Source organism: Tasmannia lanceolata, unplaced genomic scaffold, assembly GCF_043159265.1.
Source record: "Tasmannia lanceolata isolate RefF3 unplaced genomic scaffold, GAP_Taslan_0.1 ptg000002l, whole genome shotgun sequence".
NCBI lineage: Eukaryota > Viridiplantae > Streptophyta > Magnoliopsida > Canellales > Winteraceae > Tasmannia > Tasmannia lanceolata.
Genome location: NW_027518679.1, coordinates 58,068,886 through 58,200,769, shown reverse-complemented (window position 1 = coordinate 58,200,769; position 131,884 = coordinate 58,068,886). Strand labels below are relative to the sequence as shown.

General features: G+C 38.3%; 8 protein-coding genes and 1 pseudogene across 14 annotated transcripts; 4 read left to right on the top strand and 5 right to left on the bottom strand.

Annotated features, from left to right (window-relative positions):
• Positions 1 to 1,512: 1,512 nt before the first annotated feature.
• On the bottom strand, positions 1,513 to 8,689 carry LOC143881401 (cysteine synthase-like; annotated as a pseudogene). The gene is made up of 11 exons (XR_013251936.1): positions 8,575 to 8,689; positions 7,872 to 7,923; positions 7,664 to 7,773; positions 6,842 to 6,899; positions 5,992 to 6,255; positions 5,775 to 5,912; positions 5,559 to 5,610; positions 3,862 to 3,941; positions 3,377 to 3,436; positions 3,100 to 3,180; positions 1,513 to 1,888 (listed from the first exon to the last, which is right to left on the bottom strand). The product of XR_013251936.1 is annotated as a cysteine synthase-like (transcript).
• A 5,115-nt stretch (positions 8,690 to 13,804) lies between these two features.
• Positions 13,805 to 26,540, bottom strand: LOC143881387 (uncharacterized). 2 transcript variants are annotated; one of them, XM_077384432.1, is made up of 9 exons: positions 26,343 to 26,540; positions 23,397 to 26,249; positions 23,060 to 23,192; positions 22,825 to 22,913; positions 22,087 to 22,322; positions 19,343 to 19,429; positions 18,364 to 18,463; positions 15,948 to 16,161; positions 13,805 to 15,865 (listed from the first exon to the last, which is right to left on the bottom strand). In XM_077384432.1, the coding sequence occupies exons 2-9, from the start codon at positions 26,079 to 26,081 to the stop codon at positions 14,832 to 14,834; spliced, it is 4,578 nt and encodes a 1,525-aa protein (XP_077240547.1). In that variant the 5' UTR covers positions 26,082 to 26,249; positions 26,343 to 26,540; the 3' UTR covers positions 13,805 to 14,831. The 2 variants fall into 2 exon arrangements, with proteins under 2 accessions (XP_077240547.1, XP_077240553.1); XM_077384438.1 differs by having other exon boundaries at positions 13,805 to 15,784.
• A 3,888-nt stretch (positions 26,541 to 30,428) lies between these two features.
• LOC143881377 (FRIGIDA-like protein 4b) lies at positions 30,429 to 42,878 on the bottom strand. The gene is made up of 3 exons (XM_077384420.1): positions 41,911 to 42,878; positions 31,733 to 31,908; positions 30,429 to 31,180 (listed from the first exon to the last, which is right to left on the bottom strand). The coding sequence occupies exons 1-3, from the start codon at positions 42,779 to 42,781 to the stop codon at positions 30,665 to 30,667; spliced, it is 1,563 nt and encodes a 520-aa protein (XP_077240535.1). The 5' UTR covers positions 42,782 to 42,878; the 3' UTR covers positions 30,429 to 30,664.
• Positions 42,879 to 44,787: 1,909 nt separating this feature from the next.
• On the bottom strand, positions 44,788 to 50,642 carry LOC143881368 (putative ubiquitin-conjugating enzyme E2 16). Its single transcript, XM_077384410.1, has 6 exons — positions 50,444 to 50,642; positions 50,245 to 50,348; positions 49,708 to 49,810; positions 49,547 to 49,610; positions 45,186 to 45,274; positions 44,788 to 45,072 (listed from the first exon to the last, which is right to left on the bottom strand). The coding sequence occupies exons 1-6, from the start codon at positions 50,471 to 50,473 to the stop codon at positions 44,977 to 44,979; spliced, it is 486 nt and encodes a 161-aa protein (XP_077240525.1). The 5' UTR covers positions 50,474 to 50,642; the 3' UTR covers positions 44,788 to 44,976.
• Positions 50,643 to 50,747: 105 nt separating this feature from the next.
• On the top strand, positions 50,748 to 64,224 carry LOC143881355 (uncharacterized). 3 transcript variants are annotated; one of them, XM_077384398.1, is made up of 8 exons: positions 50,748 to 51,034; positions 51,163 to 51,218; positions 55,457 to 55,619; positions 56,432 to 56,520; positions 60,102 to 60,234; positions 61,263 to 61,355; positions 61,528 to 61,630; positions 63,840 to 64,224. In XM_077384398.1, the coding sequence occupies exons 1-8, from the start codon at positions 50,870 to 50,872 to the stop codon at positions 64,142 to 64,144; spliced, it is 1,107 nt and encodes a 368-aa protein (XP_077240513.1). In that variant the 5' UTR covers positions 50,748 to 50,869; the 3' UTR covers positions 64,145 to 64,224. The 3 variants fall into 3 exon arrangements, with proteins under 3 accessions (XP_077240513.1, XP_077240505.1, XP_077240494.1); XM_077384390.1 differs by having other exon boundaries at positions 60,102 to 60,249; XM_077384379.1 differs by having other exon boundaries at positions 60,102 to 60,265; positions 61,249 to 61,355.
• Positions 64,225 to 67,095: 2,871 nt separating this feature from the next.
• LOC143881346 (uncharacterized) lies at positions 67,096 to 79,997 on the top strand. The gene is made up of 13 exons (XM_077384367.1): positions 67,096 to 67,257; positions 67,359 to 67,420; positions 70,366 to 70,443; positions 72,606 to 72,687; positions 73,249 to 73,319; positions 74,103 to 74,204; positions 74,845 to 74,934; positions 75,257 to 75,331; positions 75,423 to 75,455; positions 76,204 to 76,281; positions 78,950 to 79,027; positions 79,401 to 79,513; positions 79,666 to 79,997. The coding sequence occupies exons 1-13, from the start codon at positions 67,203 to 67,205 to the stop codon at positions 79,685 to 79,687; spliced, it is 939 nt and encodes a 312-aa protein (XP_077240482.1). The 5' UTR covers positions 67,096 to 67,202; the 3' UTR covers positions 79,688 to 79,997.
• Positions 79,998 to 83,202: 3,205 nt separating this feature from the next.
• LOC143887540 (AP2-like ethylene-responsive transcription factor At1g16060) lies at positions 83,203 to 86,421 on the bottom strand. The gene is made up of 8 exons (XM_077391625.1): positions 86,143 to 86,421; positions 85,740 to 85,822; positions 85,473 to 85,481; positions 85,268 to 85,356; positions 85,009 to 85,082; positions 84,670 to 84,720; positions 84,458 to 84,534; positions 83,203 to 83,830 (listed from the first exon to the last, which is right to left on the bottom strand). Exons 1-8 carry the CDS (start codon positions 86,370 to 86,372, stop codon positions 83,226 to 83,228), a joined length of 1,218 nt encoding a protein of 405 aa, XP_077247740.1. The 5' UTR covers positions 86,373 to 86,421; the 3' UTR covers positions 83,203 to 83,225.
• Positions 86,422 to 92,786: 6,365 nt separating this feature from the next.
• Positions 92,787 to 119,247, top strand: LOC143881327 (uncharacterized). Of its 3 annotated transcripts, XM_077384340.1 has the most exons (13): positions 92,787 to 95,165; positions 96,282 to 96,456; positions 103,807 to 103,919; positions 104,142 to 104,243; positions 107,491 to 107,560; positions 108,206 to 108,261; positions 110,661 to 110,711; positions 112,247 to 112,351; positions 112,905 to 112,949; positions 114,461 to 114,572; positions 115,647 to 115,849; positions 118,093 to 118,176; positions 118,857 to 119,247. In XM_077384340.1, exons 1-13 carry the CDS (start codon positions 93,015 to 93,017, stop codon positions 119,022 to 119,024), a joined length of 3,435 nt encoding a protein of 1,144 aa, XP_077240455.1. In that variant the 5' UTR covers positions 92,787 to 93,014; the 3' UTR covers positions 119,025 to 119,247. The 3 variants fall into 3 exon arrangements, with proteins under 3 accessions (XP_077240455.1, XP_077240463.1, XP_077240471.1); XM_077384348.1 differs by lacking the exon at positions 112,905 to 112,949; XM_077384356.1 differs by lacking the exons at positions 107,491 to 107,560; positions 108,206 to 108,261.
• A 1,925-nt stretch (positions 119,248 to 121,172) lies between these two features.
• On the top strand, positions 121,173 to 131,605 carry LOC143887529 (pectate lyase-like). The gene is made up of 6 exons (XM_077391615.1): positions 121,173 to 121,565; positions 122,818 to 123,175; positions 123,549 to 123,839; positions 127,511 to 127,614; positions 129,814 to 129,952; positions 131,198 to 131,605. The coding sequence occupies exons 1-6, from the start codon at positions 121,363 to 121,365 to the stop codon at positions 131,417 to 131,419; spliced, it is 1,317 nt and encodes a 438-aa protein (XP_077247730.1). The 5' UTR covers positions 121,173 to 121,362; the 3' UTR covers positions 131,420 to 131,605.
• Positions 131,606 to 131,884: the final 279 nt, after the last annotated feature.

The following is a 131,884-nucleotide window of genomic DNA, read 5'->3' as shown; positions in this document are numbered from 1 at the left end:
GAACCATGATGAGAGTTGGAGTTTCATTTGCAGAGACCCTCAATTTATAATGATATCCCTCTAAACAAGTCATAATCATATATCATTTCTACTTAGGACTTCACTATTTTCTAATAATTAGGTAAGGGGGCGGTGGTGATCACATAATTTTCTAATAATTAATATTCTTCAATATTTTATACAAAAAGCATCCAATATTTTATACAAGCAGCATCCACTAGGAGTATAAAATGGGATTTGCTAGCGTCCATCGCAGAAGGCATTTCGATGATGGGCTGTCGCATGTGAGAGCAGCCACCTCATGGATGAAGACAAAATCTGCTGAACAGTGAGCTGGTGTGGCTGCTCTCACATGAAACACGCCATCCGCGAAATGCCTCTGTGATGGTCACTAGCAAAATAGGATGAAAGGCACTGTGGGATTTAGAAAGTAGTGTTTAAGGCCTCACACATGGGAGGGACTATGGTGATATGAGTTAAAAAATGTTAAAGGAACTTGGTGTAATTTTGATAGAAAAAGGGACTGTAATGAAAGTTATAACAAGGAGAATCATGTAAAACTCCTTAATAAAGTGAGTGCCTCAAAACAAAGGAAGGTGGGAAATCTTCTCCCTGAAATTATTAATTTTAGAGGATGGTTCACATATAAACAACCATCTTCTTTTTTTATAAATTTTATCAATAAATCCTTTTATTTGTAAAATGTTTTCCTATTGGTCATAAAAAATCTTGTTTTAACAAAAGAACATCCCTCAAGAGTTTAAAGTCTTAAAACACTGTTCCAATAAGTTGTAGGATCCAAGAGACATTAGATACTTGAATTTTCCCCTGCATGTAACTTTAAGATGTCCATTTTTTCATCCCTATGGAAGTTCAATCGAATTTATCATGAGAAACATTAGGGTCAATTTTTGTAAGCAGAAAAATCATAATTCATACGCAATTTAAGGAAGGTTTTTGTCAAAATGGTTCGGTGATAGACTTAGGGTTTCTTTTGAAATTATTTTATTCATTATTTTCAATGATTAATGGGAAACATTTTGCAGATTAGAGCAAAAAACCCTTAGCCCTGTTTGAATTGAATGAATTTTCTGGAAAGGATTTTTTTCCAAAAATTCACTCTTTTCCATTGTTTGATTACACATGCAAAAAATAAAAGTAACTTGAACCACTACAGTTCAGGTTTTTTTTTATATCCCTAAATTTTATCATTTCTCTCTAAAGTGTGAAGAAAAAAAAATCCTAAAAAACTATTTTCCTCAAGTAATGTTTTTCTTTCCATCCAAACAAAGCTTCTTTACGAAATATTTTTCATTCTATTTTTTGGCCTTATAATTTTCAATGATTAATTGAGAAATATTTTGCATCTTAGGGATTTTTATAGGCAGGAATCCCTTCTTTTCATTCAAAGGAATCAAATTTGGGGAATTGGCATAAAAGGCCTTCAATGTGGGACCACAAAGTCCCATTAAGGGTGGGATGCAAATTGCAAAACACAAAAACAGATCATAGTGCAGGTAATTTTAGCACAACTCTTTTAAAGAAAGAAATAAGTACTGATTAGGTACAGGTGTGCAAATTACTGTTGTTCTCATGGACTCTCTCATTCAAAGGAATCAGATTTCGACAATTTTCAGCTCTTTCTAACTACAGTAACTACATTTTACTTTTGATTCCTTAAACACCATCACAATCTCCTCTTAACACAAGCCTTCAGAAAGCTTCAGGAAATATTCAAACATCTAAAAGCTTATTATGGGCCACTGAGCCAAAAAGAACATACAAAGATCACCTCTCAAGGTACGAAAACCATGTTCTCTGCCTCTTGCCTCACAGATTGGAACAGAACTGAGGACAAATAACGCTCTCCAAAACTGGGGAAGACCACCTGCGTAGAGGGGAAGATCAATTAATTAATCAAATAGCAGCCCAGTAGAAAAGGTGCAGAAATACTAGATATATGTTTGATAAAAGTTTTTAACTGTGGTTATAGAAGAGAAAATAGCTGATATCTGGTTGATAAAAGTTTTTAACTGTGGTTATAGAAGAGATAAATGCATGTCCGATGAGAAGGGTTGATTTTCTTATTCGTGGAAGTGACAGTTAAAATATTTAACGTGATAATGAGGTGTTTATTAATGAAAGAGAGTTACAGCGCAAGCCGATTGATGATGTCATACAAATGTAATGAGAAAAATGAAACTCAACACACCATTTAATGTTTATGCTTATATTACTGTACAGAATACAGATAATAGCATCCTATCTTCAATCCAAAAATATTTCTTTGACTATTACATGCAATTATTTCTGTTCACACACTTGACATTTTGTTCACGGCGAGGATGTGCATGCAGCTCAGCTGACATGAACATGATTATTTTTATTTTTTTTTCATTTTAGACTTTCAGAATTCAGATGGATCTGCCGGAGATGACTGAATGACCAGTTGACTTTTTAGAAGGATCAACAGGGATCAAAAGCCAAATTTGGCATATGCATTCATTTTTCTTGGGTTCCAAAAACCAACTTTTGGTATAGCACTTTGATCGACAAATGATGCACACAGCAACTGATGACAGAGGTGCAAACTCAATTTTGTTGTGGTTTGGACTCTGAAACCAATTTATTAAACGCTTAGATTGTAGCTTATTAAGTTGGTACAAAAGGTAGACACTTCTTCCTATTGGATATACCAGTTCAGTAGAAGAAATTGATGGTTGTATTGAATAAATCACTAAGCCAAGAAAATAAAAAATCCCAGAAATTTTATATTCATTCCAGATTTATTGATCAAGGCTGTACACTCATTCCACAACCAAAAGATTGCCAAACTAAGTACCAAAAATACAGAAAAGACAATATATTGGGGGGATAAGATTATGTGAACATTTTTTTATTTTGTAAAGACAAGCCATACTGGCAGTTCCATGACAAAAGATAACATTCCATAGATGGAAACAAGAAATCAAATTGTTAATGTGTTCAAGCTAAACAAATTATTCAAATTATAGCTGCCTTCTGAAGCTCAAAGTGGACGCTTCAGAATGACAGAATAGGAGGTGTAGAACAAAAGTTCATATCGAAGAATGAACTTACAACAATGAGTTTTCCAGCATTTTCTGCCCTCTTCGCAATCGTAATAGCGGCGGCAGCAGCTGCTCCAGAGGATATCCCTACCTGTAGCCAATGTTCCCATCATTAGAAAGGGAAAAATGATGAAAAATAAAAGCATGTAACCAAATGATAATCTGAAAAAAAATATAGAAGTAGAATATATCACTTAAAGAAGCTCAAAAAGCATTGCAGTAGCCAAGACAATTTTTGTCTGAACTCCGAAGACACCAAATGAAGGAAATCTCGACTGACAACTCACCAGCAAACCTTCTTTCAGTGCAAGAAGCTTTGCGGTTTCAATAGCTTCGTCACTTGATACCTGTGAAATTCCACCAACAAAGCAATTAATTAGAAAAAGGTGTCCCAAGATGTCTGTGTCTGCATTTGGCACTTTATCAGATCAGAAAAGAGAACCCAACAACAGACACACAGAAAAGCCAACAGTGTATATTTCTATGTAGTTTCTCTACAAGAGTCACAAGTATACAGAATAGATTAGTTTATTATGTGACAGATTCAGAAAACTATGGTGAATTCAAGACTAGCTTGGCAGCCTGACCCATCACAAGGGCCAGCCCTGGTCCAAACAACGGAATTAGTCACAACTCCCAAGGTATAAATCACAAAAGCATAGGCCACACCATGCATGCTAATTCAGCCAATGCTCCTGTCCAAATAGACTGTAATTTAGCTAAAGAGTACTACTGTCAAGACTACACAGAATGGCTAGTCTTCAAGTCTTACTTGGATAACTTCATCAATAAGGTTGACTTCCAAAACACCAGGAATAAAACCAGCACCGATGCCTTGGATCTTATGCGGGCCTAAGACATATAAAAGTAGGCACTTTGTCAAGCCATGAAATCATTGATGCGTGTGCAAAGATCAACAGTTTATTTTAAAGGATAGATATGAAGAGATATATAGAATACCTGCTTTAAAAGGTGAACAGTGTAAAAGATGAGATTTAAATGGCAATAAATGGTTTGTGCTTGAACAGAATGAAGTTAATGTCTATTTAAACATAAGAGTAATGATGGTTTCCAACTATATAGGGCCTATAGGCATGCCTTGTGATAGAGGGGTAAAGTAGGACAACTTATAAGACATCCATCATGTGGCAGTCATCTGAGAGGCTAATCACAAAAGCAAAGCAGTCCAAAACAAAACATTTCCTTAAGGATTGAAATAAAGTTTCAGAAGTACAATAAAGCGTACCAACATTTTTGGCACACCAATACGATGGTTTGAAAGTTAAAGTTCAAAAATGTGATCACATATTCAATATCAGGACCAAAATTAGAAAGCAGAAGTTTTAGTCCAGCTTAAGAAGTATCTTGATGTCTACTAGCCAAAGATCTGCCTGTCAAGGAGAATAGTTTGTGTGAAAAAAAGAACTATACAAAGCACACAAACACACATGTGCATACATAGAAAAAAGGAAAAAGAAGACGAGGAAAAAAAGAAAGAAAGAAGGAAAGACCTGGCTTGCATTAGTTAGCAAAAGAAATGGTCGATTTATGTGTTGTGCATGCAACTTTTGCAAGAGAAAATACAAGCAATGATATTACTGCTACAGAGAAAGATGCACACATCATGTCTCAATTACTATTTCAAAATGTGAATGCAGGCCAAAATGCGGTCAAAGCAAATCCTAGTTGACTCGGCGGAAACCAGCTGAGTACCCAATTGACGTGGCCGATAATTAAGATGACATGGTCAATGTGGGGAGTCAAAGGAGTTTTGGTTGACTAGATAGGGCAAAACATGGACTCAGAAAAATTCGACCCAAGTACAAGGGAGTCAGCTCGGGCAAGTCCACAGTTGATATGGAGAGTTCTGAAACAGTGGTTTCATCTAGTATGAATTTTTTGAAGGTAAGCTGAAACAATGCTCCTTTTTCAATGCCAAGTATTGGGTGTAATAACAAATGAAGCAAGTACAATTTGACAAACACTGAAATGAAAAATTACAATATCATAGTTGTGAACTTAATTTCCAAGTGTTTGTGTACTTGTATGCACATTTCAGTAAAAAGAACATTCCTAAACCTGCCCCAACAAGAAAAATAAAGCAAAACAAAAAGAGGAAAAGTAAGATAATATAAGAAAGAGGATAAGTGTTCTGTTTCTAAAACTGTGACTCGGATACGGAAACAGCTAACGATTTTGATATTAGGTAATCATGGGATGAGATTTTCATTTTTTGCTTGCCTTCCGTTTTCCTGCAATGTTGTTGATAACTCATCTTGAGTCTCAGGCTACAGGGTGAGTGATTCTAAGGTATACAAGTTCACTGTGGAGTAACCAAAGCTTTTTGTATATACTTCTTTAGTTGGTAAAATCCATATTCACATCACACACTTATTCAAACAAAATGCAATAAAATCAAAAGGAGGTAAAATTAAGACCAAAAAATGCAAAGCAGTCTTAATAACTCACCAGGCTTTCCTCCAGACAAAACAGCACTCTCAACTGGTTCCACTCCATACAGCTAAGGAAAATAAAAACAGTTGCCCACAACACAAGAGATAAGAATGATGTGATATATCATACAATAAGCGAGCCACAAGCATATCTACAGAGAACTCAATAATTTTTAATCTGAACCTGCATAGAAGCAAATAACATGGATCATCCAATCATAGAAAAACTAACCCTTATCTCAGGATTTTTCTCTTTTAGGAATTTCCCAACACCTGTTATTGTACCCCCTGTTCAAATTCCAGAAACAAAGGCATCAACCTTGCCACCCGAGCCTTTCCAGATCTCAGGTCCAGTGGTCTCATAGTGAATCTACGCAGACAACGTCAAAGTGATACTCATCTTTCAAACCAGCTACCTTCTACATAAAAATATTGATTCAAAGTACTACCTTGGGGTTGGCAGGGTTTTCAAACTGCTGAAGAATATAAGCGTTGGGTGTCTTTTCCAACAATTCCTCAGCCTTCTGAACAGCACCTTTCATACCCCTAGCTGGGTCAGTGAGAACCAATTCTGCCCCAAATGCTCTAAGAATGATCCTCCTCTCAAGACTCATAGAAGCTGGCATGGTAATGATGAGCTTGTAACCCTTAGCTGCTGCCATGAAGGCCAAACCTATGCCAGTATTACCGCTAGTCGGCTCGATCAGGATACTCTTCAGCAAACAGTAAAACACACAAAATCAATTAGAAATGTCAGTAAAAGAGATTCAATAGTGCTAGCTAGTTACTATGTGTATGAATTAAATCAACCCGTATTATTGGAGACCAATGGAACACATCAGACTAGCAGGTCCCCAAGCAAGATGAAAACCTTAAATTTGAAAGATGTTAGAAAGTCGTTTCTTTGATTGTGTCAAAGAAATAACAGAAAAAGCCATCCAACTAGAATCTCCATCGCCAAAGAAAGTACATAATGGAGCCTCAAATAAAGAATGCTCAAAAGAAAAAGGCAAGAGACAAAAAGCTAAAATATGATTGTGTACCATTTTAATTTATCGTTGGATTTGTATAAAACTTCGCAAGTAGCACAGTAGGCATTGTAGAAAACCACGCAGGCATGGTTGAATGGAAATAGACATAGCTTAGGCATGTATTGCAGAGATTTGAAACATGTACGCAATTTTTTTAAGGAGCCTTACGAAAAGTGGGATTTGTAAGGGTGCTCCGTACTCATAAGAAGTGCCCAATAAGGAATCAAGTCTCATGTTAAAGTATGTTGGTGACACAGAATCAACTAACCTTCCCAGGTGTGATAATGCCTTTCTCCTCTGCATCAGCGATCATACTATACCCAATCCTGCCAATAAAAATGCCACAACATCAGAGAGAATACCAAATAATCATACCCTAGTAGTAAAATCATCTGCATCAAGAAGATTGGATTTCGAATTGAATTCAACTTCCTATCTTCCCGTACCAAAATGAGATCATTTCAAAGACAACGGTGATGCTAAATTGAATTGGGAAAATTTCCAGAATACCTAATCATCATACCCTAGTAGTATAAGCGTCTACATCAAGACTATTAGATTCCAATTCAATTCAGCTTCCCATCTTGCAATACCAAAATGAGAATCATGTCAAAGACAACAGTGATGCTAATTGAATTGGGCAAATTTCCAGAATACCTAATCATTATACCCTACTAATATAAGTGTCTAGAATTTATAGATCATGATGATTAGATTTTCAATTCAATTCAACTTCTCATCTTACCATACTAAAATGAGGTCATGTCAATTGTCAAAGACAATGGCGAGGGAAAATTGAATTGGGCAAAGACAACAGTGATGCTAAATTGATTTGGGGAAATTTCCAGAATACCAAACCATCATACCCTAGTAGTATTAGTGTCTGCATCAAGACGATTAGATTTCCAATTCAATTCAATTTTCCATACCAAAATGAGGTCATGTCAAAGACAATGGTGACGTTAAATTGAATTGGGCAAATTTCCAACATTTCATACTGAAAATGAGGATCATGGTGAAAACAGTGATGATGATAAATTCGAATTATCTAAAGCAACTAAAAACCGTGAAACTGAACTTCGAATTATACCTGTCCTTGACGCTAGAGCACGGCTCCATCATCTCCAACTTCGCAGCAACGCGGGCTACACACCCATCTACGACATTGTTGAGGTATACCAATGGGGTACTGCCTATCAACTGTACAACAAAAATCCGGAAACCGTGTAAAAATAAACAGCAGGCTGCTATGAGAAAAATGTGTTAAGGTGTTGTTCTGAAAAAAAAAAAAAACTCACTTCTGTGACATCCTTTGCGATTCTAGAACCTTCCTCCCCCATTTTCAGATGACTGCAAAAGGGATGGCAAACAGTTTATATCATAATCTAGAAAAACTTTTCCTCTTCAATCCCTAAGACCCTGTTTGGATTGCAAGAAAAACATTTCTGATGGAAAAAAATTTCCTTTCTATTATTTAGAGGAAAATAATATTATTATTGTTAATTTAGAGGGATATTATCATAAGTTAAAGATCCCTCTAAGCAAAAATTGAATTGGATTGATTCAAGTTATCTTTTTTATTGTGTAAAAAAGTTATGAACTTCCCTTTCCAGACTTTTCCAAAAAATTCCTGCAATCCAAACAGGGCATAAATGCAGAAAAAGAAAAAGGATCAAATTTCTTAAAACCCTCGAAGCATCATTTAATTCCAGGAAATATAAAATTCTTAAACTAATGAAGGAGACGTTCAAAAGAACTTCGAAAACCCTAAAAACCCTATCTTTTTTTTCTAGTAATGTAATACAAAACAAAAAACAAGAAGAAGAAAAATCGCTCGTTAGCAATCTGAAACTAAAAGTATAACAACATATATACATGAGAGAGAGAGAGAGAGAGAGAGAGAGAGAGAGAGAGAGATAACTGAAAAACAATATTATTTTTTACTGTAAATCGTTGGAAGATCAATCAAAAGGAAGCTGAAATGGAACGAGAATCACCGACCTCAGAGGATGATAAAATCGAAACAGAAAGGAAGAAGATTTCGATAAGAAAAGAGAAGGCCCTTTTATCTCTTCCAAACCAACTTCCCGGCTTTTTTTTTGGGCGCTGATATTCCCTCCTCCCCCCCTCCTTGTAGGCTATTTCGCTCCCCCCCCTGGCTGGCAAACTTTAAACGTTAGGCTTTAACGTTTCCCACTATTTGACCAGTTGGTGGGCCCAACATAAACCGTTGGTGGAATGGTGGGCCCATCTTAGAACAACGTAGGCCCCGCCCATACCACACCATAGGATAATCCAAACCGTCCATTTGATGGGCCATAAACGTAAATAGGTTGTGTCCCAAAATATCATTTCCATAGGTTGATCCTAGCCCTCCGATATAAATAGAAACTATATCTTATGCAACCTCAATAGATTGTAGGGTTGTGATCATCCTATGGAAATGATTTTTGGGGCACAACCTATTTACATTGTGGCCCATCAAATGAATGGTTTGGATCATCCTATCGAGTTGGTTGTAAAGTAACATTAAGGCTCGTCCACAACATAAGGATGATCCAAGCCGTCCATGGTTTGGATAATCCTATGGAGTTGGTTGTACAGTAACATTAAGGCCCAATCGTAGGCCCCACCAATATTTTTTAAATTGAAGCGTACCGTCCACAACATAGGATGATCCAAGCCGTCCATGGTTTGGATCATCCTATGGAGTGGTTCGTACAGTAACAGTAAGGCCCAATTTAGGCCCCACCCATATTTTAAAAAATGAAGTATACCGTCCAAACCATAGGATGATCCGAGCCGTCCATTTGATGGGCCATAACGTAAATGGGTTGTGCCCCCAAAATCATTTGCATAGGATGATCACAACCCTCCAATCTATAGAGATTTCCATAATAAGCAATTTCTCTTTATATCTGAGGGCTAGGATCATCATATGGAAATGGTTTTTTGGGACACAACCTATTTACGATGTGGCCTATCAAATGGACCGCTTGGATCATCCTATGGTCTGGACAATACACTGTCATAGTGGGTTGGATTTGGGAACCAAGGACGAGAATTTTGGGGGCCCATCAATTGTTCCTGTTGTGGAGAGAGAGAGAGAGAGAGAGAGAGAGAGAGAGAGAGAGGTGGGGAACGTGCACTAAATGATTCAAGGGGTGCGGGGCACACTACGTCATACAAAAAAAAAAAGGGGGTAACAAAAAGGGAAATAGCTGTTAAAACCAAATGTTTAAAGTTGCAGCCGTCAGAGAGGGGGGGGGATATCAGCGCCCTTATTTTCTTCTTCTTTCGTATTCTCCCACAATAATGAGATAATCCTCGTGAATTTAGGATTTCCCAATAAATTTTTTTATAATGACACTCCCCACTCTATTACATGCCACGTAATGACGTAAATAGGTCGGCCTTTGACTTTATTAGATGGGTCACGTCATCGACACATTCAAAAGCGAAAACTAGAGAGAGAGAGAGAGAGAGAGAGAGGGCTAGAGGTAGGGAACGTGCACTAAATGATTCAAGGGGTGGGGGCACACTACGTCATTAAAAAAAAGTAACAAAAAGGGGAATAGCCGTTAAAGCCAAACATTTAAAGTTGCCGGCTGTCGAGAGGCGGGGGCGGGGAAGCCTACAAGGGGAGGAAAATACCACCTCCCTTTTTTTTTCTTCTTTCATATTCTCCCGCAATAATCAGATAATCCTCGTGAATTTGGCAGGATTTTCCTACATTTTTTTTTATAATGACACTCCCCACTCTATTACATGCCACGTAAAGACGTAAATAGGACCGCCTTTGACTTTATTAGATGGGTCACCTCATCGACACATTCAAAATGAAAACGAGAGAGAGAGGTGGGGAACGTGCACTAAATGATTCAAGGGGTGGGGGGCACACTACGTCATAAAAAAAAAGGTAACAAAAAGGGGAATAGCCGTTAAAGCCAAACGTTTAAAGTTGTCAGCCGTCGGGGGGAGGGGGGGGATATCAGCGCCATTTTTTTCTCTTCTTTCGTATTCTCCCGCAATAATCAGATAATCCTCGTAAATTTGGCAGGATTTTCCTACAATTTTTTTATAATGACACTCCCCACTCTATTACATGCCACGTAATGACGTAAATAGGACGGCCTTTGACTTTATTAGATGGGTCACCTCATCGACACATTCAAAACGAAAACTAGAGAGAGAGAGAGAGAGAGAGGTCTAAAGGTGGGGAACATGCACTAAATGATTCAAGGCGTGGGGGGCACACTATGTCATAAAAAAAAGGTAACAAAAAGGGGAATAGCCGTTAAAGCCAAACGTTTAAAGTTGCCAGCCATCGGGGGGGGATATCAACGCCCTTTTTTTTTTTTCTTCTTTCGTATTCTCCCGCAATAATCAGATAATCCTCGTGAAATTGGCAGGATTTTCCTACATTTTTTTTATAATGACACTCTCCACTCTATTACATGCCACGTAATGACGTAAATAGGACGGCCTTTGACTTTATTAGATGGGTCACCTTATCGACACATTCAAAACGAAAACGAGAGAGAGAGAGGTCTAAAGGTGGGGAACGTGCACTGAATGATTCAAGGGGTGGTGTTGGGGGGGGGGGGGGGGCGAAATATCAGCGCCCCTTTTTTTTCTTCTTCTTTCGTTTTCTCCCGCAATAATCAGATAATCCTCGCGAATTTGGCAGGATTTTCCTACATTTTTTTTTATAATGACACTCCCCACTCTATTACGTGCCACGTAATGACGTAAACAGGTCGGCCTTTGACTTTATTAGATGGGTCACCTCATCGACACATTCAAAAGTGAAAACTAATGGGGTTAATGGATCATGGATAAAGTACTAAAGTAGAAATTTTGAAAAAAAAATATTTTCCATGGAAAAAATATTCCATGAAAAATAAAATACCAGGGTCTGGTTGGCTTATAGTTTCCTTGTGAACAAATAAACTTTTTGATTTTGGGAAAAAATATCCATGGAACCAAAAAACTTGAGAGTTGCAAGAAATTTGAAGTTAGGGATCATTTCAAAGAAAGCAAGCTCTCTCAAAATAGTCCAAAGAGTACCAACTATTGAGTCTTATCACATAAAGGAAAGTGATATATTCGTCCCCTTTCCTTCCCCTGGCTACCCCATCTGGTGTATTTATGATGACTTTTTCTTACACTATAAAGGGGTGGCCCAGGAAAGAAAAGAGGGGAAATATATCATTTCCACGTAGACAGGGGTGCCCAAAAAATCAGCTCCATAGAATCATCCCAACCCTACTAACTGTGGAGGTGAAAGAGGGGGAAATGGGTGGGTATAAATTTGCCCACTTACCCATCCATTTTCCCCTCTTTCACCTTCACAGTACGAAGGGTTGGGATGATCCTATGGAGCTGATTTTTTGGGCACCCCTTATCTACGTCAAGGCCTATCAAATGACCGGTTCGGATCACCCCAAAAATGTGCGCCCACCATGTTTTTAGCGGTCACCTCATATAAGCTTATACGAGGGGCCGCTCACAATCACTTTCCCCTATTTTAATTCAATCACATTTATAAATAAAATATTTAGGGGTGCCAATGGACAGAGATAGTCCGATGGACCCAAAATATCTTTACATTGATGGGCAAGATTTGAACACAACAGCAGGGTCCGAACCCTGAACCCTGTTCATTGGATCCATATCCAGAGGTCCAATATTATTTCGAATCGTGACCCAAATGTAGCCACAAAATCTGATGGAGTGTCCTAGTCTTAAATCCGAACGGAGGGCATCTATGTACGAAAATACCCTTCATATTTTAGTTCATTTATATCCATTCATGGCGGGTACTTTTGTAACATTTAAAAACCCTATTCCAAACAGCAAACAACATTTTAGATTTCCGCTTATTGTTTCTATGGCAATTTTCAAGTTTCTTTCCTCTTCCCTCTCTTAAACGTAAGCCCTGTATAAAAAGTAGGTCCTACCACACTCAAATGGACGGTCCAATTCAAAATGGATTGTAAACCTAAAATTAAAAAAATAGGATCCAAATTAAAAGCACTTCGAAAAGGATCCGACCCATAAGTGATCCGAACATATCTTGACCAAGACATAGGTGAATCCAATCAAAGGGGATCCGTTAATACCCCTACAAATATTAGGACCTCTTTTGATATCAGCACTACCATGTTTTGATATGTCCGCAAAGCATCTTGCCTTTTAGTATTTAAAGAGCTGTCAAAAGGTTGTTACAGTTCCCATATTCCCACAGGCTCTGTTCACTTGTTTTCTAGCTGCAGGAAAAGAAAAGAAAGGAAAATAATCTGACATGGAAAACTGGAAAAGAAAGGAAAAGAAACTGTGAGAAAATTCCGTTGTTCACTTGGCCGAGAAAGGAAAAGAAAGTATGCAGGCAAAGTGGTTTTCTCAGGAAAGTGATTTTCCCATCGTTTTGGTGAGAAAATTTAGAGGGAAAGTGCAAGAAAATTGGTTTTCCACGTCATTATTTATATTTTCCACCTGTGTAATTCCGCTTTCCCGAGAAACCAAGTGAACGGTGGAAAATGTCAAATCATGTCCAATCACAGGAAAATTTGGCTTACTTTCTTCTCCTTTCCTTTCTCAAGAAGGCAAGTGAACAGAGCCATAAAGCTCGCACAAGCCAATTAATAAAGAAAAAGCACACTGGGACCTGCAACTATGAAAACATGTTTGTGCCGATATCAATTCCCTCAATTATAATATCTCAACCTCCAACCATGCTGATAGTCTGGCCTGAAAATCACCCTGGATTCACATTCACTCTCAGCCTCCCTCTCTTCCACTTTCTCCTATTCTTATACTATATATATAGCCAACCTTAATGTCAAAATTAATGGAATATTTTTTATGATATGGCAAAAGATTGGAATATTTCTTATAATTTATATTTAGTCAAAGTCCATAAATGTTATTTCATATATAACATTAAATAATAATTATGTAATAATATACCAGATATACATTTGATAGGCCTTCAGCTATTCTTTCAACTGGTTCGAGGTTCTTTTCAGACTGAACATTTTCCGAAACCAGAACAGTGACTTGGGGCATTTCTTGGTTTGTTTTGGAACTGTTATGAAGTAATTAGGGGTTTAAAGCCATAGGTGTTGGATCTAGAATCCTTTGTAGGCTTTCAAAACAAATCTAAACTCTTAAAAAAATAATGAAAGAAAAAAAAAAAAGAAGCAACAAACAAGTAATGGAGAAATAATGACAAAAATAATAAATCTTTGATCTTCATAAATATGGCTGAATAATAAAATTGATCCACTGAAAAGAAAAGGAGACAAGCCATTATAATACAAAAAAAAAAAAAAAAAAATTATAAAACAACACATACCTTGAAAGGCACTTCAAGGCGGTCACTTTCTACGCAGACTTTATGATTAACTATCCACAAAGATTAAGCAACCTAAATTACATGGATTGTTGGAAACATATCACATCATCATCGCAATCTGCTTCTGGAAATCACATCACGAAGGAAATTCGAATACACCTGCTCTCTCATTATACAGCAAGTGTACAGATGATAAGTGGTGGTTTTCTGATTTACACTTGCCTCCACACCCATAGCATTCAGTTTGGGGAATCGCATGTAGGCCCCAAATTATACAGTAAACTACCCATATTAGCAGCTTGAGTATTGTACTTGTAAGCAGTATCTAGACATCCGATTTACACTTGCCTCCACGCCTATAGCATGCAGTTTGGGGAGTCACATGGAGGCCCCATATTATACAGTATGCTACTCATATTAGCGGCTTGAGTATTGGACTTGTAAGCAGCATCTAACCAGGGATGAAAATTCGGTTCAACATCTGCTATTGCATCTTTTAGCTTACGGGTATCATGAAAAGTACCCTCATTGGAAGCACAAAGGTTTGGCTTGACCATAGAAGTCGCAGTAGACTTGGCCGCCTTGGACAAATCACGCTTAACTTCATCCAACATGGACTCCGGGGACTATTCCAGTGCGTCAGAATTACAGTTAATATTATCCCCACCAGAAACTAGAAAAGTAAGCATGGAAGCAAGATCAAGCCCTTCATTTACAACCTTGGAAGTAAACTGTACAGAAGCCTCACTCAAACTGAAATTTCGGATTTTGCCAGGGACCGAAATTTAAAACCGAAACCGAAATTTAAAATTTTCGGCCAAAATTATTAGATTCACACCGAAATTTCCACCGAAATCGAAATTGCCACCGAAATTTCTTTTTTGGCCCCAAAAAAATTTCAAACCTTGAAATCTTCCACCCCATGTGCATCGAGCACAGCACCACGCTGACCAGAAGTATGACAGTTTGGCTCGGAAGGGAAGGCCATAAGTGATTTGTCGTCCACCTCATGCACATTATTAGAAGCCACATCAGAAGCAGGCGAAAGAGGCAGCCCAGAAGACCTGTCATATGACTTAGACAACAACTCGGAACGCTGACCCTCGTCAGAAGGTAAAGAATTAGCCATGGAAGCAGCATTAAGAGATACACTGACCACTTCAGAACTATAGTGTACAGAATCCTCGCCCAAAGCATGGGCATTATGTTCGATGGAAGCATCTCCACTGTTGACTCCATGGGTATTATGCTCTGTAATTTCACTAGAAGAATGGATATTAGGCTCAAAAGCAGAATACACAAGCATTTTCTCTGACACTGCCTGGTTATTGTGATAAGCATTGCAAGAAGAAAGGATAAGCTCTTTATCAGAACCAGACTGCAAGGAATTGGGAACCAACGCAGAATCTTGGAAATTAGAACCAGAAATAGCATCTGGAGATTCACCGATCACCTCAGAAGTCTCGCCAAAAGCATGGAGATTTGGTTCACCACCACCTAGGTCAACAGCCACTTCATGAGTATCATGCACACTACACGCGTCGGAAGATTGAAGCTTAGGCTCGATAGGACAAGTCACAAGAGATTGATTTTCAACGTCAGGTTTATCAGGATGAGCCACGTGGATAAATGACATGTTGGTAGAAGAAACTGGCACCTTGTACTGTGACTCAGAGTTATAACATATGCTTCGCTCAGCAAAAGTTTGAAAATTAGATCCATGAGATGCATCTAAAGGCTTTTGCACCTCAGAGATATTGCATGTGGGACCAGGGTCGTTAGCAGAGACAGTGTCTTTTGTCTCATTTGTATCATGGACCATTCCCTCTTCGAAACCATCAACTTCAGACCCTGAAGAAGAAGCCACAAGAGATGCGTTTGTCACTTTAGGCCTATCAATATGGCTGCTTTCGAGTTCAAATGCCTTTTTACCTGTAGAAACACCATAAAAGGTCAAACCAGGAGTGATAGTAACGAAAATTGACAAAATGATGAATATAATTTACAATATTACCTGTATCAGCAGTTGTAATTCCTTCTGAACATTCACGCATTAAAAGTTGCTTATGTAACAAATCTGTCCCCGGGAACACCAACATATTCATGGATCTCAGTTCTTCCCTGTGTGATTCCTCAAGAGGCTTGAAGCCAAAAACCATAGTCCATGTCTGCATGAGTTCAGCTATAGCAGGTATTATCAATTTCTCAACATGGAGAGAACAGAGAACCTGAAACAAAATTACAAGTAACAACTTATTCTCAAATGGATAAGCAATGTCACAAAAACAAGATAGTGTGGGGAAAATATTTAAGTATCCAACATATTTAGCAAGATGATGATCAAAAGATGGATGATCTCAAAAATTCAACTTAAATGTTCATTAAACAACAGAAAGAACAATTTGATCAACAGAAAGTTCCAACATAATGGAATCATATGTTCAATTAATCATACTAATGATCAATGGCATTTATTGTACACAAACCTCATGAAACATATAATAAAAAACCATAAGCGAAACCCTGCTTGTATGGCAGATCTTCTTAATTGCAGATCCTTGGCACCATGGAAGAAAAAAGGGAGAATCCTGTGGAACCTAGTCTTGTTAGCAACTATTTGGGCAATTTGGAAAGAAAGGAATAAGAAGGTGTTATGAAGCTTCACTAAAAGCTCATGCTTTGGCCTTTGTATACACTAAGATTATGTTCCTCAGCTACGCTAAAAGTTCATTCTTTGTGTACACAGATTATTTCTCTCTGCATCTATTGGGCAAAGTCTCTTCCTTGTTTTCTATTCATTTCTAGCTCTGACCTATGGCACCGACGGAGAGAGATCTGCATTAAGGGTGAGAGGAGGATGTTCCTCATCCAAGATGGACTCCCCCTTACCCAGGGATGTATAAGTTAAATTTTGATGGTTTGAACTTGGGTGACCGGGGGTCGGCTGAAGTAGAAGGTCTTCTTAGGGAAGAAAAGGGGAAGCATCAAAAGTGGGCTTTCTCTTGCTCAGTTAGGAGAGCTAATTCTAATAAAGCTGAGATGAGGGCGGTCCTTCAAGGGATCGGGCTTGCCGATCGGAGTATCATGTCTGCTCTGGTGGTGGAGGGTGACTCTCTCAATGTAATCAGAAGGGCACTCAGAAGTCACCCTTGGAGGTTGGCGCATCTGATGGAGGAGATTCAAGACAGTGTGGGGACCTTTCCTGCCTCCTGTAGGCATATCAAAAGAGCATCTAATAGTGAGGCAGATGGGCTTGGCTGGGTGAGCGACATGGGACCTCACTTGGAGGTTTTTTATTTTCTTCAAAAACCAAAATTGAAGTTATGATCTTTGTTTGTTCCCAAGCTCTGTATACAGTAGCATGGGATAACATTACAGGATCTTTCTATGTTTTTATCTTCTCTTTGGTTTTGACCATCTCAGACGTAGTTGTATTAGCAGTTTCCTTTTAATAAAATATTTCAACATTTTTTTGAAATGGAATAAAATATCTCAACATTAAAAACGGTTTAACAAGAACAAACACCTAGTGACATGTGTTGTTGGGTATGTATGGAACAATAAACAGAGATTTCACATGTTTTTAAACGATTATGGTCGTGACATTTCTTTTACTTTTAAACTTATCTTACTAATGGAATGGAATTAATATGGTTTCTTTTGTTATGTGGGTGTATCGGAAGGAATCAAACTTAAGACTTCGGTCCTAACTTCAATTTTGGCCCCACGGAAGTCGACATATACCAGTGGAAGTTTAAAACTATACCAAAAAAATTGCCAAAAAAGCGAAGGATATGACAATACCTAAATGTAAAACTACTTTCGACAATAATCAAATGGAACCTTGAGCCATAGTGTCCTCTTTCTAGGTCCAAGTAAGGAACCAAACAGAAATTACCAAAATGTGTATGTCGCAAATTTTTAGTAGATAAAAAACAAGAATATGTAGGAAGCAATAAATTGTGACTTCGATTAGGGAGGACAGCTTCAAAAGTCAAGTACATCAATTAGTATTGTACAGTCTTCATCTATAAAGGATAATAATGTGTCAAAAATGAAAACGGCAAAATGGGAGGTGCACAAGAGAGGTGATGAACTGAAATTAGACCAGTAAAAAAGCAAGCCTGAGAGAAAGTTGCATAGGCTTTACTGTAGAATTTTGAGCCCAATCTTGAAATAAGTTGATAGAATTATTCGACACTAGAGCCATGACAGTAATTAAAGACTGCTTAAATCCACTAAATAAGAAAGCTCAACAAGGGACATCAGACATTCATGAGTCAAACAGTTGCAAACCCCTCTAAGTTCAACAGCAGTAATGATAAACACTTCAATAAAAGACCAAAGCAATATACACTTATTAGCAATTTAGTATGGACACATGCACACAAAATGCATTCAATCATTAGCATATAATCTCCATAACATACCAATTCTATTGCATTTAGAAGTCGACGGCACATCCCTTGACGCCTATAGATATGACGAGTCCCAATGAAAGGCATCTCTGCTAGCCTCGTCCCATGGATCCTAATTAACCAGGAAGTAAAAGTTCAGCTACAAATAAAGCAAATCATATGCTTCAAAATCCAACACAAAACTATTGACTAAAGGGAAACCTCGTGCAAGATATCCGGCACAACATTGATTTTTTTTATTTTATTTTTTGAATCGTTCTGGTACAACATTGATTAATGAAGGAAAACGATATATTTAATGAATCCATACACTTTTTAATGAAACCATACACTAAGCTTGAAGAGAAATGTGGATAGAGAAAACTCAACACATATTCATAGTTCAGGGGTAAAGCAAGCACATAAAACAAGGAAAGGTGTTTCCTGAATGATAAATTTCATTTTTTAATGATAATTTTCATAGACAAACAGAATAGTTCAAAAAAAATGTGGTTCATATTTAAGAAGATATTTCTGAAGTAAGAAACATTGGATACAAGATTTTTTTTTGTTTTTTTGTTATTTTGATGTTAAGGAAAGCATTCCCGGTGTTTGAAATCCACTCCTCGCAATAAGTTGTGGCTTTTTGCAAGGAAAAAATTGGTTCTTAATTTAAACAATCAAGTATCTTTGCAAGGTAACTTCCAATACCGAATATTTTTGTATTAGCTCATTTTTTAAGGTATTGGATAGGGATCTCAATTGGCTGGACTCAGCCAGCTTTTGCAAGAAAATGAATAAATCCAATTCCAAGGGGGTAAATTTTGGTTCTGCCTATGGACCCAGCCCATTGACATACTAGTTTAGACTTTTTTTGGTTTTTTAGACGACCAAAATTCCAATTCTGATATTTCAGCTTTCAGCTGACACCTTTCAGCAACGATATTTAGAAATAATGACCATTTACGTAAAAGCATTACATTGACCGCCAAGAATCAAAGCAGATGTCCACCTGATAGATGCTGCAGCGATAATTTCATCACCTCTCTCCAAAATAATAGTATAAAAGCCGCTGTAATTCAGCCGATTAAAGTTTGATCTGCAAAAGGAAAGCAGCAATCAAATACACGCATTACATAAAGATCTAACTAAATGTTGATTATAAAGTAGTATTAATACTAATGACATCAATAATCTATGATTCCTATCAGTCTAGATGAACATAAATGTTAATTTAATCACCAGACCGAAACAACCACTAAAAAATACACTTGTGAATCGCTCTTACTATAGATATGAAAGAACAGAAAAATTGGACAAAAGGTAAACCTCGAATAAAATCATAACCTTCATATAACACAATGTCAACAATTGGAAAATTCATAAACATTTGGTGACCGAATTGAATAACTTAAGTCTTAATGGGTAATACAAGGAATACAGCGATAATGGTCAATAAATATAAGAATCAAACTAATGTCACCCATCTCAACTCAACTCAACTAAGCCTTTTTCCCAAACTAGTTGGGGTCGGCTAATGTCACCCATAAATAAATAAAGGGAAAATTACAGATAGACCCCCTGTGGTTTGGCCATTTTCCGCTTTAAACCCTATGGTTTGAAGACAAAAATAACCTTTATCACTGGTTTTAAGCCATTTGCAAAGGGATTAGTGTTACACCATTTCCCGCCGCCAAGTCAGGCCACCGCCGCCGTCGCCATCTCCGGCCATCGTCGCCTCCACCATAGACAATGAAACCCCACCCCATGGCTACATCAAACCCACATTTCAAGAAAAAAACATTGATAAAAACAAAAAAAATCCCTAAAATATTAGGGTTTATGTGCAAATCATGATAATAATGTGAATGAAGACAAATAAAACTCCTAAATCAAGGGTTTATGTTGATAAATAAACAAGGGTTTCAATCAAACCCTAATTTTCAGTTTTAAAGTATGAAAACCCTAATTTCAGTTGGGGAAGACGAGGGCATAACAGTCATTTCCCCTTTTCTGTCCACTCTGTCACGTTAAAAAAAACTCACGGAAAGTTGAGGGGGTGTCGTTGGTAACTTCCAAACCACAGGGTTTAAAGCGGAAAATGGCCAAACCACAGGGGGTGTATATGTAATTTTTCCATAAATAAATAAATAGCATTAAAAAAAATGTCACCCATGCCGGTTAGTTGGGGACTTTTTCATAACCATGCAAGTCTTGCTAGGTAGATATGTTTTTCCTTCCGAAGATTACAATCAATAAAGTGTTGTAGGTAGTGTTTTTCATCTTTTTAAAGTGAACGGGCCCACCTCACCTCTCCCCTTCCCATGGCCAAATGCATGTGAAACTGCTTCCCTTTCAAAGGGCGTTTTACATGCCATATTTGACCATGGCCTTCTTTTCCTAAGAATAAAACTCCTATTCTTCGATCGGAATACAGATGAGAATAGAAACGCCAGCATTGGGGCAAACGATACAGTAGCTTCGGTTAGAGCAAATCCCAAAATGGCATAACCAAATGATTGTTTAGCCAATGATGGATTTTGTGTCATGGAATGGATTCAGCAACTAGGGACGTTTCCAACACAAACAACTAGGGGTGCAATTCGGGTTAGGTTCAACCCGAAAAAAGGTCGGGTCGAGTTTGGGTCGGGTTCGGGTTGAGGGTTTGGCAACCTGACCCAAGTGAAACCCGACATTTTTTATAATTTTTATTTTTTTAAGCTTAAAAACTCAAGTTGGGTCGGGTTGAAATCTGGTTCGGGTTGGGTTTGGGTTGGCAAAATGGGTTCCACAGGTCGGGTCGGGTTGAACCTCGTCGGGTTGGAAATCGGGTCGGGTTCGGGTTCGGGTGGGAAAAATGGATTCCTCTGTAGGGGTGCAACCCGACCAATGTTGCACCCCTACAGACAACAACTCCCGCTGAAGCAATTTTAGCTGCTCGGCAACTATTGAATTTGCACCTTCTAACATCTCGAGTCGAGAATTCTCATCATGCTTTACCTTTGCTATTTCCTGTATTCCTCGTCTATTCCACTTCCATGAGCCAACCCCCTCATTGTGATAGTAGGGCCCTGCAGCCCAAATCGTAGGGCTGATGATTTATTTTCATTTTCCTACATGCCTAAATCCATTTTCCTTCATGCAAATTAGGACAGACTTATTTCTATTTCCATGCATGGCTAAATAAGGAATATGTCCATTCCATGCATACCTAATTAAGGTAATTTAGGATTGAGTTTACTGTTTTTATTTAGGTTGCCTTTAATATAATTGTGCCAATTTTAGATGTTTCTTTTTGCTAGTATGAGATTCCATTTTTAGAATCCCTCCTAATCTATAAAAGGGGGTTGATGAGACATGTAATGGGACTTCTGATTTTGATTATGAAATTAATGAACTGAAGAGAAAATGTCCGTTCTTGGAGTTTTTCTTATTTTCTCTCTATTTTGCTATCGTATCCTATTCTTGTAATTTACTTTCGCTTTTTCTCCGTATCGGATTACATCACAAATATTCATGACTCACAAGCACAATAAAAGAAAGGCAGTCATTTCTGATATCTTAAAAGATAATCTAAATATCATACATATCCTCGAAGCATGAATAAATGCTCACAAAGCAAGCAGCTACTTCAAAATAAAAAATAAAAAAATCCTGCAAGATCACATAGATGTCATTCTTTTACTCAAATTAGAGTCACATTGGCAAGTCATTGTTGCATTTGTGAACGAGGAACATACATTGTTGGTTCCTTACCCGCAATTATAAAGAACATTGTGAATCAAATTGATACCACTCTGCTCAATTATGGGCATAAAGCATTCATCCATGACAGCCAGTGCAACAGCAAGCTTGGAATTGCACTCAGCCCTTTGAGCTAGTGCACGGGGAGATGTCCTTGAGTTTTCATCAAAACGCTTAATGAGAGTCCATGAAAATCCCACTTCCAAATCATGTTTAGCCCCGAGAAGCTTCTCCAATCGCTCGAAGAGCTGCAGATAAGACAAGCGAAAAGAATTTATCCAAATGCCTCCAAAGAGCAGCAGGCAAAGAGTTCAACCGTCATTACTTTCTACCGAATTCCTCGTCTATTAATAGGACGAACAGGAGAAAATAGGGGTTTTAAAGAGTCACCTATGTAAAGTATACATCAGGGCTCGATATCTTAAAATGATAACATACTAAAGGCGGTTGTAGGTGCTAGATTCTCTAGCCATTGATACAATGTCAACCAGATTAGATACATTTCAATTTTATTACTATGCATTTATAAGGAGTTATTAGGCATGAGATTATGCATTTACAACCATGTTTGACACTGCATATGATGTTCCAGTGCAAAAGAACTTGCAAAGGCAACAACATAAAATGAGCAACAAAAGAACCTGCATATGACAATTTTCATTTAAAATAAATAAATAAAATGACCAGATGCTCGAGTGAAATGACTAAAACAATCAAAGAATAAAAATAACTTGAAATGAGAAGGAATACCTTTCGACAATTCTTTCCACAGAAGGAAATGCCTGGACTATTGGAATCAACAGGTATAAATGTTGTTTCTCGCATACACTGTTGGTGATCTACAACAGGCAGAAAAAAAGTTGACGACAGCTTTTCAGCCTAAGGTACAAAATGAATTTTTAATATTCAAAAGGAATCGACAAAAAAAGACTAAGTGAGGCTACGCAAAAATTAAGAAATAGAGATAAGATGGAGCAGAACATACATTTTTCCTCACATTGACTACATGAGAGTATTGGGATGAGAGTGACACCTTCACCTTGAGAGTTACTACCATCAACTACACCACAGAATTTGCATGAACAGTTTGGACAGTGCCAATCACCTGGAGGGAGCATCTGCAACAAGGAGTATGACTGGCCATTTTGCCCAAAAAATAACAGAAAGACAACACAAAAAATCTAAGATCTGGCAGTTTTTTCTCATTTTTATATCAAACATTCCAAATTCCCACAAAAAAAGATATGAAAGAAGTACAAAATTCTCCCTTCATTTGTTACTATGATTTATATAATCTATATAGTTCAAATATTTCCACATACCTGAATATTTAAACAGCGTAGATGATAAGTTGAAGGACAACCATCACAACATATCAAGTCACCGCCATCGCCACAAATACCACAGGTATCATCATTGGGGTCATCGCCCTCAATGTCGATGAAATGGAGCCCTCTGCGTTCAGATTCCTCTTGTTTATCCCATGCGTCTAACTGGCATTGCAAAAGAGAAATCCCAGTCTCTACAAATATGTTTTGGAAAGGTTGGCGCATTTTGGTACCAGAATGAATCTCAAACTTTGAAACTGTTAGGATTTTACTACAACAACTACAATGAATGCCATCCCTTCTAATCCATCCCTCTAGCAAAGCCCGTGTGTGTGTTTTGTTCATATATTGCACCTTCCCATTCTCAGGCACAGTTCCTGAATCTATCAGCCAGGAGAGAACAGTTCGCTTTCCATCATATGGTTTAAAATCATCAGTATCAAGACTCGCCCATTTGTTAGAGCTACGAGCCAACAAAGCACATCCTCTTTGTTTGTTATTTTTCCTTCCGTTTAGCAAATTAGCATCAGATGTTAAAGATGAGATTTGAGCTCTAACTGGTGAACTACCTTTTCCACTTTCACCATTTGTAGAGCCAACTTTGTCTGAAGGATAACTGGATGTCGAACTTCTGACAGCACCCTCCATTTTTGAACCAACAGAGGCATTTTCCTTCATGCTTGCTTTTGATAACTTACCACCAAACGCAATTCGAGAATTCACTTTTTCTTTCATTTTGCAGTTGCTGGCATTCCCTTTAACATGTTTATTATTTACGAAATTTATTTTGGTGACTTCTTTTGCATTCTTACCGCCACTTTCATTTCTGAGCTTATTATCCCTTTCATGCTTGACTTTCTTCTTGACTCTTCTCCTCGTCAGGATACTAAGGACCTCCACAGGTATCACAGAAAATGGAGAACTTGTCTCATTAAGCTCATGATCATTCCCAGTAAATGCCCCACAATCACCATTCCTATTTTCAGAGTTTAACTCCTTTTGAAGCGCACGATATGCATTCATGATTGACCAATAAGCAGTTCCTTTGGGAGAGATGTACACAGCATCTTGATAATTTCTATCTTTCCTACGCCTATTCTCAATTTTCCAACCAGCATTCAGAAGCATACCCTTTATCCGATCGCGTAGCCGTTGCTTTTCTGTTAAACGATCACTCTTCGAACCCTTTTCTTTCTTTTTAGTTGGCAGGGGAATTCCCAAGGCTGAAATGCTCTCTCCTTTAGTACCACGGGCATCCATTTTATTCGACTCTATCTGCAATGCTACATTCTTCTCTCTTTGCAGATCACAGGCTTTGATTTTTTCAGTTGACAAAGACTTTCTCATATTCAAATGATTCTTCCCAATTTTAATAGAGGAATCTGAACCTTCACGGCATTGCTTTCCCCTGGCAAGTGAAGAACCCAACAGCACATTCCGATGACTAATACTGGAAATCCGAGGATCCCTTCTGTTTTCTTCGGCTCCCCTTCGGTCATAAGTTTTCTCAGACACACCCACCTTCATCTTATTACTGGGCATCAACTTCAAAACACCGCCCTTTCCCTGCAGCCTAATCCCTTCACTGCGAGGAACGGTAAACTTCTTTGCAGGTAAGCCAGCAGAACAAAAAATTTCACCTTTTTCCAGCCTAAATCTCTTCTTATCGAATACATCAGATCCCCTGATTCTTTCAACTACCAAGTTGCCCTTCCTATGAATGTCAGACCGTGGTATCTCATCGATCACTTTGCTTCTATTGCATTCTCTTTCACCTTCCCTCTGCCTAGCAATGGGGGCCACGAGCTTGGGTCCCGAAACCCTAGATTCCGCTTTATTCTCTACTTTTACTGCTCTGAACTTCCATGATTCCACCCTTTTCTTTTCCCTATCACTTTCCTCACCTTCCCTGCATTTCAAAGAATCTGCACTACCTCTCTTTCTTTTCATTCCAGCTTCTAGAATTATTTTCCTATCGCCTTCATCGCGTTCTCTACGTCTAACACGATCTAAATCATCAGCCATTTCTTCATTACAGTTTAAAGTTTCCATCTTTATTTTCCTATCACCTACATCACGTTCTCTACGGCGGTCTAAATCTCCATTCATTTCTTCCTTACGCTTCAAAGTTTCCATCTTTATCTTTTTCCTATCACCTTCAACACGTGCTCTACATCTAGCGCGATCTAAATCGTCAGTCATTTCTTCCTTATACTTCAAAGTTTCCATCTTTATCTTTTTCCTATCAATTACATCATCTTCCCTGAATGCAAAAGGATCATTCTTACTGCTCTTTCTCTCATTTCCATCAACCCTAATTCTTTTATTACTAGTTTCAGTGTCTTCCAAATACCCAATTGGGTCTAATCTAGTTTTCTTCTTATCGATTTCAAATCCGCCCTTGACTTCTAAAGAACCGACACTCTTGTTTTTCGAATCAACAGAACCATTCCCATTCCCATCTAAAGAACCAACACTAATATTTTTCTGATCAACAGAGGCATTCACATTCTGATCAACCTTCCGCGAAGTAGAAACAAATTCATCTGATTCCGAATCACTAATAATTAGCAACCGCCTCTTCTTCACCTTCTTCAATTCACAAACCTTTAGCTTCCCACCAGAACCATGATTAGTCCCAGCTCCTTTCTTCGATACGCCCAAATCACCCTCTTTCATCTCGTATAACAATCTTGGAACCCTAATTTCGAATTCACCTTCTACAATTCCAATCAAAATCACCTCAAATCCAACAAAATCATCCAAAGAATCGGCAGACACAGAACAAATAGGAAAGTCGAAAACCCTAAATTACCGTCCATCTCTCTTCGAATCAAAAAGCTAGATCTGAAAATTCCATGGAGAATGAAACAATGAAACCAAACACTGGAAGAGAAAAAAAAAGCGAAAATCAATAACGACCAAAGCAAAGAGGCTTACCTCGATAGTCGATAGAGTGTAAACGATTTCCTTATTTTGACAGCGTCCGATGAGATTCCAATGGTCGAGATTGAAATTCCACAGAAACGAGAACTGCGAAGGAAAGCGAGAGTTTGGAGGAGGGAGGAGGGAGGAGGGAGGAGGAGCGAGAGAATGGGTTGGGAGTTTATATACCGAACTCTGGTGTATATTATTAGATTTTGGTCGTAACTCACAAGATTTTATTAGATTTTTTGGGCCAAAAATGGAGATATTAGATTCAGACGTAATTAAAGTAAGATTCGAAGTGATATCCAAACACTCTAATTTTGATAATCACACTCCTTTTATTTTAAGTGGGTGAATTTATCCTCATGCTCTCCAAGAAAAACCATTAACAGTGGGCGATTTTATCCGTTTAGGGTGGGATATCATTTCCCCTTGTTTTTTGGGAGATGATAATTTCATCCCCCATGCAGCCATGCGCCCCGCTGTTAATCTGATTTGTCGTGAACAGTAGTCAACTGTAACGCTTTTTGACGTCAAATCACGCTAAAAAGGGGCGCATGCGTACTGAGGGGGGTAAAAATATCATTGCCCTTTTTTATTTTGTCAAAATGAGATTGGAAGCCATGTTCGAGATTTTATATGATGTGTGCCTGTATAAAATCGTATTTTTCAAAAAAGTACGGTACGGCCATCACCATAGGATGATCCAAACCGTCCATCTGTTGGGCCACAACATAAATAGATTGTGCCACAGCATAAATAGATTGTGCCACAAAATCATTTCCATTGGATGATCCTCACCCTCCGATCTATAGAAGGTTTCATAATGTACAGACCCTCTATTAATCAGAGGGGTTAGGATTATCCTATGGAAATGATTTTTTGGGTCCAACCTATTTACGTTGTGGCCCAACAGATGGACGGTTTGGGTCATCCTATGGTGTAGATCATACCGTACTTTTTGAAAAATACCTATTTACGTTGTGGCCCAACAAATGGACGGTTTGGATCATCCTATGGTGTGGATCATACCGTACTTTTTTGAAAAATACGAGTTTATTTGGCCACACATCATATAAAATCTCAGTGATATTCATACCCTTCTATTTTGATAATGGCACTCCTTTTGTTTTATCTTACTCGGGAGATGTTCATTTGGGATGGGATTAAAAGACCATGTGGGTCACATCGACGAGATCAACAATCTTGATGGGAAATAGACCTGGCAAACGGGCGGGTTTCACCCAACCCGTACGGGTCTAGGTCTTAAGGGCCGGGTCATAAATGACCCAGAATTTTACAGGTCCCAATTTGGTGAAACCGGACCCCACCCGTACAGGCCGGGTAGACCCGCAGGTCACCCGGGTTTTTCCTTTTTTTTTGCTGTTTTTATTCCCACACTATAATAGGATGATCCAAATTGTCCAAGTGATGGGCCATAACGTAAATAAGTTGTGCCCAAAAAATCATTTCCATAGGATGATCCTAGTCCTCCTATCTATGGAGGAATTGCACAATATTATTTATGGAAAGCTCTATAGATCGGAGGGCTGGGATCATCCTATGGAAATAATTTTTGGGGCACAACCTATTTAAGTTGTGTTTCATCACATGGACGGTTTAGATCATCCTTACATGTGGTCCCGTACAGTACTTTTTGAAAAAATACAGAACTATAAGGGCTTACACTTATATAAAATCTAAATCATTTGGGTTTTTACGGGCACTCGCGGGTCCACTCGGCCTGTTTTGACGTGACCTGCACGGCCGGGTCAAATTTCAAACAGGTCACTAATTAGTGACCCGGACCCCATAAATTACGGGCGGGCCCGGGTCACTTTTTGCCAGGTCTAATGGGAAATGATATATTTGCCTACTTTTCTTCCCAAGGCCATAAATCCACTAGAGGGTGCGGCCCAAGGAGGAAATGGGGATGAATATTTCCCATCTTGGTTGTACATTGCATGCCCCCCAACCAAGGTTTAAAGTCGAGACCGTAATAAGAAATTTCGGGTTTCGGTCGAGACCAAAACCGAAATTGGGTAAACTCGAAAAGTTACACAATTTAGACCAAAATTTCAAATTTTCGATCAAAATTTTGATAGAAATTTCATTTTCCCCGAAATTTAAGGAATATTACCAAAAAATCTGTATTTTATTCATTATTTAATATTACGCCAAAATTTTGTACCGGATAAAATATTACTTTATGTGGTTTCGATATTTTGAAATTTCGGTGGTTTCAGTGAGGACCTAAACGCATTCCGAAACCGAAATTCAAAAACCTTGGTCCCAACCAAAGTTTTAAATTTCGACCGAAATCCTTTATTTTGGGTTTCGTTCGAGACCGAAACTGAAATTGGGTAAACTCGAATTGTTACAAAATTTCAAGAAATTTAGAAATTTCGATCGACGGTCTGAAATTTAAGGAATATCACAAAAAATCTGAAATTTATTCATTATTTAATATTATCCTGAAATCTCAGCTGAAATTACCGGTAATATCACCGAAATTTTGTACATAGTAAAATATTACTTTATCTGGTTTCGATAGATTTCGTCCGAAATTTCGAAGGTCAGGACCGACACTCATTTCGAAACCGAAATTTAAAACCTTGGTCTCAAGACTCTCAACAAGACCGAAAATAGCTACTCGTTTTCTTTCAATGAAAGAGGGTGGAAATATCATTTTTCTCCTCTAATTAATCAGGGAGTGCAGATATTTGAGTGCTGCTGAGAGTCAATGGAGTGAAGTCAATAGCTACCTACTATCAGGACTCAGGAGTGAATGAAGTCAAGTCAATACCGGTCTGTGGCGTATACTTTCGTGGAGTTCGTTGGTTTCGGGACTCTTTGGGGTTTATATACCGGCTTTTGGTGTATATAGTATGTCGTCGAACCCACGAGATTGTGAATGTTCTTTGGTTTCCCTCCAAAGTACAAAAAACACTTTTATTCGATTCAGGGGGTTCCCTTATTAAATATTTGGATAATGAATTCACACGTGGTCAAAATAAGATTGGAAAGTGAAAGTCACACGGTCTCATTTTGATGATGACACTCCTTTTATTTTACCAATCTCTAGTGGTAAATACTAAATAATATTTATCTTCACCCCTTTTTTGGTCAAAATAAGATTGGAAGTGAAATTCATACCCTCTCATTTTCATACCAATCTTTTTGATAATGGGAAATATTATCTTCACCTCTTTTGCTACATTTTTCACTCTGTTTTTCCTTCTTTTTCCAAAAAAATTGAATGCATTTCCACCTCTTTCCCTGTAGGGGTCTGCCAAACCCCAGCTTATCTACGCTAAAAAAAAAAATCCACTAGAGGAGATGGCCCCAGGAAGAAAAAGGGGCGAATATATCACTTCCCATCTTGATTGGGTCCCAGTGAGGAACCCAAAAAATGTTGTGAACGAATTTTCTATCTAGTAGTTCTAGGGGTGGCAATGGTTCGGTTTGACCCTCAAACCGAACCGAACTGAAATTTGAATCGGTTTGGTAAAACCAAACCGAAACCGAACCAAAATCGAATTTTTGGTTCGGTTTCGGTTCGGTTCTGCCAATTTTACCACCCCTTACTCATAATTATTGGAGATATTCGGTTTGGTTCGGTTTGATCCCCAAACCAAACCAAACCGAAATTTGAATCGGTTTGGTTTAACCAAACCAAAACAGAATTTTCGGTTCGGTGTCGGCTCGGTTCCGGTTCGGCTCGGCCAATTTTGCCACCCCTAAGTAGTTCTCTTTCAAGAAAAGAGGTGGAAACCAAAGTACAAAGCTAGCCACTCTAAAGTTAAATTTATTTTACATAGATATCAGTAACTCTGTAAAAATGAGTACTTCAATGCACAAAACGGAACCCAACTGCAGAGTAATCTCTCTCAAAAGTTAGGCATCCTCTACCCAAATATCATGGAGTTCTTAGAAAGTATTCGTAGAGCCTGAATGAAAACCTGGGTACAACATCATGCCCCCCCAAAAATTGAATAGCCAGGTTACCTCCATTAGAAATAGGACCAAGCATGAAGACGAATATTTCCTGGATATTTTCTAATGATCATCTCCAGAAATAGATACTACGATTAGAAATACAAGAAACAACAACATTTCCTGAATATTTTTAATGATCATCTCTACAATAAGTACTAAGATTAGAAATATAAGAAACATCCCAACTAGCTATTACACACCGCGGCACAATATGTCATTACTAGTTAGTGACTAACTGATAATAAACAAACCATGTCAAGCAAATGAGACTGGGTCATATCAAGTGTTACCATCTTCTAAGAGCGAGCAGAATCCAACGTTCATGTTGTCAGTCTCTATCGATAATAAGCTTGCTGATATCCAGGAGCCAAACCATTGCCATAGTTCCCATATGCTGGATAGGTCATGGGGGCGCCGGGATATGAAGTGGGAAGAGCTGGGGGAGCAACTTGTTCTGGTGGGTAGGCATAAGGGTCCCTGAGAGCCGGAGGGCTCCTGCTGCCGTACATTGTAGGGGCAGCTGACCTATCATAAGCATATGGTGGGATCCCCGCTTGGTATTGGGCATGGCCGGAGGGTGACCGAACAAATGTGGGGCCTGCTGGGAAAGAAGAGACATAGGCATTTGTCAGGCGTCCAGCCTTAGCCGGGCGCATTGGGGCACCATTGCTGGCTCTTGTACGCTTGTTGGCGGGGACAGTGGCTGGCTTCTTCTTCTCGGCCTTGACCTTGTCGAGCTGTTCGAGACGTTTACGGAGGATTTCCGGAGGGTATTCAGCTTCTAGTTTGTACTCCTCTATGCACTTAATCACGGCTCGAAGGGCGGACTGCTCTTTGCGACCAGCTGAGTGCTGCAACAAACATCAAGATGGGGATTCTCTCATTGGTATTGTGTTTCTTCCTCCAAACAAAAAATACTGCCCAAATTTTGACCAACAATATATTTTCTTCTTTTTTATTGTTTCTCCCTATCATTGAATAAAGTTTTTTAAAATAATCATAAGCTCCATTCAAGAGAAAGTAGCATTAGAGATTCTTACGAAAATGACGAATTCTTAGAAGATCCTTTTTTTAAAATAACAAATAGGTACCAACATTTCAATGCAAACTCACTAAATTTGTTTAGATTGCACCAAAGTTCAGAAACTCAATCCATTTTTCAAATTCTATCCAGTCAAGTCAATGCAAAACTCACTGGGTCAAATCAAATGCTAGGGGAAACCAGCCAAACAAAATCAACTAAGTTCAAGTCGAATGGCAAGTTTTTGAACATTGGATGGCACAACCTCTTGAAAATTTAGCATATAACCAAGAACTTCAATTATGCAAATGGCAGTAATCCTTACCCCTTGTAAACAACAAAAAATAAACAGAAGTTCAAGAGGAAGAAAATAAAGACACACCACAGCTTGGCCAGAATTGTTGCGATCCTCCAAAATAGAACTTGCAGCCTTCTTTGAATCCTTCAGATAGGATTTCAGAAGTGGAACAGGAGGGAACTTGTCCACAAGGCCAGCCTCGTAAATAAAATGAACTGCATCAACCTGCTGTCCCTTGCTGATCAATTCTTCAATAATATCTGCAAGAAACAAAGGATAGCAAGTCACAGACATCTTTGCTTGTGCAATGGCGTCGGAACTGAATTTTTAGCCCCTCAGATTTAAAGTAATAATCAATATTTTGAAAAACTTCTTCATAAAATTTTCTGAAGGATTCATTAGCAGACCCCAACTATTTGGGGACAAAGGCTTAGTTGATTTGAGTTGAGTATTAATATTTCGAAAAACAAATCCAGCCACTAATTCCCAAGTAGAAAACAGAAACACTGCTTGTTACAAAACTAATAGTCAGCACACACCCACATGAATTTTTTATTTTTTTTGAAAAGACTTACGATAACGGATATTTTAGGTTTCAAATAAGATGATAGAGAAAAAGGTTGCAATCATTGCACATCAGAAAATCATGGATGCATCCAATGTGCTGATACACATTTTAAGAAGATTGTATAGGTGCATGGTGTTCCACCATACCACCAATGATCTGATTATGACATCAACTTTTTGAAATCATTTTCATGAGAAATGTGAAAGAATTGCAACAAAATTATAATTTTGGAGTGGATATCCTCCCCAAATTGATGGACAGATCGAATGTGTCAAATCGAAATTTGGGTAAATTGCTAAGCCATTTCCTGAGAGAACATGCGAGCAAATGAGATTTAGTACTTGCACAAGCAAGAGTTGGCTTATAAAAACTCCATAAATTGAACCATAGTTAATTTGGAATATCTCTTTTTGATATTGTGAACGGTAACTCCCCCAAGCATGCACCTGATTTGAGTCCTTTTGCCTCTACAATCACGATCAAGCAATGATATCAAAGCTGATGCCAAGCATGTCATCATCTACATGATGAAGTAAAAGAAGCTATTGAGGATTATAATGCCCAATACAAGAAAGATTTTTTTTTTTTATGAATCGTATCCCAATACAAGAAAGATCCTCACTTCTTTTTTCTTTTTCTTTTTTTTTTTCGAAAATAAAGATCGATTTTGCACCATCATTTCAAAGAATTTCAAGGTGGCATGGCTCATAGACAGAAGGAGCACTCCCCACAAGGCACTTATCATAAATTCTAAGTGAAGAAAATTGGTCCATGCAAAATCTTCAATATTTGGACCCCATGAATTTCCACTAGAATTTTACATCAGCCAAGTATTGATGTATCTCATACATTGTATTCTTCAACATTGGACCCCTCAAGTTATGGAAAGATAGTGCCATATACTCCGGCCCAAAAACACTGATGACATTCAAACATTGGCTGACAATATGGAGCATTGACAGCATTGAAAGACATGTTGGCATCATAGCAAAACATGTCAATTGCAAAGGAACATTTTCTTTGCCCTTAGCATGCATACCTTCATTCCTGATCCTTATTCCATAAATACAACAAGCTCTTACATTCATGTACCTACATGACAATACGGTCTATACCTTCATACAACTTCTCATATTAAATCATTTCCAAAATATCGACCAATAGAATGAATGGGACCACTGTAGATGCCATTCCAAATCAATGCTTCAACATGAAGAAATGTTAAACTTTGGGTCAAAATAAGTTACTTGGAATCACTAAGAGGATTCGCCCAATTGGGACATATAGATTAGTCAGCAAGATCAGGCTCCTTTACTCCCTTGGAAGTTGGGACAAGGCATTGCACTTTTGATTGAGGTTGTGAACTCATATACAAATCCTATCTGACAACAATGAAGTTAACAAAAGGCTATCATGTCCAAAATCACTTACTATTCTCTTTGAACAACATGCTGTTCCCCCACATTGAGATTTTGGGCTTGACAATCAATTATCAGTCCTACCTCTCACCTCCCAACAATGAAGCTAATAAAAGGTCAGTCATCAGTTGAGTGAGGCAAATGAAGTTGTCGTCAGTGACGGATGGCAGTCCCATATGTAACAGCCAGTAGACCCCATCCACAGACGCACACAGTAATTTTCCATCACTTTTGTCATGACAAGGGTTTGGTTGCCACCTATCTAGCTTAGCATCTAAAGATTAGGCAATAGGTCAAAACCATGGCTCTTGCAGGGCTTGGACCGAGCAATGATTGGGTATCAAAGAAACTATATGGTAGCCACCAATTTTTGTTCCAAGTTACTATCAGTCGTTCATGTATATAACAATCCCAGAGGAATTTCTTTGATAGTTAGCTTGACACTGTGGACACTTTTATGAAGAGAATGAATTCAATCTTTGTCAGAAGACATTACAACAACAAATGGGTGTGTAAAGGGAATGCTGATGAGAAGTTCACACTAAGATCATTCTTTGATCAGTTGGCCCTGCTTGCTTTGCCCTCTCCTACTAGGAGGAAGTGGAAGTCTCCTGCTCTGTATTGTATTTGCGCTTTTTGTTGGATCGCATTACTAAACAAGATTCTTACGACTGACCATTTGTGCAATCATGAGAGGATTATTATCAGTAGATGTGTGTGTTGTGTGTCAAAGGAGATGGTAGTTTTGTAAGCGAGATCTAGTTCTTCATGTTTTATCTTTTGGAGGTGTGGATTGGGTTTTCCCAAATCATATTAAGGACTTTGATGAGGCTTGGAAACTGTGTGTGTGTGTGTATATATATATATATATATATATATATATATATAGAGAGAGAGAGAGAGAGAGAGGGGGGAGGGGGGGGGGGGGGGGGGGGGGGGTTCCTGCTAACGTTAGCAGCTAGCTTAGCTGCTAACGTTAGCATAAAACAAGGGTGGGCCACATTGTTGGGCTGATCCTAAGCATTCATTTGAAAGGCCCCATCATGGATGAGGTGTGTACCAAAAAATCAGCTTCATTGGATCATCATAGGATGTCCATTTGTGGGGGTGAAAATGGACAAATACTGTTTGTACACTAATCTACCCATTTTTTCACCCCAATGATGATCCAATGGAGCAGATTTTTTGTGGACACCCTATCCATGAAAGGGCCTTCCAAATGAATGCTTTGGATCCCCCCAACAATGTGGGCCCACCTTTTTTACGCTAACGTTAGCAGGAACCCTTTCCTCATATATATATATATATAAGTAATAAATGGGAAAACGGTTCGTGAGCTTGAGCTCATATAGCTTATATGAGCTAGAGTGCCACAAACACAATTGTCCCACATTTTTTGGGGTCATCCAAAGCATTCATTTGGAAGGCCTAATATAAATAGGGTGTGTACCAAAAATCAGGTCCATAGGATCATCCAAACCCATCCAAAAGTGGATGGAAAAATGGACAGACACTATTTGTCGACAAATCTGCCCATTTTTGCCCTCTACTTTTGGAGATGTTAGGATGATCTAATGTACCTGATTTTTTTTACACACCCTATCTATGATGGGGCCTTGCAAATGAATGGTTCGGATCACCACAAAAAACGTGGGACCCATGTGTTTGAGCACTCTAGCTCACGAACCGTTTCCCATATATATATATATATATATATATATATATATATATATATATATAGAGAGAGAGAGAGAGAGAGAGAGAGAGAGAGAGAGAAGGGTTCATGAGGTTAACCTCGTGTACCTTATATGAGGTGGCGCTCACAAAACATAAGGGTCCCACATTGTTAGGATGATCCAAAGCATTCATTTGAAAGGCCCCATCATAGATAGGCTGTGTACAAAAAATCAGCTCCATTGGATCATCCTAACCCATTCAAAAGTGGAGGGCAAAATGGATAGACACTTTTTGCCCACAAATCTGCCCATTTTTTCCTCCACTTTTGGAGGGGTTAGGATGATCCAATGGAGCTATTTTTTGGTACACACCCTATCTATGATGGGGCCTTGCAAATGAATGGTTTGGATCATCCAAACAAAGTGGGCGCCTTATGTTTTGTGAGCACCACCTCATATAAGCTTATATGAGGCTAACCTCAGGAACTCTATTCTCACATATATATATATATATATATATATATATATATATATATATATATATATATATATATATATATAGGAAAGTGAAGCTACACCGCCGGCTTAAAATACAATGGGCCCACATTGTTTTGGTGATCCAAACCATTCATTTGATTGGCCCTCACATAGATAGGGTGTCCACCAAAAATCAGCTCCATAGGATCATCCCAACCCTTCAAACTGTGGAGGCAAAAATGGACAAATTTGTGAAGGTTTTTACACGTTCATTTTTGCCTCCACAAATCGTAGGGTTGGGATGATCCTATGGAGCTGATTTTTGGTGGACACTCTATCTATGTGAGGGCCAATCAAATGAATTCTTTGGATCACCAAAACAATGTGGGCACATTGTATTTTAAGCCGGCGGTGTAGCTAAGTAGCTTCACTTTCCTCACACACACACACACACACATATATATATATATATATATATATATATATATATATATATATATATATATATGGGAAAAGTGAGCGTACTCGGTCGAGTAGATAAGCTTATCTACTCGGTCGGCTAAAAACAGTGGGGGCCCACATATTTTGGGTGATCCAAACCATTCATTTGAAAGGTCCTTACTTAGATAAGGTGTCCACAAAAAATCAGCCCCATAGGATCATCCTAACCCATCCAACAGTGGAGGGAAAAATGGGCAGATTTGTGGACAAACTGTGTCTGTCCATTTTTCCCTCCACATTTGGATGGGTTAGGATGATCCTATGGATCTGATTTTTTGGGGACACCCTATGTAGGTAAGGGCCTTTCAAATGAATGGTTTGGATCACCAAAAAAATGTGGGCCCCCACTATTTTTAGCTCGACCGAGTAGATAAGCTTATCTACTCGACCGAGTACGGTCACTTTTCCTATATATATATATATATATAGAGAGAGAGAGAGAGAGAGAGAGAGAGAGAGGAAATGGTTTGTGTGCAGCTGTACAGATAGCTTATCTGTGCATGCTGCACAAACCATAGTGGGGGCCACATTTTTTGGAGGATCCAAAGCATTCATTTGGAAGGCCCTTCCATGGATAGGGTGTGTACCAAAAATCAGCCCTATAGGATCATCCTAACCCAATCAAAGTTGGAGGGGGAAATGGACAAACACTGTTTCTGGCCATTTTTTACCTCCACAAATGGCAGGGTTAGGATGATCCTAAATGGCTGATTTTTGGTACACACCCTATCCATGGAAGGGCCTTCCAAATGAATGCTTTGGATCCCCCAAAAAATGTGGCCCCCCCATGGTTTGTGCAGTCATGCACAGATGGCTTATATGTGCAGCTACACACAAACCATTTCCTTATATATATGCCGGAACGTATACTAATGATTTCCGTTTTAAAAAAGTTTGGAATTTCCGGATGTTGACACGTGCAGTTTCATGTGAAAAGGGTAGAATGGAAGCAGCTCAAGGCTTTTGTAAGACGCCTGTGTCCTTGGTTGAAAAGTCATTTCTAGCCTTCCTTGTTAGAAAAAAAATGATTATCCTCTCGTTTCTCTGTTTTGGCGGAGAGAGCCATAGTTTTTGGTCAAAGAGTATTAAATACTTCCGTTTCCAGCTGTCACTATTCGACGGATAGAGAGCTGCCACACATGTTGACCCTTTGTTAGATTTTGTATTATACATTTAATTCATCTGATGTGGCTCTTCACAGCTGACAAAAAATAATAATAAACTAATGAGAGAAAGTTGGCCACGAAAATATTTTATATATAGCGTTATCCAGTATCTTACCTTATAGGATCATCCAAGCCGTCCATTTGATGCCAACGATTGTCAATAGGTTGTGCCCAAAAAAAATCATATCTGTACAATAATCCTAGCCCTACGATCTACATGGGAACTGCAAATTATGGAAACCTACATTGAATGGAGGGTTAGGATCATCTGGAAATGTTTATTAGGGCACAGCCTATTTACATTGTGGCCCATCAAATGGACTGTTTGGATCATCATACGGTGTAAGCCATAGTATTTTTTGAGAAAGACTGAACTATACGGGCTTACAACATATAAAATCTCATGGAACGAGTTTATATGGTGCATGCCCTTATGATCCAGTATTTTTCAAAAAGTGCGGTTTGGCCCACACCATAGGATGATCCAAACCGTCCATTTGATGGGCCACAAAGTTAATAAGTTGTGCCCCAAAAAAATCAGTTCCATGAAAGTGCAAATATATACAGACATTGAGGACAACTGCTATATCTCTTCTTAGACTGAGAAGCATATTTAGAACTCCTGCCAATCGTTCGTGAATTGGTGGGAGTGGGACATTGCATCAGCTTAACCTTGAGGAATAAGCTCAATAACAGTGACATCAAACACCATTTCACGATATTTTCAAAAAAAAAAAAAAACAATTTGACTATCATACATTCAACTAGGATCACCAGGGAGAAGAGGCTCTTCTTTCTCAGCAATCTACTCATCTTTGAAAATAATATGATTGACCAAGAATGAATCAGTGTTCATCTTCAAGCTCCGGACACGCGCTTATAAGACAAAAAAATTAAGCACAAGCTTTCCTTTTATTCAAGAGCATTGCTAGGAAAACGGAATTACAGTTTGTAAAAAAAAACCAAGAGCAGCCACATAGGCTCACTTTTTCAACAGATTTTGTCGTATTCATTCATGTGGCAGCTCTCCCATGCAACAGCCCCGACGCGAAATGCCTTCTTTGATGGTCACAAAAAATAGTAAAATTTCAATTTATGATAATATGCCTCTAGATTAACCATGACTATATTATTTCTCAATAAACTGTAGAAAGAAATTTATTCCCTAAGGTCCTGTTTGGATTGCAAGAAAAACTTTTCTGACGGAATATTTTTCTATTAAATATTTTTTCTTCCCACAATCTAAAGGGAAATAATATGATTATGGTTAATTTAGGGTAATATCATCATAAATTGAAGGTCTTCTTTGCTTCCAAGATAAGCAGAAAAACTGCCCATTCATTATTTTGTACATATTTTATGTACTCTTTAATTTAGAGTTCGATGTTATTCTCATTTTTTTAAAACTTATCCACCCCTATTTTACTATTACATTCCCCATTTCCTCCAAATTTGGACAGTTCTATTTATTTCTTTTTTAAAATAACAATTGCAGCTTTATTTTTCCCGCCCGCGCATCGCGCGAGGTGCCCCACTAGTCTATATATATAAGTAAATGGTTTCTGAGCTCAAGCTCAGATAGATTATCTAAGGTAGAGCCTCTAAATAGGATGGGTGCCTATGTTGTTTGGGTTATTTAGATATTGGTTTTGTAGGACCTAACATAGATAGGATCAAGGTTTTAAATCTCGGTTTCGGTCATCACCGAAACCGAAACGTTTCGGTACGAAATTTCGGACGAAACGTTTCACCGAAATTTCCGAAACGTCACCGAAATTTCACCGAAACGAAACGTTTTGACGAAGTTTGGTACTTTTCCGACTCACTGTGAATTTCATTTCGTTTTCCACCGAAACCGAAACATTTCGGCCGAAACGAAATGTTTCGGCCGAAATTTAAAACCATGGATAGGATGTCCCTAAGCAATCATCTCCATAGGATCATAGTAAGCGTTGATTTGTGGAGGTTTAAAATGAACGGCTAGAAAATGGGTCCATTTGCGCGTGTACAGATCGAATGGTTAGGATGATTGTATGGAGATGGTTTCATAGGAACACCCTATCTATGTCAGGTGCTATGGGTTGGATGAGTCAAACAACATGGTAGATGGTGTATTTATAATGGCTAGCTCATATAGACTATCTGAGCTTGAGCTCAGATACCGCGCCCCCATATATATGAGGAAAGTGTTCCTGCGCTGCAGCGCAAGGAGCTTCCCTGCGCTTTAGTGGCTTATAAAGCCTCCCATTGGTTCGTATAGCGGGTCCACCCTTGCGGGTCCACAAAAAAGTGACGAATGGGAGGCTTTATAAGCCACTTAAGCACAGGGAGCTCCCTACACTGCAGCGCAAGAACACTCTCTCTCTCTCTCTCTCTCTCTCTCTCTCTCTCTCTCTCTCTCTGGCCCAACACGGCTACATTGCTTTGCAACCTATCTCTCTTGGCGGTTTTCGGGTTGATTTGGAAGGAGAAACATCAAAGGATACTCAAATAGGCCAGCATAGGGATGCTTAGTGTCCAGCATCAGGTTTTTCTCTTCAAGTGGTTTGATTGGTTGCCACTCTTCCTGATTTCAAAGGCTTCTCAAAGTTTGCCATTCGCCTTTCATAAGATGAGATTCGTTTGAGTGTGGTCCACACCGACAGTTTGGTGCATGGGTTCTACTCCTAGCCCGGTGTTCATTACGCTGAACTTTGAGGTGGTTCTAACATAGAAAAGCCGGGCCATGCTGGTATTTGTGAGCCTTCTTCCCTGTCCTAATAGTGTCCTTAAAGGGGTTTATTCTGGCATGAACGGTGAGACTGATTTGAATGAGACAGAAGTCCTTATGAGATTCATCTTGTGGACTCCTTCCTTGACACCTTGGTGGTGGAAGGGGACTCGTATATCGTCTTCTTCAGGGGAAAGAATGGAAGGAATTTACATGTAGATTTTTCAATGCTAAAGCGGAGATCTTGGATATGGTGGAGAGGTATGCGACATCTTTCCAGCATATTCTCATCGTCAATTCCCTCATAATGAGGCGGATCAGTTGGCTCGTTCCGAGATGGAGAGAGTGGAGTTTGGGGTGTTTGATAACCTCCCACCTTGACCAGCTCAGTCAACTTTTCTATTTTCATTAATAATAAAGCTTCACTATTCCAAGAAAAAAATATCACAGATGTATGTCGTTAATGGTAGAATCAATTGGGAAATGTGATGGTTTGTCCATTGTTTCAATACAATCATGGCCAAACAAAAGCGATGGCCCACATAAGTAATGGGTAGTGTGGCACCTCTAATAGGGAGGGAGTATAATTTCACAAGGAAAAAATACTTGAATGTAACTGCGAGCCCAGATTCATGTAATGAGGCTGGCCACAAGGACCAGATTTCAACTCAGCTCCACTCAACTCAACAAAGCCTTTGTCCCAAACTAGTTGGGGTCGGCTAAAATGAATCCTTTAGAAAAATTTCATGAAGAAGGTGAAAGGAATCTACCCGGCTCTAGTTGGGTTCTTCTACGTGGATCATTTTCTTCCATTCTATCCTATCTAAGGTCATGTTCTCTGTTATGTTCCTAGCTATCAAGTCTTTCCTCACTGTTTCTACCCAAGTTGTTTTCGGTCTGCCAATATGGCACGAGTCACCTCTTCTCACCGGAGCATCCAAAGGCCTACGTTGGATATGTCCAAACCATCTTAAGTGGAGATCTCTCATCTTCTCCTCAATTGGTCACACCCCCACCTTTTTATTCTCTATAGGACTCATTTCATAGAAGAGTGGCAAATTTTACAGCCAACTGCCAACCTGACGCCAACCCTCCTCCTTTATCTTGGTTTGGGAAAGGCCACAAGGAGAAACAAAATAATGCATAAATGAGATTAGCGCATGGGCTGACATACACTTTTCCTATATCTTCATCTTCACTAAGAAAATGAATGAAATGTCCATCCATTACAAGATCGTTGATCCAGGTTTCACTTTCATAGATGTCCACCTATATATATCTAGCCAAAGTAACATAGTTGAGTTCTATGACAAACAATCAAGAGATTGATGAATCCTGAAAACCATGTCATTACTCGTTTTATGGCATCACGATAAGCACAAAATTTTTAATTCCTTCTCCATCTCAAACCACCAATAAACAAAAGATAACAAAAGGAAATCATAGTCCATTTTATAAACAAAAAATAAGGAAATCATATTCCACTCCAACAAAACTTTGTTTGCGAAACTCTATAACCCGTTTGTTGTTTCAACATCGGGATAGGACTCAACATACACACACACACACACTACTTCTAACAGAAGAATAAGGAAAACATGTAAAGCCAGAAAGTCTCAGCAACTACTCAAATGAGATTAAATGCTACAAAATGAATAAAATTATCTCTAGAGTTGGAAAATCGAAGAAAAAATACCAATCATTCACAAAACCCATGATTAAAAGAAGCTGAGCCCAAAAACTTACCAGCCATTTTATCCACCAGTCCAAGCGAAATAGCAAGCTTTGGCATCTGCTTCCGCCACGCAAAACCCACAACTAACTTCCTATAAAGATCCGCGTCCTCCATCGAAACGATCCCAAACGTAACCAAGTGCTGCAAAAACATATGAACATCCAGCGATTTGACATTCTCAACACCCCCACGCTCATCCACACTCATCTTCCAAGCGCTCGCAATCTCTTTCGCCTGTTCCTTGACCCTCGGCGTCACCAAAGGACGTGAAAACCCTAAAACTGGATCAGCCACTACTGGCACAAGCGATTCAAGAATCAACACACAAGCCCATCCCAAATCGTGCGCCTGCTCGCTCTTCCCAACCCTCTTATCAACAGGAAAAATCCAAGAAATCGCATCCAACACGAAATTCGAAGGATCAATGCAATCAGAAATAGCCAAAGGAACATGCTCTCTAAGTAAATCTATATCCTTCCTTTTAGCAATAATGAACTTCCAAAACCCCTCAGAATCCATTTTCGTACAAAAAGATCGCAATTTCAACAGCAAATCTTCATCAGGAAAATCTAGGGTTTTCTCGAAAGCGATCAGAGCGGCTTCTTTACGCTCTTCGACTTTGATAAGAGCGTTGTCTACGTTTTCGTCTATTGTGACCTCCCGCTTGTTGAGAAAATCTAGGGTTTGTTTGGTTTTGTGATCTAGGGTTTCGAATTTTTCTTGTAGGGCTTGGGATTTCTTCTGAATGTCTTGCTCTAGGGTTTCGAAGTGGTGAGAGAGCTCTTTCCAGAGAAGAGTACAACTGGTCATGAGAGAGGCTTGCTTTTCTAGGTCATGAAAGGTTACCTGTAGTGGATCGGTGGTCATGGCTACTGACCCCATTTTCCTCTGCAATTCCGCAAGGGAAAGTAGGGAAAGTGGAACCCTGTAAGCTATATAAAACGGGAGTAGGGGGTTTGAGATGATTTTTTCACCCCCTGTAGAAGAATTATGCGCCCCACTTTTAAAGTGAATTGTAGCAGCCTGCAACGCTTTTTGATGTCAAATCACGTTAACAGGAGCGCGCAAAATCCTACAGGGGGGTGAAAAGATCATCCTCTTTATTTATTAGAGTTTAGAGCTGATTTAGGGACCCCTGATTTTAACAGGGCCACCCCATTCTTGTGATGCTCTTCTATTTTGAAAATGACCGGATTACCCGGCTTATCTTATCCGGAAATGATCAAAAAGAGATTTTCAAAGGGCAATGATAAATACGCTCTCCCTATAGGATAATTCGCACCCCAGCCCCAAGGCTCTATACAGAGGCTTGGATTGCAAGGAAAATACTTCTGAGTAAAAATTGAACAGGGTGGGTTAAAGTTATCATTTTTGTGTGTAAAAAATAGGAAATATTTGAAATATTTTTCCTTTCCAAACTTTTCTGGAAAATTCCTGGAGTCCAAACAGGACTTAAGCATTGGGTAATTATATTTTCCTTGGAAATTTTTTCACAGGCCAAAATGTTAATCTCTCGTCATTCTTAATAAAATCTGGAACAACCCAAAACCAGTGTAAGTACAGAACAATATCATTCTGCAATATGTGACCTAATTCCTTCAATCCGGAGTCTTTAATCAACAGAATGTTATCAGCCCAAATCATCCAAGAATATTAACTGAGTTACTTTTAAAGGGTCGTTTGGATACGCAGATTTTAGAATCTTGGATTTTCTAAAAATTGTAGATGGGAGACGAGAGAAGAAAGAGATCAGCCATCGTTTTTTTTAATTTCTCGCCCTTCTTTCCCAACAGCAAGAGAGCACGCGATCGTCACATGTTTTCAGGTTTAAGAAATCCCAGGTTGGGGGGAGAGATTTCTAAAACCTGGTCATCTTTCTTAAAATCCAAGAAACACTGTCAGGACAGCATACAACAGCTTGATCATGAACCCTCTCTTACACTGTTTTCAAACTAAAACCTGGATTCTAAAATTCATGTATCCAAACGGCCCCTATATCATAGCGGAACCCTCTTTTACACTGTTTTCAAACTAAAACCTTGATTCTAAAATCCGGGCATCCGAACGCCCCTAAATCATAGCGGCGTACCTGGGCATACAAGTGATACCAGTCATTGAGAGAACCCATGCATATGGTGGTGGTTCCTACCATTTTACACCCCATGCTAGGATAGCACGGGGCCCAACATTTGATAGCCGCCTTGGGTAGGCCCCACCATTTTGCACCTCATGTTTTGATGTAGTAGGCCCACTGCTGAAACCCATTCATAAGAGATGCAGCCCACCATTTTAGACATGTTATTGATGCGATGGACGCTACCATTTTACACCTCAACCTTTGATGGGTGGGGCCCACCATCTTTACCCAAACCCATGCAAGGGTGGGGCCAGACATTTTATCCATTATGTTATTGATGAGGTGAGGTCCACCACCTCAGCTAACTGTACGCATTATAGGGTGGGGCCCACCTGATCAAGTGTAAAAGAGTGGCTGCCACTCATGCTATGTTGTTTGGGTAAATATTATTGCGCCCCATATTATCAAAACAAAGCATGAGATATTAAGAAAAGGTTTTCTAATAAACAAATTTCTTGGAAAAATACTAAAACAGCGAATGACAACGGAAAGAAACATGCTTAGTATATATTATAGAAGATAGATAGAAAGTATGGTTCAAAGCAAATGGAAAATACGATCCCACAAAAAGTCTAAATGTGATTCCCATAGAAAGTCTAATATCATTAGCTATATTTAAAACTACCGATTGGCAATCTGATAAAATTCTGCATTGTGATTTTCACAATTAACACAGGAATCAAGACACTATTTAAAGAGATATCAAGGGACCAAGAGACTCTTCAAGGTACTGCCGCGTTTAGGCACAGGAAAGAAAACAGTGAGATCCTCATCATAGGAAAAAAGGGCTACAAGTTTAGAAGCACACATGGGTCTTACATGGTACCAGTCTGTGGATTCTAATATTGGTAGATAAAACTAATATTCTTTTACAACACATTTACACCACGTTAGGGTGTTGGAACGCTTACACTGATAAACTATAGACATGTCATCTGCTTTACACTTTGTCGTCATGGAACCACCATCTGGTTTCCTTGGGCGACCGGCCGTTCCTACAGTTCTTCACATAACGATCATTATCTGCAGGGCGTTGCTGAATGCAAAGTCACAAAGTGTTAGAAGAGATCACCAAGTTCCAGCTATAATGACTAGAACAGAGTTAAAATATTCAAATTTTTAATTAAGAGAGAGGTACACGATTAGAACCTTCTCTGTGGAGCTAGATAGCATGGAGAGAATGCTGATACAGATAGAACTCACAGTCATGGCTGGTGACCATGAATCATATAAGATATCTGCCAAAAAGATAAATAAAATGTAAATTTGTGGAGGGAGATAGCGATCAGAGATTGGCATACATACTCAAAAGTCTTACAATCATCCTTGTGGACCTCTAACATATCTTACATCCCAAACAATAACGAACTATATTAATACACAGAACATAGTCAAAGTTACTGTCTGCAAGTTTGACTTGTTACCCAAGACTCATGTATGTAGAAGGAAAACATAACATCTCGAGTCAGTTAAGATACGCCATCTTTGGCTCTAAGGAGCTATAATATATATAAATGCCCTAGCTATATTTGCTAATATAAGTTATTTGTTCTTGTCTTATGATTCCTCAAGGTATCACAGCAGGTTGGATCCAACTCAGCTGTGTTCATTTTTGTCTCAATCATGGTTTTGAAATGTTTTGTTTATGCTCTGATTTAAGCCTTCTTCTTTAGAAAATACACCCCAGGTCTAATCATGAGTCAAACCATCAATGAACGAAAAATAGTTCGATGCACCTCCTTTACTCAAGATAGGTGCAGGACCCCAAACATCCGAATGAACTAAATCAAAGGAGCAATTGTTTTCTTCATACTAGGATAAAAGGGAAGGGCCAATTGTTTTTGCCAACTTGCAGCTCTTACAAACCTTAAGATCATCAGAAATTCTGCTTGGCAATACACTTGGTAGATAACCAGACTCAAAACATTTCTAGAGTCTATCAGAACTAAGATGTCCTAAACTATGATGCCAAGGTTTCCGAATGGAATTTGAATTGTTGACATCAATTGACTGGCTGATATCATCTGCAGAGGGAGCGAGAAGGCAAGTACAAATTAGGACTGCTGTATTTGCTAATAAAACTTATGGGAAATGGTATCAGCACAACCATGTTTTAATAATTGCACAAATCCAGCTTGTCTTCTCTTTTTTAATTGGCTTGTGGTAGCTTTTTAGGAACTTTAATAACCATTGACAGCTCTTTAAATACTAAAAGACAAGCTGAGTTGGTGAAAATATCACAATATGGCTGTGCCGATATCATTTTCCTAAGTTATTTGTTCCTGTTTTATGATTCCTCGAGGTATCACAACAGGTTGAATCCAACTCGCGGCTTATGGCTCTGGACTGCTGATTATAGAAGGTGAGTCGTCCAACGTCATAGCATGGGCAGCTAACAAAACAGTCAGGACGTGGAAGCTGGCAGTAATCATCGACGAAATTTGGGATCTTTTCGAGCAGATTTGGTGCAAAACTAGGGTACTCATGTTGAGTTCTGGGAATTTAGGAGCATAATATGGGTTCTAATTCAATAAAACAACAACAATTTGTATTACCAGAATTAGACTAAGCATCTCATAAGATTCAATTACAGCCAGGATTTTGTAGGAAATCATAACCACGTGCATCTATTCATCAAATAGCAATTAACCCAGCCTTTGCAAATTCCATGCATCAAATCTATGACAATACTGCTAGCTACTGGAAATATAACGGATCTCATACAATGTATGATAAAAAAACAAAAAACAAATCTGTGAAATAGTATAATCTATGGCTCAAGTAATACCTACGGGTGGCTAGGGTATGGTATTCGGCAAGGGGATCAGATCAAGGCAAGGTAATGGGGAAATTAATAGGACATTGGGAAAGGTTGGGTAAGGAAATGTAAAACATGATAGTAAAGGTTGAAAGGGTAGGAAATATGAGTAGGATGCTGAAAATAGAGGCAATAAAGTTCGTACTCAGGGAGTGACGTGCTGAGCTTCGTGCCTTGATAGTCCGCTATAGGAATGAGAAGAGAAAGAGAAAAAGCAAGATTGAAGAAAATAATGGCTTATCTCAACCAAGACAAGGAGAGAGTAAAGAAAGAAGGATCAAGATCAAGAAAGATCAAGACTAGGAAAAAAATGGAAGATCAAGAACAAGAAAAGATAAAGATCCAAAAACTTGTCGGAGTGCTTTTCTAGTTTCTTAAAACCCAAAGGTGTTGGTTTCCAATTATCTAGATGTATTCGACTCCTGGGTCCTCAGGAATCCTAGAGAAACAGAGAGAGATGTTGCTGCATGGCGAAGTGATGTAGACAAAATCTAATATGGGTTCGTTTGGATTGTCGGAATCAGAGCTTGAATCGGTATCCTATTCTGATTCCATCGTTTGGTTCGGAAAAAAATGAACGGAATGAACAGGTGGAAATGTCACCGGGTGGAATTAAACCAGGAAAAATGATGGATCTGTTTGCTGCCCCAATAGGTGGTATTCTGATTCCGCCCCGCTCGGAATTAATTTTTTATTGAATTTTTTTAATTAAATTTTTTACTTTAATATTTTTCCATTCCGTTTCCAAGGTAATAGGAATATGAATCTGTTTAGGATACAGATTCCAATTCCTGATTCGGGTAATCCAAATGCAGCCCATGGGTGCTCTGAAAAATAGTGTAGGTCTAATACCAATTTATGATAAATATAATTCTCAATGCCCTCATAAAATTAAAATCAATGTAATAAGATTTTCATGAATCAACATTCAAGAAGGATATATATAGTTGTAATTTTGTGAATAAAAAAATCTGATATAAATCTCCCAATAAGATCATTCTCGTTCTACTTCAAATCTATCACCGTCCAAGAAGAAAAATAGATTATATGAGTAAGATTTAAATAAAGGAATTGCACATACTTTGAATCTAAGTGCTGGAAAAAATATCCCAAAGATCAGGCCTAAGTTGATTACAATTATCGGTTACATCTTTCTTTCTTTTCCTTTTTTTTTTTTTGAAATGGTTAATGACGCTATCATGTCCCACCCATGAAAATCAACTGTAATTGATGTAAAACAGCTGACAAAGTTAAAGAGTGAAAAGTTCAATATTGGGAGCTATATATATTCACCTCAATAGCACTTTCATGGCGCTGAGGATACATCTGATAGTCCCGTTTGTAGGTTACATCTTCAAATCCTATACATGCTCACGTAAAAAAAAAATTGCAACGAGAAAATATGACGAAAAAACTCCAAATCCTCTTCTTTATTTCATGTCACAAGATGCTCTATAAATGAGCATACATCATATTTATATCCCCAGATGTTGACGCCTACATTAAAAACCCTACCCTGTGAACTTAATTTAAGAAAGTTAACCAAACAAATGAAATAAGAGTGGGCGTCATTTTTTGTGAGACAAGGTTTTTCTTTCCTTTGATCAGCCTTTGATATTTTCGCCCTCTTTATCTCACGCCTTAGGTTCTTCTCTTGGGTCACCAAGACTTACTAGACGATTTACTACACCAGCGCCGCCGCCGCCCCAACAGCCCCCCCCCCCCCTGCGCCGGGCGCTAGAAGAACCCATCCTTGAGTTCGCATCTTCAATTGATAACAACCTATAGCAATCCAACCATTTTTGAAAAAGAAGTACTATTGACATTGTGAACCTCTCAAGATTGCGATGACCCATCATTAATATTGACTTTGAATCTTCCTTCTACATCCCATGACAAAATTTGGCCTTTTAGGAGGCACGACTCTTATACTAATTAATGTAGAAAAAACCTACTATGGATGCTCTGAAACCAAACAATGTAGCTCTGATACCAATTTATAATAAATACAATTCTTAAAAATCTGTAGAAATCTGACGTAAGAAATCTTCCACTAAAATCTATTCCTCCAAATCCGCGTTCAGCAAAATTGAAGCAAGAACATACGCAGGAAGAAACTCCAAATCTTTTTCTTTATTTAACAACACAAGGTGTTCTAAAAACTGAGCTTACATCATATGTTGAAGCCCAATTTTATCCCCCTAATTAGGGAGACTCATAACAAAAACAAAACACTTAAACTGCCTACAAAAACACCTTCTCAATAGTGATGTGAAAAGTACATGAATAGTGGGTGAGTAGCAAAGCGCCCCTCTTTTAATCAAACATCACTTAATTTACTACTTCCTAATGACTTGAAGAAATAAGAGGCAATGAGCCCCATCATAACTCAGCTTCTAACTTGAAATAAATAAAACGCATGGGCCTTGTCAGCGTAATTTAAAATACTTAAACAAACTCCAATGAAATAAGAGTAGCCTCAATTTCGTGAGACATCCTTTCCTTTGAGCAGCCTATTCAATTTTACTTAGAGAGACCTTCAATTTATGATGATATCACACTAAATGAACCGCAGTCATATTATTTCCCTCTAAATTGCAGAGTGAAAATTTTCCCCGGGAAAAAAAATCCATCGTAATTGTTGTTCTTGCAATCCAAAAGGACCTAAAGCTACAAAAAATGCAAAAATTACCTAAACAAATATGTCCATTGCTGTAAATGTGAGGATGCAGAGGAGCAGGGTGGATAAAAATAACCTGCACAAACAGAAGAAAAACAACATTATTAAAAATCCCAAAAAAAATCAAAACTTTCACTTCAAATTCCAAAAATAAAAAATAAAAATGTTCTCACCTGTGGAGCCTCCATAGGGTAATGCTCAGGAAAATCAACTTGGAGCTGGTAAGATTCGTTGGAATAGAGAGTCCCTGGAGCTCCATTAACTTCGATAATCCATCTTAAATTTTGGAAAAAAAAAGAAACAAACAGAGATAAAAAAATCAGTGCCAAAAGGATAAATCGAATCTGAAAACCTCAAACGGAGAGGAAAAACGGAAAAAAGAAGGAAAATCATAAACATTCAAAGAAAATGAAACCCTAACCCTAACCTGTAGAGATTGTCGGTGACCTTGTACATGAAAAATCATTGCGAAAAGGATAAATTGAATCCGAAAACCTCAAACGGAGAGGGAAAACGGAAAAAGAAGAAAAATCATAAACATTAAAAGAAAATGAAACCCTAACCCTATCCTGTGGAGATTGTCGGTGACTTTGTACAAGAAAAATCAGTGCGAAAAGGATAAATCGAATCAGAAAACCTCAGAGGGAGAGGAAAACGGGAATTGGAGAAAAATCATAAACATTCAAAGAAAATGAAACCCTAACCCTAACCTGTGGAGATTGTCGGTAACCTTGTGCTTGAATCCAGAAGGGGGATTGACCTGCCATTCAACAAGTTCTTTCTGCAATCTGTTGCATGCGATCTTGCTGAGAGCCTGCAGAAAGAAAAAGAAGGAAAATTGAGACTGAAGAAAAAATAAAACGTGAGAGAGAGAGAGAGAGAGAGAATAAGAAAAAAAGAAAAGAAAACCTTGCGAGAAGGGGCGGAAGAGCTGGTCATGTTTCTTCAGGGAGAGAGAGAGAGAGAGAGAGAGGGATTGGGAAAATCAATGGGAGAAGATACGATGGGAAGGAGGGAGATTGGGGGTGTCTTTTGTAAGAAGACGGCCCTCGTTTTATTCGTTTTTTGTCAAAGGGCACTGATATTATTTGCTCCTTTTTCTTAGTTGGCTCTGGATATCTACGTGCAAAATATGGACAGGTGTATACTACGCACGCGGCGTACATTAGCGCCATTATTTTATCCACAACTGAAGCGCGCCTTTTTGTTCCTTTTCCGACCACACGAAATCCTTCTCTCACAAGAAAGAGAGCTAGAGAGAGAGAGTCATGTAAATGTCTACAGTCTCTTTCTTTCCATTTCTTCTTCAAGAAAGCTTTTTCCAAATAGGAGCAGATGCTCTCAATCTCTTCATCTCTTCGGCATTTGCTCCCTCAATGGAGAAGCAAAAGCGAAAATTTCTGCATATTCCTCCATTCGAATCGGAAAATCGCCTTTATCTCTTGGAAGATCGCTTCTTCCATGAACCAAGACTCAGTTCCCATACGAAAACAGGGCCAGGCAAACCTAGTTTCTCTCCATTTCACTCATTTCCGAGATTTTTTTGTCTGAAATTGCTCGGAGAGTAAATTTTCCTGTTTCTACTTATCTGGATCTGATATGCTCTTCGTTTTTCTTTCTTTCAACAGCTTCATTTTGACCCTTCAGAGGATCTTTTTGGCCTCGAAGTAGATCTACGGCCGAGGTTTCTATTCTTTCATTCATATGATTTCATCTTTCTGTTTAGAACATCTATTTCCATCACTATGTTAGAATCGAATTATCCTTATGTTCTCTTTGTTTTTAACTGGCTAGATAATTACAATTAGCTTTGTAAATAAGACTTCTTGGTTTATCTAATGATGCAGTGCCAACATGGCAGCCATGTCATGCCTAGTGGTTTTGGTGGAGTTCCAAGGGGCAGTCCCTCATTAATGTTGCTGGCCCGTTTTGAACCTGATTTTTGAGCTTCTAAATGGAAGAATTATGAAAAGTGGAAAACTACAAAGTTGTAGGTCTCTTTGAGATTTTTCCAACGAGTATTTCTGCTTGAAAATTGGACAAGAGGGTAGAAAGTTATGGCAGTTTTTGTGAACTGTGTCTGTGGGTTCCCAAAATAGTCAAAGTTAGTAAGTTCCTATGCAATTAATGTTATGTTAGTCCCTAAGCTAGCTAGTGGAGGAGCTTGAACGAATTTGCTTTGGTTTTCTTTTATTTAAAGAGTTAGAAACTATCTTGAGAGGGGATTTTGGATATTAATAAACTTATGTAATTGATGGAATATCAATTGGGCTGAGCTTTGCTCCCATTTTCTTCTTCTCTAAGTTGTGTTCTTGATTTCTAATTTCTCTTCTTCTTCCCTCTTAAGCACCCGCATTATCTGGTATCAGAGCCAACGTTACTCTCTTGGGCTAGCTTCGATTTGATTCTCATGGCAGCACGAAGAGGTAGAGGAAGGTGTGGTAACCAAATGATGGAAGATTTGAGAGATGAAAGAGATGATGAACTTCAAGCACTTCGAAGACAAGTTGAACAACTTACCATGCGACTTGAACGCCAAGAGGCTCGTAGTGAGCGTGGTAGATCAAGCCGTGGAGGTTCTAGTGATGAATCCGATGTGAATCCCTTCGCCAATACTCGTGAAGAGGCTAGGTTGGGAAGGTTCTATCGTGATTTCGACACCGTCAAGATTGATTTACCAGAGTTCCATGGTCGTTTACAACCCGAAGAGTTTCTTGAATGGCTTAGTGCTATTGAGAAGTTCTTTGATTACAAGGAGACGCCCGAAAACCAACGTGTGAAGCTTGTGGCTACAAGGCTTCGTGACTACACTTCAACATGGTGGGATAAGGTTCAAGAGATGAGAATCCACAAAGGAAAGCGTAAAATCTCATCTTGGGAGAAAATGAAGTCAAGGCTTAAGGAGAAATTTCTTCCATTGGATTTTTTCCAAATTATCTTTTCTCAATTCAACAACTTACGCCAAGAATCCAAGAGTGTGTTGGACTGCACCGAAGAATTCTACAAACTCATGGCTCGTAATGATATTCAAGAGGGTGAAGATCAACTTGTGGCAAGGTATGTTGATGGTTTGAAGTTTTCCATTCGTGATGAGGTGGAAATGCACCGATCATTGAGCGTTAATGATGCTTATCAACTAGCCTTGAAGGTGGAGGCTAAGCTTTCTCTGCGTGGTGCTAAAAAGTATGTGGATGTTCGTAGTCTCTATTCTTCTTCCGAAGGTGAATCTTCACATGGTGGAGGTACAAAGTCAAGGTCCGAATATTTCAACAAAAATTGTACAAAATCAGCCCCTACACATCAAGTTGGAAATCGGCTCAATCATCCCAACAATTCAAATGCTTGTTTCAAGTGTGGTCAAGTTGGCCATCATTTCAAAGATTGTCCAAAGAGGCAAGTAGTTGCCTTCGGTGATGAAGAAAATGATGATAATTTTGTTGATGATTCAAATCAGCCCATATACGATGAGGATCTTATTGACTATTCAAATCAACCCATATATGATGAGGAAGATGACATACAAAATGAAGAAATCGAACCCGAAGAAGGAGAAAGTTTGGTAATCCAGAGAGCCCTTGCTACACAAAAGGTTGAATCCGATGATGATTGGCTTCGTTCTGATATTTTCAAGACTCGATGCGAATCTCATGACAAGGTTTGCTCCATTGTGATCGATGGTGGGGGTTATAAGAACATCGTATCTCATAAAATGGTGAACAAGCACAAGCTCAAAACTGAACAACATCTAAAGCCGTATCAGAGGTTCAAGAAAGGGTATGAGAGTAACTTTTTTCTTTCCAAGAACGAATTTGATCAAGAGACCAATGATAATGGTAAATTCGATGATCTACTTGTTGTTGAAACTAACAAGGAGTACGAGGAACTTCAATGGCAATTCAATGAATTCATCACCAAAGAAATTGGATCCGATTGCATATTAGGTGAACCGATGGATATTGAAGTGATGGGTGAATGGAAAAATATAACATCGATTTTTTCATCCAATTACATCGATCCATTTTTATTCGATTCTACATTGAAGCTCACAGTTGATGCTTATATATTCAAACATGTTCAAAATCTAGACAAGTTATCACTTCTTCATGAAGATTATGAAGCGGAGTTTGATCTTGGGAAGTTTCAATTGATGATCATTCTTCGATACTTCAAGGTTCGAGGGCGAGTTTTCTTGAACCAAGGAAGTTTAGCAAATTTCAAGGTCGTGTAGATGCCCCTTTTCAAGTGCTTAAGAAAATTGGGGATAATGCATTCAAGGTTGAGCTCCCTCCAAATATTAATACTCACCCAACTTCAATGTTAAAGACTTGACAGCTTATCATGGAGAGCTTGATGAGAACTCGTGGGCGAGTTCTTTCTCACCCGGAGATAATGATGCAGTGCCAATATGGCAACCATGTCATGCTTAGGTGGTTTTGGTGGAGTTCCAAGGTGCAGTCCCTCATTAATGTTGCTGGCCCGTTTTGAACCTGATTTTTGAGCTTCTAAATGGAAGAATTATGGAAAGTGGAAAACTACAAAGTTGTAGGTCTCTTTGAGATTTTTCCAACGAGTATTTCTGCTTGAAAATTGGACAAGAGGGTAGAAAGTTATGGCAGTTTTTGTGAACTGTGTCTGTGGGTTCCCAAAATAGTCAAAGTTAGTGAGTTCCTATGCAATTAATGTTATGTTAGTCCCTAAGCTAGCTAGTGGAGGAGCTTGAACGAATTTGCTTTGGTTTTCTTTTATTTAAAGAGTTAGAAACTATCTTGAGAGGGGATTTTGGATATTAATAAACTTATGTAATTGATGGAATATCAATTGGGCTGAGCTTTGCTCCCATTTTCTTCTTCTCTAAGTTGTTTTCTTGATTTATAATTTCTCTTCTTCTTCCCTCTTAAGCACCCGTATTATCTAATCACTTCTGTTTCTCTGAATTCACAAGATCAAATGGCTGCACTAAACTGTTCCATCTAAGCGGAACGCTACAACCTGCGTTTTTTCGTGGCCTCAAAAACTTGACAAAAGGGAGTAGATGTAGTATTTGAAAAGGGGAGAAATGTTTGAGAAGAGTTTCAATTAGCTCCAGAATAATGTTTGAACCAATAAAATTTTTAACACCCCAAAATATTCAGGTGAAAACTGATATATTGGCTCTTTTACTCTGCCTTATGTTTACCCAAACTCACTCGACACGCATTATCCTGTATGGTTGTGGCAACTTGATGATTTAGCTCGTGTTTGAAAAAAGTAGAGCAATTATTAAAACTTGATTTAAGTCTTGACAACTCTCTTTTCATGAAAAACACTGATTTTCTGCAAAACACTGTTTATCTATGTCTTTTATCTGCATGAATTCTCTATCTGCCGTACTTAGTTTTCATTTTTTTAGCATTTGTACACCACCAGTTTGTATGTACATGTATTTATTTTTCGATTTTTTGTCAATATGTATCAATGAAGAAACTTATGATTATTCTTAAACAAGCTATGAGTTTTGATAGTTGATCAATAGTAAAGCTGCTGTCCTTTCAAGTTTCAATTGGCTCTCAATTTGCAATGTCCCTAAGGCCATGTTTGGATACCGGCAAGATTTAGATTTGGATTTAGTTGATATTTTGAACTAGATCAGATCCTTAGAATTTCCAAATCAGTTACAACAGTACAAAAAATTCTGATTTTCAAATCTTTTCTGCGAGACATTATTTGGAAATCAACATTTGTGGCAACTTCCATCACCATCGCTCCTCCTCGAAGTTGCTCCGGCAGCAGCGAGGCATCCCTCCCTTCCTCACTCTCTCTCTTTCTCTCTCTCTTAAAACATGATCATGAAGATGATTGATGTGTTTTGTATCCAAAACTCAAATCCAAATCAAAATACAAATGCATGAGGTATCCAAACGGGCCCTAATTTCTTTGTTTCAGGAAAGCTGGTTCTGGTGCACCGAAACCAAGGTCCTGGTTTGGTCCAAACGGCCAGTATATCAGAGAGTTACCGTGCCCTTGTTGCAGGGGCAGGGGTTACACACCCTGTACAGAGTGTGGAATAGAAAGATCCAGATTGGATTGTTCACAGTGTCATGGGAAGGTGCATATAGCTACTGCCTTTTTGAATCTCAAATTCAATCAATTTTACAGATGAAAATTTTTCCCATGAATTAAGTACTTGTTGAATGACATGTACAGGACTGTCTTGAATCTGTTTATAACACTTAGAGATTATATGCTACAATGGATATATTCTCATTCACAGAGATCTACGCCGACTATTGTGGACCATAATCTTTCTATGTGACTCTTAACTTCATTTTTCTTTGATCTTGTCTGATAGCAAAAGCTTGAAACATATGTAGAATCAATGACTTTATTATCGGGTATCTTATTTTCTTAAATTTATTTGATGATTGAACCGGGGAGTTTATATCTTACTGTATAAATTTTGGGGAGTGGAAATTTGGTACTTCACTTGACATCTAGATTAAATGCTTTTAAATTTGGCTTTTAATGCCGATGCTAGAGTTCTGATTTATAGGAAATTTTGGACTTCCCTTGATATCTAGATTCTAGAGCGGGGGGGATTTCACTTCCCTCGTTAGCATGTAACATTTGTGCAAGTTGAATTGTGGTGGGTGAGTTGTGGGGGTCAAACGGCAACCTAAATGGGTAAATGTATGCTCATATACATATACCACATAATATTTCCTTAGATTTGATGGGGACACAATCTTGTTCAACAAATATGATTGTTTTATGTTTACCACATAATATTTTCTTATAGTTAATGGGAACACAATTTTTGTTTGAAAAGTGTGACTGCCTTACATACAATCTTGGTGCATATTTATTTCTGCCTAAGAGAGTTTTCCCCCCCAAATAATCACTTCTGCTAAGTGATTGCAGGGCCTACGAACTTGCCGACAATGCTTGGGGGATTGTGTGATTTGGGAAGAGTCAATTGATGAGCAACCTTGGGAAAAAGCTCGTTCTAGGTAACTCCAAACTTTGGTCAATATGTTTCTTGGTTTGCCAAATTCAGATTATAATAATTTCTTCAGTTCGTGCTTCCAAATTACCTAAAATGGTGTTCACAAAAAATCATGCGCATGAGAAAATTGCACATGTAAATATATTGAGATCAAACTTCCCTCTTTCAAGAGGAGGTTCTATTAGTATAGTGGGAACAAAAAAAATTTCTATTCAAAAAAATATTGGGAACGTGCACTTCTGGTTCTAATGGACGATAATTAGAATTAATATTTGTCCTAATGCTTCTATCGATTTTTCTTTCAAGAATCCTTCTTGGACTGAACTTCTTGGATTTTTCAAGAATTTTGATGTCTTGAACTTTGTAAGAATCCTCCATCAACTATTTTGATATCTCTATGTTTCTTTCAAGAATCCTTCTTGGAGTTGATGGAGTAAAAAGAGGTAGGGGTAGACCGAAAACAAGTTGGGTAGTGAGGAAAGACTTGATGGCTAGGAACATAACAGAGAACATGACCTTGGATAGGATAGAATGGAAGAAAATGATCCATGTAGAAGAACCCAACTATTGTTAGGATTAGACTTAGTCAATTTGAGCCAGGTAGATTCTTTCACCTTCTTTATGAAAATTTTCTAAAGGGTTCATTAGTCGACCCCAACTAATTTGGGACAAAGGCTTAGTTGAGTTGAGTTGAGTTGTATCTCAGGAGGGTAAACCAAGTTGAAGGGAAAGTTTTATAAGACAACTATGAGGCCAGCCATGTTGTACGGCTCAGAATGTTGGGCAACCAAAAAGTAGCATGTGCATAAGATGAGTGTAGCGGAGATGCAAATGCTTAGATGGATGTGCGGCCGCACAAGGTTAGATCGAATTAAAAATGAAGACATCCGTACAAAGGTGGGTGTGGTACCAATTGAGGAGAAGATGAGAGAGCACCGCTTAAGATGATTTGGGCATATCCAACGTAGGCCTTTGGATGCTCCGGTGAGAATAAGTGACTCGTGCCAAGTTGATGGAGTAACAAGAGGTAGGGCAGACCGAAAACAACTTGGGTAGAAACAGTGAGGAAAGACTTGAGGGCTAGGAACATAGCAGAGAACATGACCTTAGATAGGATAGAATGTAAGAACATGATCCATGTAGACGAACCCAACTAGTGTCAGGATTAGACTTAGTCAATTTGAGACGGGTAGATCCTTTCACCTTCTTCATGAAAATTTTCTAAAGGATTCATTAGCCAACCCCAACTAGTTTGGGACAAAGGCTTAGTTGAGTTGAGTTGAGTTGAGTATCTCAGGAGGCTAAAATTACTATGCTGCCATTGCCTTATATGAGGTCATTTGTAAATAAAGATTTTTTTAAAAAAATTGGAAAAAAAACTAAATCAGTTAATTCAAAAATAAGAAGCAGAGAGCTAAAAAAATTATCATGCACATCTTTGACGATAATGTGAGCCTACTTTAAGACTGTACATATTAAATTTCTTGGAAAGTGCAACCATAGCCTGCTAGAGTGGGAAACGGATGCAAGAAGTGTTGCAGGGGTGGCAACTACGGAAAAAGAGAAAATGTAATGCGTAAGAATTACTATGGAAGTGATGGGGAAAATACAGCGGAAGCATGTGGGAAGATCATTGTAGTTGAACATGAAGCATGTAGAAAGCGTCATCGAAATTGAAAGAGCAACGCATAGGAAGAGACACGGTTATGGTAGGTTAGGGGGAGATTAATGTAGGTTAGGGTTACAATTAAGGAGAACTTCACGACCAATAAGGGTTGCAAGTTTGAGGTATTTATAGTTTTAAAATTTTGATTTTTTTTAATCATTGTTAAAACTATTCCAAAATCATCCTTTGGAGTTATGATTAATTTTTATGAAACTTTCACTTGCTCTAATTGAAACTTAAAATGGGTTTCGTAAGTTTTAAAATGAGAGTTTCAACTTTCAAATATACTCATTTGGCATTGCCAAACAGAAAAGACACTCCTTGTGAGAGAAGAAAAAGCCCACACAAATAGGGAAAATTTTCTTCAGAGCAGATGTGTTGGAAGCGTGGTTTGATTATAAATTTGGAAGCCAGATGAATTTAGCTTCTGAAGCAATCTTCCTCGGAAACGAGCTTCCTACTTTACTAGGGAGCTTCAGTTAACTATGTGTAGAACCATTAGCCAGTTTCCTATAATTCCTTCTCCCATCCAAACTCATGGACTGGCACCCTTTATGATTGTCATGCTGTATGGCATTGAATCTAAGAGCCAAGTTTTTTTATTCTATTCCGTAGATTTTGAGTCCTTAATTAAATGAAGCTTATGTTGCTCAAAGTCGTTGGGACTAAGGTGTCCCAATATTCTTTCGAGATGCACCCAGTCGTATTTGATCCTGTGCAGGTAAGTTTTTTGAAGATACCAATACGAAGTCTTAACAGTACCTTACATGATACACTAGTTTTGATAAATAACACTATCTGATCTCTATACTCAACGCCTTACACTGGTATTGCTCAATATTCCATCTTGAGTAATCAAAAACTTGTATGTGGGGCATGCATCCACACTAGCATGTCAGATTACTTAAACGCGTATCGAAAACATGAGGAGAAGCAAATGTAGATTGCATTGTCTTGCTTTATTAATAGATTGCCGGAATCTAGAATCAGAGGCCGACATGCAAACTAAGTATAACGGAAGAAGTAAACAAAAAAACACTAATTTTTATAGAATATTTCTATGATTTTGGGTTCATTAGCAATTCATTGAATTATCAATATAAAATATTGAAAACTTTAGGAACATTAAAACTGCTTCAAAAGAGGGCACATCATTGTTTAAATTGATAACTTTTCTCATATAGCAGGTTTTAGAGGACTTATCTACAACATTTAGTTTTTTTTTTTTTTTAATGATGCTATGCAACATTTAGTTTTAGTTATTCTTTCATGAACTTCACGTGGGAAATATTGTATAATATGGTCTGTGTTCTTGGTTGAAATGTAAATTTGATGGTTGGGTTGCCAGAAATTGTATTTCAGTAACTTTAAGATTATCATACTGTTGTTGTAGATGGTGTAGTGATCTTTTCTTGAGAAGAACACAAAAGATTTCACTGATTCTTGTATAGCCTGGTCTAACATTTTTCCCATTGAACGACACCATAATGTCTACAAGAAAATATTCAATACAAAAATATAAACCTATGGATTGTAGTATTTAAAGAATATATTTAGCATGGCTGTCTTCTTGTTTATTGAAGCGATGCATGAAACTGGATTCATGTGCAATTCTCAACTATTGTGATACCATATAACTGCTTGACAAATATGGCCTTCAATATGTTTTATGTTAGAGAAATAAAATAAGGGAGTTGCTAGCCACTTTCGCAGAAAGCCATTTTGCACCCGGCTTTTGCATGTGATGAGAGCCATGCCAGATGAATTAAATGAGTAAGACAAAATCTGGCAAAAAGTCAACATGTGTGGTTGTCATCACATGCAAAAGCTGGGCGCGAAATGGCTTTCCGCGAAAGTGGCTAGCAACTCCCATAAAATAGTGCAGTGAAGTAGCTGTTTATTGCTTATCCTGATTGCAGATCACCCTTTAAAGTCAAGGAAGATGATGAAGTAGACAATCTGGATATAAAATTGGCTGCGACAAGAAAATCAAAGCGCATATACCAATCACCATCTCCTGAAGTTGGTCTAAAGATCAGCCGATCGCTGAGAGTTAGTTGCCTTTTTGTACTTTCTTGCATATGTAACCCTACATTTTCTTTCTTTAGTGAATTTTATGATTTCTTTTTTTATTCACTTATTATCATCTTTCAAGTTTCATTGACTATATTACTCAATTTTCATGTATCTCCATGTTTTGTCGCAAGGAGAAACATTAATGCATTAGAGAAAAAAATGAAACATACTAGAAGGAGAAGTTGGGAATCTATGACAGTCGGTCTAGTTGGATCTCCGGTTATCTTAATTCCTGAATCTCTTCTTATTACTGGTTGATGGTTTCAAAATGGTCGCAGACTACCTACCCAGAGCACAGTGTTGGTCTTGATGCATTCAATGCAAGGATTTGATGCTGGGAAGTACATGCCGATTCTGTTCCATTGTACTCATTGTCCTTTTCTCTGCGTCTAGGGAGAGAAAATCTTTTTAATTCGAATAGAGAGTGATATGTTTGAAACATCAACAATAGAAATATCCATAAAGTATTCATGAAGTATTAAGTAATAAGTACAGTGTCATGGCGGACACAGTACATTTGGCCTCTACAAGTATCTGAGTATCTTGGAAGTATATAATTGAAAATTATACTCATTTCGCAGCAGTCGACTTAGGACCTTCTTTCCAATTCCAATTCAATGGTAAGGGTGTTAAAATTTAGTTAATGGCTTGTTTTGTACCCTTTCAAATTGTTTTAGGTTTCATTTCTTAATAAAATCTGCCAATGTATGCTTGTGCCTATATGCGTTTTTGCACACATGCATGTACATTCTCTGAAGTTTTCTCACACGTTATTTGGTACACTGCATAACAATAATGATGCCCCTTGTTTGTTACTATTCTTTCCGCTGAGCCAGCACATCACCAACTAGTTTTGTCCCACAATGTGGTTCTTATGAAAGTATATTTATTTGTGATAGGCTGATAATTACTTTTGGAAAGATATTGTCTAACAATTTTAAATGGACGGATTATGTGAACCAGATCATAAATGTAACATTTCTTGTTTAGTTGGATGCTTGCAGAGTCTCAATGCCAAAACGGGATTATTTAGTAAAAGAATGAAGATTCTCCATCGTGATCCTAAGCTTCATGCTCAAAGAGTGGCTGCAATTAAGGTTTGAATTTTTAAGTATTGTTTTATTTTGAATTTTAATTTTGATATTTTACTTGACGGCAATAAACTAAGCACATAGGTCCATGGGTATCATAAGTGAGTTTTAAATGCATGTTAGTGAGTGTAGTGCGTAGAAACTTGGAAGTTATGATTTAATGTCATAATTTTTGCAGAAAGCAAAAGGGACTGCTGCAGCCCGGAAGCGAGCATCTGAAGCCTTGAAAGCATTTTTCCATGATCCAGAGAATCGCCGGAAGAGAAGCATCTCCATGAAAGGTGGGTGCATATGTTCTAATGAGAATGCGTTGTGTTAGAGTATGTTAGTAGTCCATTGAGTTACATAAGGGTAGTCTAATCTTTTGTCATATATTGTAACCCTATTCCTGTGTGTGTATTAAGAGAGCGTCTGACAGAACGTCAAGTCTGACAATTCTCCTTTTTTCCCTCCTTATTCTTTCTCTTTCTCACACTTTTTCATGGTATCATAGCCTTGGGGTTCTTATGTTCTCATCCTTTTGTTTCCTTTCTCCCACTTTCTCTTTCTTTTCTTCTAAACTTCAAAAAAAAAAGTTATTGTTCACGTGAACAGGATCCCTGCACTGTTCACGTGAACAGTATTCTATGGTTGTCGGAAGGCACTAAATGGTGTATCTATTGTTGTTGGTTGTTCTCGTCTTCATCGATTGAGGATCTGATGCGGGGTTTTGCGCTAGTAGCTAGTATCCTCTTCTTCCTCGGTTGCTTTTTGTTAAGGGTTTTCTCCAAATCGATTCGTGTTTTCGTACCCCTGTCTTCATCAATTCGGCTTGCGATATACTCTAGTAGGGTCGGTTATGTGGTATGAAGATCCCTTATCAATTGTGGAGCATTTTGATTTGGTTTATATGGGTTTCTACCCATTCTTATAGGTTCGACGAGGCATAACAACCCTTCTTTGGCCAGGCCTAACCGCCTATTGCTCTGTTTTGATTACTGTTGGTGGTTGTTTGGTTCTATAAATCTCTCCATTTGGTGGGTGAAGGTTGGAGAAGGGAGGTTGTAGGTTGATTGTTGCTCTTAAGCCTTTGTAACTGTGGCTGATTGGTTTGGATCAGTTGCCCTCGTTGTGTATCCTTGTTTCTCTTACTGACTCCTGTTATAGTTGTGGTATTTTGGTAGTATTACCTACTGGTTCGTGGTTGCAGGGCCTATTGTTGTCCGATTGTTGTTGGCTGATTGTGGGACTGCTTGTGGACTGATTGTTGGTTGTTTATTGTTGGAATATGTGATCAGAATTTGGGGGAAAAAACAGATGCACCCCCTTAACTTTCTCACATTTTCAACGATAACCCTGACTTTTCATAGTCATCAATGACACCCCCTTAGTTTTCAATAATGCTTGTACGTGACGGCGTGGATGGGAACGAAGAAATTGTTTGGTGTCTTTGATGAATTTTGAACTATAGGGGGTCTACTTCTTGGACAACTAAAAGTCAGGGGTGTCATTGATGACTTTGAAAAGTCAGGGTTATCATTGAAAATGTTAGAAAGATGAGGGGTGTATCTATATTTTTCCCTAGAATTTGAGTCTTGTCTTACTATGGCTTCTTCACAGACATGTCAACTTTGCAAATGACTTCCGTTAAGCTCGATTGAAGTAATTACCTAGCCTGGTATAGAGCAGTTGAGATTTTTTCTAGATGCTAAAGAAAAATCTTAGTATGTTGAAGAGATTATGCCCGATGTGACTAGTGACGGTTTTTAAACTTGGAAGAGGGGAAATGCTCAGATTATGACTGCTATTTAATTGCATCAAACACAATATCAGTTCCTCTCTTATGCACCTGACTACAGCTAAAGAAGTGTGGGATCAATTGAAGTTGTTATATCATGTTCATGCGCGTTTTCTAAGTGGACTACAAGTTTAAGATATTTACCTTAGCCGTCAGCATTCTCCAGCAAGAGATTTGAGGAATTTCAGTTTGCATATTCCATACATGTATCCATTTTGGGTGGCAAAATACACAGTGAAGTCTTACAATTATTATTCACTGTGAAACCACCAATTCTACAAAAGCTTAAGCTGTTAGAGTTGGTGTTATTTAATCATTTATTCTTCAACACTCCTCACGTGTGGGCCCCTATTTTGGGGTTGGCCATAGATATACGTGGATTTTTTAATATGAAGCAGTTGTTGGGATTTGAACCCTGGACCTGCCATGAGAGTGTGAGGCAATAGCTCTAATACCATGTGAAACAACCAGTTACTCCAAAAGCTTAAGCTGCTAGAGTTGGTCTTATTTAATCATTTATACTTCAACATGCACTCCATCTTTATTAACATCAAAATTAATGAACAATGCATAAACATTCTTTTGTTTTATCAGATGCTTGAACTATTTCTCAATGACACACCCATTTTTCTCATTTTGGAGATGCACTTGCTAGCTAACTCTTTTTCTTGACACTTCTTTTACACTTGATACCTGATTGAATTCTATTGCAGGAGTGAATTTCTACTGTAGCAATTGTGGAAGAGAGGGTCACAGAAGATACTACTGCCCAGAGCTCAAAGATAACTTGGGAGGAAGGCACAAGTTCAAATGCGGGCTATGTGGAGAAAAGGGGCACAACCGACGGACTTGCCGGAATCAGGTGGAAGGTGTTGGTGCTTCAATTCCAACGCCGATTCCAGTCGATGGCGATTCCTTCTCGTCTACTTTGAGAAGTAGGACTTATTCCTGTAGCTTATGCTTGGCAAAAGGTCATAACATTAGGACATGTCCTAACAATACCAAAAATGCTAACTGAATAACTGACTGTGATCTGGAAACAACAAGACCTTGAAATTCCCCAATCAGTTAATGATAAAAGCAGTTTCTTCTTTTTTAGGGAGATGCTAAATTGGCCCCTTTATTTATTGTGGGCGCCCCCTTGTAGTGGTTTTATGACTAGAGGCAAAAGAGTTCCATATTTATAAAAGCACTACAAGGGGCAGCCATGGTAAAAAGAGGGGGTGAATTTATAATCAACCTTGTATTATATGGTAATTGGTAAACATTCCATTTTTATCAAGGGAATTGGTATTGACACTTCTAAATTTAGGCATTTTAACAGTTTGAGTTTGCCTAATTTGATTTGCCTTTACGTTTTTTTACATATGATACAAATTAACTTGGGTGTGATGACTAATTTTAAGGGTCTATTCAATTCCCTTTCTTGTAAAGGCTTGTCTTTGTAGGGGAATGCTTTTGAGTTTTGTTAGACTCGATCTCACTATGATCTCGATTACAATACATTTTTATTAACCAAATGCTTAACCTGACCCGACCGAAGTTGTAGTTCCACCCCCGAAATCCTAACATCCAATGTGTTTTTTTATTTGTGGCTTGAAGTCCATTATTTTTAAGGAGTATAGTGAGGTCCACTTCTTAGGATTATTTAAACCGTTCATTTGATGGGCCACAGCATACTTAGGCTAAACTTCTTAAATCATCTCCATAGGATGGTCCTTACCCTCCGATCTATAGAGAGGTATGCACATTGTAGAAACCTCTATGAATCAGAAGGTTAGGATCATCCTGTTGAGATAGTTTTCGAGGTATAGAATGGTTTGGAGAGGCATGAATGAGGAGAGGGTAAGATGTGGCTAAAACAAAGGAAAAAAAAATCATATTTTGGGTGCTTCTTTTCTTCTTATTGTTCAACCTTTTCTTGCCCTTTCCTCAGAGTCCCTATGAGGATAGGCTGTGTGTGACGCCCATAATTTTTTTTCCATGGAATATTCACTTACCCAATGGGGAGGGCAGATGTGAGAGACTTGAGAGGGCCTGAGTGGGGAGAGGGCAATAAAAGGCTGAAAAAAACTCCACTCAAAATATGTTTTATATTTTTTCCCTATATTTTTGTCCACTTCTCAACCTCTCCTTATGCCCTCTGAAGTCTCTCCTTCCGCACCCTCCTCTTGGGAAACGAATAACTTCATGTCTATGTGTGAACCAAGAAACCTAATAAATCGCATGTGCAAGTACAAGAAGAATCTACAACTTCAAAAGAGCGTCTAGACAAAAGGAACCACAAAGCACATAATAGAGCTCCACCATGCACATCCAAAAGACACCAAATTCAACATGAAAAATGCCAAGTTCGTGAGTACACCATTAGATGGTCGCTTCAAGTCGAATATCAAGTTATCTCCAACCAATAATAAAGAGAAAAAAGAAATGGAGATGATCCCCAGTGCATTACCCTAGGGAGCTTACTGTATGCTATAGTATGCACAAGGACAAACATATAACATGCAGCTCGTGCAGTTAGTATATACCTGATAAATCCAGGCAAGCAACATTGAGAAGTTGTAAAATTGATTTTGAGATATCTAAGAGGACACAAGCGTTGGTTTATAGTGGAATAGATTACAATAGTGTTTGGTTGCACGAAATAGACTTGGGGTGCCATTACTAATATAGAGAGTGGAGAGAGACCCATTTTCATAATTTTTCAACCAAATTCTCCTTTTTTTATGGAATTTGGTATGAAAGTTAGAAGTAGAAGAGATCATGCCACATGAGTAGAGAAGCAATAATTATGTCACAAACATGTTTGGGAGTCTCCCAGAATGTCAATGCAATATTGGCAGCCAAAAGAGGAATCGGCTTTACTTTTCTCTCAAAATTCCAATCGATGATATGGCAAAAAGAAAGTTTACATAATGTTATTTGTTTACTTTTGAAGGAGTCATTTCTTGACAATTAAAGTTGCAAAAATGTGTTGCACTCTCGACTATATAGGCATACCATAGAAGCTTGTAAGGAGATTCTATGGTTGAAGCGTTTTCTTATGGAGTCGGGTTAAAAACAAAAAGAATACATGGTCATGCGCGGTAGTTAAAGCGCCATTAACTTAAGCAAGAATGCTACATTTTATTCTAAGACCAAACACATTGAACTGTGATACCATTAGATTTAAGGTGTTTTAGAAAATTGATTGACGGAGAATAGCAAAATTCATACAATCGGAATTTGTCAGACATGATGACCAACACAATACTAAAAATAAACATGAACTGTGTAGAGCTTTGACAAGCATGAATATTATTTGAGGGTCTAGCACGGGAAGCCTCTCTTGTGGGTCTGGAGGGGGAGTTTGCTGGGGAGTTCCATGGGGGTCCGGTCCCATGAGGGAGACTCCCCATACTGGATGCTCACATGAAACTACTACTCTAGGAGGTAACTACCTGCCTTGAAGTTTTGAACGATTTGCCTGAGAAGATGTCAAAAGAGATGAGACAAGCATCTGATTTGTCTAGAAATTACCTCATAGAATAGTGTAAGTAGTGTTTGGCTGGGCAGCATACACCTAGAGAGTATGAGACTAAGTAAGGGGTGTCATTACCAATATAAGGAGAGGAGAAAGGGTGGAGAGAGAGAGAGAGAGAGAGTCATTTCCTAGGAAAGTCAACCAAAATTCTTGATTTTGAAAGTATTTGTTTTAGAAGTAATGAGGAGGAATCCACGTCTAACACATAAGCAATTATGAACTTTTGGGCAACCAAACACACCCGTCTGTTCTTGTGGGCCCACCAAAGATGGGCTAGCCTAAATCATTTGGCCTACTGGATCTTGTTGGATCGTTCATCCATAGTGGGCCCACATGATCACCTCAATAGAACTCTCCCTCTGATGCCACGTGTACAGTCGAGATTAAAGCTGACCAGCGACATCGATTTAGTATTTACACACTCTGTGTTTAAAGACCCATATAGCATTAAAACCAGAAGAGCCATACTTGCGTAAAAAAAGGCGACTTTTCTTCAGTCCAGAGGGTTTGAACGCATCAAAACTTAGGGTTTCCGATAATCGAGAGATCCATGGCGATGCAATCTGGAATAGGGCTATCCAAGATCATTATCTTGGTCGGAGCAGGTAACGTGGATCCGATCTAACCTCTTTTGCATCTCTACAGTGTTTAGCTTTTCTCTATCTGTTTTTTTTCTTATTTGTTTTGAACTATATTTTTTTTCTAGGGTATACTGGCTCGATTGTGATGAGAAATGGTAAATTATCGGATATCTTGGGCGAGCTTCAGGTCGGCGTTGCTTTTATCTTGCTCTGTTGATTTCCTTTTATGGTTTTATTTCATTATCTCTATCTTTGATTATTGTTACTGGTGTCCATGGTTTAAAATTTCATTCGAAATGTGTCTGTTTTGGTTGAAGCCAACACGAAATTCACATAAAATCGGAAATTTACAAGATTTTGCCGAAATCTCAACTGAAATTTTGTTTTCACCGAAACCGAATTTAAAACATTGCTGATTTCATGTTTTATTCATCTGTGTGAACTATGATTTGATGTACGGTGGGCAGGCATGAATCTTTATGCCCTGTTTGGTTTGCAAGGAAAACATTTTGTGAGGAATCTCGCAAAAGGAAATCAGCATTTTGTGAGGAATCTCAGATTTTCTCAACAAGTGGTATCAAATCTTAGGAACGAGCGATTGTTGAGGCCGGGTGGAGTGATCATGGGTGTTGTGGTTGGATCGCGGCTAGAGCGATCTCGGGAGTAGAAAGATTGTCTAAGAAAGATTATCGTTCGAGGTGGAACGCTACACCGAGAAGTGCAGAGTAATCTCAGATGATAATAAAATCGAGTTCTACCCAATTCAACACCGACAAGTTTGACGGAAATGATAGTTTTCCTCTATGACGGATGAGGGTGAAGGACATCCTAGTTCAATAGGGTCTAGATAAGGTGTTGAAGGGAAATGATGGGAAGTCAAAAAAGATGATGGATGCCGATTGGGAAGACATTGTGTCGAAGGAGGTCATCACGATCCGAGTATGTTTGGTAGATAACGTAATGGAAGAAGAAGAAACGCCTAAATTGTGGGAGAAGTTGGAAAATCTTTACATGTCAAAAAGCTTCGCCAACTGATTGTATCTGAGGCAACAATTGTACAGTCCTGCTATGTAGGAAGGCGGAAATCTTCTGGAACACATTATGGTGTTCAACTGCAACACCACAAGGTTGATGAAAAGTTGAAGGTAGAAAACAAGGTCCTTTTACTTCTTACTTTGTTTCCAGATTCGTATGACAACATGGTGTTGACTTTATTGTATGGTAAGGATATAGTGAAGTTGGAGGAAGTCACGGCCCGCTCTTAATGAATGAGATGCGAAAGAAACATGTTTTTGAGGGGGAGTCAAGAGCATGGATTGTTGTTCGTGGTGGGCATCAAAGAAGAAGGTCGTTTGACAGGGGAACATGAAAAGGCAGGTCATGATCCAAGGTCAGCAGAAAGGGTACGCAATGTTATCGTTGCAAGGAATATGGTCGCATCAAGCGAGATTGTCCGAAGCGAGTTAACCATTCGGAAAATGATGTTATAATACTGTGGTGGCCGTAACAGATGAGCAGAGCGAAGTGGTTGGAGACGTTCCCACAGTTTCCATAGGTATTCACACTTCTAATTATGATGAATGAATTCTAGATTCAAGGTGCTCTGTTCATGTATGCTCTAGAGAGAATATTTTAATATGTTCCCGGAGATTAATTACAAGTGTAGTGTGGCACATGTCTTAAAGATGCGACATCACGGGAGTTGGAACGATAAAGATCAAGATTTTCGATGAGTGGTTCATACTTTTGGTGGTGTGGCACATGTCTTAAAGATGCGAAGCAATCTAGTATCGCTTGGCTGGTTGGACTTAGGGGTTACATGTATTCAGTAGGTGGAACCATGAAATCACACGCAACTATATGTTTCTGATGAAAGGAGAGAAGCATGGTAGATTATATCGTCTAATCGGGGACACGGTGACTAGCGTTCCTAAGATTTCGATGGCTGGTTGGAAACGGAGTGGTAGCGTGTGCCGTGTAAGGTCTCTTTCGCAATTGGTGCATAGATAGGGTTGACTAGGTGAGTCAACGGGTTGGCAGCTACACGTGTTATGGCCTTGTTGATCGAATGGGAAGGAGCCAGAAGCAAGATATGCTTCGAGGGTGTGTAGCTGGTACTTCGAAAGGCCAATTGTGGTTTGCGGCGACAACGGACTTGTGGCGACATCTACGAAGAATCTTCAGGTGGCTGGGAAACAAGCAAAGGTGGAGATTGTTGGAAAGTTGCTTTGTTTCCCAAGTTTCCAATTTGGGAAGGCAAGAAGGCAGAATTAGAATCCGTGCCTTTTTTTAGGTTTTAGAAAAAAAGCCTAGGTATATAAAAATCCAATTTCTCTTGACGAGAAAGGTGTGGGCGGCTGAGGGCTTGGTGGGCGGACTTGTGTATGCAACAATGTATTTTTAATCAATTCCCTTGCTGGGGCCTGCTACCCATAGTCAATACCACCAAGGTGATCCTATCCTCACTCAGTTTGACAGGTATTTGGTCAGTGCGGAGTGGAGCACTAATTTTTTTGGTTTATTCAACTTGTTTTACCCAAAACTATTTCTCATCACAGCCCCATCATCCTCAAATCAGATCATGGGGCTTGGGGCCCTATCTTGTTTTGGTTCGAGTTAGCATGGTTGGAAGATCTAGCATTAAGAAGAATGCTAGTTGTGTGGTGGGCATCTTGCGAGGTTCACGCCAGGGAAGATTGGAAAATGGTTAACAAATTGTTTCAAATGAAGCAAAAAAATAAAAGAGTGGGCAAAAATGAAATATCTGATGCAAGCATAATGTAGGAAGGATATTCAAGGGAGATTAATAACTTAGACAGAGCTGAAGAACTGTCTCCTCTGAGTTAGCATGCTTGTGTAAAATGGATGAAAAAGGTGGCAAGAATACAACCTATTTCCATTGTATCACCAGCAGAGGAGTAATGAAATAATTTGTATTCAAATTAATGGAGTTCAGTGTGAAGACCCACATCATATCTGTCATGTGTCCTGGTATTTGTCCAACTCAGAAGAATCCATGTGGCAATTTTTTTCTTTCTTTTTTTATTTGGGTGTTGCTTTATTCCTGAATAGACGTCTTGCTTTTTACCATAGACATACCGTCACAATTTTTCTTCTGTTTTATTGGCTCAGACATTGCTGAAAGGATTGGAGAAATCTGGAGATCCATCGAACAACGACTCTGACTACTCTGATGCTCTTGCTGCGCAGGTAATTTCTTTCTTCTAGTAACCTCAACAGTGGCCATATCTTACTCCAACAATAGCACCATTACAGTTGAAGTCTTAAAAACATTTATTTTGGCAGTAAACACTATCTCTTCGCCTTTTCTGCTATGTTTTCCCTGGATGGTATGTATTATGCCTTTATTTCTAGTGTTTCTTTGATAAATATTCCTTACATATGATGTTCCATTCTGATTAGTTAATAAGAGGAAGCAAAGTTCTAGGCTGGCGAAGTCACCATGTAATATATGCACGACTTATTACAATATTGCTCAATGTTTATGGATAAAAAATCACATCTTCTTCCTTAGTTTATGTGAACATATTAGTCCTATTGTTTTTCTTGCAACTTTCGTATTGCTTATTTTACACCCGTTCTTCATTCCCCAAGCTTTTTCTGTGCTGTCGTAATGTGTACTTGCTGTTTATTTCATACATCCTATCACTGCCATCCAGAATTAACACATTTTATTCTCTAAAACATTAGATGATAATTAGATAGTGGTCCACAGCTCTCACCTGACATGTTGTCCTCCAACTTTGAGGGACATTTGTGGATCTGTACCTTTATCTCCCTGACAGGGTATGGTTTGATGGATTATTCGCATGTTTAACACATTCTTACTCACATACCGATTAATAAGGATTTAGACTGATGCCGTAACTTTCTTAATGAAGTCTTGAATTTTTTTGACCCAACTTGGTCAACTGTTTCCGAGGCTGCATGGTTGAATTTTTTTCTTATCGATTTGGTTGAGTTCTGTGAGTTGACTTAATCGATTCCTCTACTTGGAACAAAATAATAGTTGGTAAGAAAAAAAGTTCTGAGAGATTTAACATTTAAAATAGATTGGAATAATTTGTAACTCCATATGTATTGAAGTGAGCTATATGTAAATCAATAAAAAGTAAGGATAGAAAAAAGGAGCAGGTAATAGGATATACATCAATTAGTGTGTATATTTAGACTGCTGAAATAAAAAAAAACAAGAAATAGCAATTCCAACTTCTACATCAAGAATTCTTAATTACATTATTCTTAATTTCTACATCAAGGGTTCATATTTTTCTTCTTTTTTTTGAATGGTGCATCAAGGATCCATATTGCGTTTTAAATTTCTTAATTTAAATTATGAAATATCAAACTACAATATATAGTCAGTTAAAGAAAAAACAAATTACAAACATTTTTTTACATTTTTTTCTTGTTTCAAGCTACAGAAGTGTGTTGGATCTACTATTATTATGATTATCTTTGTTACATGTTGAATCCAAATGTTTATCTTTCGTGCAATTGTAATCACATTTGGTGATGGAAATGATTTGGATTAACTGATCATCATCTCAGTGGCGTGCAAAAAGGAAATGATATAAGGAATTTCTGTTCCGAACGCCATTTGGCAGTCATTCCATTTAGCTCAATTATACATTGTTTAATCTTCATTAATTATACTCTGGTTGACGTCATGGATCTTTTTTCTATTCTTTAGATATTAGTGTCTCTTGAACAAAGTTATAAGTTGTCCAGTAGGATGTGTATCTTTCTCATTTGCAATAGCGTTACTTGCCAAAAAAAAAATTAATTACTGAATCATGGAAGATAGGTGTTCCAACTTCCAACTCCCTTAAGATGCAATTCATTAGTTTACTGTTTGATTAAATCCAGCCCCAAAAGTTTAATAACCACATCATATGCTTTCTCCATGAAGTTTAATAACTATAATACTACTTTTTATCTTAAATTAGGGCTTTTACATTGTTCTGATGCAGCAATTAGCAAAGGATGCAACATGTAGCGTCTTTTTGCATTGATATCAAGTTTATTCTTTATTTCTAGCTGAATATCACTTTAGCTCTTCTCAATCTCTGTATGTTGATGCTTGGTGGGGCCATCCATCTTGGCTCCAGGATTCTTTTCTCAATTAAGAAAGGATGCAACATGTAGTGTCTTTTTGCATTGATATCAAGTTTATTCTTTATTTCTTTCTGAATATCACTTTAGCTCTTCTCGATCTCTTTATGTTGATGCTTCAGTGGGCCATCTTGGCTCCAGGGATTCTTTTCTTTTTACTAAAATTCCAGTTCCCCTTTTAAAAATATAATTGATTTATTTCTCATCTGGAATTCCTCTTGATGATGATGATGTAGGTGCGTCGGTTAGCATCGGATGTCCGACAACTAGCCACAGCACGACCAATAACTGTTTTCAATGGAAATTCTAGCCAAATGGGTATCTTTGATGATTGCTTTTGAAATTTCTAAATGCAAACTCCTTTAACTGTATTGGTTTTCACTTTTTATATTTAAAGGTGAAGTAGCAACACATTGCAACCATGGTTGTTGTTGCATTCATGGTTTGAAATTTCGGTTTCGGTGCCAGTTTCAGCCACAACCGAAACCAAAATTTGGTTAAAAAAAATAAAATAAAATTTGGCGGAAATTTCAGCCGAAATCTCGAAAATTCTAAAATTCGGACATTTCGGCCGAAATCTGGGCCGACACCAAAATTTGTACTTTCGGCGTTGGCCCCTGCCAAATCCGAAATTTCGGCTGAAATTTAAAACCATGGTTGTATCCATAAGAATGCTACGTATTCTCTCACTCATTTCAACTTTGGTAAATTTCTTTTATCTGATCTAATACTTTCTAATCATGTCAAAATTTCATTCTTTGGGAAGTATGCATGTTGTTGATTTGATTTCGTGCCTAAAGATGTGGTCAGACATTCCAATTTGCTCCTGCATAACCTTTATTTTCAGCTTATTGGCTATATTTTATTTTCTTCTGCCAGGAAGCATCACATCTCTTGTAATGCCAGCTGCTGCATTGGGGGCATTGGGCTATGGATATATGTGGTGGAAAGTACGTGTTCAATAACAAATATGTGTTAAATGAGTTTTTGTAGGTCAACATTAATATAGCCATGTCCTTTTTCTATCACTCATAGCGTTCCATGTTTTTGTTGAACTAATTTCCTAAAAATTTCTCTGTATTTTATACATAAAACATATCAACTAAACTGCCCATTGACTAGATAGTATCACGGTTATCCATCCCTTGAGTATTCGTCTTTTGAAATATTGTTTGGAATTGACATCAGATCTTTTAGTGGTATCACCAGCATAAAGGCCTCAAACCTATGTCACAAATATCGTTCTCAGGGATTTCTCAGCAAGGGAAAATCTCATGATATTTTTATTTTTTATTATTTTTTCGGGTTTATATTGGGAAAAATGGTAAAAATATTTTTTTTAAAATTTAAAATGTAAAATATATACAATTTTTTTACCCGGAATTAGGGTTAGGTCGAAGGTTTTTGGATGTTTGGGTCTTTGGGATTTGTTTCTTAAAATCACGGTTTTAGAGTGAAGGAGGAGATAGAATTTTTTTTAAAGTCAAGTCATGCATTTATCGAGATAAATTTTCAAGAAAATCAAAATCTCACAAGAAATTGAAAATATCACGATAAATTTATAATTTTATGATTTCATCAAAATATCACAATATTTTTGTGATATTTTCAATTTCTCAGTTTTTTTGTGACACAGCCTCAAACATTGTTTTGTTTGCTTATCAGTAAAGTTCATGTTTTCGTGAATGCAGAGACAAGACTAACACGTTATTTTTCTGTTGTTTGTATTTTAGGGACTGTCCTTGTCAGATCTTATGTATGTAACAAAGCGTAATATGGCAAATGCTGTTTCAAGCATGACAAAAAATTTGGAGCAAATATCTGCTTCTCTTGCTGTAAGTTTCAGCTTGACAAATAGCTTTTGCATTTCCCTTTTCACTTCTTTTCCCACAAAGAAGTTTGCTATATGAAATATAAAGAATAAAGATTTTTGAGGTATGGTGGATTGTCAAAATTAGTTGGAATGAATGAAAGTACTTGGTATCTAGCCCGTCTACATTCTCGTGCAACTGCAACTTGGATAGATTGTCGAGTGACAGGTCTGAATTTAAGCTTTGCCAGTTCGTCTCGCCAAGGATTTATGGTTGTTCCATGATAAAGGCTATTAAACTTGACCCATTTCCGTCAAAAAATATGAAAATTTTATACAGTTACAGGATAAAACAAATATACCCTTAAACGGAATCCTTTGGCGCTGGTTGAATGTCAAAAATGGTATTGTCAGGGTCTGTTTCTTCATTGTTCCATGTTTGACCAAATTCCATCTTGTTACAGTGCCTTATTTTTCCATTGCAATGGTAGCTTGAAAGATCTACTGTCCCATCTACACCTTAATAATGGCAGATATCATTTACTGGAAAACTCAACCCGATTGTGACTCTAGATGTTCTTTTTGGACATTGCTTCTTCAAACATCATAATATTCACGTCATTTTATGTGGATCTCACACTTTTAACTTTGCTTTCATTGTTCAGGCTGCAAAGAAGCATTTGACACAGCGAATCGAGAACTTGGATGGAAAGCTGGATGAGCAGAAAGAGATATCAAAATTAATTAAGAATGAGGTGCATTTTACTAATGAATATTTACCGTTATCTGTAGAATTTAAGATGGTGAGATGACATCTGAGGACCTCATCGGGTATATGAGGCACACAGACTGGGTTTCTTATCCAAGAGCTCCCAAAATTGAAGGATAGTAATGCCATCTAGATTTCTTTATTACTTTTTTTGGGGAAGGAGCTAGACCACTTTGACAATATTTATTTCAAATCAGTTTGTGTTGATACAGTTGCAACATTACATGAGTGCCTTTAAAAGACGATCATGAGCTTTTTCATGCAATTTGGAATCATTTAGGTGACAGGCTAAAAACTTTGTTGAGCAGGTTACTGATGTCCGTGCTGATCTTTCTCAAATTGGCTTTGATTTAGGGTCATTACGAAATATGGTTCATGGTCTGGTGAGTCTTGTTTCAAAAAGACTACGCTGAGTGTTTATTACTTAGCATTCTTGCCTCTACATTCATGCACATTTCAATTCTCTTGTTTCAGGATGGGAAGATAGGTACCTTGGAAAGCAAGCAGGTGAGACTTGGACTTGATTTTTGTGCTTTATACGGATGATAAATTGACATCAAATTTTATTTTGATTCTTTGGCTGCAAGCCGATCAATTGGCTCTTCTACTGCCTATATCAAAGGAAGTTCGTGACTAGAAGAATATATTTTGAATTCTGAGTTCAATATGTTTTATGGGTTCTAATCATAAATATGCACACAATTTTCAAAAAATAAAATAAATATGCACCAAACTCCTTTTAGGCCTGAAAATAAGCATAATACCTATTGATGATGAAGCTTTGTGACTCACCGAGTCGACAAGGATTTCCTTTGGCCCCGTTTTGATTCGCATCCGCATTTTGAAACACTGGTTGAAACATGTGACTTTTTTAACGACTACTTTCACAGTTATAATCCTCGATTTGCTTCTAGGATATCGTGTTAAGATGTACACATACTGGAGTTAAGGGGAATAATCATTTTATCTATACATGAGGGGTTACCTCAATGTATACAAATAGTATGTTAATAATTCTCATATTGAAGATCGATTATATAAGCAAAAATGCCCACCAATGTTTTAAGAATATTTACGGACGACTGGAAATAGTTAACACAAAAAACATGATGTTTCATATGAAAATGTGAATTCTGGTTTGGCTTTTATTATCCATACTTGTTGGTAACATATTCTTATTAAGTAATTTTAGTAAGAATTTCTTGATTTTATCTATTTTCATCTTTTAGAGACACTGACGTGATAGTGATAACAGGATTTTGCAAATGCTGGTGTTTGGTACTTGTGCCAGTTCGCTGGTTCAAGAGATGGGAAAATGTTCGAACTTTTGAAGGTAGGAGGATTGTAGGAATAAGTTTTCGTACTTGCTACTTTAAATTATTGTGTAGTGTTTTGGTAAATGTGAGATTTCGAGGGTAGCATTCAGTTCACACAGTTGCTTCTATGGATTATTTTCTTCAGTAGTGGTATTTATAGAGTCTGTATCAGATATCATATGATAAACTCCAAATCACATGCAATTCTCTTTACTGATATTCACCGTGCAAATTTTCAAAGAGGAGCCACATCAAGTATGATGGCCAAGATGAGTTATAAAAGTATGCAAATAGTCATGTAGTTCAACATTGTGATACATGTCTCTTTGGTTCTGTCTGCCCTATACAGCTTCCTTTGTGCTTCAGGACTGAATGTCTCTTTTTCACATTATTTAAGTTTTTGTCATGGTAATGGTTGAAGTGGATGCTGCAACAATCTTTCCCACTTGTGTCTGGTCACTTCTTTGGTGAATTAGTGAATTCTTTGTATAAGGATTCTTTAATGACCAGAAATGTAACTAATATATGTATTCTTAATACCATGTGTGCATAACTAGGAATTGGTTCCAGTGCTGAGTTTTCGAGAGTAAACACTCCATATGCAGCTTGTCCACATATTTGGCTTGCATGAACAAATCATGTTATAAGCATGGTTTTAAATTTCAGCCAAAATACCGAAATTTCGGATTTTGGTTGGGACCAAATCGAAATTGCTTGAGTCTCAAATTTTGCCCGAAATTACCGAAATTTCGGTACATTAATGAAATTTGCTTTTTTTTTTTACCGAATTTCGGTTTCGGCTATCTCCGAAACTGAAGCCGAAATTTAAATCCTTGGTTATAAGTGAAAATCTAACAATCAACTCTAGTTTTGTCATTCAAAAATAAAAATAAAAATCAACTCTAATTTATTCTGATAATATTAACTCATTGGGTTTCTATTTTGAGGCCCATGTTCCCATAAGAAGAGGTTTCTCATGATAGAGATTGCTTGTTGCACACTTGCACATGGATGAAGCTACTATTGTAGATAGGATGCCAGCTTCCTGCAAGGCACTCCTGAGCATGCAGCTTTGTCATCTGGAGTGTAGTTACAGAATTTGGCATCTCATTTTCACTGTTTTCCTGAGTTCCACTATGGATAGAGTTGACATAACATAAGATTGGCTTGTCTCATGCATTGACTGCTTTTGGGGCTGGGTAGCTTCCAAATTGTCTTGTGAAGTCTTCTTTCACCGTTTCACATTCTGCACAGCATTAGCTTTGTTGTCAACACACCCAAGCAATGTGAATCTCCTTGTCGCTTTCCTCCTCTCTCTCCGGCTTCACCATGGACTCCCCCGAGTCATCTCCCTTTTACCTTGGACGCGTTCTTGTTCTAATGATATTTATAAACCCCCAAAAATTGGATAGATGACGAATGGAACTTTAATACTCATCTCGTCCAATCGATCGACCATCTCTTCCATGGATCGACCATGTATCTGTCGATCAATCCAATCCAACGTCAGTTGATCAATCCAATCCAACGTCGGTTGATCATATCCAATCCAACATCTTAGGATTCTTCATTCCAGTATTTAAAAACTCGTTGACTCGACTTGGAACTCATCCGAGTTGACTCCCTTTTACCTTGGCCGCGTTGCGCTGCATCCGCATTCCACGTTTTGCCCTACAGAGTCAATAAAAACTCCTTTGACTCTCCCGATTTATGAACGCATCAACCATGTTCTTGGCCACGCCCGCTCGGAGTTGATAAGGATTTTTCATGGTATAAATTTTGGTTTTGATCCCTGCCGAAATCCGAAATTTCGGATTTCAGCTGAAATTTAAAACCATGATTCTTTGGTTCTATCTTTCTGCTTGTCGTAACAACTCCTAAATCTTCTCAATCTTCTCAATCTTCGTATTCTTACTGGATTCTTCTTCTCTATAATCAGGACCGGAGTGCTATCTAGGAGCCATCTTAGTTTTGATATGGAAAGACATTAGAATAAAACTGTGATTGTCACTCTTATACCAATTTGTGATGGAACTTTACAAATATAAGAACCAAAAATCAATGAGAAGATTTTGGTTACAGATTTTCAGTAGGTTAATCCAAATCTTTATATTAAATTCTTAAATAATTTTCCATTGAAAAATAAATTTCAGCAGACACAAGATGTTAACTCCTTTCGGCTTTAAGACTCCCAAGATGAAGAACTGCTGCAAAATAGATGAGAAACTAGATTGGTTACAACAGTAATCTGATCTGATGAAAACACTGCAAAAGACAGTAGCAGGATTATTATTTTTTAGAATGATATGGCAGTAGCAGGAATTATTCGTATGGAATTTCCTTTTCCAAGAAAACCCCACAATTAGTTCGAAAGGGCCACAAAATCCTGCTACCAACTTTGTTAACGGAAACAACACATCTCTAAATACCAGCTGAAAATGGATGAGATTTTTAGTTATCCTTCGGACAAAATGAATGACAATGACTTGGTATACGGTATTACAGAGTGATTTCTTGTCTAGCTTGTAGGCTTGCTTTCTGATTGTCTTTCAAGAAAAAGGGATCATGCCCTTTTTGTTTTCACTAGTTGATCTTGCCGAGTTGGTTTTATCTTGAGTCTACGCTGTACACTTCCTTGGCTAACACTTTCAGTTTAATCTAATTTGGTCGCGAAATGTCTGGCAGGATATACCGAAGCCTACTACTGAGAGGCATCGTCAGCTCCTTGGATCTATGGAATCTACAGGGAACAACACTCTGAAGGTTCTCTCATATTTTGTTTGTTTATTCCTCTGTTATGTTTCCAGTTATGCATATTGTGCTTGATTGCATGCTTTTGCCTCTTGCCGGGTACAGAGCACTGGACTCTCTGCTTTATATATTGCAAAATTTGTATCTCTGGTTCCCATGATCGGATTATATATTACTATCAGATTTTTCATTAGCATCTATTCTAGTCACATCATGTATTGTGACATGGATCTCAGCTGCAGGGACACTATTGATCTTGACATTTATTTTGATATTTAAATGGATTTACGGGTCCGGAATTTAAAATGAATAGGCTAAAGAAGTAAACTGGAAGAAATTTTCAAACTCGCTTCTGATATACGGTCATGTTTTCTCTCACTTTTAGGGCCTTAAACAGATAGCAGACACCTTATGTTCAGAGATTGACAAGTCTAAAATGGATGCATCCATGCAAGATGGCATTAATAGCTTGGATTACACACCAAGAACTGTGACCAGGTTTCAATCAGAAACTTTTTTTATTGTGTGGATGAGGGGAGAGGCGTTGGCTCCCAAACGTTATCTCCCTACTCTCCTTCAATCATGAACTCACTACCTGTTCTTAATCCATTTTGTTTCTTTAAAATTGATTGTTTTGTTTTTTTTGGCAGGACTACCTCTATCAAGTGCTGATTTTAACGTGTTAATAAAGCAATAACGCATACCTCCAAAGGAAACAGACATGAAAGCAGAGTTCTTTGCATGAACTGGAGGCAGGTCCTCATTCCTCAGGAAAGAAAGAGGCTTATGTCTGTTGTATAGGAACTGCTAGATGATGCTTTTGCTTGTAAGGAAACCAACTGATTGTTGAAGTGACGTGAAAAAACAAAGAAAAATCTGTACCCATATATTTTTACAACTATAACCTGGACATCATAGACTGCATTAGGATTACTCGCTCATAAATAAAAGAGAACACTGTCATTTGCAGAACTTTATTTCATGTCTTCATCTTTTTATTAATTTCTTTTTATCTTTTAGCTATTGGTTATTTGCATGTCTAAATCCTAGGAATGGGATCTCTGTTTGGCATGGACCTGGATCATTGTTCACCTAGTGAAGATCCCTCAAGTCCCGAAGGGTGCAAACTTTGGGCCAGGTAGGGTTGAGCTTTTGCTAAAACATGAATTGGAATCAACTCGAACCTGGCCCCATTTTATGGTAAAAGCGTGGCCCAAATTCCCAAACTAGACCTGAGTTGAGCACGGATCGCCAAAACCATGTAGCGTGGGTATGGAGATTCATGGCCTTTTTGGTTAATAATCGTTTTTGGGTTCTCCACAGGGTCGCCCGGTGAAGACTCATCGGAGATCGTCAGTCTTAGATCACTAAAAATGTGCACATGAATTGTGATTAGCCATGGAATACTATCTACAATGTTGTGGAAAGTGCAAAACCTCAAATATTCATTGTAGGTGGGTTGGTGGACATCAAAAACATATCGAGGGTTCCATGTGTTTTCTCAATTCTGAAATCCAATATTAGTTTTAATGAACACCCAAATTGTCTATTTTCAAAAAGAGTTCATCCCAGGAAGGGAATGGAATTTAAAAATCTCACAGATGGGAGTAGTTTTTTGGATTTTTCAAAGTCAATTTACTCAGATGAAGTTACAGCAAAGGATTTGCATCTTTTGTTCTTTTGCTAATAATAGTGTTTGTCAAGTTAGAGTTCCTCTTTTAGAAATGAACAGCCAGAGATGGCTTCAGATGAAGATCCTGGCTTAGGAATGGAATTAGACAATTTTATAAGGGAAAGTAAGACTAGAATTTACTTGCGTTTTAAACCATCATTTGCTTTCGTAGAAAGAAAATTCATGAGATTAATTCCTGATTAAACTACCGTAGGAAAAAAATTTGATTTTGAAGAGCAAGCTAGGGAAAAGAACTCCCAACATTAAAAGGGTAAAATTGTGCTATAATACTACTCACTTGATGGTAGTTGGTTTTTATAAGTAACCGGGTTTTAGAGACGGAAATGATATCTGTGCCAAGGTGTTTCGATAAACAAGCGCTTCAATTGTTTGTCGTGTAGTATTTAAAGGGTTTAAAGAGCTTTTTGAGAACCATAATATCCTCTGAGATCCCTTTAAATACTACACGACAAAGAAGTGGAGCGCTTGTTTATCGAAACACCTTGGCGCAGATATCAGTTCCCTTTAGAGATTATGGAATTTCTGAGTAGATTGTGGTATTTAGTCTAAAAACAAAGTAGGTTTTGGTCATTTTCTCTTTCACTCTTGTCTATTTATGGTTAGAAGCAAGCTTTTCGACCGTGGTACATTATGTTTCATTAAGTACTCTTAGACTTAATGCTTAAGGAAAATGTAGTAAGACAAACGTATTTATCTTAGGGTTGGTACTTGGTGAGAGCAAGTTCATCATACTTGTCTTACTTGTTGGCGGCATACTACTTACTAGTAGCAAATCGGTCATGTTCAATGAGATAAAGCAAATATAAGCTTTTCTGAGATATTTTTGGCCTATCGGTAATGAATTCATCTAGTTCTATGTTGGCTATGCTTGGTGATATTCTCATCTAGAGAATTTGGCGTAAAGGATCTTGTTAAAACATCCTATATGATAAGAGTTTTGATTCTCTGAGAGAAGATTCAACGATTGCTGAGATTATCTTTGAAAGCTTATATTGATAGAGTCCTTAAGGGATTCAACATCGACAAACACTCCACTGGTGAAGCCCTTGTGGTTAGTGGTGATATATTCAATCAGTTTCAAGGTCTTGGGAATGGGAGCAGATGAATATAATCTCTTATAATTTCACAACATTGAGCTTTATGTATGCTCAAGTCCGAACCCATCTAGAAATAATCTATATGGTAGGCATGCTTGGAAAGTACCACCATGATAGGAAAGCTGTCAAGAAGGTTATGCATTATCTACCAGGACAAAGAATTTCAAATTCACGTGTAGAAGATCAGATGATTGGTCATTCTTATTTTGATTATACTAGTTGTATTTTGACTATAGTAGTTGCTAAGACACCAGGAGGTCCACACTGGGACATGATTGAGGGAGGTCCTATATCGTGGAAGTATCAGATGGACACCAAAGGTTACTTCTACCATGAAAAACATTTATTTCTTGGTGAATAAGCATGTTAGCTTTGGATAGTGAGAGTTTGTGTAAGGTTCAAATATTTTATATTGTGATCATATTGGGATTTGCTAGCGTCCAACGCAGAAGGCATTTTGCGAAGCGTCTGTTGCATGAGGGAGCAGACACATAGGCTCAGATTTTGTCTTATTCATTTAATTCCTCTGAGGTGGCTGCTCTCTCATGCAACACACGCTCTGCGAAATGCCTTCTGCGTTGGACGCTAGCAAATCCATTTTTATAATAAGCAGAATCTCGGTAAAAGATATTAAGTGGACCATTGCGTTTCCTTTATTTACATTGGTAAAGGTATTCATTTTGTGATCATAGGGCAGAATCAATAACCAAATGATTACATGATTCGTTATTAGTGACTCCTTTGAATGGAATAGTTGTTGAGGTAATTGGACATAGACTGTACGTGATAAGTAGGAGATTTTATACGGTGTAAGGCCTTATAACAATATGGTAGGGGTACCGCCTTTGATATTTGATCTAACAGCAGCTCACTTTTTGAGGAGCTGCTGTTGGATCAAATGTCAAGGGTGGTACTTCTACCGTACAAAGGCCTTACTGTTGTAAGGCCTTACACCGTATAATTTATTTGATAGGTAGTCTCCTAGTAGTTTGAATCAGAAAATGCTACCAAACACCACTAGTAGATGACGTGGCACCCCAAAACCAGTCAAAACAGTAAACCAGAAATTGTACATCAAAGAGACCCTAAAAGGTTGAGAAAGTGAGTAGCATTGATTATTCCTACTTAAGTAGCCAATCAATAAAGAAAACACACACACACACAAAATGAGTAGGCTAATAAATCAGATTCAAAAGAACAAAAAACCATAGACAAAATAATAATTTGAAACTTATTCTCAGGACATTGGATCATAAGTTAATCTAGGTCACAACCTATTAGAGCATTTTTTTTTTCTTGTCAAGGTTTCCATCCAGCTTTCTCTTAATTCTTGAGAACAAAGAAAGAAAAAGAAAAAAGGAGGAATCTCTCTCTCTCTCTCTCTCTCTCTCTCTCTCTCTCTCTCTCTCTCAACTTGCAGTCAATGGATGGAAGACATGCTTAAGACACTGCTCCAGAGGGGCTGCCCAGAAGGGTCATAGAAAGAGGACGCACTCTCTTCATGCAACTCCAAGTCAGGAACAGCTTCTCCATTTGAAGTGCACACAAATGGAATATCAGCAATTCCATCATACAACATCGCACCATACTCATCCTCACTTCCCAACTGTTGCCTATTCTGCGTATCTTCCCCCTCAATTTCATTATCAGTTGCATTTGAGTTCTTCTCCACCAGTTCTCTAAATATTGAAGATCTTAAGAGGAGGCCGAGGGCCGTAGGTGAAGATGACTTGTTCAAAGAGCCATTAGAGACTTGTAGAGCTTGAAATTCTTGCTTCTGAGGAGAACCCAAATCATCAGAAACAATGGGATTGCGGTTCAAGTACACGTCCGGTTCATCGTTAGGAGGGAACGGTATCGATCGGGTTTCTCCGTTGCTTCGTGGCTCATTAGGAATAACAAGAGGGTTGGCTCCCGGTCTTAGCCATCGGATGTATGTGCTCAAATCGAAATTGGTCACCGCGTTGATCCCTCGGTATTCTATCGCTGCGATGTCATAAGCCGCGGCCGCCTCCTCTTGTGTACCTTAAACAAGTCATGTGAATTATCTATGTTAATAACATATCATAGTTAGCAAAACCTGATTCGACGAAAGAATTTGAGTTTCAAACGGTATTGGTCCAGAAGAAATGTAAAATTGGTTCTAAATGTTTAAAATGGGTTCTAAATGTTTTTTTTCTCTCTAAAAAACTGATTTATCTTTTATTGTTAAAGTTTTAAATGGAGTATTAAACGGATCGCCTACAAAATTTTATTTTTAATTTTTTAAAAAAGTCGTTTAAAATGAAGTTTTTCTAACTATGCATGACAGACTAAATGCTTCTTTGAATGGTTCTAAAAGTTATTTGCATATAATATTATGTTCAATGGTATGCAAATATGATTGGAAAGCCTTAGGCTCCATTTTTTCGACGTAAATAGAGCGTAAAACAAGTTTTACGCCATTTTTCCACTTAAAATGGTTGGAAATTTTGTTTTATTCCTATTTTTCCTTTAGAAAATGGTTGTAAAACTTTTTTTATCCTCATTTTACGTCAAAAGAAACAGAGCTTTAATGTATATTTACAAATAAGATTAAATTAAAATAATCTTAAATGCAAATAAGAATAAATTTTGGCGCCATCAAAAGATTATCTTATCATAAGAACTTACTATAGGTTCCAAGGTAGAGATACTTGTTTCCAAAAACTCTCCCTATCCTTGCTTCCCATCTTCCATTATGATGGTGCCTGCATTTTGTACAAAAAAAATACAAAAAACAAATCATTACTCCTGATTTTCGGCGTATATTTGTATAGTTTATACACCAACATTAGTTGTATATATATGTGACTGAAGAATTTCTTTAGAATGAATGAAAATACCTTGCAACTCCGCGGTATTTGGATACGCCTCTAGAGAAGCCACTGCTCTTTCTGTATACAAGAAGTAATTAAAGCTAATGTCAAAGAGGAGTGAATAGGAGAGTGGGATGAATATTATGATAACTAATTTTGATTAGGTTAATCACAGATTGTGTTTATGTCAAATCCCTTATAATTATACAGTTCTTACATATTAGATTACAACTCTATTAATCAATATGAATTCTAATACTCTCATATACTCCTAAAAACATTTGCTGAATGCAATAGTTTGGAACAAAGCTATGAAAATGAGAAATTAAAGGTCTTCAAGAGGACATTTAAATGTTAGAATTGTACCTTCTTAAAGATGCTAGATACTCTTCTTTGGTTACGCTTTGCATTATTTGAATTTCTTGCTCATAATCAGATACCTGCAAAATCGAGGCCGATCAATCATGAGTTAGAATCTCAAATCACCCACCTGTAAATAGTTTGATTGATACCATTTCATTTCGAAAAATTCGATTATAATTAAAATTTGTTGTAAATGATAGCAAAAAAATATTTCTCTAATGATATTCAATTACAAATATGATGATGAACAAATAATAAATACCGGAAAGTTTGTGAATGTTGTTGGCCCCCAATATTTGAGTGCAGCCAAATCGTAAGCCCTCGCCGCAGATACTTCCTCATCATATGCCCCTGATCATGAGAAGTAAATAATAAAAAAAAATATCACCAACTACAAATCTTAAAATTGACTCTTAGATAGTATTGATCAAATTGGATCTCATTCGAGAAGTGGGCGAAATTAGTACCTAGATAAACTGTCGGGGTTCAACCGTCAAATCGAAGCGCAAACCGGAAAGAAGTGGAAGATCAGAAAAATCAGAAAAAGAGAAGAAAAAAGAATTATTTAGGCTCCCTCTCCTTTGACGTAAAACAAAATTTTACACCTATAATTGTCCACTTAAAAATGAGCGTAAAATTGGTTTTATGCCTATTTTAAGGAACCTTAAGGTGAATGAAATACCCCCGAAAAAACCAAGAGAAGAAATGATATATTGTATCATCATTTATTGTACCTTGTTTCCCTTTCTTCTTTTGTGTTACATTCCAAGATCCCTTATCCCACAAGTGTGCTTCGAAACGTCCCGTCCATCTATGCCTGCATTTTTTGTTAGAGTAGATCAGATCTTGACCATTGATTGTAAGGAAAACTTGACCCTTGGATTGGTTTGTCATAGATTAGGTAATTTGGATATATTGGCCAAGTAAGCTAGATTTAGAAGTTAGTATTTCTATCTTTATCTCTTTCCTGATTTTGTTAATCTCTTGCCATTTTTATTAATTTCTTTGAGTGTTCTATTTAAACACTCATTAGGGCTAATTGTAATCAATATAAGAAATTCAAAGATTAGTGAAACCAAACTTACTTATATTACAAAGTAGTAATAATAGAAGATGAAGAGGGATTTTGTTCTAGACCTGCTTACGCCACGATATCTAGAGCTCCTTTTAACTGTAGTACCAGCAGTGCTGGTAGCAGATTGATCTACCTGTTGTCCCCTATTTTCTTCGCCGGAAATCACGACAGCCGCTGGTGGCGGTGGCTCTCGCCGTCTTCTCTTGACGCACTTTGGAGGCATCTCGCCGACATATTCCGCCATTCGCCGCCTTCCCATATTTGCTTCTTTCTTCACCAACATCACCTCCATCTCTCTCTCTCTCTCTTATTTGTTTTCTCTCTGTTCTTTCTTACTTTGATAGGATGACACAATAGAAGAATTGTATGCTTTGGTTCTCTGCCAGAAAGTACTATATATAATGCATCTGCTGTCATTTTGGTTCTAAATTTTGTAGTACGTAAGACAAAAAGAGACGATGATTTCGGTATCATCTAGGACAAAACCCAAATGTCTCTACATTCATTGCCAGCCAAAGTCACCTTATAAAACTCTTCAGCTCGGCTTATATACATCCACCACAAACCCAGCTGGGAAATTAAATTGGTTCAACATAAACCATTTTTAATTATGTTGGTTTTTGGTGGACTCTTGAGTTTTGTACAATAATCACAGCTGTTCATCCGGCGGCTCCCCTCGTGATCGCATCACAGCCGATACTTATGGGATGATCCAATTGTTGGTGTGGAAGCCTACGGATGGATTGTCAAAGCAAAAATGGGCAATGGGTCACATTGTCATTTTTTTTTGTTAATTGGGCTCGATCATCTCATTAAAATTATGACCTATTTAGTATAAAGAGTCATTGAATTGTGACATAGGACATCGTACATGTGACTTATATGGATTAGATCCTTTGATCCAACGGCTGCCATGCATGACTCCAATCCAGTGTGATCGGGCCCTCCATGATCAGATGATTATAGCCCGTTGATCGATGGTGATGAAAAAATGCTGAAATGTTTAAGATTGCTTGCAGAGGCTTTATCTAGTGGATGGGTCTTTGTTTGGTATGGGGCTAGGCCCACTGTCACCTTCTGGTGACACTCCTCTCTTCATTTAACACCTCTCTAATTATTTAACTATTAAAACTGTTGGGATTACCCAAAAAGCTAAGTCCCATTATCAAAACATGGGGTGGTGGTGGTGTAAATATCATTTTCTTAATTAGGGGAGTGTTACTCACAAACACTCCCATTTCTTATGGTGTTTTTGCAGGGAGAATGCTGCCATGAAACACATAGAATGTAAAAAATATAGTCACCCACAAGAGGACATCCATAACCCTGAGCTTAGAAGTTTAAACACGGCTTAGAGAGAGAGAGAGAGAGAGAGAGAGAGAGAGAGAGAGAGAGAGAGAGAGAGAGAGAGAGAATATGGTGACTTTAGGCAGATCAAAGAGGACAAATAGTGCGTGAGACAAGGCATATTTGTTGTTTTATCAAGGAAAGAGACAAATGGGAAGCCCAAAAAGCCAAGGGCTCTTTGTCTGGTATTAGGAGGGGTGAGAAATGGTAAGTGAAGCCAGTTTTGGGTGCAATTAGACGACAAGATGCTAATATGTCTTACGTTTGTAATGTGCCGACGAAAGAATATAAGGAGCTCCTCGGTTTCTCCTCCACTGTTATGGAAACAAAAAAAGGGTTTGGTTTGGAAGGATTTTGGTGGAAGAGTTTGGGTTTTTAATCTGTTTTTAATTTCATGGGTGAGGAAGGAGTTTGATACATATACCCACAGCAAAAGCTTTTCAACGACGGGGCTTCCTAGGGGTTGAAATCCATTAAAATATATGCTTTCAGACTCACATGTGCTGTTTTTGTTTTATAGTGTCGAGTGTCTTCCTTATTTAGTTTATCTTCTTTCTTTTCTGTTTTAAAAACTCCTAATATTAGTGGGGTACCTGAATTGGTAATGCCAACCCATAAATTTAGCCATTTTGCACCATTTCTGCTTCTCTTAGTTGAGTTTCTTCTCTGCTAGTTTATCCTTCTTACTTTTTGGTTAAAGATTCCTGATATTAGTGGGTATCAGTCGATGAGAATTAGGACTGGCATCCATAAATTTAGCCATTTTGCATCAAATATGCTTTTCTTAGTCGAGTTTCTTCTCTATTTATAGTTGGGGCTCTAATAATTAATGCTCTATAAATTTATAATCTCTTAGATATTTTTGCTTAGATCATGAATCAACATTTTTCCTATACTTATAATTTATATATACTCTTATTTAATATAATTTTTAATACAAATATCTAGTAATATACGATATCATAGAGTACTTTATCATGAAATGTTATTCAAAGTACACACAAGTGAATATTAATGCTATTCGAAGTGCTTACTCTAGTACATACTATATGTAGGTGAATAGAAAATGTTCTTCAAAATCTTTAGTGAAATCTGTTATGGGGGTCACAGCATCTATGGCTTTGACATGACAATGGCAGTGGCAGCAACATCAATGGAAGATGTAGGTAGGGAGACTTCTACCTTGTAGTGGTAGTAGGAGGTTGTCATGTTTTCTTTTTGCCAGATAGGTTGGTGCATCAAAAAATTTGGGTAGAGCAAGGGCAAAGAGTTAGACAAAGAAAGTGTCACGTAGCTAAGGGTAAGGGCGTGGGGTGATAGGCAACACTTATTTGATAATTAATACTCTCTAATATAAAATATAGTCACCAAAAGTTTTAATTATTAGATCTCCAATTGTAATTTATCTTCTTCCTTTCTTATTATAAATCTGCTAATATTAGTGGGCATGGGAATTGGTAATGTCACCCATAAATGTAGCCATTTTGCACGATATCTGCCATGTTTTCTTTTTACTTTTATCTCCATGAAGGTGAACTAATATAGTTGTCATTCCTAATTTGAACAATTTTATCTTATTTGATGATTCTTACATGATGCATGCCCATAATATTCTACGGAATATTATGACCGGGCCATCTTTGATATGGGATCAAAACAGAACACTCGAAATAAAAAAGCAAGGAATATATGAAATCTTATCTTATATGATTTGCTTTCACTTTTTTTTGCATATAGGTAAACTGACATGAGTGTCATTCCTAATTCTATGGGTATCTATACCAGCATCCTGTAGTTGTGCGCATATGTAACTTGTTGCTCTCTCTCTCTCTCTCTCTCCCCCTCCCCGCATGCACACATTTGTATTAGGGGTGCAAGTTTGGTCCTGTCAGCCCTGACCCGCCCTGAGCCCGAACAGGGTCAGGGCTGGATTTTCCATCCCTGAGGGCGGGTCAAGGTTAATTTTTTTAGACCCTGACTCAGGTCGGTCGGGTTATGGGTTAATGCCTTGGGTACCCTGACCCGGCCCGACCCTAAGTTTTCTATTATAGAATTGAACCATCTGTGCATGTTTCTTTTGCTAATGTTTTCTATTATCTTGGATTGATGTTTCTTTAGATTATTATTATTAATTCTCTCTGTTATCCGGCATGTTGTTAAATTCATATTGTCTTATTTTGTTCCCTTTCTCTGTTTATTGATCATTTTGTTCTATATGATAAGTGGTTGCTTTATTTTTGGCACTCTTAACAGGTATTTGCACTAGGGTCAATTAGGGCCGGCCCGGCCCGGCCCTGCCCAATCAGGGCCAATCAGGGCGGGCCAGGGCCAGCACTGAGCCCTGTAGGGCAAGCAATGGGCTGAGGTTTTTCGGCTCTGACTCAGGGTCAGGGCGGGTTAGGGCCGAGATAATGGGATCCAGGGTTGGGCTCGGGTTTTGAAAAACCCGACCCAACCCGTCCCTGTTGTAGCCCTAATTTGTATATATAAAAAATCTCATCACATGAAATGACCAAAAACTTATATCTCACAGGAAATGATAAAATACACCTATATAATTTTCTCTTAGATAAATGATATTTTAGTCATTTTATGAGATAGAACTAATTTTTTCATTTCCTATGAAGTATGGTTATTTTTTCATTTTCTATGCTAGGGTTTTTTTCCCATTTTCTAAGGAAACTTTCCATGAGGTACGAGTAGTTATTTTCTTTTCTATGAGATAGGGATATTATGGTCATTTTTTTTATAAAATATTTGGTTATATTCCTTGAGAGATGGGTATTTTTGTTATTTTATGAGATATAAGTGGTTTGGTTATAGTCCATTGAATATAGGTACTTACTTCATTTTTATCATTTTTGAGATATGAGTTTTGGTCATTTTATATGGTCTTGGTTATTTTCTATGACTTATGGATATTTTGGTAATTTTCCATAAGATATAGCTATTTTGGTCATTTTCATGATATAAGAGTTTTTTTGTCATTTTCCATAAGATAAGGGTATTTTGGTAATTTTACGAGATAAGTGGTACATTGGTTTTTTTTTTTCTCATGGTATATGGGTATTTTTATTTTCATCAGACATGGGTATTTTTCCACTTTTCAAGGGATAGGGTATTTTATTATTTTTATGAGATAGGGGTATTTTGATCATTTCAATGAGATAGGGGTATTTATGTCAATTTGTATGAAATATGCTTCTTCTTTTTTTTGTCATTTTCCATGCGATTCTGATAGTTTATCAATTTTCATGATATAGAAGTATTTTATCATTTTCTCAACTTTATTTTTCTTACTTTTTTTTGGTAAAAACATAATTCTGATTTCATTTTCCCCACTTTTATAATAGCTGCATCAAATAGAGGAAATCACCTTTCTAACCCCATTTCAATTCCACTCTATTTCACTTCCACTCCATTGTAATTCTTCATAATTGAACTTTCTATAGTATCAAACTCAACCTAGGTAATAAATACATACTAATAGAATAAATGAAAAATACACTTATACCCCCTGTGGTTTCTGACACATTCAACTTAACCCTTAATGTTTAAAGTTACAAGTAGACCCCCTGTGGTTTCAATTTGTATAAGGTAGGCCATCTTTTTTGAAACACTATCAATGCTAATGAAGACCCCATACACCCCTCGAAACCCCATACCCGAATCCAAACACTACCAAAAACACAGTGGGCCCACATTGTTTGGATGATCCAAAGCGTTCATGTGATGGGCCCTAACATAGATAGGGTGTGCCCAAAAAATCAGCTCCATAAGATCATCCTAACCCTTCAATCTGTGGACGAACCGTCAACTGAGGGGGTCTACCTTACACAAATTGAAACCACAGGGGGTCTACTTGTAGCTTTTAAAACATTAGTGGTTAAGTTGAATGTGTCAGAAACCACAGGGGTCTAAGTGTATTTTTCCCTAGAATAAATCTAGAAATAGGGATTTGCTAGGGACCATCGTAGAAGGCATTTCGCAGACTGGCTGTTGCATGAGAGAGCAACCACATAGGATGAATTGAATGAATAAGACAAAAAGTGAAATTATGTGGCTGCTCTCTCATGCGACAGCCCGTCTGTGAAATGCCTTCTACGATGGTCCCTAGCAAATCCCCTAGAAATATTATGCTCCCAAAATCAGTTGGTGGATCTACAATTGTACCATGTTTGGCACCAATGAATTTTTTTCCACTATAAAATGCCCTGTTTGGATTGCCGGAATTTTCTAAAAAAAAGTTTGGAAAGGAAAAAAATATCTCTAAAAAGTTCTACTTTTATTTTACACATAATAAAAGATGACTTAAACCATTCCTATTCAATTTGTACTTACAAGGACCTTCAATTTATGATAGGGAAGTGATATATCCGCCCCTTTTGATCACCAGGAACACCTCCTGTCAGTGTTTGTGGCAACCAGGGGCATTGAATTCTTCTGACGTAAGTACAACAACCCCTCTTTAGTCATTGATACATTGACAGGGTGTGTTCCCGGTGATCAAAGGGGCTGATATATCATCTCCCTTTATGATAATATGATGCTAAATTAATCATAATCATATCATTTCCCTTTGAATTAAATAGGGAAGTGGTGAGAGAGGCGTAGGGCAGGTGGGAATGTGGGATGAGAGACTTGAGAGTCTAGAAATGAGTAGAGGGTGAGAAGTGGGAAAAATAATTTGAGAGACGAATAACCTTAAAATTCCCACAAAGCTCTCACCGGCCCATTGATAAATGTAAAAGATGTTGAATCGTCCAATTATCAAAACATGTTCCTGCAGATATATATATATTCTCAATTATCAAAACAATTTGTATCTTTTTTGGGAAGTGATATATTCACCACCTTTTCTTCACTGTGCCAGCCACCTGCAGTGTATTTATGATTACTCTTTTGCGCTAAAGGTAAGGACGCAACCCGGGTTGGGTTGGAACAGGTTGAGGCCAACCCAAGATAGCATTCCCTCAATCCTAACCTAACCCAGTCCAAGCCTCAGGTCGAGGATGGTCAACCCCAACCCAGCCTGACCCATCTCTACATCTCTCAACCCTAACCCCACCCATCTAACTTGCTTTTTTTGAAATCCGGTCAGGTTGGGTTCGGGTTAATAGGGCCAAACAGACAAATACAAGAAAACATAACTCTAATAAATAAATAAAACAAAATTCTTGAGAAATCACGGAAAAAATTAGAGTATGGAGGTCGCGTTGGGGCGGGGTCGGGTTGGCCAGGGCCTCAACCCAAGCCCGACCCAACCCGAAAATCGGGCTGGAGCCCGACCCAAGTTGCAACCCTACTACAGCCGGTGGTCCGGGGAAGAAAAAGGGGCGAATATATAATTTACCTCATTCTTTTTCATCATCTACTCGGTTCTATTTAGAAATCTCGCACCAAAATGTTAATTTTTGACGTTGCGAAAATGTAAGTAAATTCAAAGATTGTAGCCAGCAGAGCGCAAAACCCTAGAATCTCCACCCTGTTACTTTGTATCCAAAATCCCTATTCTCTACCAATGTTTTAGAAACCAAACCCTAGATTTCTTCTCCTACCAAGAGAGATTCCTCAGATCGAGCTCGAGATGGAGGAATCGTGGCGTTTCAGACCTCTTCAAGGTAACATCTGCCCTACCTGTTCCATTTCTCATTTCCCTTTCTGCTCTCAATCTGCTCTTTTCGATCGAACCGGTTTAGTGAACCACCACACTTTTCACGGACCCTTCCACGATCCGTTCTTGGATAATCGGGCTCATAATCGCCCTAATTTGGGCATTTCGAATCCACCTTTGGATCCGTATCTGAATCGCCCAAATTTAGGGGTTTCGAATCCACCTTTGGATCTGTATCCGAATCGCCCAAATTTGGGGATTCCGAATCCACCTTTGGATCCATATCCGAATCCACCTTTGGATCCGTATCCGAATCCACCTTTGGATCCGTATCCGTTTAGGCGATCTTCGCAACCATTGCAGACAGTGGATTCTAGGGCTAGTAATGGGATTCATAGGGATGGATTTCAGCCAGCGCGTTTTAAATACGGTAGTGGTGGATTTCATGGGGAAGAATTTGTTGAGAATGAGAGGTTTCTTAAGAGGACTAAGGTAGATGAAATGGCTTTTGGGTCTTTGACACAAGTGCCCCCTCCAATTCGTAATGATCATAGAATCTCGGCGGACAATGAACGAATATTAAATTTGATTCGTGATCATGGAGGGCGGAGTGTTAGGCTGCCACAAGTTGGAATGGACTTGTCAGTTGATTCTAGGCCGAGTTTTGCTCGCATGGGTTTTGTAGGAGGGAACCAGTGGAATGTGGATAATGTTAGGAATTCTGCGTATGACTACCAAACAGATAGATATTCTCATGAAATGTCAATTCAGGAGAGGAGATTTGATAGCATTGAGGCGAGAGATCGTGCCAATTTTGAAGAACAAAGTACGATTGGAACTGATCATGTAGGGTTTGGTTCTGTCGTTAGAAATGGACTAGTTCTACATTCGGAAGCAGCATTTAGGGAGAAGAACCATTCAGTACAAGTCAATGTGTATGATGACTATCGCAATTTTACTACATCTCATAGTTCTCAGAGCATTGACAGGTTGATACCTCATGAAAGGAATGAGTTTCATAAGGGGGACTACAGTTTAGGATTTGGGCAGCAGCTTCTGCAAACTAATAGCAATGGGTTTCAACCAGGCATGGATTATGCTTCCCGAAACAAGGAGGAAAGTAGTAAGGGTGCATTCGTTAATTCACAAGACGAACAACACCGACATGCTTATTACGGTCATACCGACATGCCCTTGCACCATTTGGAGGGCTACAGGCATAGAAGTATTGCAACCAGTGCCCTTAACTATGTTGATTCTGCAAGACAGGGTCAGGGTTTAGATGCTTCTCATGAAGAAGATCATGATCAGCAGAAGATGAATTGGGGTGAACAGTCTTCTTTGATGTCAGAGCAAGGGTACCCAAATCAGCGGCAACAGATTTCCAATTGTACATTGGATCACACTTCTGATGGTTATCATGAAACGTACCATGCCTATGATCGCCAACAGCTTCAACCCAAGGAGTGCTCTTCCAGTATTCTACCGAAACAACCCAAGTATCCTATTACAGCTACCTCCCAGGTGCCGTTAGCACTGGATGTGCAAGGCCATGAACGGAGCAGTTCATATCTGCCGACAGAGAACTTCCCCCCTGTTACTCAACTGCCTCAACAAGTATATACAATGCAACATCCTGTAGAAAACAAGCACAGACACCATGGCCAGCATGGCGATATAACTTCTTATCGACCTAATGCTCCATTGTCGGAAGGCATTCAGAAGCCCATTGAATCTCAGCCTGTGATAGAACTATCTGGTGCAAGGAATGCGAGTAAACAAGAAGGGTACTCACTTATGCCAGCTGGATTTAACATGGCTTCAACAACATTGGGCCAGGTGCAGGCTTCCCAGGCATCTGTCATCCATCCACCTCTTCCTCCTTTGCCAGTGAAACCTCTCCCAGTAGACACATCTGGTCCATCTATATCACATCTTCAAGCTACATCTTCACCTCTTACAGCATCCTCTCCTCTGTGTAATGTCCCTATTAGTTCTTCAGCTACTGTGCCCTTGTCTCTTCCACCCACTATTCAACCTTTTCCTGAAGTCCATCTACCATCAAAACACTCCTACTTTTACAATAAGCCCCTTCCACTTTCCTTGACTGGATTTGCTACTGAGGTATGTTCTATCATCTTTCATTGTTTCTTGTTTAATATATTTAATGTTACCATTCAAATATATATATATATATATATATATATATATATATATATATATATATATATATCCAAGATATCTTTTCCATTCTTTCTTCTGGGTTCTTTGAAATGAAGGAGATGAAAATACAAATTTGAGCATATATTGAAAGCTTCTTTATTTTATGGCTGTTATTGATATAAAGTCAATAGTTGTGTTTTTTTAAAGTTACGAATAGCTATGTTTTTATATTGCATTGTCATGCATATACGTTTTGAAAAGGTATATTGGTTCTTAGTGTCACATGCTATTAAATGTATATTACTAATGGACCCAATACATGTTTTACTGATGCTGTTAGAACTTGTGTGACTAAATCCCCATTTTCAAAGTATTGGTAGGGCTATCATTATCATGATATGGACATTGGTGACAAGAGGCTAAATTTTTATTTTCTCTGCCTAACTGAAGTTCAAGCTCTTATTGATGGTTAACAACATTTAGGCCAATGTGGTAAATGCTTCATATAGATTGTGGACAATCTTAGCACCTCTTAGATTCATTGTTTTCTGATGCAAACCCTAAGCTTTGATACAAATTTGGTGCAAGCCCGGAGGTTCCCGGGTAATTTTGGAAAATCTTAGGAGCTTAATGAATTATCCTTCAATTTAAAGTAGCGCAAACCAGTCCCAGTTTCAGATTAAGCGTTCAATAAGTTAATCGAATATTCGAATCACATTAGGATGTTAATTGAATCAGACTAAGCCTCTAGCTCAGCTGGTAAAGACTTTCTTTCACCCTGAGGTCGGGGGTTCAATCCCAGCTCAGTTATAAAAAAATCACTAGTAAGTTATTCTCTCCTTTCGTTTGGTTTTGGTGTAATTTGACCATCTTAGTCATGGAGCTTTTGCTCCCCTTTTAATAAATCTTCATATTCTAAAAAGGCTAACATAGTAAGTTATTATGCTCAATAATTTATTTGATCTGGCAATGCCCTGTCCTGCCACTTCTCTGTCTTGTCACATCAATGACAATGCTTGTTAATTTCTCAAATATAGAGTTTCACCTTTGAGAGAAGTTTGTCATGTTCTTTTCCAGGGTTCACAATTCTCCCACCAGAGACCAGATACACTCCATCTGGAAGAAGGACAGCCTTTTCCGCTGAAGCATCCACTAGAAAAGCCGAAGGTTATCGATGCTGTTGACTTGTTTAGGCAGCCACATCGAGCTACTCGCCCAGATCATATTGTGATCATCCTTCGAGGACTTCCAGGTAGCTTCTTTTCCTTAAAGTTATATATTTATTTTTTGCCTCTGACTTCCTTGCTTAAGTAGTTGTTGCTTGGGTCACAAGTGTCTGCCAAAAGCAAGTTGGTGTCTCGATATGATACGGAAACAAAGGGATACTATTTTGTTATTTACATCCCGTTGCTGATGCAAATGCACTGTTATTCAAATTATTTTATGGGTCTTTTTCCCTTATTTGAAGGTGTGCATGATCTTTATTCTTTATAGGAACCTATTCGTTCTTCATATTTCTTTGAAATGGGGGTATTAGCAAGCGGTCCTTTTTATTTTCCTTGTTTATGGATCCTACAATCTCCGTTCTAGTAAAAAGGGCCTTAGAATAACTTTAAAGGTGTACTTTTGGTTGCATCTGGCACTTGCCTCTTCCACCATCACAATATTGTTGTGTTCTTGTTCAAATAGGTGTTCTGTAAAGCTTTAATCAAGAAATGACAAGTATAATCATCTATATGATGTATCCATTGAAAAAAACCCATCTATATCATGCAAATGTCAAGGAAATATGCATCACTCATTAAGGAATACATTGATTTTGCAAGGCTATTTCCAATCTGGTTCACTTGTTTCTGATTGCTGAACATACACAACTTTGCCTGAATATATGTATTGAAGGCATTTGCACAGTCCTCCATCGGGTATAGGATTTCTTACTTTTTCAACCGCATCACATTGAGAGACTTGCCTTTAGCGATCATCGGTAAATTATGGTAGTGGCCAGTAAGTTTAGGTTTCTTTGCTGCTGCAACAGGTGTTTCTGTCATTCCAAGTGGTCCATCCTATTTCAAATCATACCTTTCTTCTCATCATTGTGGCCCTAAATTCTGTTGGATCAGTGCTTTCTCTACTGCTACATCAAATGAGTTACTGATGTAATTGGAGCAGTGAACTCTAATGTCCTTGGGCTCTAGCAGTGAACTCTAAAGTTCTAGGGCTCTCACTTGCGGCTGTTATGAATGGGAATTGGTCCCATTTAATTGTTAACTACATCACACTTTGTTTGAGCACAGCGATGTGGAAGAGTATCAACACCATTCTTTAATCATGTACAATATTTAGATTCTTTTTGCATCTTTTATTGTACTTTTCTGCATTTGTTGAAATGTATCTGTTAAAAGTTCATATGCTTTAGTGAGATTTACATTATTGTTCTGGTGTAATTCCTTAAGTTTTATGTTTTTATATATTATTGAGATGGGGCCCATCATTTATGGCCTCGATGGCAACTTATGTGATTAATCATAGATTTTTTCAACACATAGGTCGCTGGGTATAAATTCAACCTCCACGAATTCACTTTCCTCTCTATTTTCTCTTTCTTTGCTTCCCTTTCTCTCTTCCATCTTTTCTTGCTTTCCTTCCATACGAATTGGATGCGGATGCTTTAGTGTTGATCAACATGCTATCAGAGAAAGTTGATTGAGTTCTAGAAGTGACATGTTCATCAATTCAAAACCCTACCTTCCCATCCATCAAACAATTTGAATCCTAAACTCCATCTTCAAACCCTCTATTCATATTCTCTTTGAAACAGAACATTTATCCCACTCCATGCCTCAAAACCTACTCCTTATCCGTCAGTAATTTGAACATTTACCTCCTTTCCTACCATTCCCCTTGACTTTTAAATCTAGTCTTTATCCCATCTCAAACCCAAAACCCTAATCCCCATCGTTCATCAATTTGAACCCTAATCCTATCTTCTTTTATAATTTGAAGTTTTGAACTCTCATTGCCACCCCTAAACCCACCCACTTCAGTTTGACCACTAAATCCTAACCCTACTCCAACCCCTTGTCCATTCGAAACCCTAAACTAGTCCCTGTCCAAACCCCAATTCGAGCACTAAATCTTACACTAACCTAAAATCTCATTTCCCTTCAATTCGGTTCCTAAACCCGACCCTTATATCTCAATCCTGAACTCTAGCCTCCCTAAACCCCAAACCCTTTTCTATCAATTCAGAACTCTAGCCTCCTTTCTATCCCTTTTGAAACCCTAGGCTTTCTCTTTCTCATTGTTCACAGACAGCCCATGGGGTTCTCTGTATTTTGTTGGGCACTTGGGCCCCGGAGTGTTCAAGTCGATCTATTCATCATTCGGTGTTAAATCAAGGAGGAAGAAACACAATGAACTTTTTTTAATGAAAACTGTACTTTCACATTTCTTTGCGTAATATGTGGACTGTTGTGCCTTTGTGTTGTTGCTGTGTTGTTTTCTGAAGCCTGTTGCACCTTCGTGTAGTAGCTGTGAATTTGTCTGAAAACTGTTGTGTCTTCGTGTGGCTGCTGTGCCCTCTTCATGGGTTGTTGTGCCTTTTGTGTGGACTTTTGTCCCTTCCTTTGGGCTGTTGTGTTCTTCATGGACTGTAATGCTCTCTTCTGTTGGCTGCTATGTTGTCTTTCGTTGGACATTATTTGAATTAATTCTATATGAGGCATATAGGTCATTGGGATTGAAATCATTACCAATTTGCTTTCCTCTAATTTTCTTTCTTTCTTTTCGTCTTCTCTTTCTTCTTGTTCTTCCATTCTTTCCATACAATTTGGATGTGGATGCTCTATTATTAGATCGGCATTATGATTTAAGTCCAACACACCCCCCCCCCCCCCCCCCCCCCCCCCCCCCCCACACACACACACACACACACACACACACATAAACCATTCTTGAGGGATATGCTGCAAGATGATGTTTATCAAGACTCAAGAGTATACTTTTCAGTTAAGGATAATATTTACGCTCAGTTAAAAAAGAAGGATAATTTTTATGCTCATTCTACATTTCCTTTAGTTTCAGATAGTTGCCAAATGTCTCATATATGTCTCATATATATATATGAGGAAACTGTTGGTGAGCTTAAGCGCCCCAATCACATGGGGGCCCACTTTGTTAGGTGATCCAAAGCATTCATTTTAAAGTCCCTTACATGGATAGGGGGTGTACCAAAAATCAGCTCCATAGGATCATCCTAACCCCTCCATTTGTGGAGGACAAAAATGGACAGACACAAATCTGCCTATTTTTGTCCTCTACAAATGAAGGGGTTAGGATGATCCTATGGAGCTGATTTTTGGTACACCCCCTATCTATCATAAGGCCTTTAAAATGAATGCTTTGGATCACCTAACAAAGTGGGCCCCCATGTGATTGGGGAGCTTAAGCGCACCATAGGTTTGGTGCGCTTAAGCTCACCAACAGTTTTCTCTCTCTCTCTCTCTCTCTCTCTCTATATATATATATATATATATATATATATATATATATATATATATATATATATATATATATATATGAGAAAACGATTTCTACACACAAGTATAGATAAGCTATCTACACACTAGCTTAAAATGGACAGACACAAATCTGTCCATTTTTTGCCTCAAAGGTTCGAAGGGTTAGGATGATCCTATGGAGCTGATTTTTTGTGGACACCCTATCTATGTGAGAGCCAATCAAATGAATGGTTTGGATCACCCAAACAAGGTGGGCCTCCATTGTATTTTAAGCTAGTGTGTAGATAACTTATCTACACTTGTGTGTAGAAACCGTTTTCTCTCTCTCTCTCTCTATATATATATATCTATATATATATATATATATATATATATATATATATGAGAGAGAGAAGTGTAGCTACACCGACGGCTTAAAATACAGTGGGCCCACATTGTTTGGGTGATCCAAACCATTCATTTGATAGGCCTAGACCTGGCAAACGGCCGGGCCGGGCCGGGTTTGACCTGGCCCGTACGGATCCGGGTCAAAATGACCCGGAAAATTTTACGGGTCATTGAGCTTGGACCCGTACCCGGCCCATACAGGCCGGGTCGACCCGCGGGTCACCTGGATTTTTGACGTATTTTTTTTAAGAATTTTTTTATAGGGATTCGCTAGCCACCTTCGCCGAGGCTACTATTCGGCTTGTCGCCCATCCTTTGCTGCAAAGATCGGCAGAAGTACGATTTGCGCAAAGGTGGCTAGCAATAAATAATAGCAAAATATATAATAATCATGCGGGTACTAAGAAAAATTACGGAGAAATGGAAGCAAAGTAGAAAAATTACCAAAAAAATACCAGAAGAATGTATTAAAATATGACAATTACCAAAAAAACTACAAAGAAAATTAAAAAAATATGACAATTGCGGGAAAAAAAGGCCAAATTAAAACTTTTGTACTTCTCTACGAGCACCCGCGGGTCCACCCGGCTCGACCCAGTTTTGACGGGCCGGGTGGACCTGCGGGTCAATTTCAAACGGGTCACAGATTGGTGACCCGGACCCAGAATTTACGGGCGGGCCGGGTGGACCCGCGGGTCTCGGTCACTTTTTTCCAGGTCTAGATAGGCCCTCACATTGATAGGGTGTGCCAAAAAAATCAGCTCCATTGGATGATCCCAACCCTTTAAACTGTGGAGGCAAAAATGGACAGATTTGTGAAGGTTTTTACACGTCCATTTTTGCCTCCACAAATCTTAGGGTTGGGATGATCCTATGGAGCTGATTTTTTGGGCACACCCTATCTATGTGAGGGCCCATCAAATGAATGGTTTGCATCACCCAAACAATGTGGGGCCCACTATATTTTAAGCCGTCGGTGTAGCTAAGTCTCTCTCTCTCTCTCTCTCTCTCTCTATATATATATATATATATATATATATATATATATATATTTGAATGGTCAATGTCGTATTTATATTATGCTCATTCTACATTTCTTTTAGTTTCACATATTTGCCACATGTCTCATTTATACTGTGTCCTATAGATCTAGGCCATTACTCTAAAGCTCATCTAACCGACTAGCTGCTCCTGGCGGACTTGATTAGATTCTTACCTGGGTCTTATATGGTCTTGTGCAGCCTGCATGACTAAATATATGGGTAAAACCAAAGTTATAGAAACTACCCCATAAGGCGGGAATCACGGTTTCGGCGAAGCACATTTTTGAAACGGGAAATGCCTCACTTCCCAAAAATTTGGAAAGCATGTTTCCGAAACATCGGAACTATGTTTCCCCAATTTGGGAAGCTCGTTTCCGAAACGCGGGAAGTGCGATTCCGCAATTTAGTATGCGCATTTCCGAAACGTAGGGATCAGATTTTTCCAATTTGGGAAGTGAGCTTCCCCAATTAGCTCTGTTTTTTTTCCCGTCTGATTCTCTGTGAGTAGATTTCCCCCCTTTCTTTTATATGTAAGCCGGGATTGAACATCCGACCTCAGAGTTAGTTTTTCTTTCCGCTGTTTTTAGCCGCTTCTCACCCCCTCCCCAGTCCCCACTTATGCACTCTCTCTCTCTCTCTCTCACACACACACACACACACACACACACACACACACACCTCTCTTGTCCTTCTCCACCATTGGGTAAACTAATATATAGAAAAAAAAATTCATTGCTTCCAAACCTGGTCTAACTGTGTTCATGGATTTGCATGTAATTTATGATGGTGTCATTGAAATTGCTTATGTTGGTTGGAAACTGAAATTTATTTATTTTTATTTTTATTTTTCACTTATTTTACGCTTTCCCGTTGATTCCTTTCATGCTTTCTAGTCGCTTCCCCCCCCCAACCGCCGCCACCACACACACACACACACACGAGCTATGTCACAATTATCTCCGATATTTTCAAAATATAGCATTTTTATCGCGAGATTTTGATAAAACAACAAAATCCTGAACTAATCCCGAGATTTTTAAAATATAGCGATATTTTCATTTTTATCATAAATTATCCCGATAATATTGCGATATTATTACGATATTTTTATTTTATATTTTTCTTAAATTTAATATTTTTATATTATTTTTTAAATAATTTTAATTTTACCATTTATTTCCCGATATAAACCCGAAAAAAATAATAAAAATTAATGTATCCCGAGATTTTCCCTTGCCGAGAAATTCCCGAGAACGACATTTGTGACATAGCACACGAGTGCCTTCGCTTCCCGCTTTCACTGGCTGTCTTGAATTTAGTATCCTTCTGTCCGGCTGTCTTGATTCTTGATTTGTGAATAGGACGCACTGTTTTTCACAACACTGGTTTGAAGAACAAAGGTCTTTGTCACTGCCTAATGATGCGTAAGACCTGTCTGGTTTGAAATTAATGAAAAAAGTGAATTTGTTCTTCTCTTAACATCGGTGATCACAACGGCCGTCATTCTGAAGTCACTGAAGATCTATCTTTATGACAACTTTCCATGCATTCTTCTCATGAGTCCAATAATTTATCGTCAAGCCTTTAGCATTCTTTGAGAAATCTCTATTGGAGATGGAGCAATTTGATGGGATCCTGTAATTTGGATAGCTGACCAAGCATAGTTTTTTTTTGTGAATTGTCTACAAATTCATGCACCAGAAAAGAACCCTTTGCTTTGGGGAACTTATTTATCTGATATTTATTTTTCTTGTCATATAAATACTATGGGTCCATCAAGTTCCTGATCTTGAATAAAAAAGAACAATAGAGTTAAAGCACATTGGGTATTATTGATGATCTTGAGGTAGCAGGGTTTCTGATGCCCCTTTAAATAAAATTCCTGTATTCATTGGAAACAGTGGAACTTTCTATGACGTAGTTGTACATTCAAGGCCCGGAACGCATGCTAATTTGGTGGGCTGTGTATGTTAGTCTTCTTAATGTGGTGGGTGCACTATAGTAGCATTTTGGGTAGCTTGCTTCAAAACCTGTACTTATAGGAAATTTCGCGACCCTCATTTATTTATTTATTTTGAAAATTGACGATTTATTCTATGAAAAAGAGATTAAAATATGGTAGGGACAAGGTGTCTTGCCATCAATCTTACATTGATTGCGTCAGAAGAGAAAAGATGAGATCCTACTGCCCTATCCGGGAAGCATCAATAATGGCAGATGGTTCCGCCAGATTAATCCCTGCCTTGGCTTAGCCGTCAGCCTCGGTGTTTGCGGATCTTCCCATGTGTACCAATGTTGGGTGGATACGACGCGCCAGATCCCTAATTTCATCAAGTATATCTCCAAGTCGCCACGGGCCCGGACATCAGCTAGAAGCCCAAGAGATGGTGTTAGTGGAATAATGTGCATATTATTTGAATACTGATACAAAGTGTTCCTTTGTAACTGGAACTTATTATTTATTTTGAATTTTTATGTATGTTCTAAGAAAAGGTATCCATACTGTCATGCCAATTATATTTCAATTTTGATGCTACTACTTATTTTACTTACTGTTTACCACTTTACCCACTATGAACATATATGAATGGCTACCATTTAAAAAAATATCATATATGAATGGGTAATTTATTTCATTTTTCATATCTATAGGTAGTGGGAAGAGCTACTTGGCAAAGACCTTACGTGATCTTGAGGTTGAAAATGGTGGTAGTGCACCAAGGATTCATTCCATGGATGATTATTTCATGACTGAAGTTGAAAAGGTGAGATACTAGCTTTTTAGTTGTGGCCAGTGTTCGAACATTGGTGGTAGAACCCACAACTTTATTGATAGTTTGGTTTACTATTTTTTATCTCGTGATTTTGGTGGTAGAACCCACAACTTTATTGATAGTTAGGTTTTTTTTTTTCATGATTTCTTATTTTTGAAATATAACCTTTTATAAGCATTATTTATTTTCAATTATTGTTTTATGCTTTCAAAGGTTGAGGAGAATGAGGGCTCTAAGTCTTCTAGTTCAGTCAAAGGCAAGAAGCGAATCACTAGGAAGGTGATGGAGTACTGTTATGAACCTGAAATGGAGGAGGTGATGATGGTCATTCCTTTCATAAGATAGTGATCTTAGTTCTTTGATAATATTTTTGCAATCTGTTCATCCATTTTTCTTTGATAAATAATTCCCCAATTCAAAAGATTCTCTTCTGGGGAGAAAGAAAGATACAGAACGGGCTGAGGAATGCGGATTTTCTTTCCCCTTTTTATAAAATAGGAGAGTAACAATGACATAAAAGTTGTGTGTTCTTTTTTTACAATTAAAAAATAGACATAAGAGAGGGGATGAGTTAGCCCCAACAAAACAAAAAACAGGAAGGAAGAAGGAAACAAATAGCTACCCTAGTGGCGAAAGGTATAATGTGTTGCAGTCTTCATTTGCTGATATCTGCCATGGAATGCTGGATTTGCAGATGGGAGCGGTTGGGCCACCTATTGTTTTTTTTTTCTAACAGAAGAAGTTGAAGTCAACTCCCCAATTGTAGGTGTTAATGTTAGGGAATCTGTTGCATTGTTGGTGTTAATGTTAGGGAATCTGTTGCATCTGCTCCCTTATTTCTATCCTTTGCTATGGGGTTGCATACGGTACCCCTGATCAAACCTCTACATTCCTGCAAGGCCTGGCTGCTCTTTTGCCATCTTAACCTTGAACTCTGATCCCTATACTCTAAACCATGAAGCATGAACCCAAGTCCCTGAACCCTAAATCCTTAACCGTTTTCTACTTTGAATTAAATCTTCCAAATCATACATCAGAAGCCCCCTCAACCCTAGCCCATGACCTTGCATAGCTTTTGAAGTTAATATGTAGTTTGTGGTGTGTTGGGATATTCAAAACCTACTGGCCTGAATCGTTAACAGATAAAAATGCCAAAATGGTCAATATGCTTCTCTGTTAATGCTATTTTCCTTAGTGTCAATCTCCTTTGCCCCAGATAAAAATGCCAAAATGGTCAATATTCTTCTCTGTTAATGCTATTTTCCTTAGTGTCAATCTCCTTTGCCCCTTCTTTCATCTATGAGGTGAATTGGGTGAGCCCTTTTTATATTGCAATAGGGACAACCTTTCAAAAAAAAAGAAAGGGACAATCTTTCACCATTCTGAGATGTATGTAAATCTGGTATAGAGGTTGATTTATTTGTCGAACTTCTCGAGTCTCTATACTGTGCTTTTTAACACTTATTTGTGACATCTAATACTTTTCATTAACTCCTTTTACTCCTGCACACATCAGCTCGGACTTCTAGTTCTCTTCCTTTTCATCATATTTCTTGAAACGCCTTAGCCACACCTTCCTTTTAACGCCTAGCCCCAAAGGAATTTTCGCAACACATCCCTAATTTATAAAATATATTCGAATTAGTCATTAAGAATCAGTTATTGTCGCCATTCAAAAAAAGTAAAAAAAAGAATCGCATATTGTCTAATACTTAGTTTTTTTAAAATTATTTCCCAAACCTAAAACAGATTTCCGTTCACTGTCGTATGGGAAGTTATAATTCCACCCTTAAGATTTTAGTAAATTATTAAAAAATCATTAGAAACATCTAGTTTGTTCCTCTTTCTCTTTCAGCTCCATGAACATTGAAAAGTCAAACTCACCACCATGAACACCCAGTCTCCCTTGTCCTTGCTGCCGTCTCTTGTTGGCATTTTCGTTGATGTCTTGCTAGCTGTCAGTCCATCACCATCCCCGCTTCAAGTAGCTGTCCCCATGGAAGCCTCCCTCTCTCTTCTCTCCAACCAACCCTCATCCTCCTCCTCATCTTCCTTATGACCAAATTCAAACTTGAAGACAGAAAACCCTTCTTCCCATAAGTGATTGGAACAAAGTCCCTTCTCCCCTTTTCATTATCTTTTTGACATTTTCGTCGCCATCTCTTGCTAGTTGTCAGTCCACCACCACTCTATCTTAGAGTAGCTATCTCTATGGAAGCCTCCCTCTCTCTCTTTTTTGCTATCAATCCCCATCCTTATCCTCTGCCTCTTCTCACCGAATTCAAACTCGAAGACGGAAATCCTTGCTTAAATGATTAGAACAAAGTCCGTTCTGCCCTTTCTCCTATCATATCGAGTTTGAAAATTAGATTCAGGCACCCCAACAACCTCTTCCTAAAACCTAGCACAATTTATTCTTGTATCTCCACCAGCAATAGCACAGAAGAGGAACTGTCTGTGACGTCGCAACTCTCCTAGTTGGAGATAAAGACCTGGCGGAAGAAGGTAATCAAAGAATGCTCTGACTAAGAATGACCCATTAGCATTCCCCATCCCAATCAGTCTGTCTCCACTCTGTCTTCGCTCACCAAGAAATCACCCACCATCTCAAGATGAATATTAAACTGATGCTTTTTCTTTTTTTTTGAATGGTAATATTAAGCTCATGCTAAGTTCAGTTTTTTTGTATCTTGATGTGATGTTACTTTGAATGGGTCCTCTGATTGCAATGGTGTAAACATAAACGAAAGAGATTTTCCAAGGTTTCTCACAAGCCCTTCATTGGGGTTGAAGAAAAGTGCCATGACACAAAATTTGTCATTTATGGGTGCATTCAAAATCTCGTGATATTTGAGATTTTAAATCAGAGATATTTATGGCAAAGTTCAGAGTTCAGTTTCCATTAAAAAAAGGTCAGAGCTCAGCATATTAGTCTTCATTAAACTGACTTACAGATGCTTACACTCACACAACTTACATACACACAGAACTTCTTGTCAATGTTTATACAACTGAAGAAGGTTTGGTGACCATGTAGGAATGCAATAGGGAGATGTGTTGTACAATGCAGTGCTTATTGATTGCTGGCTTGCTGCCATATAGCTGAGCCCACTCATATTTCATCTTCTTTTTTGGTTTCTTTTGGGTGGGTTCCGCTATAGGGTGGCTAACGCACATTGTACCTCCTCCTTGTGCAACATGTTACACAGCATGATTTATAATGACTTTGGAACACTCATAGAATGGGTAAAGTAAAATTATAACATGCGAAATGATTCATTGTAACATAAGTTGTCTTATTCATTTTTTTTTTGAATGGTAAAGGTTTTGTTATTGAAGAAGCTTAACTGCTGTAGACAAAGACATTTCACAGATTATGGGAAATTTTGCTTTGGATATTGGAGTTACATACCTTGCCTTTCTGAGTTGGAATTATGACTAATTGACTATCACTTTATTAAGTACTTATCACCTGATTACTATGGATATGTGGTTATATATAATATTTAGCTTTCATTATGGGTCCAACTTCAAACCTTGAAGTTATTCCACTTTATGTCAGGCTTATCGGTCAAGCATGTTGAAAGCATTCAAAAAGACCCTGGAGGAAGGGAATTTCACCTTTATAATTGGTATGAGTCTTATATTGAAATACTGCACATTTAGTTGGAACAATATAGAATGCTCAGGGTTTGAGTAATTAGAATCCTGGACGCCTTGTTAATCACCACTTTTTCTTCTTAATGTTTTAGCTTTCATTGTTGTTGTTGTTAATACTTGTTATTATTATTTTTACCACTCATTTGTTTTTGGTTGTGTTTGAAATTGCTTTTGATGTGTGCTATAAAATTTTTATGTGATCCAATCCAATGGTTTTTCTGTGAAACATCTTCCTTTGAAGGTAAAATGTGTTTAATGGTGGTCTGATTTTTTAATTTCATCACTTGAGACTTTCTGCTGATGCTGGCGATAGTTCCAATCGAGAAGCTATCTGGCACTCATTGTACTCTTGCATATATTCCTTCTTGTATTCCCACTTTATGTTGGGAGTTGAATGGATATTTTCTTTCTCAAAAGTAATTAGGAGTTGGTCTAGAAGACAAATTGATAAAAGGCTCTCCCACTTGCTAGTTCAACAAGTTCAATGTTTTAGTGTGGTTCTAGATTAAGGTGGTGGGATTCAGTGCCTATGCACTGCCTTCATTTTCACTAACTACAGATGCAGTATTGTTCGACAAATTGACCCATTTGTTGCTGGCATGTGTGCCTCCTCTTAGTGGATGACCGCAATCTGCGGGTAGCTGATTTTGCTCAGTTTTGGGCAATTGCAAAGGTATACCCCTCATCCTTTCTTTTTACAACCTTCGTGAGTATTTCTCGTTCTTATTATCCTTGTTCATGTGCTGTTATACCTGGAAAATATTCTGAAGTCCTAAAACTCCGTATCTCTTACGTAATCTCGTGTAATCAGATGTGGATTATATTAATGTGTCGCATTTGCTCTTTTCTTTTGATTTAGCATCATTCCTCTTCTTATCTGCTCAATGGTTGCACCATGTTATTGAAGACATATTTCTTCCTTTTTATTATCAGTGTACCTTGTGCCTTCTGTTTTCTTTGAATTTCTGTGTGCCCATCATTGGCTGTTCTTGGGAGCTGGAATATCCATTCTTGTGGTATATACATGAATGGAGATTCTTATCGTGCGGCAGATTTCACAAATTGGACTTAGGTACTGAAAATATGATTTGTAATTATGGCTAATGAATGGATGGGGAAGAGTTATAATATGGCAATATCCTTTGCAAAGTAAGAAATTGAAGGAAAAGATCCTCAGCTTGAGTTTTCTGCTTGAGTCTATAGTTCATGTGGTCATTGTTAAACCACTGAACTTTCTGTGGGTTCATCATTATAGTAAGTGTCCTCAAGGTCTTTTTTAGTTATCCAAATCGTCATTGAGTCCTTGGAGCCATCTTATCAGGTGGTTCAAACTTGTGATGTGATAAGAGTGTTTTAGGATCTTTTTTTTTCAACCTAGAGTTAAAGGTTGTGTATGCTAAGACCATCGCGAGCAATTAGCAGGTCATTTGGATATCATAATTAGTATTACTGTCCATATAATGAATCACGGAGTCAAACTTAGGTACTGCAAAAAGCGAATCTTGGCATTTCTCTTATAATATCCGAGAAGAAGTACAAGACATTTTTTGGCTATGGGGACTCCGCCAGATCTATCTTGTATGTTTTGTTTACTTCTTGCTGGTGCTTTGTTCTTTTGGCTTTCGTCACTGGTCTTTGAGAAGTTAAGATTGTGGTCCTTATCTATTGGGACTAAGACGTGATTCTTAGTGGAACTGCAGACATATGATTTAGCCGACACTTTGAATTTATTGCCGACACGACACCCGTGTCCACATGTGTTGACATTCCTTTAGACACTTTTAAATGTACTGCTAGAAGTGTCTGTAACTTTATATGTATGCATGTATGTGAGTGTGGCACTATTCCAAGATTTTTAAGGGTTACCATGTCAGAAACCACATATCCGTGTTAAAACTTGGCATATGAATCCGTATCTACAAATCATAATTATATGTACTTTCTATTTTTGCCGTGCCCCCGTTTCTAGATTTTGGGAGTTTCCTGTGTCCGTGTCAACATATGACACTCATGTCTGTGTCCACAAATCATAGTTAATTCCATTCCGGAGGCCGTTCCATTTTTCTCTTGGATGGAACATTTGGGGTTCCATTTCGGAAAAGACTCTCCTAGGTGTAGAGTACCATAAACTATTGTGGTAAAAGGAAACTTTCAGCCTCTATTTAGAGTTTTGGGTAGTAAAAGAAACCATAAATGCAATGAAAAGGGGGTTTTTTGATGGATTTTAACCCTCCCATTCGATTGTGTTTGGGTGGGGTTGAGGGGTTGAAATACCTGAAAAGCCCCTCATTTCACTTGAAAAATCTTACAAAAATGGGCAAAATATAGAAAAATAAAAAAGAATGCTGTCATGGAAATTCACCCTATTCTTGGTCTCTTACAGAGAGAATAGGGTGTTCACAATGAAATTTCTGGAATTTTCTAGAATGTTTCACGGATATTTTTGTTTCGCATTACATTCCCGGAAGGAATTTTCTGGAAATTCCATGTCGAACGGAATGAAATTGACAACTAAGGTTAAAACACATGATTCGTTACAGAGCATTTGGTTTAGACATGAGCAGATGTTAGTTTTCCAACCATCTCAAGTGTTCTGGCTGAAGTAAAATTTCATTGTCCTCTGTGTGAGCCCTTGAGCGCCTATTCAAAATTTTGAATGGAAAATTTTGAATGGAGTACTCATAATCTTAGTGAAATATTTTCACTGTATACACAAACTTAGTGACGATACCAACCAAAAAAAAAAAAAACTTAGTGATCATTTTATGTTTGAGTTTCTTTGTTCATGCACTTGTCTTTGTGCAAGGCAGGGCTTATCAGTGCTATACAGAAAGGCAAACAGTGTATTAAGAGATGGTAAAACTGAGGAAACAAACTAGTCTATTATAGCCACTATATAAAGAATGTGTGTGCCCTTCCACATGCTATATTATTATATTCTGTGCCGTGGCTTCCTTACAATGTCTTTCTAGTTTGTATCCCCACCTAGGTATTGCTTGGGAACAAACTATTTTTCTTCTTCTACTGCTCATGTCTTATCTTTCACTGATAATACATTATTTCTGTGATCAGAGATCGGGATATGAAGTGTACTTGCTAGAAGCAGCTTACAAGGATCCCATGGTGAGTTTTTCGTTTTCTTGGCTGATCTTGATTTTCTAAGTGTGTCACGGTATATAAGTGGCTGAGTCTGCATACATAGATTTCATTACTAATTTTTTGAAGTACTTCCTTACTAGATTCTCTACATTATAATCTTGTTTGTAGGGGTTTTACTCAACTGGTTCTTGTATCTTGAAAACAAATTCATTATGCTTTGTTGAACATTTTACAAACTAATAATTAGCCATCTTACACGACGAGGGCCCTTAGCCTCTACTTATGTTGTACCTTTTTCCTCGCATCAAATACCATAATATCAGCTGTTATCCACCTTCCTATCGACTGCTTGATGGCGTCATGTCACATGGGCTGCTTTAGTTTTGATTCTTCAGCTTCTAAGTTCCCAAGGCTTGACACCCTCCACCTACATATCAAGATCACACTAATAAAATTTAGGGAAAATTACATTTACACCCCCTCTAGTTTCTGACACATCCACTTCCACCCCTATAGTTTAAAATGTGACAAATACACCCCTGTAGTTTCAATTTGTATAAGGTAGGCCCCCTCAGTTGAAGGTTCGTCCATAGATTGAAGGGTTAGGATGATCCGATGGAGCTGAATTTTTGGGCACACCCTATCTATGTCAGGACCCATCAAATGAACGCTTTGAATCATCCAAATAATGTGGGCCCATACCCGAATCCAAACACTACCAAAAAATCATCCAAATAATGTGGGCTCACATTGTTTGGATGACCCAAAGCGTTCATTTGATGGGCGCTGACATAGATAGGGTGTGCCCAAAAATTCAGCTCCATCGGATCATCCTAACCCTTCAATCTATGGACGAACCTTCAACTGAGGGGGCCTAACTTATACAAATTGAAACTACAGGGGTGTATTTGTCACGTTTTAAACTATAGGGGTGGAAGTGGATGTGTCAGAAACTAGAGGGGGTGTAAATGTAATTTTCCCTAAAATTTATGCACAAGTTTGCCGTTCAAACTAAAAAAATTATGCACAAGTATTCTTAATGCAAAATATTGTAGGTCTTCAAAAAAGTGTAAAATATAATATGATTATATTTACATGGATGTTAATAACCTTTCTCAAAAAGCGTGGATGTTTAATGAGTCACCTTCTGCGAAGTTTACTCTTTCTGAACTCCCAAATTTCCTCTCTGCTATTGCCTCTTGAGGTGTTGACCAATGCATTCTCCGTCAAGGTGTGGTTGATTTCCTGACTTCGTGATTTTATGTCTTATCCCAAAATATCATGCTCAGTGAATAGCTTCTTTAGGGTTCCCTCGCAAGAAATTACTTTGCTGGTTTTGTATTTTGTAGTTTCAGTTAGAATACATTCGATAGTCTGGACTTTAGGTTTCCTCACGCGTAATTTTTAAGATATAAATGTTACTTTATTGCATGGTGTTTATTGCCCAGCTTTTTTGCTTCCAGTTTTTATATGGTACCTTATAAACCTGATTTGGTATAAGGGGAGGCTTGCATTATTTATAGGTTTAGGATGATCTTAATTTCATTGTGGAAAGACAGGGTTGTGCTGCTAGGAATGTGCATGGTTTTTCATCAGATGATATACAAAAGATGGCAGATCAGTGGGAACAAGCTCCACCTTTGTATTTACAACTAAACATTCAGGTTTGCCATCTGTTTTTGCTCTATTGTCATGACGTCCACCACCATGGACGTGTAAATGAAATAACATCCACCACCACCATAAACATGACATACTACGTTGTGAAGTGAGATGTAGATCCACTCAAGGTTTTAAATTTCGGTTTCGGAATGTGTTTCGGTACTAACCGAAACCGAAATTTTTGCCGAAATTTCGTTCCAAATCCCCACGAAATCAAAAAAGTGAAATTTTATCCATTCCTGAAATTTCAGGCGAAATTACTGAAATTTCACTAATTTCGCCCGAAATTTCAGGGAAATATAAAATAATTAATAAATTATACTTTTTAAAGTAATCTCCCTACAATTTCAGACCGAAATTTCGGACGAAATAAAGTAACGTTTCGGGTTTACCCAATTTCGATTTCGGAATCGACCGAAACCCGAAATTTCGGATTTCGGTCAAAATTTAAAACCTTGGATCCACTATGCTCCTTTTATTTCTGCCCTCAGCTTATAATATGACATTTCACTGACATGTCAGTCAATGTTTTTTTTTTGAATGGTAACATGACAGTCATTGTTTCATGGGGATGATCTGAATGAGTGTGGTATCCAAGAGGTAAGTTGAATATGATATAACACATCACCACATTGAGAATCAGTTGTTCTTCATAACTGTAAATTAATCTAAGCATTCCTCGTTGTCTTAATTTGTACTAAATTTGAAACTATATCTCGCTTTATTTTGATTGATGCTTGTAATTTTTTTAAGATTTTCCATACATTTCTTTTCTAATAATTACTGAATGGATGTTCCTTATGAACATTTAACTATTTGAGTTAGTAGCTCTCTCTCTCTCTCTCTCTCTCTCTCTGGTTATTTAATAATGAAGGATGAACTTCAAAACCTAGACAAGATTAATAATGAAGATTTGCACGCAGCAGGATATGAATAATGAAGCATGTATACTACTCATTGATGTTCCTTAAGCATTTTTAGGTTTGCCTTATGCATAGGGACCTATATTATATGGATTCATCTGAATGGGCGGAGTAACACCGGGTCAGACATGCATAGGATTTCGACACTTCATGGATTCCATGCGATGCCTCTATATCACTTCTATGTACTTTTTTCTATATGCTACTAACGCAAATTTACAATGGCCATAGGTTTTGAGTTTTATCCACCCCAATTGTTTTATATGGAGACAAAACATTATTTTTTTAACAGTATGGAAACAAAACATTACATTTACTTAACGTATAAAAATTTCTATTGTATTGCGTATTATAATCATATTATGATAGAAAGGTGTAAATTTTTTAGAGTTGATTAAAATCTATTGACATGAACTGTTTGCTTAACTCGACACTTGGTGTCTGTCAGATTCCGACACTCATACTTGTGCCCATGCAATATAGATAAGGACTATCCCAAGCTTAGCTGTCAATTACACCCCATTCAGACGAAATTCCCAGAACATAAATTGTATCGGAAAGTACATGATTGATATCATAGTAGCACGTGTATGTGATGTCATTTTTCGAAAAGTTATGCTTATGTTTAATAGCTGATAATGAACTCATAAATTTATAAACCAGACGAAGTCAAGTCTGTTCTTCATGTTCACAACACTATGGAAGATCATTTTCTCAAGGTTCCTAATCTTTCTACTTATTTTGTATTTTTCTTGAAAATACTTGCCTGGTTAATGAAGAGATGATTTTACATAATGTTCCTTTTTCTTACCATCATAATTGACACTCTGGTTAGCTATATGAGTGTTCTTAATGTGTGTATGAGGCTATTATCTCTTTTCGGAACTAGTGCTAACACACCAGCCATATTTATGGTAAGTAAACTGGGATTGGACACTTGGATGTGAGGCTCTAACTTCTAACATAGAGCACCATACATTTGAACTATATGCTCAACCCCAAAGACGTTAACATGCTGTAAATCAATCCTGGAGTAATGCACCCCTTGTTTTCTAAATCTTCTCCCGTTTCTTGGAATTTTTTATATCAAGTAATCTTTTATAGAATGAAAAATTAGCAAAGTTAATTACTGCACTACAGTTATTAAACTATTATAATTTTGCTGATTTCATATGCTAAACCTGCCAGGTGGACATGGATATGGAAGATATGGCTAGTAATGAAGATGGCTTATATGTTATGGAAGACGGAAAAGCCATTAAGGCGATAGAACCTCCTTCAGAAGATGATGTGCCTGATGGTAGGCATTGAGTTGAATTTGGATAGTTTTAATATTTTGAGTATTTTTCATAGCCAAGATTATATTTTTATTTTCATTTCTGAAAGTCCATTTCATACAACTTCTGTAAAATCAACACATTTTTTAAAGCTGCTGTGTCAGATATGTGGATATAACTCAAATATGTGAAATTATATGGTGCCTGACCGTCAAGTCCTGTCTCGGCGGTACGTCAAAAGCACCTCCCTTGATATTTTATCCAACAGCAGCCTCTTAAAAAATGGGCTGCTATTGGATCAAATATCAAGGGAGTTACCGCTCACACAGGACATGATGGTCAGGCACCGTATAAAAACTCCTTGAATATTACGTTTGAAATTGTTCTACTGTTCTTGTATTTATTTTTATATCATAACAACATGATATACTTTCATATTATTGAGTACTTTGAATACCTTCTGATGTTTTAAAAATATTTGTATAGACATGTCATCATGTGGGAATTTTAGGGATAGTTGTCTTAGAGATTTCATGTCCATGCCCAAATTATGTAGCATCCAAACTATTTAACTAGGACACTTTCATTTCTAAAATAATTGATGCTTCAACTTTTATATGGCACTCATGTGCAATGCACACCATCTAGGTTATGGAGGGAAAAGCCTCATCTTTATTCTTGCTTTTTTTAATGATAAAAGCATGCTATTTGTATATTGTAAGTTTATGTTTGTTAATCTTTATACATTGTTCAATCTCGTATGCATCTCTTAAGTATAGAGCAGCTGACCTTTAAATACAACTCTAGGGGCACTCTAAAGTGTCAGGGTTCCCAGTTTTCTGCATTTGACACCCTCATGACTGTGTTCAAGAGTATCAGTTTTCCCGGCATATTCTGTGTTTGACAACTCGTAGTTGTGCCTGGAACCGACACTTGTCCGTGTTTGTTACATAGCTCTTCCATGATATTGCGTGAATGTATAAACAAATATGTTTGAATAAGCTTATATTATATTCTTCTTTTTTTTGTTCCATTGAATTTCTATGTGATGACTTTACACGTGTATTTCACACTTGTTTTATTTCAATCTTATTCAGGTTTGTTAAAAGTTGGAGAGAGATGGGATACCGAAAGGGAGGACCCATCTCAAGGAGTAAAAGAGTTAGGGAGGAGCAAATGGTCAGAGGATGTAGATGAGGACGTTGACAGGGCTGAGGGTTCCACAGGGGATTTAAATGCTCTTTCTGGGTTGATTCAAGCTTATGGCAAGGGAAACAAATCTGTGCATTGGGGTGATCGGGTATGTTATGTATTTTTATCTTATGTAATAGACTTGGGGGTAATGATATTCACAATTCCCTGGTCTAATAACGCCACTTTTCTCTTTAGCTTACACGTGATATCATTTCCCCGTCATGATATTAGATCTTCATATGACAGTTATTCATCCATATTATACATTTGATCATGCTTAAAATTTTCTAATACTATCTAAATCGAATGGAATCCGTAATCTGTTCATTTCCTTCACCATTTCTCACTCTCGTCCTTCTACGCACGATACATGTTGCATTTGTTCTTGCACGACATTTCAAACCAGTAACACTTCTTTTTTATGCTTATTGCTAGTACTCAAATTTTAACTCGACATGCTAAGGACTTTTTTTCATTTTCTTGATTCTATAATTATTTCTCATTAGAGAAATAATTGTGGCAAAATATCTCCCAAATGTGGAAAGAATTTGTGTGAAACTCTCCTAGTATTGTTGATAAGATTGTGGTGAGATGGCATCTTCAACTAAGTCACTTCAAGGTGAACTTTGATGGGAGCTCTTAGGGTAGTGTGGACCTTCCTACACTGTCAAAGTTGTAACATTGTGTTAGGATAGATTGTTGTACTTAGGGGCCATTGGTATAACAGACTAATGAAGCAGAAGTCCGTGTGCTACTTGTCAGATTATGCATTCTTAAGGCATGACTTTGGATGGGCCCATCAAATGAATGTGTGACTTGGGAATCAGGACTGACATGGAGCTTTTTGTTCCGAAACTCTTATCTGAATGAAGATACCCCTGCTTCAGCTGTCTTCTTCTCTGGTGAAGTTTGGTAACTGAAATCGGGGCATCAGATATGGCTCCCAAAAATGCCCACATATGAAATAGCAGAAAAGATCAAAACACTAATTATTCCCTTCTAGACATACTCTTGTGTAATGAAATACAATAACATCTTTGATGGAATTAGTTCTTCCATCAAGTTGAGTGGATTATCATCCAAGAAAGTATAGATAATTACCAACTCATATGACGTGGAAGTGGATTAGGTTTGTTTTCTTCAACACCATTAACAGTCTTATTTTTTGCCCCTTATATCCTGAGAAAGCACAGTTATAAGAAGTGGCTCAATGGTGAAATTCGTCGAGATGATTTATTATTGTCAATGGCATTTTCATGATTCCTCGGTTAAACTAGTTTGTTTGCTCACTTTGAACTAAGAAATTGATGCAAGCATCCGTTAACTCCAGCCCCAAGAATTATAAGTAGAAGATACCAGGATCTGAAGACTGGGGGACCAAAGGGAGAAGGATTCCCGATGTTAGCATAAACTTGCTGGCATCATCAGGTAGACCAAATAATTCAGTTTTTTTAATTAGAAATTGGGTTTTCCTGCCATTTTCTTCATGATGCAAGTTATGGAGAAGTTTCAGATTTTTTTTTTTTTCGAAGAAATCTGATGGGAGTTTTTAGACACCAAGTGCATTATATGTTTGTACTCGAGATATTAAGATTTTTCTGTACTGTGTGGTCTTCAAATTTGCATTAGTTTAAACCTTCTTCCTTACAGGTTGTACCTTTGATAGGAATGTGTACTTTTAGTTACACTCCTAGCAGTTGTAGGAGTTCTGTTAGAAAGGTATTTCTTTTTGTTATTCCTTTACCTAGACACAAGGGGGAGATTGTCCAGATTTCAATGTTGAGATTGAAGCTTTTAAGAACCTGTCTCAAATCCACTATATGATCATTTAAGGTCCTGAATCAATTGTGAGCCTTCTTTTTGTTTTAAAGCTGTGTAAAATATTGGATGAATGACCTGTACTTTCGATAATATGCAAAATATTGGATGAATTACTTTTTTGTTTTAAAGCTAACCACTACTGGTGGTTAGCTGTCTCCTACCCATCACCTCTCCTTAATTTCAGATTTTATTTTAGTACTACCAAACTACCAATCCTCGTGCACTGGGCACCCCTTTCTTTTTTTACTAAACTACCAATCATTGTCCATGTATTGCGTGTAGCCATGCCCATGTCCATACCTGGTAATAAAAATTATATAATTCTTCCAATGAGCTAACTGGTTCATTGTGGGAGTTTTCCCCTTTTTACACCTTCAATTTTTCCGTAATCATGTTGTGTATCTTTTATTTTCTTATAAATGAAATCCATTTTGTTGTCTGTATGCGCACATCATTTGGAGGTTGGACATATTTCTGTGACAGTTTATATCATTTTCAAATGGCACGTCTAATCTTTACTTCTTTCAGGTTGGAAAGAGTGGCTTTTCAATAGGTGCAGTGAAGAAATCCAATGTATCTTTAATTATTGGTTCTGGCTCTGGCTACAACTTGGTTAGTCACAAAACTTCGCTCTTGAATTTTCTGGGCACCTAATTACATAAACCCACTTGGTTTTTTTGCTGCGTGAGTTAAGTTCTTATTTTTCCTAGAGAAAGGATCTACGTTTTGATCTCTGCTCTCCCATCGTTTGAAATCTTGAATTGTGATGCTCGCTATGATTATCACCAGTAATTGTTGTGCATGGAGATATCTTCAGTAATCAACATACATACGTTCGAATATGCCCTGTTACTTTCGCTAATAACTTTATTGTCTTGATTAGCTGTGTATTCTCTATTTTTTTCCCGTTGTTTCTCAAGAAGTATCCTGGTTTTTGGCAGTGGTGCCTTTTGGATATTATTTCTATTAAGGGAATATTGGTCATTGAGAACTCTTGATTACTGTCATGATATTTCTGGGTACTTAGGTTGGTACAAATTGGTCTATTAAGGGAATATTTAATTTTGGGACATTTCTATAAAGGGTCTGGAATATTGGTCATTGAGAACTCTTTGTAGTGTTATGCCATTTCTCCGTATTAAGGCTGTTGCAAATCGGTCTATTTTGAAGATCTAAAATTTGCAAATTTTACAATAGTTGAAACAATTGAAGATTTTCATCTTCTTCATTTTCAATTGAAATTAATCCCTTACTCATTCGTTCCTAGAAACCATCTTTTTACATTGTTGCAGGACTCAAACCCATTGCCCATTGAGGACGCTATTGAGAGCAGTAACAGTAGTATGCCAAAGAGCCGAACCACGTTCCTTGAGCATCTCCGTGCCGAGAGGGAGTCCTTCAAAGCAGTATTTGATAGAAGGCGGCAACGCATTGGTGGGCTTGAAATGGAGAATGAGTAATAGTTTTCCTTATAACTGTAATCAATATCCTTTGTATTTTAACGCTTTTCTTGTATCCCATTGGAATTCATTCGGTCTGTGAGCAAGTTCTGTAAGCATGTTTGTAATTCTATAGAAGTGGTGGCTGTGTAGAGAGAAAAAGAACATGAGAGGCCTTTTTTTGGGTCATTTCAAACATGTTTACTCTAATACTCAAAAGATGTGACAATATTCTTCTTTCTTATTGAAGGGTTCTTATGTTTTTCTAGAAAGAAAAAACAGTATGCAGAAGTACAAGTGGGCTCTATTTGTTCAATGATCCAAACCGTTCATCTGTTATACATTGCTATTGATGTGTCATGACTCGTGAATCAAAATTCACTCCCATTGGATGATTCTAAATCCTCCAGTTTATGGCTGAGAAAACAAAGCAAAAGTATAAAATTGCATTGATAAGTGCTTGATTCGCGTCCATCAGACAACTTTTAACAAAATGTATTGCAAAAAGATGGTTAAAAAAATGGAAATGATATCAGCACAACCATATTTTGATATTTTTGCTAACCCATCTTGTCTCTTGTCGTATAAAGAGCTGTCAAAAGTTTATTACATTTCCCAAAAGCTCTCACGAGCCAATTAAAGAAGAAAAGACAGCTGGGTTTGAGCAAGTATCAAAATAAAGTTGTGCTGATAACATTTCCCTAAAAAAACTGAACAATGGTTCTCATTCAAATTTTATGAATGATTGGTAGGAATGTAGAAATTGGCGCGTCCACATTGATAGTAGGATTTTAAAATCCAGAATTGTATATTCCTGGATTTTATGTAAAATCCAGGTTTTAACTTGTAAAATCTAGGTTTTAGCTTGTAAAATCCAGGATTCTAAAATCCATGTATCCAAAAGGCTTGGATGAAGGATCTAGATCATGTTGACACCATGTAGGTAGGCCAAATTCAAGCTTTTTGCTCAGTTAACAAGATTGAGGAAACTCTTAACAGTCTGACGGTTTGGATTGAATCTAACACCCTCATGAGACATTTTGTGAGTGACACTCTGATCAGGTAGGCCATAATGTGATGGCCCTCATCGTCCTGATCCTTGTCCCATGCCAAATGCACATCATGTATGCAAGATAAAGGCCTAGGAAAATCAATGCGTCAGCTTCTCTTACTGGAATCCTAAACAAGGCCTTAGATACCAAGGGGCTAGATCATTCGATCAAGGTGGGACCAATGGCAACGTGTTTGCAAGCACACAAAGATTATGGCTTTATGCCTACCAAATTTTCATTTGATTAGTAGCAAAAACTAAGAGTGGGCCTTTTCTGTATTTGACTTCACACCAAGGATTGAACTATCTTGCATTTTGTACCACATAGGCCTGAAATATAATTTTTTAAGTATGAAAAGAGTGAACCTATCATGAATTTCATTTCACTAGTATATAGTACAAGAGTGGCTTCCATCTTGGATTTTATTTGACAAGCACACGAAGTCAAGAGTTAATCTTCTGTATTTCATTTCAATGTGTCATACCAAAGGTGGCCCTACCTTGCTTTTTTATTGTCTCAAGTGTAGCAGACAAAGAGTGAGCCCACTTCATAGGATGATCCTACCCCTCCCATCTCTAGAGTGACTGCTGCACATTATGGAAATGATCAGTTTGGATCATCCAATAATGTGGGCCCTACTATATATTTTTTCTATATATGTAAGTGGGACACCATATAAAAACTCATAAAAAAAGACACCAAGAAATAGGTGGTTCTTCCAAGCATGGTTCATCTAAAAAATGATTGGTGGATTTATTAAGTAAGCTAAATTTAGGCTGATTATTGCAGCTAAGCAATAGTCAAAATGGGTTTTTTCAGAGGGAGGAGTTTCTAAATTTAGTTTGATTGTGGTAGCTAAACTATAGTCAAGATGGGTTACTTAGGCCCTACATTTATCCTCCACCTTATAAAAATGGGAATTGCACAAAACTGCTTTGAATGCATCAATCCACTAACTCTCTAAGTTCAAATAGTTTTTTTAGTTTTTTTTTTTCCAATGGTTGGCTCCCCACTTTCCTCGCCTTTTCCCCCTCCTCCCTGTTTTTATAACCACACACCATCTTTTATAGCGCATCTCTCTCTTATTCTCTTATTTAAACCAACTTTAAACAACAAAATCACTCTGCATGCAAACCGGGCGAACCAAGATGCAGGCCTTGTAGGAGTAGAAACCCTTTGTCTAGGTCGGTTGGAAGGTCTGGTTAGGTCTGGTTGCATTTTACAAAGGATTTAAAACAATCCCCAGACCTTGTCCATAGCCTCCCAAGAAAAAAAAGGAAAAAAAGAGAGATAGAGATAGAGAAAGCATGGAGGGAAAGGGTTTAAGAACGAGTGTGATCTTCTTCTTATTCTTCTTTTTTGTTTCGGCCATGTTGGTGTTGGAGGCTAAAATTGTGGATTTTGATGAGACATGGCAGAAGAGAGCTGAAGGAGCCCGTGCCGTTGCACTGGCTGCATATCACCCTAGTCCTGAGGACGTTAGTGACCATTTGAACTCCGAGGTTCATATGTGGGTATCTCTCTCTCTCTCTCTCTCTCTCTCTCTCTCACACACGCACACACACAACGTTTAAAATGACTCCTACATTACTAGCTCACTGGTTTTTTTCTTCTTAACTTCCTGTCGGACAAAATCCAGGCAGCCGTCGAGATTTTGTTTGAATTTGGGATGACATTCCTCATTTGGTTACCAATATTGCATTGAACTTTCTAAAAACTCCCTGGGATATCTCCTTGGTAATTATTGCATGTATGCTGAGGTGGAATTCTTGTCCCATCCTTGTAACTTCTAAGCTAAAATCCACCAAAAAGTAGATTTTTTCTTGAAAAATCTTCGGAACGGTGCGTTTCTCTCCCATTTTCTTTCTCTCTCTTCCCTCTTTCTTCTCTATCTCTATATTAGTAGTGACACCCCCTACTTATTCCCCTATGCTCCCGGTCTATGTCGTGCAGCTAAACACTAAAAGGGCGGCACAGTGCCCAGGACGGAGGCACATATAGTGTGGGGGTGGCCACGGCTCCCCAATGACTTACAAAATCCCATTTATATTACTGCTTCTCCCATTTCTTCCATTGGACAACCCTCATAAGTGTGCCCCCCTCCCCCCCCCCCCCCCCTCCCCCGGTGCGCGTCATGACCAAGCCAGCACCCCCAAGTGTAAATTCCTGGCTCCGCCAAGTGTAAATTCCAGTGCACGAGGCTCCCGCCATTGCGGCGTCTGGGGAGTGCTAGATGTACGTAGCCTTACCCCTGTTTTGCAGAGAGGTTGTTTCCATGACTCGAACCCGTGACGACCAGGTCACAATGGAGAAACCAACCGAACACTACTTACCACTATTCTCCGAGGTAATTCCAGGCAAAATCCAACGCTTGTCTCCTCCTTGCTGACTTCTTATTCCACTGCCCCGAGTCCATGCCGCACATCCAAACATACCCAAAGGGACTTTCTTTTGTCCTCAGGGTACACAGGAGTTAACACTTCCCGGTTCCAATACCACTTTTTGGGACCTGGGTAGAACTCGCCTTTAAAAGCTAGCTGTTAAGGGGAGGGTGTCCAAGCCCATATAAGCCCATCCACATCCATTCCCTTTTCTGATGTGGGATCTTTGCTTTTCATGTGGAAACCCAACACATTTTGATCAAATGGTTTTGATTAGATCAAGTAGTGCAACTTTTGCACCAGTGATCTGATCATCTTCCTCTAAGGTTCCCTCCACAATGTCTTCACATAAATAACCACCCTGTTCTTGGTTTTCTACAGTGCCACAGAATCCAACCGCACAAGAAGGAACTTGGGCAAATACCGTGGGCCATGCGTGGCCACAAACCCAATCGACCAATGCTGGAGATGCAATCCAAACTGGGCACGATATCGCAAGAGGCTCGCCGACTGCGCTCTTGGCTTTGGCCGGGGCACCGTGGGCGGCAAGTACGGAAAGTTCTACTTAGTCACTGACCCTTCAGACAACAACCTTGTAAACCCTAGAGTGGGAACTCTCCGGCATGCCGTAATCCGGTCCGAACCGCTATGGATCATCTTTGCAAGTGACATGATTATCAGACTCCAACAAGAGCTAATAATTAACAGCCACAAGACCATCGACGGCCGAGGATACCAGGTCATGTTTGAGTAGATCAGATTAATTTCTATCTTTATCACTTTCCATGATTTTGCTAATCTTCTTTTATGTTTGTTTATCTTTGGAGGTATCCTAAACTCAAGGGCGCCCTTGAAAAAATGGGCTGAAAGGGAGCCCCCATTGGCTGAACATCACCATCAGGCATTTAATACTCTTTGACTTCCGGCCATTATAATTGCATGATGGTGATATTCAACCAGTGGGGGCACCCTTTTCAGCCCATTTTTGAAAAAGGGCCTTTGAGTTTTGGCGTTCCTCTTATATTTGAGTGTTTATATATAAAACACTCGTTAGGGATTTTTGTAATCAATCCAAGAAAGCAAGATTAGTGAAAATCTCCATTATTTTACAGGTGAGAATAGCCAATGGAGCTGGAATCACGATACAATACGTGAGGAACGTTATCATCCATGGCATTCACATACATGATATCAAACCTGGTCAGGGTGGCACCATTAGGGATTCTCCTACCCATTTTGGCATTCGGGGGCCGAGCGATGGGGATGGTATCACTGTCTATGGCTCTGCTCACGTTTGGCTCGACCATCTTTCTATGTCCAGATGCTCTGATGGTATCATCGATATCATAGAGGGTTCCACTGCCGTTACACTCTCAAACAACCACTTCACCCATCACAACGACGTATGTATATCTATCTATCTATATTTATTGGCACATGCAATGCGTGTTTATAAAATAATGGGCCCACCCTAGGGTGTAACATGGTGGGTCCTACCCTATGTATGGGCCTAGGTGGAGATAGCATGCAAGACTCATGAGGTAAAATGGTGGGCTCCATCCGATGTGTGGGTTTGAGTGGAGTTGGTGGGATCCGCCCTATCAAAACATGGTGAAAATGGTGGGGCCCACACTATTCAAGGATTTGGATGGAGATGGTGGGGCCCTACTCTGCTACTCATGGGTGTAAAACGGTGGGAATCTTGAGACATGAGGTAAAATCGCGGGTCCCACGCCATGCATGGGTTTGGGTGGAATTGGTGGGACCCATCCTATCAAAACATGGTGTAAAATGGTGGGCTCCACCTTATGCATGGGTTTGAGTAGTGATGGTGGACCCTACCATTTGAAAACATGAGGTGTAAAATGTGGGCTCCGCTCACACCGTGCATACTCAACTCAACTCAACAAAGCCTTTGTCCCAAACCAGTTGGGTCGGCTAAATGAATCATTTAGAAAAAATTCATGCAGAAGGTAAAAGGAATCTACCCGGCTCTAATCCTGATTTTAGTTGGGTTCTTCTACGTGGATCATTTTCTTTCATTCTATCCTATCCAAGGTCATGTTCTCTGTTATGTTCCTAGCTATTAAGTCTTTCCTCAATGTTTCTACTCAAGTTGTTTTCAGTCTGCCCCTACCTCGTTTTACTCCATCAATTTGGCATGAGTTACCTCTTCTTACTAGAGCATCCAAAGGCCTACGTTAGATATGTCTAAACCATCTTAAGCGGTGCTCTTTCATATTCTTCTCAATTGGAGCCACCCCCACCTTTTTACGAATATCTTCATTTTTAATTCTATCTAGCCTTGTGTGGCTGCACATCCATCTAAGCATTCGCATCTCCACTACACTCATCTTATGTACATGCTGTTTGGCTGGCCTCATAGTTTTCTTATAAAACTTTCCCTTCAACTTGGTAGAGATTTTACGGTCGCACAGAACTCCTGCGGCAAGCTTCCACTTCAACCAATCTGCTCTTATTCTGTGGTTAATATCCTCTTCAATCTATCATTCCTTATGTAGAAGTGAACCAAGATAGCGAAAGATATCCATCTTAGGTACCTCCTATCCAGTCATATTTACTACATCCATATCCCACCTCCTTACATTACTAAAGTTGCATTCCATATATTTTGTCTTATTCCTACTCAGTCAAAAACCTTTAGATTCCAAAGTAGTTCTTCATAACTCTAATTTAGCATATATTCCTGCTTTGGTTTCATCGATTAATACTATGTTATCTGCAAATAACATACACCACAGCACCTCATTGTTGATACCCTACGTAAGCTCATCCATAACTAGCGTAAAAGATAAGGGCTTAGAGCTGATCATTGGTGGAGTCCTATTGTAATTGGAAACTCACTAGATGTGTCATTCATGGTTCTAACACTAGTTATTGCTCCATCATACATATCCTTAATCACATCAACATATTTAGTAGGCACTTTTTTCCTTTCAAGGACCCACCACATAACACTCATGGGAACCATATCATACGCTCACACCGTGCATGGGTTCTAAAAAATGTGTTGTAAATGACATGTAAAAAAAATCCTCCATATAAAAAGTTCTAGTAAAATTTTCCACCACAGATACAATTCTAGTAAGAATTTTCCACAATTGGAAAAAAGAATTTTAAAATATTCCATGGAAAGAAAACGAATGACAGAGGAAAGAAACATGAGAATTTTTTTACTGGAATTTTTCTATGTTGTATTTTTTATGCCTCATGCATAGCATGAGTGGGGCCATCATTTTACAACAAATGTCTTGATAAAGTAAGGCCCATCATTTTAACAGAAAACTTTTTCGTTGTAGCTCATATTTTGTTTGGATACGGTGGGGCCCAACATTTTATACCGAAGCATAGCAATTGTGGAGAACACCATTTTACATTTGATTTGATGAGCCCACCATCTCTGCCTAAATCCATGCATATAGTGGGGCCTACTATTTTACACCTCATGTTAGGATGGGTGTTGCCCACCATTTTACATCTCATGTTATTGATGGGATGGGGCCAGTACTGTTTTACAGCTCATGTTTTTTTATGGTGTGGGCCTACCGTTTTGAACCTCAAGTTTTGATGGGGTGGGGCCGCTATCTCTACCCAAATGCATTAGGGCGGGCCCCACTATTTACACCCATACATAGCATGGGCTTGGAATACTAGTAATATACAAGGTTTAAAATTTTGGTTTCGGTACCGGTTTCGGACCTTGAAATTTTAAATTTCGGTCGAAATCTGGTACCAAACCCGAAACTAATATTTTATTCAATATTAAATTTCGGTGAAATATTAAATTAACATTAAAAAAAAAATTCGGGTCAAATTTCGAAAAAACCGAAATTTCGGTTGAAATAAATGACCGTTTCGGTTTTTACCCATTTCGGTGTCGGTATTTCGGATTTCGGTCGAAATTTAAAACCATGGTAATATATACTAAACATGTTTCTTTCCATTTTCATTCATTCTCTTTTCACACCTCATGCATAGGGCTGCAAATGAACCGAGCCGGATCATGAACATGTTTGGGATCGGCTCATTAAAAGCTCGGCTCGGGCCCGTTCATTTACTAAACGAGCCGAACCTGAGCCCAAAAATTTGGCTCGTCAAATAAACGAGCCGAACTCGAGCTTTGTATAGTTCGGCTCGGACAAGGTCGTGAACTTTTTAGGGTCGGTTCATAAAGCCGAGCCGTGCTTTAAAGCTCGGATTATGTTCGTTATATTACTATATATAATACTTAATGGTATTTATTTGATGTGCTTACTAAACGAGCTGAACCCGAACCCAACCAAGCTCGAGCCTGGCTCTGCTCAGCTCATTAAAAGCCCGGTTCGGGCTTTGCTAAATTTTGACGAGCCGAACACAAGCCCAAAAAAAAAAAAGCTCGTCACGAACACGAGCCGAGCCTCAAACTAAACGAGCCGAGAACGAACACCCCAATGTTCGGCTCGGCTCGGCTCATTTGCAGCCCTACTCATGCATAGTATGAGTGGGGCCATCATGTTACAATATACATGTCTTGATAAGGTGAGGCCCATCATTTTAGCATGGGTGGGGCCACCATTTTAGACTTTGTGCTTGATATGTAGGGCCCACCATCTCTACCCAAACCCATGCATATGGTGTGTGCCATTGTTTCACAGCCATGAATAAAATGAGCCAAGAATCCTAGCATCTATCTACCTGGGATGACCCATTCACAAGAACGTATGTGTCAAACTACCACTCACTCCAAAAGCTTAAGCTGTTGGAGAAGGTGTTATGTATTCTTTTATACTTTTAACAGTCCCCTCATGTGTGACCCCTCTTTTTAGAGGTTGGCCTACACGTGGAACATGTGGCCCCTTTCTTGGATTTGGCCATTGCATGTGGATTTTACTATCAAGAAGGTTTGAACCTAGGCATTTGCTCTGATACCATGTGAAACTACCACTCACTCCAAAAGCTTAAGATTTTGGAGTAACTGGTAGTTTCAACGGTATGTATATATCTATCTACGTGCATGTGATTAGAAGGAGATGAATACATACTAACCATATCGGAGATGGATTTTGTGGTCCAGGTCATGTTGATGGGTGCAAGTGACCAGAACAAAAACGATACCATCATGCAAGTGACAGTCGCTTTCAACCACTTTGGAAAGGGACTTATACAGAGAATGCCTAGGTGAGCTTTCAACCTAAGAATTTTTTTTACTTCCACAATTTAGAGGGAAATGAAAAAAATTAGGGATTTCATTATAAATTAAGGGATTGGATAGGGACTTTTGCAGAAAGGCATTTTGTTGGGGTACCACACAAAAGCAAATAGCCCCACATCGGAAAAGTTAAAGTTCTCTACAAATGGTTTCAGAGCTCAGGGCGTGCATGGTAACCTCGGTTGCCTCTAAGGGCGGGAATGTCCCTCGGGGAAGATCTCAGAAAACCCAGCTGCCACCGCGTGGAGGAGCAGGATTGTCCATGTTGCTTCCGCGCGGAGGGGGAGATTGTTGGGGTTCCACGCAAAAGCAAATAGTCTCACATCGGATAAGTTAAATGGATGGAGATGGTTTATAAGGGAATGCACACCTTCACTCTAATGGCTAGCTTTTAGGGGTGAGATCTACCCGGTTAAATTCCCTAACACCTTTCACGGCTGGTTGTTGGATGAGAGAGCAGCCACAGAGTCTCACTTTTCAGCAGACTCTTATTTATTTAATTCATCTGAGGTGGCTGCTCTCTCATGCAACAAACCAGCCTCGACATACCTTCCAGCGAAAGTCCCTAGCAAATCCCATAAATTAATGGTCTCCCTAAATAAAACTTGAACTGTTCTGTGAACTTCAGTTCAAGTTTACATGTTTTTTTTTCATGTGTAATATATTATGGAAAAGAATGAAATTATGGAAAAGTTTTTGCTTTCCAAACTTTCCAAAAAAATTCCTGCAATCCAAACAGGGCCATGTATGGGAAACAATATTTCCACTCCCTTTCCCATCATTTCCAACCCCCTTTTGTTTGCCTTTTCACAAATCGTGCTCAGGAAAGGCAAACAGGAGGAGATGAAAAATATTGCCTCTCCGTCCTATTTGGTTTGCAGGAATTTTTTGGGGAAAGTTTGTAATGAAAAAAAGGAATATTACTAAAAAACTTCAAATTTTTCTTAATTATCAATACTATCATTTATGCCGTAAATGACTCATTTTTTTTCTTTACTGATTTTACCCTTTTTTCTTTAGACGGGGAGAGATTTTTCTTTTGCTATCCCTTAATATATCTTTTAATAAAAACTAGACATTATCTATTAATATAAGAGTTTTTATATGATGCCAGACCGTCAAGTAGCGTCAAAAAGCTACTGCCCTTGATATTTGATCCAACAACAGCCCACTATTTAAGAAGCTGCTGTTGGATCAAATATCAAGGGTGGTACTTTTGAAGTACCCTCTTGACGCTACTTCACGGTCGGGCACCATATAATTTCTCTTAATATAATTAGGGAGTTAGATTGAAGGGCTCCCTTGCAGAAAACCAGTTACAAGGGCGCTACTATTGTTCCTTATAAGCGACATGCATTTATGATTCCTTTAATTTTATAGTTGTCAACGTCATTTTCATATTTTTTTTATGCCCTTGTAAATGCACTTTCTTTCTATGGACCAATGAGGGCGGCCTTCAGTCTATCATTCCTAATAGTTAACGGGCAGAAATATCATTTTTCTCTAAATCCTTTTTTTTTTCTTTCTTAAAAAAAAAAACTACCAATATTAATTAAAACTAAGATAAGAAAATTCTGACATACCATCCCATAATATCTTTGTTAGTGTAAAAGTATTAACGCCTTTCTCCAACAGCTTACGCTTTTTAAGCTTAAGCTTTTGGAGAAGTTGGTTAGTTAACATGGTATCAGAGCCAAAGGTCTCGAGTTCAAACCTCCCGGATAGCAAAAATTCCACGTGCGATGGTCGGCCCAAAGTGGGACCACATGTGCCACGTGTTTGCCAAAGTGGGCCACACGTGCACGGGAGTGTAAAAGTATAAAAGATAAATAACGCCTTTCTCCAACAACTTAAGCTTTTTTAAGCATAAGCTTTTGGAGAAGTTGGTTAGTTAACAGTTAGGCCCTATTTATTTTAGACTCGCAATCAGTTCTCAAAATCCAAAAAACAAACAGGATCTTATCATATGGGGTTGTCAATGCCTGACGAATGATATCTCCTTTGTTTTACTTGGGACAGCCCTCTCTAGTGTATATATGACTACTCTTTGACACTAGAGGGGCTTTCCCAAGTAAAAATGGGGGCGAATATATCATTTCCCTTCCTCTTTGATTCTTTCATATTATCGTTGTTAATTTTGTGATATTTGTGCATGGTTAATTACATAGGTGTCGTTGGGGATTCTTCCATGTGGTGAACAATGACTACACCCACTGGGAATTGTATGCCATTGGAGGTAGCCAACACCCGACCATTATCAGCCAAGGAAATCGATACATCGCCAACCCTCACCTTGTTTACCGAGAGGTAAGCTACATCTGCCTACATCTATATATCAATCCGTAATAGATACTAAGCATGTTTCTTTCCATTTGTCATTCGCTTTCTTTCCTAGAAATTTTTTTATTTGAAAATCTTTTCTCTATATCACGTGTTTTGTTTTGATAACGTGGGGCCTAACACTTTAGACCCCGAGCATAGCATGGGTTGGGGGCCACCATTTTACTCTTGATCGGAATTGGCCCACTATTTTACACCTCATGCTATGATGGGGCGGAGCCAAACATTTTAAAACAATGCCTAGCATGGGTGGGGCCCACCATTCTACACCTCATGTTTTGATGTGGTGGGCCCACCATTGCCACTGAAAACCATGCATAGCGTGGGGGGATATTCTAGCGTCCATCGCAGAAGGCATTTCGCGGATGGCCTATTGCTTGTGAGAGCAGCCACCTCATGAATGAAGATAAAATCTACTGAAAAGTGAGCTTGTGTGGCTGCTCTCACATGCAACAGGCCATTCGAGAAATGCGTTTTGCGATGGATGCTAGCAAATCCCTACATTGAGAGAGAGAGAGAGAGAGAGAGGTATGCTAGACTCAAGAGCGCCCTTGCAAAAGTCAGCTGAAATGGCTGCCCCATTGGCTGAACGTCACAAAGGGCATTTATAACGGCCGCAAGTCAAAGAGTATTAAAAGACTCAAGGGCGCACTTGCAGCTGTTATAAATGCACTTTGTGACGTGCAGCCAATGGGGCGCTCTTTTAGCTGATTTTGGCAAGGGCGCCCTAAGTTTAGCATTCCCAGCGCCCCCAACAAAAAAAAACACACACACACCCATATAGAGAGAAAGACATATACACACATATATAGGGGAATGATATCAGCACAACCGTGTTTTGATATTTGCACTAACAACATCAAAACACGTGTAGAATGGTGGTCCACCCATGTTAGGCATTGTCATTAAATGTTGGGCCCCACCCGTCGTAGCATGAGGTGTAAAATAGTGGGCTCAACCGAGCAAGTGTAAAAATGGTTTCATGGCTCCCCACCCGTGCTATGCTCGGGTCTAAAGTCTTACACTCTACCCTATCAAAACAAAACATGAACTATAAATAAAAGGTTTTCCCAGAAAAAAATTCCTAAGAAAGTGAATGACAATGAAAAGAATCATGCTTAGTGTGTGCGTTGAAGAATCATGCATACATACAAAAGCTTGGATAAGTTAATCTTGAACGACTGAATTATTTGTTGGTTCGATTTTGAATAGGTGACCAAGAGGGACTATGCAGCAGAAAATGTTTGGAGTAAATGGACATGGCGATCAGAAGGAGATGTATTCATGAATGGTGCCTACTTCCGCCAATCTGGCGTTCCCAACTGGAGGCGATTCACTAAGAGGGGCTTGTTACCAGCCAAAACTGGAATGTACGCAAGTAGGCTCACACGCAATGCTGGTGCCCTAATGTGCAAGAGGAGGAAGCCCTGTTAATCTATGGAGCATGGAGCATATGAATAGGAAGGTGGGAAAGGGTGAGTATGAATGAAAGAAAGAGACACAAAGAGGAGAATTTGGGGTTGATTATGAGGAGAGAGAAAAGAGTGATAATGAGAGATAATGAAGTTGAAATTTGATGAGCAAGAATTATTTATTTATTTCTTTGATCCATTTAGTGAATTTATTGCTTACTATTTACTATTTGAGAGAACGGTTCCTACACATATATGTAGATAAGTTATCTACACACTAGCTTAAAATATAATGGGGGCCACATTATTTGGGTGATCCAAACTATTCATTTTTAAGGCCCTCACATAGATAGGGTGTCCACAAAAAATCAGATCCATAGGATCATCCTAACCATTCGAACTGTGGAGGCAAAAAATGGACTAATTTGTAAAGGTTTAAAGACATCCATTTTACCTCCACAAATCGTAGGGTTGGGATGATCCTATT

Excerpts from the sequence above, each read along its gene's own strand:
- LOC143881387 (XM_077384432.1), bottom strand. The coding sequence starts at position 26,081 with ATGAAAGAGGGTGATTTGGGCGTATCGAAGAAAGGAGCTGGGACTAAT. Across the intron at positions 23,193-23,396 it reads TACGCTGTTTAAATATTCAG|ATGCTCCCTCCAGGTGATTG; the intron begins GTATGTGGAAAT and ends TCCTTGTTGCAG. Across the intron at positions 19,430-22,086 it reads AATGTTCTTTATAATTGCGG|ATCAAACTTTAATCGGCTGA; the intron begins GTAAGGAACCAA and ends TTCCTTTTGCAG.
- LOC143881377 (XM_077384420.1), bottom strand. The coding sequence starts at position 42,781 with ATGGGGTCAGTAGCCATGACCACCGATCCACTACAGGTAACCTTTCAT. Across the intron at positions 31,909-41,910 it reads ACTGGTGGATAAAATGGCTG|ATATTATTGAAGAATTGATC; the intron begins GTAAGTTTTTGG and ends TGTTTCTTGCAG. Across the intron at positions 31,181-31,732 it reads ACAATTCTGGCCAAGCTGTG|CACTCAGCTGGTCGCAAAGA; the intron begins GTGTGTCTTTAT and ends TGTTTGTTGCAG.
- LOC143881368 (XM_077384410.1), bottom strand. The coding sequence starts at position 50,473 with ATGACCAGCTCTTCCGCCCCTTCTCGCAAG. Across the intron at positions 49,811-50,244 it reads GTTACCGACAATCTCCACAG|ATGGATTATCGAAGTTAATG; the intron begins GTTAGGGTTAGG and ends CCAAAATTTAAG. Across the intron at positions 45,275-49,546 it reads CAATGGACATATTTGTTTAG|ATATCTTATATGATTCATGG; the intron begins GTAATTTTTGCA and ends TCTTTTTGGCAG.
- LOC143881355 (XM_077384379.1), top strand. The coding sequence starts at position 50,870 with ATGCTCTCAATCTCTTCATCTCTTCGGCATTTGCTCCCTCAATGGAGA. Across the intron at positions 51,219-55,456 it reads GAAGTAGATCTACGGCCGAG|GAAAGCTGGTTCTGGTGCAC; the intron begins GTTTCTATTCTT and ends TCTTTGTTTCAG. Across the intron at positions 60,266-61,248 it reads TTTTGTACTTTCTTGCATAT|TTGGATGCTTGCAGAGTCTC; the intron begins GTAACCCTACAT and ends TTTCTTGTTTAG.
- LOC143881346 (XM_077384367.1), top strand. The coding sequence starts at position 67,203 with ATGGCGATGCAATCTGGAATAGGGCTATCCAAGATCATTATCTTGGTC. Across the intron at positions 70,444-72,605 it reads CTGATGCTCTTGCTGCGCAG|GTGCGTCGGTTAGCATCGGA; the intron begins GTAATTTCTTTC and ends ATGATGATGTAG. Across the intron at positions 75,456-76,203 it reads GTACCTTGGAAAGCAAGCAG|GATTTTGCAAATGCTGGTGT; the intron begins GTGAGACTTGGA and ends TAGTGATAACAG.
- LOC143887540 (XM_077391625.1), bottom strand. The coding sequence starts at position 86,372 with ATGGAGGTGATGTTGGTGAAGAAAGAAGCAAATATGGGAAGGCGGCGA. Across the intron at positions 85,083-85,267 it reads CAACATTCACAAACTTTCCG|GTATCTGATTATGAGCAAGA; the intron begins GTATTTATTATT and ends TCGATTTTGCAG. Across the intron at positions 84,535-84,669 it reads AAATACCGCGGAGTTGCAAG|GCACCATCATAATGGAAGAT; the intron begins GTATTTTCATTC and ends TACAAAATGCAG.
- LOC143881327 (XM_077384340.1), top strand. The coding sequence starts at position 93,015 with ATGGAGGAATCGTGGCGTTTCAGACCTCTTCAAGGTAACATCTGCCCT. Across the intron at positions 96,457-103,806 it reads CATCCTTCGAGGACTTCCAG|GTAGTGGGAAGAGCTACTTG; the intron begins GTAGCTTCTTTT and ends TCATATCTATAG. Across the intron at positions 110,712-112,246 it reads CAGCTTACAAGGATCCCATG|GGTTGTGCTGCTAGGAATGT; the intron begins GTGAGTTTTTCG and ends GTGGAAAGACAG.
- LOC143887529 (XM_077391615.1), top strand. The coding sequence starts at position 121,363 with ATGGAGGGAAAGGGTTTAAGAACGAGTGTGATCTTCTTCTTATTCTTC. Across the intron at positions 123,840-127,510 it reads ACTTCACCCATCACAACGAC|GTCATGTTGATGGGTGCAAG; the intron begins GTATGTATATCT and ends TTTGTGGTCCAG. Across the intron at positions 127,615-129,813 it reads CTTATACAGAGAATGCCTAG|GTGTCGTTGGGGATTCTTCC; the intron begins GTGAGCTTTCAA and ends TTAATTACATAG.